This window comes from Pantherophis guttatus, chromosome 7 (assembly GCF_059756535.1).
Source record: "Pantherophis guttatus breed Tessera chromosome 7, ASM5975653v1, whole genome shotgun sequence".
Taxonomy (NCBI): Eukaryota; Metazoa; Chordata; class Lepidosauria; order Squamata; family Colubridae; genus Pantherophis; species Pantherophis guttatus.
The window spans coordinates 6,043,680-6,187,029 of record NC_142069.1 but is presented as its reverse complement, the minus strand read 5'-3'; the positions used below and the strand labels follow the sequence as shown (position 1 = coordinate 6,187,029).

The 143,350-nt window shown below is 43.8% G+C and overlaps 2 protein-coding genes across 9 annotated transcripts in view; both read left to right on the top strand.

Annotated features, from left to right (window-relative positions):
- The window catches only part of SFMBT2 (Scm like with four mbt domains 2), a 60,521-nt gene extending 499 nt beyond the window's left edge, over nt 1-60,022 (top strand). For 2 of the 8 annotated variants that reach the window (XM_087873585.1, XM_060686417.2), the window contains exons 2-21: nt 6,660-6,815; nt 12,843-12,937; nt 15,516-15,756; nt 19,473-19,561; nt 19,932-20,178; nt 27,951-28,048; nt 29,838-29,939; nt 32,526-32,673; nt 36,052-36,134; nt 36,942-37,068; nt 38,232-38,348; nt 42,589-42,631; nt 43,801-43,868; nt 45,369-45,508; nt 48,175-48,281; nt 49,804-49,979; nt 51,351-51,529; nt 54,502-54,729; nt 56,505-56,630; nt 58,192-60,022. In XM_087873585.1, coding sequence (XP_087729711.1) covers nt 6,707-6,815; nt 12,843-12,937; nt 15,516-15,756; nt 19,473-19,561; nt 19,932-20,178; nt 27,951-28,048; nt 29,838-29,939; nt 32,526-32,673; nt 36,052-36,134; nt 36,942-37,068; nt 38,232-38,348; nt 42,589-42,631; nt 43,801-43,868; nt 45,369-45,508; nt 48,175-48,281; nt 49,804-49,979; nt 51,351-51,529; nt 54,502-54,729; nt 56,505-56,630; nt 58,192-58,332 — 2,664 coding nt within the window. In that variant the 5' untranslated portion in view covers nt 6,660-6,706 and the 3' untranslated portion in view covers nt 58,333-60,022. Of the gene's footprint in view, nt 1-6,659; nt 6,816-12,839; nt 12,938-15,515; nt 15,757-19,472; nt 19,562-19,931; nt 20,179-27,950; nt 28,049-29,837; nt 29,940-32,525; nt 32,674-36,051; nt 36,135-36,941; nt 37,069-38,231; nt 38,349-42,588; nt 42,632-43,800; nt 43,869-45,368; nt 45,509-48,174; nt 48,282-49,803; nt 49,980-51,350; nt 51,530-54,501; nt 54,730-56,504; nt 56,631-58,191 lie in introns of all 8 variants that reach the window. The other 6 variants (XM_087873582.1, XM_087873583.1, XM_087873586.1 and 3 more) reach the window with 4 other exon arrangements.
- A 19,150-nt stretch (nt 60,023-79,172) lies between these two features.
- On the top strand, nt 79,173-135,384 carry PRKCQ (protein kinase C theta). Its single transcript, XM_034436643.3, has 18 exons — nt 79,173-79,408; nt 101,765-101,889; nt 107,757-107,956; nt 109,006-109,066; nt 110,492-110,654; nt 112,374-112,405; nt 114,677-114,762; nt 115,875-116,004; nt 117,753-117,862; nt 120,914-121,022; nt 122,701-122,861; nt 124,007-124,180; nt 125,609-125,700; nt 126,672-126,734; nt 128,317-128,455; nt 129,398-129,586; nt 131,989-132,117; nt 134,885-135,384. Exons 2-18 carry the CDS (start codon nt 101,772-101,774, stop codon nt 135,038-135,040), a joined length of 2,112 nt encoding a protein of 703 aa, XP_034292534.2. The 5' UTR covers nt 79,173-79,408; nt 101,765-101,771; the 3' UTR covers nt 135,041-135,384.
- The last annotated feature ends 7,966 nt before the right edge of the window (nt 135,385-143,350 follow it).

Here is a 143,350-nt window from a genome sequence, read left to right as displayed (position 1 = left end):
TCTCTCTCTTTTTCCACGATTCCCATTTTTTGGCACGGGTTTATTGATCGCCCAGTTGCGGGAAGGGAAGGTGGGTGGGTGGGGTGGGGAGGGGGTCTCCGGGGTCCGCCTGCCTTTTTCCCCCCCTCGTGGGGTTTCCCTAGAAGCCGCGCAAGCCGCCAGCCTGCCGTTTGCGCAGGAGGAGAAGCGCGGGCGCCCCTGGGCTCCTTGCCCCCAGGGTGGTCGCCCCGGCTGTGGGGAGCCCCCGTCAAACCTCCCCTTTTTAAGGAGACGAGTGAGCAGCCCTGGGGATTTAGAGCCGATCCGGAGATCCAAATCCACGCCCTTTTAAGATCCCGACTCTGGAGACCTGCGGGGCACATTGCGCGGATTTGGCTACGTTGAGTTCTCGGGAAGGAAGGAAAGAAGGTGGGTGGGTGGGGAATCTGCAGCCCCTTCCTTAACAGGAGACAGTATTGGATCGCTTTTGGTGCGCCGCGCATCTTCTGGGCTTTGGGGTGATCCTCTTCTTCTTTTTTTTTTTTCCCCCGACTGGGTATGTTTGAAGGTGCGCTTCGCTGATCTCTTCTGAGTTGACAGGTGAGAGCGAAAGCTGGGTTCCCCCCCCCCCAACAGACCCGCCTTCTTTTTCCAGGCACGTTGCATTACAGTCCCCATCATCCTTGGAAGGGACCTTGGAGGTCTTCTAGTCCATCCTCCTGCTTAAGCAGGAAACCATAAGAATAAAAATAGGATGAGAAGAGAAGAGAAGAGAAGAGGATAGGATGAGAAGAGAAGAGGGTAGGATAGGATGAGAAGAGAAGAGGAGAAGAGAAGAGAAGAGGATAGGATGAGAAGACAAGAGAAGAGGAGAGGATGAGAAGAGAAGAGGAGAGGATGAGAGAAGAGGATAGGATGAGAAGACAAGAGAAGAGAAGAGAAGAGAAGAGAAGAGGATAGGATGAGAAGACAAGAGAAGAGAAGAGGATAGGATGAGAAGAGAAGAGAAGAGGATAGGATGAGAAGAGAAGAGGATAGGATGAGAAGAGGATAGGATGAGAAGAGAAGAGGATAGGATGAGAAGAGAATAGAAGAGAAGAGGAGAGGATGAGAAGAGAAGAGGAGAGGAAGAGAAGAGAAGAAGAGAGGATGAGAAGAGGAGAAGAAAAGAGGATAGGATGAGAAGAGAAGAGGATAGGAAGAGAAGAGAAGAGGATAGGATAAGAAGATAGGATGAGAAGGGAAGAGGATAGGATGAGAAGAGAAGAGAAGAGAAGAGAAGAGAAGAGAAGAGAAGAGAAGAGAAGAGAAGAGAAGAGAATTCTTTATTGGCCAAGTGCAATTGGACACACAAGGAATTTGTCTTTGGGGCATATGCTCTCGGAGTACATAAATGATACGTTCATCAAGAATCATAAGGTACAACACTTAATGATAGCCATAGGGTACAAATAATGGTGTCAGGAGCCCAGCAACAGCAAAGGTGGGCTGGTTTTGGTTTCTTTGGGGAGGGGGAAAGTCAATTTAGGAGGGACGGCGTGGCTTGTTAAAACGGGGGGGGGGGGAGATGGTGGCTAGAATGACTCATTTCCCCACGAGGCTCTTAAACCGGGAAAATTTAAGAGAGACTCGGCTGCGTTCGCCCAACGCACTAATTAATCTTCATTAGTTCTTCATTCTGTTTAACATTTGGGAGGAAGGAGATTTAGGTTCACCTCTGCGGGTTTTGTGAGCTCCGGACTGTCTTGTGTGAACCCTAATAAAACCGGTCAGTTCTGCAAGCGGGAGGAAATGTGTTGTGTGAACGCGGCACGTACACGTGCACAAACGCATCTCTCTTCCCCCACTTCCAAACTTGCAGAAATCATTCCCAAGGGACTCATCCACTGTTTTTCATGAATTTTTATGCCCCGCATGGAAATAAGGCTTTATTTCAACATGGCGAGCTCAAAAAAAAAAAAAAAAGAAAGAAAGAAAAGAAAAAAGAAAAGAAAAGAAAAGAAGCAAGCCAGTTCAATTTCTGCCGAGTCCACAAGAGCGAGGATCGGGACCTTGTGGTGGGAAGTCGCAAGTTGCGATCCTAAAAGCGCTTGGAGCTTCGCCACCCTGTCCCTTTTCAGGGGCGGAATCCGCTGGTTTCCATCCTGGGACTCGCTCACACGTTCTGGGTTGTGCAAGCGGGGTAACCGCGCTTCGGCAAGTTACTCTGGCCGTTACGTATCCTTTCCCCCCCTCGTTGTTAAGGGAGTGGCGTTGTTTTCCGTAGAAGCAGCGAGGACGAGTTCACACGACCCTCTAGACTCGGAGCGAGTTGGGAGACAACTGAGTCTTCGGATTCGCGTGTGATGTCCGTAACGCCAATTTATCAAGGCGTTTCATAGGAACGCAGGAATGTGTCTTTTGGTTTAAAGGCGGGTTTAGACGTCTCGTGTGAACAAGCAATCGGGACAAGGATTGAAGCCTTCCATTGGGAGCCTGCCTGCTTTTCTGTTTCAAGCATGATCTCTAGCAGATTTGCAACACCCGTGTTTTAACATCCCAAATATTCCGAAGACTCGAAATGCATCACGCAGACAGCTGGTCATTTGCATCCTTTTAGAGCAAGGGGTGAAATCCAGCAGGTTCAGACAGGTTCTGGAGAACCGGTAGCAGAAATTTTGAGTAGGTCAGAGAACCGGCAAATACCACCTCTGGCTAGCCCCCGAGTGGGGTGGGAATGGAGATTTTGCAATATCTTTCCCCCAGGAGTAGGGAGGGAATGGGGGTTTAGCAGTATCCTTCCCCTGGATTGGGTGGGAATGGAGATTTTGCAGTTATCCTCCAGCCACGCCCATCAAGCCACGCCCACAGAACCGGTAGTAAAAAAAATTTTTGATTTCACCACTGTTTTAGAGGGTCCTTGAAGCCCACTTGGAGGTTTTATCTGTATCCTCACGGTCACCTGAATGCAACTGGTTCCTGTAAACTGCAATTTTTTCCCCCCTCTGGACATCCATTCCTACTCCCACCCCATTCCAAGGGTACCCATCCCAAATTGTATAGCTAAACCTCTGTAGAGATTCTCGACTCTTTAACAGATCCCGGGAGGGGGGAAAAAAACGCTTCGATCGCGAAATCCAACCAACTTTTGGATGGGATAATCCACTTGTCTTGCGAATGCTAGAACTGCCATTCGGATCGCTCAATCCCGACGTGCCAACCTGTTACGGGCTGCTCTTCTTTGCTGGAAAGCGTGTTTGGAAAGGAGGAGGAGGGGGATGTCCGGACCTCCTGCGTGCATCCGTAAAAAAAAAATTGCGATCATGCGGGTGGATCGCATTGAGCAAAGAGATCGCTGGCTCCCGACATAATGCGGGTGCGGATGGCTAGCTGCGTTCACACGACCCGTGTAACCCGCAAGATCAAATTGCGTTTGCTGAGCCTGCACAAGAAACCGCAACTGAGCAGGCTGGGGAGCTCGCAAGGCTGAGCCCAGCCGTGCAATAAAGCAAGCCAGTCCATGAGTGAAGGCTTAGCGTGTGCGCCGTTAGGTTGGCAACCAAGGATTGGTGGCTTGTAAAACGGGGGGCGGGGGGAGGCGGTTTATTCCAGACGACGCTTGTAAAACCGGGTGGGCGCGGCGTGGATTTGGGCTGGCGCAATCCCGCCTCTTGCATTCGAGGGAGGATCTTCGGGAATTATAACGTTGGTGGTTTCCAGGTCCCGCGCACGTGTGAATGCAGGATTCGATCCAGGCTTGTCTCGGAGAGAGAGGCTGGTTCGGTTTCTCCCGGGTTAAGACGGCTGTCCCAGGCCAGGGACGGGAAAGGGGGCCGGAGAAGCCAGCGGAGGTTTGAATTGCGCGCCTTGCGCAAACGACCCTCCCTCTTTTTTTTTTTTTTTTTTTTGCAAAAGAAGGGAGAAGCGGGAACTGGGGTCGTGTGTGGTTGCAAAATCAGAAGGATTTGTGTATGTGTAAAAGTGTGTGTGTGTGTGTTTGTGTGTGTGGTCGTTTGGCAACCAAATGTGGAGTGGGAATCTTTCTGGGATTACAGATCCCTTACTTAGAGCAGTGTTTCTCAACCTTGGTAGCTTGAAGATGGGTGGACTTCAACTCCCAGAATCCCCCAGCCAGTTTATGCTTTAAATCAGAGATGGGTACCGTATTTTTCAGAGTATAAGACGCACCTTTCCCCCCTAAAAGGGGGTGATTATTTAGGTGCATCTTATACTCTGAAAAATACGGTAATTATGGCAACTTTACCACAAGACTTGAGGACTTCAACTCCCAGATTTCCTGAGCCAGCCATAGTTGCCCACCCCTAGATCAGACTGGCTCAGGAATTCTGGGAGTTGAAGTCCACAGGCTGATCTAGCTGCTATCTAATTTGGGTTGCTAAAAAAAACATGTCCTCGACTTACAACCACAATTGAGCCCAACATTTCTGTTGTTAAGTGAGACATACGTTAAGTGAGTTTTGCCCCATTTTATGACCTTCCTTGCCGCAGATGTTAAGTGAATCACTGCGGCTGATAAGTCACTCACCCGGTTGTTAAGTGAATCTGGCTTCCCCGCAAAGGGGGATCACATGATATTTACAACAGCGACGGTCGTAAATATGAATTGGTTGCCGAGCATCTGAATTTTGAACACATGTTCATGGGGATGCCGCAAAGGTCGTAACTGAAAAACGGTCATAAGTCACATTTTTCAGTGCCGTTGTAACTGTGAACCAGTCACTAAATGAACTGTGATAAGTCAAGGACTACTTGTAGATTATTTGAATTGAAGTCTGTTAATAGAGAAACCCAACATTCTCTCTCCCACCTCCCCATCCATTTATGTGACACTATTATTCTGCGTGTGTGCGAACACACATACATGTTTGCATATTATAGCTATGTGCACGCTTTAAAAAATGATTGGAAAGAACCAATGCCAGCACAGCACTTTAGACTTGGCTGATTTCCTTCCAAACCTCTTTTAAAGAATCTACTCATTAAATTGAAAGTCGATTCTTAACGCAGGTTTTCCAAATCAAAGAAACCAGAAATTCTCAATTATCCAGGTCCTTCTGGTCCCGAAAGTGCTTTTCAAAAGGCAACTGGACTTTCTTGGTTTTTCAAGGGGAAAAAAATCCCCCCAAAATCCACATTTAAGATCTGCGGACTTCATGTTCCCAGAATTCCCCAGCTAATATGACTGGCTGAGGAATCCTGGGAGTTGAAGTCCACAAGTCTTAAAAGTTGCCAAGTTTGGAACCCTGGTGCAAAGCATGTGGAATGCTAATGAGGGATAACCCTAATTTGGGACCAGCATTTCTGTTGCTAACTAAGAAGATGGTTATATGAGTTGCATCTGATTGGACGATTTTTTTTTTTTGAACTGCTGCAGTTGTTATATGAATCACGTAGTCGTTAAGCAAATCCAGCTTTATGCGACCGGGGTGGGATGCAGTGACCGTCGTAAATGCAAGAACTGGTCAGGGGTGTGGTAACTTTGAACAGTCGCTTAACGGATGGTGGTAAATCAAGGACTTCAGTAGTGGCCAAAATTATGGAACCCTTTTGGGAAAAGTGTATTTTCTAAAACTAGCTAATAACACAATTTTTTTTTTTGGAATAGTACCATAAAATTATTTATCAATGGAAAGATAATTGAATCAAGAATGTAATGCAATAACATTTATGAAGGATTTGCTATTAGAATAGCAGTTACAGTATAAAGAAGAAAAGTGAAACACGTAGAAAAACAAGATATACAAAAATGATCACCATAGAAAAAATGAGATATACAAAAATTATCACTATGTCAGTTAATACTTCATTGGGTAACCTTTAGCATGAATTACAGCCTTACAAGGTCTTCCCATGGAGTGAACCAAGTCTTTTAGTTCTGCAGCTGTTTTAATGTGAAACCAAGATTGAATGATGGCTTCTATTAACTGGGTTTTATTGCTGGGTCGGACTAACAAAGTTTCTTTAGTCGGCTCCATAGATTTTCCATTGGGTGAAGGTCTGGGCTATTCCCAGGCCATTCCAGCAGTGGAATAGGATTATCTGGAAACTCCCAAAAAAAAAAAAAGTGGTGTTATCAGCCATCAAACCTCAAAAATACACTTTTCCCAAAAGGTTTCCACAATTTTGGCCGCTACTGTATCTTTATGGAGCATTTTGAAGGAGTGACTTAAAACTCTTCAAGTTGCCAAAGTTGAAAAACATTGGTTTCGGGCAGGGGTGTCAAACTCTATTTCATTGAGGGCCGCATCAAGATTGTGTTTGACCTCGGGGGGGGGGACGTGGGCGTGGCCAGCTTGACATCACTCATGTTGGGGTGCCTGTGGCGGCCCCAGCACTCTGCCAGCGAAAACGGTCTCCCGAGCTCTGTTTTCGGCTGCAACAACCTTCTGCAACCCTCTGCCAGCAAAACCGGAGCTCGGGAGGGACACGTGTGGCCCTCCTGAGCTTCATTTTCACTGGCAGAGGCACTGCGGGACAGTCTTTCACTGTTTCCAGTTCCGCGGGCCAGATCTAAGCACCCCGCGAGCCGGATCCGGCTCGCGGGTCTTGAGTTTAACACCCCTGGTTTAGGATATCCGGTCCAAACGTCCCCAGAAACATTTCCCAGAAGGAAAGAGCAAAGGGAAAAGATTTTACAGTGAGAAAAGTTTATTTTAAGGCTCTTGTTTTTATTTTTAAAGGAATGTCATGCTCTGGGATGAAGAACAAACCGACTTTGGCTTGAGTGATGGAGAACGGGAAGTCTCTAGTCCTTAAGATGGACGAATCGCTTCACCTCCCTCTGGAAAAGCATCCCAGCCCAGCAGCTAACGGTAACAAGGAAAGCTTTCATTCAGGTGCTTTTTAAAAATATTTCCCTATCAGCATTGCATCCCGTTGACATCTTTGACTACTGCAATGAAATCTGCCCTGGGGCTCCCCTGGAAATCTATCCGGAAGCTTCGATCGATTTAAAATGCGGCAACCCACATGGTTTGATGCAAGTCTTAAATTTTCCCACGTGTGCAAATTTGTGTGCAAATGTCTTGCAGCAGCTGCGTTGGCTGCAAATTTGTCTCCGATTCGAGGTGCTGTTGTCAGCGTTTAAGCCCTATGTGGCTTCAAACAAGGTTCTTGGAAGGGTTGCCTTTTCCCAGTTATACAGAATAAAACAGAACAACAGAGTTGGAAGGGACCTTGGAGGTCTTCTAGTCCAACCCCCTGCCCAGGCAGGAAACCCTACACCACTTCAGACAAATATCTCCCACTCACTGTGAGTTGGGGAGGCATGTAAATTTTCTTAACGTTCTGACCTAGGCTTCCCCAGCCGCACGAAGCCGAGTCCTCGTCCCGATAAACCCCTTTAATTGACAGTGAATTCCTCTCCAGCAAAGTCTGTCTTCTCCCACAGTCTTTCAAGATAGTTCACAATTGCCGACCTTTATCAGGCTTGGAGAGTGGCCAGGCTGATATCATTCAGACGCCCGCAGTACTTGGCAAGAATGCAGGAATGAACTAATTGTCTCCTGCAAACTCCACTCCCCTTTTGCTCCTCTTTTATTCCCTATGAGAGGGGCCATTCATCGTCCACCTATGGCTTTACTCCTGAGTCGCCCTTTGTTCTTTAGCTGTTCCCTTCGTCTGGCAACTCTGTGCATGTGCACACTGGGAACAGGTTCCAGCTGTTCGTCTGCCTCACTGATGTCTGACTCCAAAGGCAGCTGATAACTGGCATACGGCCCTGGCCCCATCTCTGCCTCCGACGCAGAGCCCTCGTCAGAGCCTTCCCCAGATTCCAGGACTGGCTCATGTTCCTCCCCAACCTCCTCACTGTCCGAATCTGCTGACAGCTCCGATGGCCGCTAGCGGGCCACAACACTGAATAAATAAACAGCAAATATTTAACCTTAGACTTGCCCAGACAAATACAGTCCTCAACTTACAATCATTCATTTCGTGACTGTTCGAAGTTACAGTGGCACTGAAAAAAGTGACTTAGGATCGGTTTTCACACTTACGACCGTTGCAACATCCCCGTGATCATGTGATTCGGACACGCGACAACTACCTTGTATTTATGACGATTGCAATGTCATGTGATCCTCTTTTGCGACCTCTTGACAAGCAAAATCAATAGGGAAGCCTGATTCACTTAACAGCCGGGTGACTTAGTGAACAACTTCAGTGATTCACATAACAACTGTGGCAAGGAAAGTCATACAATGGAGCAAAACTCACTTAACAAATTTCTCACTTAACAAGGTAAATTTTGGGCTCTGTTGTGGTCGTAAATTAAGGATTACCTGTAATTCGGGGTGATCGTGAATTGTCCTGACAATTTAAACCAGTGATAGCTAAACTTTTCCGGACCGAGTGCCCAAAGCGCACACCCAAACCCCCAAAATGCACTGTACGTACGTGCCCCTGCATGCGCTCCAGCCCCTGCACATGACCCCCGCCCCCCAACACATGCGTGCAGCACCCTGCATGCCCCCCGCCCCCCATGCATGCACAGTAGAGACCTGAAGACTAGCTGGCCAGTGGGAGGTGTGCACGCATGCGTGGCCGAGCTGAGTTTGTGTGCCCACAGAGAGGGCGCTGCGTGCCGGCCTAGCCTAAATAGTTCTTAATTGGGATTTTAAATTTTATAGACTTGGGGGTTTTAAATTGGGAAGCCAATGATTTAATTCTTTTTAATTATCTTAACTTTTGTATTGTATATATTTTTAATTTTGGCTGTTTACCGCCCTGAGTCCCTTCTGGGAGAAGGGCGGTATACAAATTAAATAAATAAATAAATAAATTAATTAATTAATTAATTAATTAATTAGGTTCACCATCACGGATCTAAACCATTCATTGATAAAAGTAGAGTAGAAGTAGTCCTTGACTTTCAACAATTCATTTAGTGACTGTTTGAAGTTACAACAGCACTGAAAAAAGGGATTTATGACCATTTTTCAGACTTACGACTGTTGCACCGTGCCCATGTCACATGATCAAAATTCTGGTGTTTGGCAACTGACTCATATTCATGACAGCTGCAGTGTCCCAAGGTCATGCAAACACCTTTTGCGACTGTTGTGACCTAGGCTTACTGAGTCATTACAAGACACAATTAGTCCCCAAAAACCTATTTTATTGTAACAGCTGAGAATTATTTTCATTCCCAGCTGAGTCCCAATTAGTTGCAACAAAAGCCCTTTGGAAGAAGTCCTTCAGGATAATCACCAACCATTATCTTCTTTGACACCCTGCCAAAGGCCTTACTTGGTCAAAGCCCCACAGAGTTCAGAAACAAACAAGAAATGCCGACTGGAAACAGAGTTAGCAATGTTGCTTTCTTGCAAAAGGTCCAAGTGCCTTTGTTTCTCTTTTAAGCCTTATGGGAGGGGCCAATCATTTGGCCTTACTCCCGAGTCGTCCCTTTTGCTTTAACTGCTCTTGCCTTCTGACAGCTCTGCGCATGCGTGCACTAGGAACAGGCTCCTCCTGTTCCTCTGCCTCTCTGCTGTCCAACTCTGGGGACTCCGGAGTCCGCGCATCACTCCCCGATGGCCCTGGCCCCGGCCCCATCTCTGCCTCTGATGCAAAGCCCTCATCCGAGCCTTCCCCAGACTCCAGGACTGGCCCATGTTCTTCCTCAGCCTCCTCACTGTCCGACTCCGCTGCCAGCTCCGCAGGCTGCTGGCGGACCACAACAGCAACTTTCTGACAAGCAAAGTCAATGGGGAAGCTAGATTCACTTAACCACCATGTTGCTAACTTAACAGCTGCTGTGATTCACTTAACAACTGTGGCAAGAAACTGCGGCACCATTGTAAAATGGTGGAACATTCACTTAACAAATATCTCACTTAGCAACAGTCATTTGGGGCTCAATTTTGGTCGTAAGTTGAGGACTACCTGTAATTTGGCGGTTCAGGGACAGGCAGTAGAACCAAGAACAAGGAAGTGAGAAATGATACCCCCCCCATCCAGGAACTCACACTGTCTTTGAAAAAGGGACAGCATGAAACTCCATCTCGAGCTATTTATATATCCTTATCCGGCCGGAAATTTGACAAGGTTGTCCAACAGTGCACTTAAAAGATGCCTTTTTTAGCGCTTACATGTTTGCAAACGGTGCTTTTCTATTCCTATAAAATAATAAGAGTCGCCACAGGGGCTGTTGTTGATGTACCTTTTTTAAAAAACTGTCTGGGGAAAGTTGTTGCTTCAGGCACTTTTGTCTCGACAACCTTTTTAAATCCTCGGGGAGCCTTGTCGATCGATGTTTTCCTGCCGTGCACGGGAAGCATGGATTAATAAAGGCACAGCAAAGACATATTGCTCAAAGCTGAGTTGATTAGGCTGCTTCTGTGTTTCCAAAGATGAGGAGACGAGGGAGAAAGCATGGAGTTCGTCTTTCTGTTTTCAGATCTTTTGGTTTATCCAATCTTTTCTTGGACGAGTTGCATTCCAAGAAAAGTTGCGTTCAGAAGAAGAAGGAAAGAAAGGACAAGATTATCCGTGATATTGAATGTATATCTGTCAGGGTGGATTTGATTTAAATCGAGTTGATTTAAATCACAATTTAAATCACGATTTAAACCACTAGTAAAAAGGCTTGATTTAAATCAACTCGATTTAAATCATAATTTTTAAAGAGCAACCGTCATCTCTGCTACTCCTTTGACCCACTGTTGACTCACCGATAGTCCCAGTGTTGCAGAATATACAGCCTCATGCTACATAACTAAGCTCCATTTCATGCTGAATAAACTAAATTATTTATGTATCTTAAATAGAAAACTATCTTAAGATAGATTTTTACCCCAAAAGTTTTTTATTAAAATAAATTCAATTTAAATAAAAAAAAATCTGATTTTTTTGATTTTTTTAAAAAAATCATTGATTTTTATCCACCCTGATATCTGTATCTAATTCAGCGCTTCTCAACCTCAGGAACCTGAAGATGTGTGGACTTCAACTCCCAGAATTCCCCAGCTTAGCTGGGGAATTCTGGGAGTTGAAGTTCACACACCTTCAAATGTGTTGTAAATCAGAGGTCCAGGCTTTTGCTCTGTTCCAAGATGCCTCTCAGATGTCTCTCTCGCTTTTCCAGAGAGCTTTATTTTTATACATTTTTACACAGGCAGGTAAAAGGCAGGACAGCAACAGCATCCTAATTGGTAGAAATTATTCACCCCCCTCTCAAGATGCCATCCTCTGAAGGTGAGATGAGATCATCTAGATCAGAGCCAAAATGAGATCATAGAAGCAGAAAAGACCCACAGCGCATGAGCTATAGCAGTGTGCTTCTAAAAAGCTTGGCACCGTGACCTTTGACCTACCTCTACACAAATGCCCAAGATTGAGAAAAACTGGTGTAAATATTGTCTGGGTCTGCAAAAGTTTCAGATCTGCTCATCCAGGCCTAATAATTTATTACTACCATCTCTTTGCACGGCGATTATAAACACTTACAGTATATAGTATCTAAGAGAATAACAGAGTTGGAAGGGACCTTGGAGGTCTTGTAGTCCACCCTCTGCTCAGGCAGGAAAGCCTATACCATTTTCAGACAAATGGCTGTCCAGTCTCTTCTTAAAACCTTTCAGTGTTGAAGCTACCACAACTTCTGGAGGCAAGTCGTTCCATTGATTAATTGTTCTGTCGGGAAATTCCTCCTTAGTTCTTGATTGCTTCTCTCCTTGATGAGTTTCCACCCATTGCTTCTTGCCCTGCCCTCAGGTGCTTTGGAGAATAGTTTGACCTCCTCTTTGTGGCAACCCCTGAGATATTGGAACACTGCTATCGTATTTCCCCTGGTCCTTCTTTTCATTAAATTAGACATACCCAATTCCAGAAACATCTAAGGATTTAATGTTCATAAACATTTGTTATTAATACCAACTTATTTTTCTGTGTTATCTTTAAAGGTTTGAGTTATTCAAATGTAGTGATAACAATTTTGGTATTATTTAGTGTATGCATCATGGAATCAATGATATGCAACATGAATAAAATAAATAAAATAAATAAATAAATAAATAATTTTATTTCTATACCGCCCTTCTCCCGAAGGACTCAGGGCGGTGTACAGCCTATTAAAAAACACAAAGACAAACATCAGTTAAAAATAATTAAAATTATTTCATAATTCGGCTGAAATTTAAAACCCCCAAAATTTAAAACCATATTTAAAAATCATTAAATTGATAACCCGGCTTGGCGGAAGAGCAGGGTCTTGAGGGCACAGCGAAATACACGGAGGTCGGAGATCTTGCGCATTTCCGGGGGCAGTTCATTCCACAGGGCAGGGGCTCCCATAGAGAAGGCCCTCCCCCTGGGTGTCGCCAGCCGACATAACTTGGCAGATGGCACCCGGAGGAGACCCTCTCTGTGGGAGCGAACTGGCCGGTGGGAGGCTGTTTGTGGCAGAAGTCGGTCTCGAAGGTACCCGGGTCCTATGCCATGGAGCGCTTTAAAGGTAGGTACACATTGTACCTACAAACACAAATGTAAGCTTATATAAAGCATCAGCATAGACACGTTTTCTGTAAAATTGCTCATTTGTTTGTTTCTTATATTATTATTTTGATCGGTCGCAGAGTAAGCCAGATGTTTAGTCTGGATTTGGCATTTTTTCGCAACTATCATGTCCTTTGTAAGCTGTTCTGAGTAAAGCTGCCTTTTGCAATTGACTGATGAGGATATTGTCAATGCCAGTGACATTTATTTTATTTTTTATTTTTATGATTTTATTTTTATGATTGTATTTAATTTGCCACCCATCTTGTTTCAAAACGACTCAGGACAGCTTACGCAGCATTCAAATCATTCAAATCATAAAATAAATATTTTTTAAAATTATAATCCTCATTATCGTTTAAAAGCAGATGAAAGCTCCAACCCTGAGGAGGCTGGCTTCAGTTGGGATGAATACCTGGAAGAGACAGAATCTACAGCAGCTCCACACTCCTTATTTAAGCACGTAAGCGCATTGCCAGAATGGTAGGGTTTCTAGTCCTCATTGAGATTTTAGAAACGGGGGTCCAGTATCTGACAAACAGCACAATTCTGTTTAGGGTAAAGGTAAAGGTTCCCCTCGCACATACGTGCTAGTCATTCCCAACTCTAGAGGGCGGTGCTCATCTCCATTTCAAAGCCAAAGAGCCAGCGCTGTCCGAAGACGTCTCCGTGGTCATGTGGCCGGCATGACTAAACACCAAAGGCGCACGGAATGCTGTTACCTTCCCACCAAAGGTGGTCCCTATTTTCCTACTTGCATTTTTTACATGCTTTCGAACTGCTAGGTTGGCAGAAGCTGGGACAAGTAATGGGAGCTCACTTCGTTACACGTCACTAGGGATTCGAACCGCTGAACTGCCGACCTTTCGATCGACAAGCTCAGCGTCTTAGCCACTGAGCCACCACGTCCCTTCACAATTCTGTTTACCAGTACTGAAAAGAAATTTCTGTGGAATTCAGGAATCCATGTGCTAGCCGATGCGGATTACAATTCCCATTCTCTCTGATCATTGGCTGCTGGGTACTGATATTTGAAATTGTACAGAGTTTCTAGTCTTGGTTTAAATGGGCAGGAAATGGGAAAAGAAGCAGAGGAGCTCAGTTAAGGACCTAGAAAAAAAATAAGCTTAAATTGGCTGGATAGAAGCCATTTTTTTTCCTGCAACTGCTCAGCTGTGAAATTAAGACAGAGAAAGATAAAGAGGCACACATATTCAACTTAAGTCTGCAAATTAGTGAAAAAATGCTTAGCGAAGTTTAGCCTGGGAATCTTTAGTTTGGCCAAACAGAGAGTTGAAAGGCATGTAGCTGGCGTCACGGGGAATTGATCGTGGCGGTTTCTAAAACTCAAACTTCTATTAATAAAAATAGAAGAACATATTTGAACGATAACGAGACCTTATTAGTAGAAAGAAAACGAAGACTCGCGTGGTATTTTTGAACAAATTGGTTACAGCTTTGGTTGTTCGCGATCCTGACAAGTCTTCATCTGTTTTTATTTTTTTTAAAAAAAGCTTTGTAAATGTATTTTCTATTACTGATTACAGTAAAACTTTAAAATAGATGAAAACGGTGCAGCCGTGGTAATTCAGTAAAGGGTTACACAATGGTGACTAGAATAAATTAATTATTCTGTCTTTATAACCACTGGAAAAGAAGAGTGAAAGAAAAAAAAATAGAAAGGAACAACAGTAGATATACACATAATAGCTTCCCCTGCATGTATGTCTCTGTGTGGTTTCAATAAAGGATAACTATTTCATTGTAATGATCTTTATGTAATCTACATCTGTACAGCAGTCCTGGATTTACGATCACAGTTGGACCCCAAATTTCCGTTGCTAGATTGTTAAGTGAATTTTTCCCCATTTTGCGACTTTTTTTTTTTTGCCGCAGTTGCTAAGTGAACCACTGCAGTTGTTAAATTAATCACAAGGTCCTTAAATGAATCTGACTTTACCAGCTGCTTCAAATCTGGCTTTGAAATTAATAATGGCACAATGACAAAAATTATGACTGTTTATCACACGAGCTGGCATCTATTTATGACAGTTGCAGGTCACGCGATAATCTTTTGCGACCTTTTGACAAGCAAAGTCAACGGGGAAGCCAGATTCGCTTAACAACCGTACTACTCACTCAACAACTGCAGTGACTCACTTAACAACCGTGGCGAGAAAGGTCGTAACATGAGGCAAAACTCACTTATGAACCGTCTTGCTTAGCAACAGAGATGTTGAGCTCAGTGGCAACTACATACAAGGAAAACCTGTATAAAATCTTCCACAGGTGGCATGTGCCACCGGCAAAGCTAGCAAAGAAGTTTAAAAACATGTCCACCAAATGCTGGAAATGCAACCAGATACCAGGAACTTATTATCATATGTGGTGGTGGTGGTGCAAAAAAAATTTGGACGGAAATACATATATGGTTAGAAAAAATGATAAAACAACAAACTGTATAGATTTAAAGCCAGAAATATTTTTGTTCTGGTATTTTGCCAGAAAAATACAACAAAGGGAACATGTATTTAATTTTACATATTTTGACAGCAGCGAGAATTTGTATTTGCGCAACATTGGAAAAATAAGGCAACTCCTTCAGATGAAAATATAATAAAAAAAAAATATTAGAGTGTGCGGAAATGGATAGGTTAACATTAAAGATAAAGGACAAAGAAGACAGAGAATATTTTTTTGTTGGGATTTGCTTTATCAAGGGTTAGATAATAAGAATAGAAATTAGAAGTGGAAAGAATGTTATTATATACAAGTAAAGAATATTATTATTATTATATTCATGTAAAATGACCCAGACAGTAGACTGTTTATTGAATATTGTATATTAAAGAAAATGTATAAATAAAAATTAAAAGAAAAAGAAATGTTGAGCTCAGTTGGGGTTGTAAATCAAGGACCACCTGTATGGCTTTGGAATGTAGTTACTCAGATTAGCTTAATCCATACTACAGATTGCTGACCCTTCTCCTTCCTTTGCTGCCTTCCAAAATGACATTTAACCCTGTGTTTCCATTCTCCAGGTGGAAATCAGCCTTCAGAGCAGTTTGCAGCCTGGTATGAAACTCGAAGTGGCCAACAAGCACAATGCGGACGCTTACTGGGTGGCTACTACCATCACCACATGTGGCCAGCTGCTGTTGCTGCGTTACTGTGGTTACGAAGATGACCGCCGCGCTGACTTCTGGTGTGATGTGATGACCGCTGACCTCCACCCTGTGGGCTGGTGCACGCAGAATGGGAAAGTGTTGATGCCCCCGGACGGTGAGTCCGAAGCTGTGTTGCGGGTCTCAGTTTGTGTGAGGCACCTCCCGTATGGACGTGGTGCCCTCCCTTTGATGCAGTTGCAGAAATGTTTGGCGGAGCTGGGTGTGTTTACAAGGCTTGGCTTGACAAGGGGGTGTAGGTCTCTGAAGATCTGTGGAGCAGGGGTGAAATGCTCCCGGTTCGGATCGGATCGCCCGATCCAGTAGCGATGGTGGCGGGTGGTTCGGAGAACCAGTAGCAAAAATCCCTGCCCCCCCCCATGCCCAGCTGAGCCGCGCGATCATCAGAGGCTTTTTTTTTTATTTTTAAAAACATTTTTTCGGCTGAAGAGGTTGTAGAAAAAATGCTTTTAAAAGCCTCTGATGATCAGGCAACTCAGCTGGAATCGTCAGAGGCTTTTAAAAACATTTTTTCTACAACCTCGAGGTTGTGGAAAAAATGCTTTTAAAAGGCTCTGACAATCCCAGCTGAGCCACACGCTCATCAGAGGCTTTTTTTTTTTACTTTTAAAAGCATTTTTTTCTCCCTTCCCTTCCTTTCCCTTCCCTTCCCTTCCTTGTCTTGTCAAATATTCTTCTTTTGATCCCAGAAAAAAAATTCCTTTTTCAGAGTATTTCTGCAGGCCTGCTGGCCCCCAATTATTCTTGTAGTTTTTTAACATCTGTCTGAACATGTGTCTATTGGCACTGCTCAAGGCGGACTGTATTTTTCCCTTCCTGGAAACATATCTAACCCAGACCAATAAATAAATAAATAAATGAATATTGTCCCTTTGCCAGGAACGTGGCTACCTACATTAGGAGGAATGCCACAAAGGAGGAAGCCGATCGTACAGAACCTTCCGTTTGTCCGTGGGATTCATTTATTAAGTTTCTAGTCCTGATGATGGAGAGCTTTGGAATTCTGGGTGCTGTAGCCAGACATATCTAGAATCCACTGACGAGGGAAGACTTTTTAAGTTTAAAAATAGTCAAGATTTCTCACTGTTCTATCCAGGCAATATAAAAGTACATCTTTTTTACCTCAGTCCATTCATTTCCGTCTTTTATTTTGTTTCCACCCCGTTGTGTTTTATTAGACTTGCATCTCCCATTTGAAACGTGTGGTTTTTACCTCATGATAGCAAGTTGTAGACCTGCCTGAGTTTTGAAATGTTCGGCAGATCTAAAGCTCCATTTTTATTTTATTTTCTTTGGAGAAAATCTCCCGGTATCCTAGCAACTTCCAAATAACCTGTGGATGAAGCAAACACTGGCAAGAAAATGTACAATTGGCTTCAGGCGGCAAGAAGCAAGCTAATGGCCCATAACTACTTCTAAATAATATTTTGAGTGCGCTGAAATGCCAGAGGTGAAATTTATGGAAGATTTAATGAGTACCAATTTTGTGCTAATACAGGGGTTTTTCAGTTGACACGCAAGTTAGTTAAAAAAAAGAAAGAGCTAAGAGGTTTTGTTAATGGGTTTAAATGCAGCTAATTTTATCAATTTCTCCAAGCAACTTTGAGACTTGGTGTGATGGCCTTTGGGCTCTGTGTGTGTGTGTTGCATTTTGAGCTGAGTCCCTTTTTCTGTTTTCTATGGCCCCTGTTACAGTTAAACTATTGAGTTGTGTTTGGCTTGTGTAATTGGATGAAAACTGCCTCTTTCTCCACCCTCCCCTTGGCGAATGGAGAGATTTATTCTGCAATCCACTGGGTTAAGGAAATCGATTGGATCTGTTGGGATGAAGCTGGAGAAATGGCAGTTTTGAGAGAGCAACTAAGAAGGGTATTTAGAAGATACCCCAAAGATTGGGGCTGTGAGCTTCCTCGTAGAAAACGTTGCAATGCCCACCTGCCAAAACAGAGGTCATAAAGGGAGGGAGGGAGGGAAGAAGGAAGGAAGGAAAGGGTGGGAGGGAGGGACGGAGGAAAGAAGGAAAAAAGGCAGGGAAGGAAGGAAGGAAAGGAAGGAAGGAAGGAAAAAAGACAGAGAAGGAAGAGGGAAGGAAGGAAGGAAAAAAGGCAGGGAAGGAAGATGGAGGGAGGGAGAGAAGGAAGAGGGAAGGAAGGAAGAAAAAAGGCAGAGAAGGAAGGAAGAGGGAAGGAAGGAAAAAAGGCAGGGAAGGAAGATGGAGGGAGGGAGAGAAGGAAGGAAGGAAGGAAAAAAGGCAAGAGGAAGAGAAGGAAGGAAGGAAAAAAGGCAGAGAAGGAAGGAAGAAGGAAGGAAGGAAAAAAGGCAGGGAAGGAAGATGGAGGGATGGAGAGAAGGAAGGAAGGAAAAAAGGCAGAGAAGAGGAAGGGAAGGAAGGAAAAAAGGCAGGAAAAGAAGGAAGGAAAAAAGGCAGGGAAGGAAGATGGAGAGAGGGAGAGAAGGAAGAAAGGAAAAAAGGCAGAAGGAAGTGGGAAGGAAGGAAAAAGACAGGGAAGATGGAGGGAGGGAGAGAAGGAAGGAAGGAAAAAGCACAGAAGGAAGAAGGAAGGAAGGAAGAAAAAGAGAAGGAAGGAAGAGGGAGGGTGGGAAGGAAGGAAAAAAGGCAGAGAAGGAAGAAGGAAGGAAGGGAGAAAAAACAGAAGGAAGGAAGAGGGAGGGAGGGTAGGAAAGAAGGAAAAAAGGCAGAGAAGGAAGGAAGAGGGAGGGTGGGAAGGAAGGAAGGCCTTAGCATAATACAGTATATGAGAAACTTGACTTAGCAGTAGTATACTTGAAAAAGAAGACTCTGGATGTCCCAGTACATCATAAATTGAAAATTAACCAACACTTCACAAGTCATCGTGGTAGCATTGTTCAAAATGCAAACACTATTTGTGGATATAATAACAGATTCCCAGAATACAGATTGTGAGAAGTCATTGCCTCAAATCTGTTTCGGAAGGGACAGGCCCCAAAATCAAGAATGACACGTTGTGATTCTTCCCGAGCTCAGCCCTTTACTGTTATCACACCTGCAAACAAAATCTTGCCAAATTGAAAGACTCTACGATCTGCATCTCCAATGTACTCTGGGAACTGTTAGGGAGAGACGGTCCTCACCCGCTTTCTCTCACACATAATATCTAGGCTGAGTTGCCTCTTCCTCCTCTGGGATGCAGCCCCTCCCTCCTGGGGATCTCCTTACATTCAATTACCGTATTTTTCAGAGTATAAGTATAAGACGCACCTTAAATTTTTGGGGAGGAAAATAGCAAAAAAAATATTTCTGCCTGGTATTCATCTGGCTACTGTCCTTAGCCTGGTCAGTTTCAGCACATTAGTTCGCTGATTGTGAGCGTGCACAAAAAGCATATTGCTGCCAATCACCACCCGAAAACGCGATGCGCAGAGGCCAAAAATGGGGCGGGCGGAGGCCTAAAATGCGATGCGCAGAGGCCAAAAACACGATGCGTGGAAGCGGCGATTGGCGGCAATGTGCTTTGGCGATCCCCGCAGCCTTGAACGGCTCTCAAACGGAGCATTTGGAGGCTGAAAATGCGAGGCGCTGAGCCCAAAAACGCAAGCCACTGTCAGTGGCAATCTCTGCAGCCAAGATGAGGATGCGCGGAGGCCGAAGGGTGGGGGCTGGTGGGTGGGCGGAGCTACATTCGAAGTATAAGGCGCACCCAAATTTTTCAGCCTCTTTTTTTTGGGGGGGGGGAGAAAGTGCGTCTTATACTCTGAAAAATACGGCACATAAAGAAAGAGATTGGTGATCATGTCCTTCAAGTAATCCCATCTTCCTCTTCTATTTTTAAGCTATCAAAGAGAAATACTCGGACTGGACGGAGTTCCTCATACGTGATTTGACGGGCTCACGAACGGTGCCTGCAAATTTACTAGAAGGCGTAGGTATTGACTTAATTTCTGTTCCCAAGGGCTGCTGTGTTTTATGGTGCTCTTTACTGTAGCTCTGCCACCCAGCAGAAAATAAGGGACGGGATAGGGGTAGTCCTCGACTTACAACAGTTCATTTAATGACCGTTCGGAGTTACAATGGCGCTGAAAAAAAGTGACTTATGACCCCTTTTCAGACTTAACAACCATGGCAACATCCTTACCGTCACGGGATCAAAATTCTGACAACTCGGCAACTGGTTCATAATTACGACGGTCGCAATGTCCCGGGGTCACGTGATTCCCTTTTGCGACCTTCTGACAAGCACAAGTCATGTTCCGTGAAGTTTAAAATAAGGCGTTTTGCTTCTGTTCAAACAGCCCCTGCGAGGGAAAAACGCTGTAGACCTCATTACCCTGGACTCCTTAATAGAGCTGCAGGATGGCCAGAGTCCCTTTCAGTTCTGGATAGTGAGCGTGGTTGAGAATGTCGGCGGAAGATTGCGCCTTCGCTATGCAGGATTGGAGGAAACTGACTCTTATGACCTGTGGCTGTTTTACTTGGATTGTAGACTTCGACCGGTGGGCTGGTGTCAAGAGAATAAATACCAGCTGGAACCACCTGCAGGTACCAGAAATTATTATCTATTCACTTATCATTTGTCCATGTATCCATCCATCCATCTATCCAACTAACCAATTATTCCACCATCCATCCATGAATAAATCCATGCATCCATCCATCCTTCCATCCATTCATCCATCCATTCATAAATCCATCCATTCATCCACGAACCCCTTCATCTCATCCATCTAGCCAACCATCCATCAACCCATCTAACCAACATGCATCCATACTTCCATCCATTGATCCATCCATCTAACCAACCGTTCAACCATCCATCCATGCATAAATCCATTCATCCATCCATCCATGAACCCCTCCATCTATCCATCCACCCATCCACCCATCCACCTAACCAACATGCATCCATCCACCCATGCATAAATCCATGCATCCTTCCGTCCATCCATCCATCCATCCGTGCATAAATCCATGCATCCATCCACCCTTCCGTCCATCCATGCATAAATCCATTCATCCTTCCATCCATCCATCCATGAACTCCTCCATCCATCCATGCATAAATCCATCCATCCATCCATCCATGAACTCCTCCATCCATCCATGCATAAATCCATCCATCCATCCATCCATCCATGAACCCCTCCATCCATCCATCCATCCACCCATCCATCTAACCAACATGCATCCATCCTTTCACCCATGCATAAATCCATGCGTAAATGCACCAACATGCATCCATACTTCCAACGAACCAAACATCCTTCTATCCATTCATCCATTCATAAATCCGTGCATCCATCCATCCATCCATCCATCCATCCATCCATCCATCCATCCAAGGTGTTAATGTCATTTGGTTCATCTTGAGAAAAGCTAAACAAAGTCAGAAGTGGGTAGTCTTTGGACAGGAGGCCAGGGAAATCTCAGGCTAAAGTGGGAATGCAAACACACACACACACACATACAGATACACACAGATCACCCCACCCCACCCCACCCTAGAAAAAGGCTACTGTTGCAAATAAAACCAACTTGATGTGTCTCAAAGTCAACAGGAACCACCTTAGCTCAAAGCAGTCTTCATTTAAGGCAAAAAAACATCTAGACATCTTTGGCTGATCTTGAAAAGCTAAGCAGGATTAAATTTAGCAGGCTATATGTAGGAGTAAGCACCCCCCTAGGGCTATAATTTTCCTGGGAGAAACAGATGAATATCTCTGCGCGATCATCAATCTTCTTTTGAAACTTTTAATAAAGTCTTACTTAAAATAATAATCATAAAGAGATGAACTTGATTCAAGGGAGCCTTTACTTCCCCTAATCCTATTTTAAGCAGCTGTCTTATGTCTTAACAATATGGATTTTAAAGTGTGGCGACTTTGCTTTGTCAAGTTTCCTTTTTGCCTGTTTTTGACATCAGGCGAGGCTGGCTGGCTGGCTGGATAATTCCGGGAGTTGAAGTCCACAGTTTTTAAAATTACCAGAGGTTGAAAAAACACTGCTTTGAAACCAACCAGATTATTTGTTGTTGTTAGTTGTGAAGTCTTGTCCGACCCATTGCAACCCCATGGACAACGTTCCTCCAGGCCTTCCTGTCCTCCACCATCCTCTGGAGTCCATTGAAGCTCCCGCCGACTGCTTCAGTGACTCCATCCAGCCACCTCCTTCTCTGCCGTCCCCTTCTTCTTTTGCCCTCCATCGTTCCCAGCATTAGGCTCTTCTCCAGGGAGTCCTTCCTTCTCATTCGGTGGCCAAAGGATTTGAGTTTCCTCTTCAGGATCTGGCCTTCTAAAGAGCAGTCAGGGTTGATCTCCTCTAGGACTGACCGGTTGGATCGCCTTGCAGTCCAAGGGACTCGCAGGAGTCTTCTCCAGCACCAGAGTTCAAAATGAGCTGCATTGGAGCTGCTGCGAAAAGATCATCATGATACAATAAAAGCTCGTTTAAGGCAAAGTGCCAGAGCATCTGAGCTTTTTGTCTTCATTAACAATTAAATTAACTTTCTCTTCCTCTATAGAGATGAGCTAGGCTTCCTCAATTCAAATAACCCTTTTCACCTTCCCATCGTGGTTCTTTCTGGACGTGGCATGGAAGACGGACGTCCTAAACAGAGCTAACGAGAACAGCTAGGAGGAAAAATATATCTAAATTTACTTTTCTCTGTGAAAAGAGTTCGTTTTGCTTAAAATACTACAAGGAATCCCCAACTTAAACTCCACAGACTTGGTTCAGTTCAAAGGACACTTTATAGCCAGACTGTTGCAATATTTTCAGGATCAGACTCAATAAAGATAATAGGAGTTAGAGCTTTAAATATATTTCTTTTTAATTATGATAGGCATTCTATATTCACTGAATATTCAAGGTAGAAGCAACGAGAATGGTGAGGGTGTCTCCTTATATATACAAGGGGTGGAGCTAGGAATGGGAGTGGTAAGTTATGAATACATTAAAGTCCAAAGAATAAGTTAACCTCTGATGTTCCATATATACATTATTTACACATTGGAGAATAAGGCATTTACATCTGACAAATCCCCCTCTAAATGCCGGTTCGTTACACAACACCAATTACATTCTGATTCAGGACAATATAATACATATAATTTAGAAGTTAAATATTTGTGTTGTTTAGAAGGTAAGGGTTTTGTTAATATGTCAGCTAATTGTTCAGAAGTATCGCAATGTATTGCTTTAATGAATCCGTCTTGAGACAGTTGTCTCACATGCTTAAACTTTATATCAATATGCCTGGACCTTTGTCCAATTGCATCGGATCTGGATATTTCAATGGCCGCCTTATTGTCTTCATGCATAATAAATGGTAAGGTGGGTTTCTTCCAAACATCAGTGATCAGATCATTGAACCATACAAGGTTATTTGCAGCCTTGGACAAACAAACATATTCCGCTTCTGTAGTAGAAGTGGCTACTAGTTCTTGTTTACCAGTATACCAGTAAACTGGACAATCATTCAATAGAAAAACATAACCAGAAGTACTCTTTCTGCATGATGTATCACCAGCCCAATCTGCATCAGCATAACAAGTAATTTTTGGTTCTCTGTCATTATTGGGTTCCAACATTAAACAAAAATCTAATGTACCCTTCAGATATCTTAGAATTCTTTTGACAGCTTCCCAATGATACAAGGTTGGTTTACTAACATATCTTGACAATAGATTGAGAGGTAATGCAATATCTGGCCTAGTCCAATTAGATATATAAAGGAGTGAACCTATAACTGATCTGTAAAATGTGTTGTCTTTAAACTCAGGGGAAGATTCATCAGTGTTTCTAAGAAAATCAGTTTGCATAGGGGTGTCACAGGTTTTGGCATTATTTAAGTTACATTTGTTTAGGAGTTCGATGATTTTATCTTTCTGTGTAAGTTTGAATCCCCTTTTAGTTTTGTTAATTTGCACACCAAGGTATTTATTCACTTTACCCAGAGATTTCAGTGAGAAGTGTTCATTTAACTTATTTACAAAGATTTCCCTGCTCTCTTTATGCTTTCCAATGTATAAAATATCGTCCACGTAAATTAATACAAATTCAATATGATCATTACTCTTTTTTACAAAGAAACAATTATCAGCAGTGGTGGCGTTGAAATCCATGGTCTTAAGTACTTTTACCAAGCAATCGTACCATCTTTTGCCGGATTGCTTTAATCCGTACAGACTCTTATTTAATAACCAAATTTCGTTCTTATTAGTGTATTGACTGTGTGGTGCTCTTACATATATTTCCTTATCTAATTTTGCATGTAAGTATGCGGTCTGTATGTCATATTGGAATACGTCCAGATTGAGTGCAGATGCTACTACAAGGGCTGTTTTGACACTCTCTGTTCTCACTGTGGGTGAATATGTATCAGTATAGTCTTCTGGATATTTTTGTGCATAGCCTTGTGCAACTAGTCTAGCCTTGTATAAGGTATTGCCTCCTTCTAAGTTCTTAATTTTATAAATCCACCTGGTACCTATAATTGTTTTATCCTTAGGTGCGATCGCAGGTGTGAATACATTTAATCCTTGTAAACTTTCCATCTCTTTTTCCATAGCTAGTTCCCATTTTTCTCTTTCTTCATGTGGAAGTTTCAATACTTCTTCATATGTATTAGGTGTTATTTGTTCTCCATTCATATGCATTATGTAATCTTTGTATTTATTTGGTATTTGGTTTCTATTGTTTCTAATAGTTCTTTCAGGCTTGCTATGGTTATCATGCAAATATCTAGCTTCCTTTTTTGTTAATGTGTCTGTCTTTATTTTATGCTGACTATTAGTCCAAGTTTTGGTTTTGTTCTTACTTTTGTTAATATTTTGATTTTCTGTTGTTCCTTCCTCGCAAGATATCGTATCTTTACATTTATTAGGAAATATTTCATTAAGGTGCAATTTTGACCAATTGGCCTGTTCATGGAACACAGCTGTTCTGGATACTATAAATTTGTTATTACTATCAATAAATCTGTACCCTTTGGTTCCAGTTTCGTATCCCATGAATCTTAATCTCCTGGATACGTTTTCTCCCTTTCTCCTCAATTGTTTAGGTATGTGTACGTCTGCAGTGACTCCAAATATGTGCATGTGTGATAATTTGGGTTTTCTATTGTACATCACCTCATATGGTGTCTTATTCACAATACTGGACCAGGTTCTATTTTGAGTGTAATTCGAATAATGTAATGCCTCTGACCAAAATTGTTTGCCTAAACCAGCATCCTCTAATGTGCACCTAATCATGGTTTGTAGTTGGTGGTGTGATTTGTTGCACCAGAATCAATAAGCCAATTGTTATTCTCATCCTGCTGTGTTCTGGTGCTGTCTTGTTTATTTAGCCCATTCAGTGACCCAGATTTCCTCTCTTTTGAATTTTCTCTACCCCCTCTACCTTCTTTGTAATTTGGTGGACTTCTATATTTGTGTCTATCTGTGGAAGATTGTCTGTAATTATATTTGCTCCTATATTCTGGCCTATGTCTCTCTCTTGAGACTTTGGGACAGTCTCTTCTACTATGTTCCCTGGATCCACAATTGTAGCATCTAAAGGCCTCATTATGTTTATCTTGAAAGACTACTTTCCTAAAAGGTTTGTGGTCTGTTTGGTTACTGGATCGATTTTTTCTTGAATTGTCTTCTGCTATCAATTTGTTAGATAGACTTTCTATGGATAAATATCCCAAATTAATGGTATCTAAGTGTGACATAAAGCTATCCCATGATGGATCAAGTGAATTGATAATAACACTTTTCATTGTTTGATCTGAAATCACTTCCCCCCTCAATTGTAGCTCAGCTCTTATTTTGTTTAGATTTATCAAATGCTCACTTATAGAAACCCCTGGTTTTACTCTAGAGGAAAAGAAATCCTTAGACATTCTTGTGGTTGTAGCTACGCTATCGCTGTGAAATAGATTAAACATGCATTGAATTATTTCTGATACAGTTAGGTTTGGTTTGATGCTATGATACATTGCAGGAGACACGCTAGATATTATTATGAAAAATGCTCTATGATGTAAACAATCTATTTTTAAAGTCCAAGGTCTTCTTGGAGGGCTAGTTATAAAGAATAGTAAATTTTCTTTCATGAAAATAACCTGAAGCTGTTGATACCACTCTTGTAAATTAATGCCATCAATTCTAAGTTTTGGGAAGTCACTGGGTAAGTTACCTACATTATTCTGTCCATTACTTACAACCTGGGGCAGTCCGTGATCTCTCAAGTGCAGGAAATTACAGAACGGCATTGGGATGCTTGCAATGAGTCTGCGCGGTTCTCTGGCCAGTTCAAGTCCTTCTGGGTCGTCTACGTAGTTTCGCACATGCGCGTTGCTCATTTCTTCTTTGGTGGCGTCGTGGAAGGTTCTCTCCCTTTCAGCTCTCTCGATCCGCTCCTCCTCAGATGAGTCGGTCTCTGGCTCGGTTTTTGGGGTTCTGGTGGTGGCGACGGTTCTTTTCTTCTTTTTGTGTGCGTTGGTATTCGATCTTGTCTGTGGTGTAGGGCGAAATCGGCATGGCTCTCTGGGCTCGGGCGTCGTCGCTTTCGAAGTCAGGATGGGAGCGTGCAGGTCTTGAGTCGCCGGTTTGATTTCTTGCTTCTTCGTAGATGTCTTGGTAATTTTCAGTCTTGGCCCAAAAGCAGCAAAAAGTGTTTTCATTGCTGATTTTACTTGAGATTTTGTTAAATCGTCTTCACTTTCTGATTTTGGATCATCTGAAGAGTTTGAGACTTCTTTCTCACTTTCTTCGTCTGATAGTGTTTTTCGCGCCAGAAATTTTGAACTGAGCGTTTTGATTGGCTCTGCTCCATTCTCTTTTGAAGTTCGTTGAAACCAAGATGGCTGCCATTCAAAATTTCGCGCGGGATCACATCTTTTCTTTTTAACAACTATTTTCTCAGTAGTCATCTCACTTACGGTTTTTTGATCTTTGGGTTTTTCTTTAATGACGTTTTTTTCTCTCGCTGCTCCGCTGTTCTTCAGCATCTCCTGGAGGTCCGCGATGAGACTTTCATCATTCTTTTGGCTTTTTAGTATCTTTAATATCTCTGACCTGAGTTCGTTATTTTCTATTTCGATTTCTTTCTGGTCATTATTTTCACTCATTAGTTCTTCTTCTTCAGTGGTGTATTCTTCGGATTCTCTCGAAATCGCATTGGTGGATTCGTTGATCATCTCTTGATCAGTTTCTATTTCTTTGCTGTAGGCCCTGGTGTTGGGCCTATCTTTCTTGGACATTTTTAATTACTTATTGAGTCAATTAACCATCCTCTGCTACCAGATTGTTGCAATATTTTCAGGATCAGACTCAATAAAGATAATAGGAGTTAGAGCTTTAAATATATTTCTTTTTAATTATGATAGGCATTCTATATTCACTGAATATTCAAGGTAGAAGCAACGAGAATGGTGAGGGTGTCTCCTTATATATACAAGGGGTGGAGCTAGGAATGGGAGTGGTAAGTTATGAATACATTAAAGTCCAAAGAATAAGTTAACCTCTGATGTTCCATATATACATTATTTACACATTGGAGAATAAGGCATTTACATCTGACACAGACGTTTATGAAAAGTTGCAAATATAAAGGTTTAATACTCAACTTACAACAATTCATTTAGTGACCATTCGATTAGTGGTGCGGTGACCTAGAGGCGGAGCTCTCGCCTCACAATCAGGAGGCTGTGAGTTTGATCCTAGGTAGAGGCAGATATTTCTCTCTCTGGGCACAATGAGAATATATCTGCTGAACAAAACTCCGCATTGGAGACAGGAAAGGCATCCGGCCAGTAAACACTCAGCTCCATTCTCAGTTGCCCAGACTCCACCCTGCAAGGGATTATGGGATCGTTAAAAGAAGATGTTTTAGTGACCATTCGAAGATATGCCAGCACTGAGAAAAGTGACTTATGACCTTTTTTCATGTTTATGACCATTGCAGCATTCTCCCGTGGTCACGTGATCAAAATTCAGATGCTCAGCAACTCACTCATACTTATGATGATTGTAATGTCCCGGGGATCATGGGATCACCTTTTGCAACCTTCTGACAAGCAAGGTTTGAGGAGGCCAGATTCAATTAACAACCAAATTAGCAACTGCAGTGATGTGCTTCACACAACGGTGGCAAGGAAGGTCATAAAATGGGGCAAAACTCATTTAACAGGTGTCTCACTTAGCGACAGATATTGGGCTCAGTTGTGGTCATTAAGTCGAGGATTACTCGTATGCAGGATCATTAAATGTATCCAGCTGGTTTAATCAGCCAGCGGGAATTCCCGGTGTGTTTTTTTACTGCAGAAATCTCTTCCCTGAAGACTGTGTCTGAATGGCGGACAGTCCTAAACACGACTCTGACCAAGGCAGAAAAATGTTCCCTTCCCATGGAAGTGTTTAAGGTAAACCTTAGTAAACCCTGATTTCTTCTGAATAAACCATTATTTCTTCTTTGAACCATTTGACTCGCTGCCCTACCATCCTTCTTTTTTTAGATTTGAATCAAGCAAGGGGGAATTTAGCATCGGGAATGGTAGATATTCCTTTTTAAAGCTTTCTTTTAATCTCTCTCTTTCTTCCTCTCTCTTCCTCCCTCTTTTTCTCTTTCTCTCTCTCTCTTACACCCACAAACACGTACAGAGGGTCCAACCTTGGCACCTTTAAGACCTGTGGACTTCAACTCCCAGAATTCCCAGCCAGCATGGGAGTTGAAGTCCAGTTGAATCCTGGGAATTGAAGTCCACAGGTCTTAAAAGTGCCAAGGTTGGACAGTTCTGCTCTAATTAATATTGAGTATTTAATCAGTTCAGTAAATGAACAGTAGTCTATATATCAGTGGTGGGATTCAAATAATTCAACAAACGGTTCTCTGCCCTAATAACCGGCTGGATGGACGTGGCCAAGGGGTGTGACTCTGCCTCCTACACCCCCCTGGGGGCAAAAATGGGCCGTGGGGGGGCACGCCCCCCTCACACCCCGTTTTGGGCCTAGTAGGCCTCCCTGCAGCCTCCCAGGAGCAAAAACGGCGCCGGGGGGGGGGCACCACAGCTCATGGCTCATGAATTAATTAGGGCATCTTTTGGAAACTTCACACCCTCCTGCACCCGTTTTGGACCTAGTAGGCCTCCCTGCAGCCTCCCGGGAGCAAAAACGGCGGCCAGTAGGGGGGGGGCACCACATCCCTCCCGCACCCATTTTGTGCCTAGGAGGCCTCCCTGCACTTACCTGGGAGCCAAAATGGGGTGCATGGAGACTCCTGGGAGAGGCGGAGCCAGCCAGCAATTTAACTACCAGTTCGCTTGAACCGGCCCGAACCGGCTGAATCCCACCACTGTCTATATTGTTTGCACGTGCAGGATAGGGACGAATGTCCTATGCCTTTTCCTACCTGACAGTTCCCTAAGGTTGCATCTCTTCCCCATCATCTCACCTGGGCTTCCTCACGTAGCAATACATGCAGGAACCCTAGGAAAAATGGAGCAAAATGCTAATAAATGAAGCTTAGCGTTGATAGTCCTCGAGTTACAACCGTTTGTTCAGTGACCCTCCGAAGTTGCAACTTACGACCCGTTTTCACATGACCATTGCAGCATCTCCCATGGTTACGTGAGCAAAGCTCGGATGCTTGGAAGCTGACATGTATTTAGGATGGTTGCAGCTTCCCAGGGCCACATGATCGCCACTTCTCAGTCTTGCTTCCGAACAAGGGGAAACCAGATTCACTTAGTGACCGAAAAAGATTGATTTAACCACTGTGACGATTCCCCTAACTCAGGGGTCAGCAACCCGTGGCTCTGGAGCCGCATGTGGCTCTTTCATCCCTCTGCTGCGGCTCCCTGTGGTCGGTTGGCTCCACAATTGATAGGGCTTTTGGTTAGGACAGGCAGAGGAAAAAGGATGCCACGCTAGGAAGAGACTCTATGGTGGGGGAACCGGACTTCCGGTCGGCTCCAGAATTGAATGGGGGACTTCCGGTGGTTCTTTGAGTATTTAAGGTTGCTGGCCCCTGCCCTAATGTGGCAAGTAAAGTCGTAAAATAGGACAAAACTCTCTTCACCCCTGTCTTGCTTAGCAGTGGAAATTTTGTGCTCCATGGCGGTCGTAAGTCGAGGACCACCTGAGTAGGCTGTCCCTAGCAGGATGGACCAAAGTCTCAGCCGGGATGCCAAGTTCACCGCTTGTTTTTCCCAGGATCACGCCGATTTGAGGAACCACTCGTTCACGGCGGGGATGAAGTTGGAAGCAGTGGATCCGCAAGAACCAGCCACGATTTGCCCGGCTACTATAACTAAGGTGAGGAATCCAAAATGGGATTGAGAATTAAAGCCAGATCGTCCACAGCCAAGGGAAAGCATGAGGGTTTGAGGTCTACTAGGGGTGCTCCAGAGCAGGGGTCCCCAACCTTTCGGACCTCAAGGACCACTAAATTCATAATTTTAAATCCTGCGGACCACTAAGATGATCTGCCTAATGACTGGCTGGGTGGGCGTGGCTAGGTGGTCATGTGACTGGGTGGGTATAGCCAACTTGATGTCACTCATGTCAAGGGGCGCCTCGCTGGCCTCTACTCGCCCCTCCCCTCCCAGCCACTCCTTGCCTGCCTGCCCAGGCTCCTTAGGGTCCCAACAGGAAGCAGTTGTTAGAGCTAAGCAGCCACCATGAGAAAGAGTTGGCAAAACAGCTCAGTTCAAATTGGATCTGATTGAGAAGGAGACTCAGCAGAAGCACCTCACTGAGGACTAGGAGCATAGGCTTTCCAAGCAGAGGGAAGACCTGCGGGAATACAAGGCCAGGTACCGGCGCCTGTAAACTCAGCGAGCTGAGATGGTCAGCCAGTTCCAGGCCATGATGCAGTCCCACTGGAACGAGGCCCTCCGGCTCTTCGCCACCAGCAGCACTTCCCTCCAGTCTTTGCCCAACGCCCCACACCAGGAGGCTGAAGCAGACCCCAAGTCAGAATTTCTGTCCCCCTCCGACCCACACAAAAAGACCCCGAAGGGGGAGACTCTCTGCAGCAACACAAACGTTCATTGTACATATCCGGCCCAGGGGGCATAGTTTGAGACCCCTGATTTTGTGCAATATTTTTAAAAAATGCAAATAATTTTTCTGCAGAGCACCAAAATTTTCTCACGGACCACCAGTTGGTGATCGCTGTTCCAGAGGCAACATAGATTTGTTCCATCCATCCATCCATGATTTGACTTTTTGTTGTGACCCCTGCTCTGAGTTTACCTCTAGACACCTTAAAAGTGTCTCTTGAGTAGCATGGTGGAGTTTGGAGGAAATTCTGGAAATTTTCCTTTCTCATGCAACCTCAATGCAGGCAGTCCTCGACTTACAACGATTCATATAACGACCGTCTGACGTTACAACAGCACTGAAAAAAGGCACTCGTGGCCATTTTTCACACTTACGACCGTTGCAGCTTACCTGATCAAAATTTGTCACGGGCCAAAAATATTCATAGGAATACATTAATTCATTTAACAACCTCTGTATTCACTGCAGCGTTTGCTTAACGACTACCACAAAAAAAGGGTCGTAAAATAGGGTCTGGAAATGGGAGGGCCTCGACTTACGACAGTCATGACTTAAGATGGAAATTCCAGGCTCCATTATGTCTTATGAATTAAATCTGGCTGGGTGACTTTGGGCCAATTACTATCTCTCAGCCCAACCCACCTCACAGGTTTGCTGAGGGAAAAATAGGAGAAGGAAGGGTTGTGTGGTGTTCACTGCCTGGAGATTTATAAAATAATAATAATACAGATGGGATATAAATAAATAGAGATGAGAGTCAGTTTGGTCTAGTGGTTAAGGCACCAGTTTAGAAAGCAGGAGTCCGTGAGTTCATGTCCCGCCCTCACCATAAACCAGCTGGGTGACTAAGCCAATCACCAGGAGGCTGTGAGTTCTAGTCCTGCCTTAGGCACAAAAGGCAGCTGGGTGACTTTGGGCCAATCACCAGGAGGCTGTGAGTTCTAGTCCCGCCTTAGGTACGAAAGGCAGCTGGGTGACTTTGGGCCAATCACCAGGAGACTGTGAGTTCTAGTCCTGCCTTAGGCACGAAAGGCAGCTGGGTGACTTTGGGCCAATCACCAGGAGGTTGTGAGTTCTAGTCCTGCCTTAGGCAGGAAAGTCAGCTGGGTGACTTTGGGCCAATCACCAGGAGACTGTGAGTTCTAGTCCCGCCTTAGGCACGAAAGCCGGCTAGATGACTTTGGGCCAACCTCTAGGAGGCTGTGAGTTCTAGTCCTGCCTTAGGCACGAAAGGCAGCTGGGTGACTTTGGGCCAATCACCAGGAGACTGTGAGTTCTAGTCCCGCCTTAGGCACAAAAGCCGGCTAGATGACTTTGGGCCAACCTCCAGGAGGCTGTGAGTTCTAGTCCTGCCTTAGGCATGAAAGGCAGCTGGGTGAGACTTTGGGCCAATCACCAGGAGACTGTGAGTTCTAGTCCTGCCTTAGGCACAAAAGCCGGCTAGATGACTTTGGGCCAACCTCTAGGAGGCTATGAGTTCTAGTCCTGCCTTAGGCACGAAAGGCAGCTGGGTGACTTTGGGCCAATCACCAGGAGACTGTGAGTTCTAGTCCCGCCTTAGATACGAAAGCCGGCTAGATGACTTTGGGCCAATCTCCAGGAAGCTGTGAGTTCTAGTCCTGCCTTAGGGAAAAAAAGCAGCTGGGTGACTTTGGGCCAATCCTTCTCCCTCAGCCCAACCCACCTCACAAGGAGGTTGTTGTGAGGAAAATAGGAGAAGGAAAATACGTTGGATATAGTTTCAGCCTTGAATTATTTCCAAAAATAATAAAAGAGGGCTACAAATAAACAAATAAATAAGCAAACAAACAATCTTCTCCACTTGCTTCCCTATAGGTTTTCAACCACCATTTCGTGCAAGTCACTCTGGACGATCTCCGTCCCGAACCATGCAACACGTCGATGCTTTGCCACGCCGATTCCTTGGGCCTCCTGCCAGTGCAGTGGTGCCTTAAAAATGGAGTCCATCTCACCCCTCCCAAAGGTTTGTCTCGGCATTGCAGAATGGTGCCTGGATTTGGGTGGTTTGCATAATCAGTGGAACGACTTGCCACCAGAAATTGTGGAGGCTTTTAAGAAGAGATTGAATGACCATTTATCCAGAATGGTATGTAGGGCAGGAGTGTCAAACTCGATGTCATTGAGGACCGCATCAGGGTTGTGTTTGACCTTGGGGGAGTGGACGGGGTGGGCATGGCCAGCTCGACATCACTCGTTTTGGGGGCACCTCTGGTGGTGGCCAAGTGCTAAGGCAGGACTTCCCTCAGATCCTCCCTCCTTCTCATTATAATCTTCCTTCCTTCCTTCCTTCCTTCCCTCCCTCCTTCCTGTTCTGACCTAAGCTTCCTGAGTCAGTAAAACACACAAGTAGTCCCAAAAACCTGTTTTATTTTAACAGCTGTGAATTCTGTTCATTCACAGATGAGTCCCAAATAGTTGTAAAGAGTCCTTCGGGATAAGGCTGACAATCACCCACCTTTATCTCTCTTGACACGCTGCCAAAGACCTAATTGGCAAAGCCACACGGAGTCCAGAATCAAACAGAGCTTCCGACTTTAAACTGAACAGAATTAACAACGTTGCTTCCTGCAAAGGCCCACGTGCCTTTCCTCCTCTATTAAGTCTTATGGGAGGGGCCAATCATCTCCAAGCCTTACTCCTGAGTCGTCCCTTTAGTTTTAGCTATTCTTGCCTTCTGGCAGCTCTGCACATGTGCGCACTGGGAACAGGCTCCCACTGTTCCTCTGCCTCGCTGGAGCCAGCCACGATCCTCCCTGAGTAACTTTGTCCAAGTTTCTTACTTTCTTGAGCTTTATGTATCTCAGAGGGCTGTTATAAAGCTAAAATGGCAGAGGAGTGACAGAGAGACTAGACTAGAGTAGACTAGAATAGACTAGAATAGACTAGAATAGAATAGCAGAGTTGGAAGGGACCTTGGAGGTCTTCTAGTCCAACCCCCTGCTCAGGCAGGAAACCTGTACCATTTCACAGTCCTTGGCTTCTTGTCTGCAAAGCTTAATCTTTAGACGAATATAAAAACCATCGATGTTGCCACATTGGATCAGCAAACTCCTGATAAGGCTTCTAGCTTCTAAGGGAATTTCTTCTTCTTGTTCCAAGACACGGCTAAAATAGATTAATAATTGGGGAGTGACGTACACATTGTTTTTAATGTACACATTAATGTATGGTTAGAAGAGCTGTTTAGATTCCCTAAGGAGAAAAAAAAAGATGTGTTTTATTTGATGCCAGCCAGCAAATTAATATCCATTAATTTCCCACCATATGAAAGCACTCCGTTGACACTATTTATATTGTCGTCAGCTAGAGTTATAGGCTTCTTTTTCTTTAAGCGTTCACAGCTGTGGGGCGGATTTCTCTCTCTTTGCTTGGAGACTGGCAAATTTCTGCATTGGTGTTGTGTATTTGTGTGGGGCACCTTGCTTTTTGCTGCGGGCTTCATTCCAACGAGTGCAATTTCCGAAGCGATTAAATATTTAATATGTGAAAGCAGGGGATGCATAGGCCCAAATTGGAGGCAGGCCATGCAGAAATTCAAGAGGGAGATTTCAATTCAGCGGGCGAGGAAACAGACTGTGAAGGAGACATGTCCCTTTCCCCACCCAAAATGGACAAATTTGTCTGCTTTGCAGTACACAGAATATATAAACCCTCAGCAAACAATGAAGAACGTGTGATGCTTTTACAGTTTTTTTGTCTGGTCAAGGCTGAGCCTGTTCTGACCTAAGCTTCCTTAGAAAGGATAAAGCACAATCTTAGTCCCGTAAAACCTCTTTTATTTATACGACTGTAAATTACTTTCATTTACAGTCCGCAAGGCTTGATAAACAGTCTTTCAGAGGAAGGTTATCAACACCCACCTATCTCACGTGGAACGCTGCCAGAGAGCTAATTTCCAGACGCAGGGCAAGGCCAAACTTGGCACAGAGTCACAAACAGAAGTTTCCAATCTTGAATCAGTCAGATGAACTAATTGCTTCCTGCAAAAGCGCATGTCCCATTCGCTCTTCTTTTATGTCTTATGGGAGGGGCCAATCATCTCCAAGCCTTACTCCCAAGTCGACCTTGTTTCTTAATTGTTCTTGTTGTCTGGCAGCTCTGCGCATGCACACATTGGGAACAGGCTCTCGCTGTTCTTCTGCCTCGCTGCTGTCAGATTCTGGAGGCTGCACAAAACTATCAGATGGCCTCGGCCCCCTCTCTGCCTCCGATGCAGAGCCCTCCTCTGAGCTTTCCCCAGCCCCCAGGACTGGCCCAAGTTCCTCCCCAACCTCCTCACTGCCTGACCTCTGCTGGCCACCGGTGGGCCACAACAGAGCCATCTTTTTGTGGATAGAGAGTGCCCAGCATTTTCCTAAGAGGTTCCTAAGAGGTGCAGAATTAAAGCATAATTAGGCAGAAGTATAACTCAGAGTGGGTTTGGTCTAGTGGTGAAGGCATCAGGCTAGAACAGGGGTCATCAACCTGCGGCTCTGGAGCTGCATGTGGCTCTTTCACCCCTCTGCTGTGGCTCCCTGTCACTCAAAATATGCGTCACAACTGCCAATGTGCGACACCCGCCGACACGGGTGAGCTTTTCAACCTCTGGTAGGCCAACCATGGATAAGTCCAAGAAAAGAAAAGTTTCAGAAGAAAACAGAACGTTTAATTCAACTACAGATGCTAGTTTTGTGGCTGCTCAAGAAATAGTCAGGCACGGAAAGGGTTTTTGTGGCTCCCGGTGTTTTCTTTTCTGTGGGAAACTGGTCCAAATGGCTCTTTGAGTGTTTAAGGTTGCAGACCCCTGGGCTAGAAGCTAGGAGAAGTAAGTTCTAGCTCTGCCTTAGCCATGAAAGCTGGCTGGGTGACTTTGGACCAATCATTATGAGGCAACTGATTGACAGTTAAATAGATCCTCAAAACACAAATTGAAAGAAAGAGAAAACGCACAGTAATAGTTCAACCGATGCAGCTCCCAAAAACTCCAACTAGAATTGAGGGAGATTTCGCCTTGATTTACATTTATGTTGATGCCGCTTAACATCGCATTCAGCTTTTTTGCCGCCACAGTACAATGCTGGCTGCCATCCACCGAGCCATTGCAAACAACAATAACAACAATCATATAGGTTGGGTGATGTTTAAAAGCTTCTGAATTGTGTATATTGGCACAGCTCATCCGATTCCTGTAAACTCTAGTTAGCGAAGGACTCTAACCAAAATTTGAGCGGGCTGAGGTAAATTTTCTCAGATAGTTGTGTTATTCTTGAGGGTGGGGTACCATCGGGCTGTCCACTTCTGTCTTCACCCGAACAAAATGAGAGAAAATAATTTTTTGTTTGTTTCCTGGGATTTCCTGCAGGTTATTCTAATCTGGATTTTGACTGGGCGGATTACCAGAAGCAGTGTGGAGTGGAGGCAGCTCCTGAGGGCTGCTTCAGAAATGTAAGATCTGGTTTTCTTTTCACTGCATCGTGATCTTTCTCATCCCGTGCCCATTGCCATTAATGATCCTACACCAGTGGTGGGATTCAGCCGGTTCTGTCCGGTTCGTGCAAACAGGTAGCGGTGACTGCGGGAGGCTCCGCCCACCCACCCGGACATAATGCCGACTGCTGCTCATGCGCAGAGTCGGTGCGTGTGAGCGTAGCCAGCACATGTGCACGTGTGCTCACATTTGTGTACTGGTAGGGAAGGTAAGTGAATCCTACCTCTGTCCTACACCTTCGTTGTATGTATTTTTACCCAAAGAAAAATCACTTTTGTAGAAAGTTAAGGTCAAAGAGGTTGGGGTCACAGCACTCCTTCCTTCCTTCCTCCTCCCTCCCCTATTTCTTTCTTTCTTTCTTTCCTTCCTCCCTCCCTCTGTTTCTCCTTTTCCTTCCTCCTCCCTCCTCTATTTCTTTCTTTCCTTCCTTCCTTCCTCCTCTATTTCTCCTCTTCCTTCCTCCTTCCTTCTCTCTCTTTCCTTCCTTCCTCCTTTCCTCTATTTCTTCTCTTCCTTCCTCCTCCCTCCCCTATTTCTTTCTTTCCTTCCTTCCTTCCTCCTCTATTTCTCCTCTTTCTTCCTCCTTCCTCCTCTCTTTCTTTCCTTCCTTCCTCCTTTCCTCTATTTCTTGTCTTCCTTCCTCCTCCCTCCCCTATTTCCTCCCACCCTCCCTGCCTCCCTCTCTCCCTCTTTCTTTCCTTCCCAGGTCCCTTCTAACCCTGTTGTTTTATGTTCTATTTTTGTTTTCTGTTTATCCCATTCAGGCTTCCTGTAACCGAGCTTTTATGAAAAACATGATGCTTGAAGCAGTGAACCCCCAGAATCCGGCCGCAATCTGCGTGGCATCTGTCACTTCCATAAAAGGCCGGCTAATGTGGCTGTCTTTTGAAGGTACGTTACAAAACTGCCTACAAGGCAAATCCTACCCTACTTGACTCCTGCTGACCTCCTGAAACTAACTAACTTACTTTCTTTCTTTCTTTCTTTCTTTCTTTCTTTCTTTCTTTCTTTCTTTCTTTCTTTCTTCTCTCTCTCTCTTTCTTTCCTTCCTTCCTTCCTTCCTTCCTTCCTTCCTTCCTTCCTTCCTTCCTTCATACAGGCATGCATAGCTTCTTTCTGTAAATTTTATTTATTCATTCTCCAATGAGCTCCAATAAGCCACTAGATATATTTATACATTTAATTTTTTATTAAATTTATATACTACCTAACTCCTTGATAAGGCGACTTTTAAACATATATATTCCCTTTTAAACAAAACACTAAGCATGTATTCCCTTTGGAGCAAATTCAAGTTGCTTTTTTAAAAATTCAGCGTTCTGGTTTCTGTTTATTGTGTTAGATGGGTGCTTGTGAAGCCTGACAACTTGGAAGCAGTGTGTACTTCAATTCCTGGAATTACCCAACCAACATGCTGATAGGAGGAATTCTGGGAGTTGACGTCCTCACCTCTTCCGAGTTGCTGGGTTTGAAAAACTGTGATGGCGAACAGAGTTTCCGGCCTCTGGAGAGCCTCCGGGGTGGGGAGGTGAGGAAGGCTCGTTTTTCGCTCTCCCCAGGCTCCAGAGCCTTTCTAGGAGCCTGGAGAGGGCGAAAATGGCCTTCCCCAACTCTCTGGAGGCTCTCCAGAGGCCGGAAATGGCCCATTTCCCAACTTCCAGTCCCACCGGAAGTCCTGTGGCCTACCGTGCCATCACATGCCAAAAGTGGGGGGAGTGCAGGGGGGGCACGCGCATGTGCGTGGGGCGGGGCACATGGAATTATGGGTGTGGGCATGTGCGTGCGCAACCCTCCCCCCCACGCTCTCCCCACTTTTGGCACTTGATGGCAAAAGGGTTAGCCCTCACTGCTGTAGTAGATCATGCATTCATTCATTCATTCCATTTCTATGGCCACCCAACTCAACCATGTGACTCAGAAATTAACGAAGCACATTTAAAACTGGAGAGGACGGATTCTTCTCCCTGCGTGTATGCATCTGTGCTTGTTCTTTTCTTTTTGCCACCACACTGCTGCTTTTCTGGCGTTTCTAATGCATTCTAATGCATCAATAGGTCTACCTCACGCACCTGCTTCCGAATATATAGTCGATGTGGAATCGATGGACATCTTCCCTGTGGGCTGGTGCGAAGCAAATGGTTATAAGCTCTTGGCACCGCATAAATACCCCGGTAGGTACCCGGTAGAGTAAATTTCGATTGCTAAGTTTTGCAATAATCATTCAGTTATTTGGCCTTTTCCAGGACTACGGGTAGTCCTCGGCTTACGACCGTAATGGAGCTCCAAATTTCCATTGCTAAGCGAGACAGTTGTTAAGTGAATTTTGCCCCATTTTACAACCTTCCTTGCCACAGTCGTTAAGTGAATCCCTAAGGTTGTTAAGTTAGCAATGCGGTTGTTAAGTGAAACTGGCTTCCCCATTGACTTTGCTTGTCAGAAGGTCGCAAAAGGGGACTCCAGGACATTGCGACAGTCATAAATATGAGTCAGTTGCCAAGCGTCTGAATTTTGATCACGTGATCATGGGGATGCTGTAACAGGCGTGTGAAAAACAATCAAAAGTCAAGGGTTGACAACTGTCCCACTTAGCAACAGAAATTTGGAGCTCTGTTGTGTCGTAAGTCGAGGACGGGCTGTATTAACCACGCTGGCTGCGTCTTCTAGGAACTGCAGTTCAGCAACTTCTGGAGCAGTGGTGAAATGCAAATTTTTTTACTACCGGTTCTGTGGGCGTGGCTTGGTAGGCGTGGCAGGGGAAGAATACTGCAAAATCCCCATTCCCATCCCATTGCAGGGGAAGAATACTGCAAAATCCCCATTCCCATCCCATTGCAGGAGAAGGATACTGCAAAATCTCCATTCCCACCCCACTACAGGGGAAGGATACTGCAAAATCTCCATTCCCACCCCACTGAAGGGAAGGATATTGCAAAATCCCCATTCCCACTCCATGGGAAGGATACTGCAAAATCTCCATTCTGACCCCATTCCAGGGGAAGGATACTGCAAAATCCCCATTCCCTCCCCACTCCTGGGGGAAGGATATTGCAAAACCTCCATTCCCACCCCACTCTGGGGCCAGCCAGAGGTGGTATTTGCCGGTTCTCCGAACTACTCAAAATTTCCGCTACCGGTTCTCCAGAACCTGTCGGAACCTTCTGGATTTAACCCCTGATCTGGAGGGCCCCATAGAGTTTTGCCCATAAGGGAGGGACTAGAATGGGGGAAATGTCTGTAGAGCAGAATTTTAACATGATTTTTAAAAAAATAAGACTAGAGAAATAGAGTGTTCAGGCAAGCACATCACAATTTGATATTGATGTATGAATGAGCTTATCGGGCAAATTATGGTGAATGGTTTCAAAAAAAACGAAGCCAAGATGCGGTTGAATTCACAAAGCCAAACCAAGGAATAGTTTAATGCCATGAACTAACCCTTAAGAAGGGAAATGTGGGGTTTTCCCCCCCTGGAAAATGAAAAGGTGGCAAGATTTTGCACCAGCCACATAACCTATAATTCGGCCTTAAGAGATCGGACAGCCATTTGTCTAAAATGGTATAAAGTCTCCTATTTGAGCAGGGGGTTGGACTAGATGGCCTCTGAAGTCCCTTCCAACTCTTGTTATTCTATAATTCTGCATTAACATTCACAGGTTCGATTGAGAAACTGCCCGGTTCCGTTTTGCCGTCGTTTTGTTTCGAGAGCAAATTTGATTTTTAAATCAACAAGGAACCTAATTTGGAGAGCACGACGAAATTAAAAATTACCCCGGGTCTTGATTCCTTCTAATGCAGTCCATGGAATAAGAAACGCTGAAATCAATCAGGCTTGCAAAATTTAATCCCAGATTACGTTCTTCTGAAACGGAAGAATACGGCTATTGTTTTTAGTTATTTATATTAAGTACAAGATCCCGTAAACTCGCAGTGAGCAAAGAGCTGAAGGCTGCTGTGGGGTCCTTTAGCATAAAGCTTTAATGAAGTAGTAACAATTGTTGAAAGTTTATATCTCGGCACAGATGACTGGAATGTAATATCAATTTCTTGTAATGAATATCCCGATGGCTGTAATGGTTAAGTGGCTAACCTTATTATTAGTGGGTGATTTTGTGCACTTCTGTTCAAAAATGAATGCATTGTCTTCGGAAGGGTTTTCTCTCTTCTAAGGCTATGCTGGCAGTCCTCGACTTACAACCTGCCTGTTTAGTGCCTGTTTGAAGTGACAAGCGGCACTGATTAAAGTGATTGATGGCCGTTTTTCCACACTTAACGACTGTTGCAGACTCCCCACAGTCACACGATGAAAATTCAGGTGCTTGGCTGCCGGTTCTCTATTTATGACCGTTTGCTGCGTCCCAATCTCTGCCGTCGATAAATCAGTAACCCGGTTGTTAAGTGAATCTGGCTTTTACGACCTTCTAGGACAGTGGTGGCTAACCTTTTTGTTGTCGCGTGCTGAAAGCAATGCGCACGGGCCCCCCACCCCCTCACCCGCGTGACCCCTGCGACCCGTTTTGGGCCTAGCAGGCCTCCCTGCAGCCTCCTGGGAGCAAAAACGGGCCACGGGGGGCACGCCTATTAGGTCTCCCTGCATTTATAACCAGTGGTGAAATCTAAAATTTGTTACTACCGGTTCTGTGGGCGTGGTTTGGTGGTGGGGGTAATGTGACTGGGTGGGCGTGGCCAATTTTTTTTTTTTTACTTTTAAAACCATTTTTTTTACAACCTCTTCGGTGAAGAAGTTATTAAAAAATGCTTTCAAAAGGCCCTGACGATCCCAGCTGAGGTGCCTGATCGGCAGACGCTTTTTTTCTTTTAAAAGCCTCTGACGATCAGGCAACTCAGCTTGGATCGTCAGAGGCATTTAAAAGAAAAAAAGGGTTTTTTTCTTTTAAAAGCCTCTGACGATCCCAGCTGAGCCGCGCGATCATCAGAGGCTTTATTTTTTACTTTTAAAAGCATTTTTTCGGCTGAAGAAAAAATGCTTTTAAAAGTAAAAAAAAAAAAAAGCCTCTGATGATTGTGCGGCTCAGCTCGGCATGGGGGGGAGCAGGGATTTTTGCTACCGGTTCTCCGAACCACCCGCCTCCATCGCTACCGGATCGGGTGATCCGGTCTGAACCGGGAGCATTTCACCCCTGCTTATAACCCATAATGCAATACGTGCGTGACAACCCCCCACTGCGCGCCCCGCCCACCCGTGCATGCATATGTGACCCCCGCACTCTCCCCCGCCCCCCACGCATGCACGCGTGTCTCTAGCATGCATCCCGCCCCCACACATGTGCGGCAGAGACCCAAAAATTAGTTGGTCGGCGGAAGGTGTGCGCACATGCCAGTGGAGTTGAGCTGGGGCGATGGGTCGTGTGCCCGCAGAGAGGTCTCTGCGTTCCATCTGTGGCACGCATGTCATAGGTTCACCATCACGGTTCTAGGACAAGCAAAATCAGTAGGGAAGCCAGATTCGCTTAACAACCAGGTTACTGATTTATCAACTGCAGAGATGCATTTAACGACTCTGGCCACCCTAAGCCTAACCCCAAAGCAAAACAATATTGAAGTAAAATCAGACTAAAATTAGAAGAGCTAACCAAACAGCATATAGAGATGAAGCCAGAAATATTTTTATTAGGAATACTCCCAGGGACTTATGAAAAAAAATTACGATATTTAATTATACATACCATAACAGCAGCAAGAATAATATACGCACAAAATTGGAAAAATAACAATATACCAACGGAAGATCATTTGATTAGAAAAGTTTTGGAATGTGCAGAAATGGACAAACTTACGAAGGAAATACAAGAAAAAGAGGAAACAGAATATTATACAGTGTGGGAGAAAAGGTATGAGTGGTTAGAGGAGAGGGATAAAAGTCAAGGAAAGAGCAAATGAGGAAGATATAGGAGTGGAAAGGTAATAACAAATAAGAGGAAACAGAAAAGATGCAGATTGCAGAAACGAAATTGTGTACACTGTTATTTATATGTATATATGTAAATAAATCAATATTAGAATTATATGTATAAAGGATAAATTGAAATAAGGGAGAAAAAATGGATAAGTAAGAAATGTCTACCGATGCGAAATTGTTGAAAAGAAAAAATTGTAAAAGATTATTTTTTGTTTTCAAAAAAATAACAAAAGTGTTTAATAAAAATTATTTTTTTAAAAAAACGACTCTGGTATAAAAGGTCGTTAAAAAGGGGCAAAAGCTCACTTCACAAATGTCTCATTTAACAACAGACATGTTGGGCTCGATTGCGGTCGTAAATCGAGGACTAACCTGTAAATTTAAAAAAGGATGAGATCATCTTTAATTTTTCCTGCTGGGAATCACACCCTGTACATTTGCAAACAGGCATTGCCAGATTAACCTTTGTCCTTGTCCTTGTCCTCGTTTTCCAGCGCAAAGGAAGAGAAAGATTGCAATCGTCCAACCGGAAAAGCAGTGAGTACACCCTTAAAATGTCAATTACAGCACAGTTTTATCACGTAAATAAAATTGATCTAAGATAGAAGGTGTTTGACTATATTGCAAGGGGTAAATTGATATATAGGTAGTCCTTAACTTACAACCATTCATTTACAGATCGATCGATGTTACAACCACACTGAAAAAAATGACTTATGACCAATTTTTCACATTTATGACCGTTGCAGCCCCACCCATGGTCACATGATCAAAATTCAGCCACTTGGCAACTGGTTTATATTTATGTCGGTTGCAGTGTCCCGGGGTCGTCTGATCCCCCTTTTACGACCTTCTGACAAGCAAAGTCAACGGGAAAGCCAGATTCACTTAATAACCATATTGGTAACTTATCAGTTGCAGTGATTCACTTAACAACGGTGGCACAAAAGGTCATAAAAATGGGGCATAACTCAACAAAGTTAAAGTCTCACTTAACAACAGAAATTTTGGCCACTCAATTGTGGTCATTAAGTCGAGGAGTACCTTTATATTTATGACGACTGCGGCATCCTGGATTCACGTGATCGCCATTTGCGACCTTCCCAGCTGGCGCCTGTCAAGCAAACTCAACTGGGATTTGCTTAACAACCATGTGTTTCATTTAACGACTGCAATAATTCCCTTAGCCACTGAGGCCCAAAAAAGGTCATAAAATCAGGTACCACAGAATCAATGAACGGCGGGCTAAGTTAGTATTGGAAATTCTGTTCATAACTGTGGCCATAAGTGGAGGACTACCTGTAGCTCAATAAATCAATATGTACTTATCCATCTACCCATCCAGTGTTTCTCAGCAATTTTAAGATACGTGGCCTTCAGCTTTGATTACATGGTTGTGGCTGCCAACTTTTTTAACCTCTCTGGACAACCCCCTCTCCTTCCCCCCCATCATTCAAGTATCACTAGTCCTCGTTTAGTGACCACAGTTGGAACCGGCCACCCGAACACTAAGTGACGGTGCTTACTCTCTTACTGCGGGTTCTCTTTGCTTTACAGACCTGCCAAGGCCATAAATGCAAGGATTGATCGTAGAGTTACCTTAACGATCAATACCTGTGAACAGTCACTAAACGGGTCAGTTGAAAAATGAGGACTGTAGTTTTGTAATCTGAATGGCTTGTTGTTGCTTTTTGGTCCTCTGTTAGGTTACCAGCGGGAGTGCCTATTGTGAAAATTCAGAATCCTCACTGCATTCCCCAGACGGACATGATGGGTGAGTTTGAGGGGAAAAGACAATCGTTTTTCTAATTTAGATCTGAAATACCACCACTTTAAAGGAGTAAGAAGATAAATCAAGACCTTTAACATAGGTGGACTTCAGCTCCCAGAAATACTCAGCCAGTCTGGCTAGCTGAGGAATTCTGGGAGTTGAAGTCCATCCATCTTAAAGTTGCTAACTTTGAAAAAACACTGCATTCCTGCCCTCATCATAAATAAAGATTTTTGAATTGGTACTCCCGGTGCAATGCAAGTAGTTTTGCACTTATGACAGTTCATTTAGTGACCATTCAAAGTTACAACCGCAGTCATGCCCCTGTCAGAGTCTGAATCTGAGACGGAAGACAAACAGTTGACAGATAGCGGGAGAGTGGCTCCGTTGGCTGTGGAGGAAACTGGGGAAGGGTAAAGTCAGGCTGGGCAGAGCAGGGAAGAGGTAGAACAAGGGAGAGGGTGGTTCAGATGAAGACCAAGGCCCACCCCCTCCTCATCCTAGGGTGCGCAGGGAAGAACACAGAAGAGAGCAACATGAGTTGCGTGGCTTACGAGGAAGGAGAGGGCCCCGATTCCCTTCACAAGGCACACCTGGGGATGGAGTTTAAAGGAGAGGCAGTTGGGAGGGGAACAAACACTGAATTCATCTAGTGTTGAGAGTTGTGGCCTGCATTCCTGGCATTCCTACTGACTAAATTAGTGTGCTTATCTTGTCTTGCTGGAATTATTGCCGGCTTCTGGGACTCATTATCTTGCCCTGCTGGAGTGATGGATTGTAATCATTCTGCTTACAGCATTTGGACTGGAGTATCTGCAGCCAGAAGCTGCTACAGGTTTGTGGGAGAGTTTTTCTCCAGGCCGGAGAGTAAACGGGACATTGGGGGCAAAGTTGGTGCCAATAAAGGGACTCATACCGGTTCTCTGGCAATGTTGCCTCCGTGCCACGCCCCGGGTCATCCCAACGGCATTGAAAAAAGTGGCTTGCGACTATTTTTCATACTTATGACCATTGCAGCCTCCCCATGTTCCTATGATTAAAAATTCAGATGCTTGGCAACTGACTCATATTTATGACGGTTGCAGTGTCCTGGGGTCATATGATTCCCTTTTGTGACCTGCTGACAAGCAAAAGCCAAATTCACTTCGCAACCGTGTGACTAACTTAACAACTGCAGTGATTCACATCAGCACGGTGGCGACAAAGGTCGTAACGTGGGGACAAAAACTCATTTTAACAACTATCTCACTCAGCAACAGAAATGTCGGACTGAATGGTGGCCATAAGTCAAGGACTACCTGCATCATCCAAATCAATGCGGGATTATAATTCCCATACACCCAGGTCCCCGTATTGGTTGAAAGTGGAAAGAATAGATGAACTCCATAAACACAGTTGTTGTTTATGTCCCAAGATGGTGGAAAGGAGGAGGATAGAGAGGAAATGCGGCCCAGATGGGATGCTGGAAGAAGATGGAATTGGTTTCTGGTTTCTTCTCTGCAGGGACCATCAACGGGAGATACAACTGCCCCGTGCTCTTCATCAACCACCGCTGTTTCTCAGGCCCACATCTCAACAAAGGCAGATTGGCAGAACTGCCACAGTCTGTTGGGCCAGGGAAATGCGTCCTGGTTCTTAAAGAGGTAAGGATTATGAGATGTATCCTGTGCCCTGCTAGGAATGGGAGGATCCTGGTGTTCTGATCCAGCCTTAGCAGAAACTAAGACACGAAAAACCCTTCTTTATTTACCTCTTGTGAATTAATTGCATTCACCCACCGAAAAGTCCCGGCAAGAGTCCTTCAAGGAGTTAACTGCACTAACAGACCTTATCAGTTCCTTGTGATAATTGCCAGGCCGTGAGCTCCCAGCCGAAAGGCTGCAAATTAAGTTCTGGCAAGCAGTCTTTGTGACACCAAACACAATGAGCAAAATCTTCAGAAATACGAACGGTTGTCTCCTACGACAACCATTCCCCTTTCCTTCGATTTATTCCCCAGCCAGGGAGGGGCCATTCAGCGTCCATGTGTGCTTTGCTTCCCGAGTCGACTCCTTGTCCTCCGTTGTTCAGGTCTCCTAGCTGCTCTGCGCATACGTGCATATGGAACAGGCCCCAGCTGTTCTTCCTCCTCACTCATATCAGCCTCCAAAGGCAGCTGCCTCTCCAGTGGCTGGGAAATGTCGGACAGCCCTGGCTTTATCTCTGTGTCCGACGCAGAGCATCCGTCAGAGCTTTCCCTGGACTCCAGAACTGGCCCAAGTTCCTCCCCAACATCCTCATCGTCTGAGTCTGCCGCCAGCTCTGCTGGCAGCTGGCGGGCCACAACACCTGGCAAAGTGGGAAGGGGTCTAGGAGGCCATCCAAACCAACCCCCTGCTATATAAAGAGTCCAAATTGAAGCCAGTATCAATGGAAGAAAATAGCTACAGCTCAGGGTTGAATGACTGGGTCCTTGGTGCTCTCTGAGCTGGGTTGTTTTCCTTGTAGACGTTTCACGACCCAACTAGGCAGCATCATCAGTGCTAGAAGGGAGTGTGGTTTGTGGAGAGGAAGAGGGGAAGGAGGAGGACTGTGGGGTCCTTGGTGCTCTCTGAGGTTGTTTGTTTGTTTGCAGACATTTCATTACCCAACTAGATAATATTATCAGTGCTAGAAAGGAGTGGAGGAGGATCTGAGATTAACAGTCTGTTAGACAAAAAGCACAGAATGATAGACAAGAGGGGGGAACACAGCAGAAATCCTGAACTCAATTACCACAGCTGCAGACGACTACCGAGATGAACTTTGAAGATCTATGCAACTGCCATTAGCAAAATTTAAAATAATAAACAGAGTTGGAAGGGACCTTGGAGATCTTGTAGTCCAACCCCTGCTTGAGCAGGAAACCCTTTACCAGTGATGGCTAACCTTTTCCAGACCGAGTGCCCGAACCCCCAAAATGCAATGTATGTCTGGTGCATGTGCCCTGCACATGCATCCTGCATGCGCCATGCACATGGTCCCCCACGCATGCACGGCAGAGACCCAACGACCAGCTGGCCGGCAGGAGGCGCACGCACATGTGTGACAGAGCTGAACTGGGGTGACAGCTGACGTGCCCACAGAGTCCTATACCATTTCAGACAAATGTTTGTCCAGTCTCTTCTTAAAAACTCCAGTGTTGGAGCATTTACAACTTCTGGAGGCAAGTCTGAGTTTGTCTGAGAGCAAATAATAAGCTGTCAGGTTTTCAAGATTCTATTAATATCAATAGTTTGTCAATATTGCTATCATGCAAATAGTGACATGATAGCAGTGTTCCAATACCTAAGGGGCTTCCACAAAGAAGAAGGGATCAACCTATTCTCCAAAGCACCTGTTGTGGCTTCGACCCCCAAGCCCGTCTTATTGGAGGAAGAAGGCTCTGAAAGGGAAGGAGAGGAGTTGGCCGGGCCTTCCTCTCCAGGACCCTCCTCTCTGGCAATGCCTCAGGTGTCTCCCGACGGAGAAGAGATTGGCCAGGAGCCAGGTATCCCTGCGCAGGCGCAGTCGGAGAGTGACGGGGATGAGTCTTGGCTGGATCCATGCCAGCGTCGGAGAGATAAGCGCACACAACAAAAGAGGCATGCCAGAGATTAGGCTGAGTCACTGGACCACACCCCACAGGGTATAAAAGGGAGCGTGGTGGCCAGTCAAGCCTTGTGATGAACAAAGCTGAAAGCTTCCACGCCATTCTGCATTGCCGGACTTTTGCTATAGGCTTTGCTGGATTATATTTGGACTTAAGTTACTCTGTAATTATTGAACATTTTACTTTGATGTACCAGAAGCGGAGAGAAGTTATCTCTTCCCTTCGTGAGTAATAAACTCTTGGCAGGTTGCTGCCAAGTTCCGTTATCATAAGGATTTTGTCGGCTGGTTTGGTTTTTAACTCTTGGACGTCTGTTGGTGTCTGTGTGTGGGACGGGGACAGAACAGCACCTGAAGGCAGGAGAAGAAGCAATGGGTGGAAACTAATCAAGGAGAGAAGCAACCTAGAACTAAGGAGGAATTTCCTGACAATTAGAACAATTAATCAGTGGAACAACTTGCCTCCAGAGGTTGTGGCTGCTCCAACACTGGAGGTTAGACTACACTAGAAGGTCTCCAAGTTCCCTTCCAACTCTGATTTCCGTTTTGTTATTCAGTTCCTAGTGGGGTTTTTTTGTGTGTGTGTGTGGTGGCTGTTTCCTAATCTGGCCTACCTCATAGGGCTGGTATTAACCTTGAGCTGTGGAGTTCTTGATGCTCTCTTTCACAACTTCACGCCCAGTGTTTTTGCTCTGCTCAGATTCTTCGCATGGTGATCAACTCTGCCTACAAACCCAGGAACATTTTGCGAGAGTTGCAACTTGTCGACCCCGGGTGGAATTTTCAGGAAGAAAACCTCAAAGCAAAGTAAGGACTGTTTCTAAAAGGAAGAAAAACCTAGAGGCTGTTTGTTATTTAAGAATATATCCATAATGGTGGACCAGGGAAGAAAGGAGGTTGGCAAAAAATTACTTTAGCTGAAAAAGATAGAAGGAACGACAGGCAGTCCCCGACTTATGAACACAATTGAGCCCTAAATTTACCGTATTTTTCGAACTATAAGACGCACCGGAGTATAAAACGCACCATGATTTTGAAGAGGAAAACAAGAAGAAAAATAGTTTTTGGCCTCCGCGCGTCTGATTTTTGCCCTCCCCTGCCCCCAGGAGCACTCCCAAGCCTCCCAAACCCACTGCATGTCCCGTTTTGGCGAAAAATGGACCCGTTTTTGGCCTCCCAAACCCCCCACGTGTTCCATTTTTGCCTCCCCGGCCTCCAGGAACACTCTGCAGGCCTCCCAAACTCTCTGCGTGTCCCGTTTTTGCCATAAATGGGACTGTTTTTGGCAAAAACGGGTCGTACGGGGCGGGGTTTCGGGAGGCCAAAAATGCCATATTCTGTCTATATTCTGCACTGACATTTCCACCCTCTTTTGGGGGTGGGGGAGTGCATCTTATACTCCGAAAAGTACGGTAAGTGAAACATTTATTTTGTCTCCATTTACGACCTTTCTTGCCACAGTTGTTAAATGAACCACTGCAGTTGTTAAGTTAGTACCATTTTTCACACTTGCGACCATTGCTTCTTCCCTACGATCATATGATTAAAATTTGAATGCTTGGCAACTGAGTTTTTACTCTTTTACGACCTTCTGACAAGCAAAGTTAACGAGGAAGCCAGATTCATCTAAGAGCTGGGTTACTTGACTTCGCAACTGCAGTGATTCACTTAACAACAGAAATTTACAACAACCCTTGTTGTTGTAAGTCAAGGGCTACCTGTTACAGCTTCTATGCTCAGAACAAGAGTTTTGATGCATTCTTTCCAAGGTTTTTTTGTAAAGCGGTCCTTTGGAGATTTTTCATCTCCAAGTTTTCTACAACTTCAGTTATGTCACATTTAATTAGGAAAGAAAAATTAATTTTACTCGGGGAATTTCCGCTGTTCCAGACAGATACAACGCTTGGTAAACTATCATATCTTAAATTCTTCAAGCTAATATGTTTGGATAGGGTTTTTTTTTAAAAAAACCTACCTCAATGTGGCTTCGTTAAAATTGCTCCCCTCCAACGAAGCAATTTCACGGGTTGTAGAGATCACTCCCCTCCAGCCACTGTGGGTAACCACGGAGATGGCCTTGACAGAGATATGGCTGGAATGTGCTTTTGTTTTGACTGACATGCTGCCTCACTGCAGTATTCATTTTCCATCCCTCTTGCCTATGGCAACTTGAAAGCAGGTCAGGGATGCTTTGCAAGTTGACACTCAGTTGTATCCCTGTGAGCTGTCTTTGCGAGGATATAACATCCAACTGAGCTAAAAAGTCTTGGTCCCAAAATCTTGATTTATAATGTAATGTTTGTCGTGTTGTTGCAACTTTCCATGACAGATACCGAGGTAAAACGTACAGGGCAATGGTCAAGATAGTTCGTACTTCTGACCAAGTCTCCAATTTCTGCCGGAAGGTATGCGCGAAACTGGAATGCTGCCCCAATTTATTTGGCCCTGTTCCGGTTGCCGAAAATTGCCCCGAAAACTGTTCCAGTCACACCAAAACAAAATACGGTAAGTGCGCATGGCAGCTGTGGGACAAAACTTGGTTTGGTTTTAGTTTCTGTGGATTTTGTTTCTCCTGCATTGCCTGGAGTATTATGATTGGGATAATCTAGAATGCTGCAAATAAATCAAATTTGGTGTTGGCATTTGCTGATGGAAGCCCATCACTAACAATCTAGGATTGACTCTGGAGAACAACGTTGGGGAAGCCATCAGAATTCTTTGGATTCTGGCTGAGGAAAGAAAGACAGGTAGTCCTGGACTTATGACCACAGTTGAGTCCAACATTTCTGTTGCTAAGTGAGACAGTTCTTAAGTGAGATTTCCCCCATATTAGAATCTTTCTTGCCACAATTAAGATGAACCACCGCAGTTAATTATAACACATTTGTTAGAGTGAATCGGGCTTCCCCATTGACCTAAGAAAAGATTGGGCAGCCATTTGTCTGAAATGGTATAGGGCCGTGATGGCGAACCTATGGCACGCGTGCCACAGGTAGCATGCGGAGACATATCGGTGGGCATGTGAGCTCAGCTCCAGCATGCATGCGCGCACCGGCCAGCTGATTTTTGGGCCTTTTGGGCCCACCAGAAGTCAGGAAAAAGGCTGTTTCCGGTCTCCGGAGGGCTTCCGGGGGAGTGGGAAGGCAATTTTATCCCTCCCGAGCCTCCTAGAAAAGCTGTGGAGCCTGGGGAGAGCAAAAAATGGACCTACCTTGCCATCACATGCCAAAAGTGGGGGGAGCGCGGGAGGGGGGGTCACACATGCATGCGTGGGGGAGTGGGGCGCATAGAATTATGGGTGCGGGCACGCGTGCGAGCGACCCCCCCTGCACTCCCCCCACTTTTGGCACGTGATGACAAAAAGGTTAGCCATCACTGATATAGGGTTTCCTCTCTAAGCAGGGGGTTGGACTAGAAAACCTCCAAAATCCCTTCCAATTCTGTTCTGTTCTGTTCTGTTCTGTTCTGTTCTGTCTGTTCTGTTCTACTCCACTCCACTCCACTCCACTCTACTGCTATTCCTATTCCATTCCATTCCATTCCATTCCCTACTCCACTCCACTCTCTATCCTATCCTATCCTATCCTATCCTATCCTATCCTATCCGCTTGTCAGATGGTCGCAAAAGGGGATCACAAAACACTGAGACACTGCAACCGTCATAAATATGAACCAGTTGCCAAGCATTCAAATTTTGATCATGTGACCACGGGGGTGCTACAACAGCGTAAGTGTGAAAAGTCCTGGTTATAAGTCCTTTCTTTCAGGGCTGTTGCAACTTCAAACGGTCGCTAAACGAATGGTCGTAAGTGGAGGACTACCTATAGAATTCGATGGTTTGATTATTATTTTTTAACCAGACTTTTTCCTCTCCAGCATACTATTATGGAAAAAGGAGGAAAGTCATTAAGCCTTCTCCCAGTGAAGAAAACCCTTACAGCCTGGAGAGCAGGCACAAGATCTGGTCGGATTTCAGTAAAATGCGGAAACCAGGTTTTACACCAAAGAAAAGGTGTCTCTCCACAGCGGATCTGAATGGAGCAGGATCGACAGAGGTGAGATTTGGCTTCCCTTGTGAACGTTATCTGCACATGAGCTGGAATAAGTCAGAAAGATAACCGAATAGAATAACAGGAAGGGACCTTGGAGGTCTTCTTGTTGTGGCTCCGTTGCCTGAGCCTGGGCTATCGACAGATGCAGACTCTGAGAGTGAGGGGGAGGAGTTGGCAAGGCCTCCCTCTCCAGGACCCTCCTCTCTGGCAATGCCTCCGGAGGACACTGAAGGCCAAACGATAGGCTCAGAGCCAAGCACATCCCCGCAGCCACAGGTGGACAGCGATGAAGGAGATAAGTGCTGGCTGGACCCTCGGCAGTGGCGCAGGGAGAAGCGTGCACAGCAGAGGGGAAGGCGTGCCAGAGATTAGCTGAGTCACTGGACCACACCCCACAGGGTATAAATGTGGGTGTGGTGGCCGGTTCAGTTTGTGACGAGCAAAAACTAGAAATAATCCACAATCTCTGCGTTACTGGACTTCTGCCTGCTTTATTGGACTGCATTTGGATTAATCTTTGTTTTGTGTGAGTAAAGTCTGAATTGGCAGCTAGCCACTGGATTGCTGCCAGCTTTATCATCAAAGAGTTTTGTCGTGTGGCTTATTAACTCCGGGCCATCTGTGGGTGTGTGTGCGTGGTACGGGGACAGAACATTCTAGTCCAACTCCCTGCTCAGGTAGGAAACCCTGTACCTTTTCAAACATTTGTCCATTGTCTTCTAAAAAACCTCCAGTGTTGGAGCATTCACAACTTCTGGAGGCAAGTTGTTCCATTGGTTCATTGTTGATACTCTCAGGAAATTTCTCCTTAGTTCTAGGTTCTCCTTGGTTAGTTTCCATCCATTGCTTCTTGTTCTGCCTTCAGGTGCTTTGGAGAATAGGTGGACCTAATCTTCTTTGTGGAAACCCCATAGATAGTGGAAGACTGCTATTATGTCAGCCTTAGCCCTTCCTCCTTTTCATTAAACTAGACATACCCAGTTCCAGCAACCGTTCCTCATATGTTTTAGCCTCCAGTCCCCGAATCATCTTCGTTGCTCTTCTCTGCGCTCTTTCTACAGTCTCTTTTTTATATTAGATTAGCTCAAGTGTCAGCAACCTGCAGCTCCAGAGCCGCATGTGGCTCTTTGGGCCCTCTGCTGTGGCTCCCTGTCGGGTGATCCCACCACTGGCTGGCCCTGCCTCTTGCCCTCCCCTCCCAGTCACTCCTCGCCTGGCCTGAGAAGGTAAGGGCGACGGCAGGTGATGGAGAAGTGGCCGGGGCAGAGACAGAGAGATACAGAGAGAGGGGGAGAGAGAGAGAGAGACATAGAGAGATACAGAGAGAGAGGGCGGGAGAGGGGGGAGGGAGGGAGAGATGTCAAAAGGGTTTTGTGTTTTTTAACAACTGGTTCTCTGCCTAAATGACTGGCTGGGTAGGTGTGGCTAGGGGGTCATGTGACTGGTGGAAGTGAGTGATGTTGAGTTGGCCACGCCCACCCAGGCTTTGTGGCTCCCAGTGTTTTATTTTCTCTGGGAAACAGGTCCAAATGGCTCTTTGAGTGTTTAAGGTTGCAGACCCCTGAACTAGCTGATAACCTGGCATTGCCCGAGTATTTATTTATCCCAATCCTGTATTAGACAGTAAGAGCAACTGAGCCCTGATTTTGGCGAGAATTAAATTAGTTAAAAATGTTTGACAAAATGTAATTTCTAATGTTGGATTTTCCCCCTTACCAGAGGGAGCCCCCTTGTGGAGTACTGTGAAGCCGTTACCATGGCAACTCCACTGTGCTGCACAGTAGAAGCCATTTTAAGGCAGTACAGTAGAAGCCATTTTAAAGCACAACAGGCTGTATCTTAACAGAACACACACCCTGAGAGGTGTTAGGGGTGTCTTACCCCCACAGTATTTGTTTCCAGAGTGTAAGGCATCTGTGTACCAAGTTCGGTTGAAATTGCTCGAGGCGTTCCAGAGTTATGCTGGAACAAACACACATACACACACAGAGCCATTTATATGCATACACACACACACACACACACACACACACACACACACACACACTACAGCTGTCCAGAGCCATGTTTTGCAAACTAGACGCATGGGCTTCAACTCCCAGAATTCTGGGAATTGGAAGTCCACGTGTCTTAAAATGGCCAAGTTTGAAAAGCAGTGATTATAAGGAAAGGCAGTTTCTCTACCTTGGCTCCTATTTAATGGAATAACATCTCTTCAGCGTCTAGCTATCTATTTGATTTAATGGAAATTAGTACAAAACGGTGTTCTCCCAAGAAACACTTGGTGTTGCCCTCTGGGTTTTTATCGGGTAATTAGTTTCATCCAATTACCTTTCATTCTCCTTATTAACAGCTATTTATTATTAATTATCACATCGTCGGTAGAAGAGAAGGTGATAGTGTGCTGATTTCTCTTAATGTGGTTTTCTGCTGGGAGTCCTTTGTTTAATTTGGGAGTATCAAACGCGGAAATCAGGAAAGCCAGGCAGTTCAAATGAACATAAGAATTTATTGCAAACTTAAGCTCTTTACAAGAATCTGAACTACCTGCTAATCTTCTTTGTCGTTTAATGACCCTGTAATCCCTTGTGGGGTGGAGTTGGGGTAACTGAATGGAACTTTACTGGCCGGATGCCCTTCCTGTCGCCAATGTGGAGTTTGCAGCAGATATGTTCTCATTATGCCCAGAGAGAGAAATATCTGCCTCTACCTAGTATCAAACTCACGGCCTCCTGATTGTGAGGCAAGAGCACAACCTCTAGGCCACCGCACCGCTCAAGAATCTGAATGGTCAAAGCAAATTGATAGTAGATAAGAGTCATGGGAATTCAAGGGGGGCTGGACTTAGATCTCTTGTGGGCACGAAGAGACTCAAGACTGATAACGCATTTGACCCCTCCCTCGGGCTCAGCCGGGTCATCTCCTCCAGGGGATATTCAAATATAATCCTTCAATTCAATTCAATTCCATGGCAGGAGAGTGACGAGGAAGAAGCAGACACCGCGTGGAGCGAGGAAACCAGCCCAGAATTGCAGGATGATCTAACGGACGTCTCCTCGGAGGACATACCTTTGGCCATACCAATGACCAAAATGAAGTTACGCAGCAGCAGAGGCTCCATCCATGTGGCTCGGCCCGAGAGGGACAGGCAAGCCCAGAAGGCACTTTCCTTCCTGCATGCCAAAAGTGAGAGAACCAGGCAGGTAAGTGGCTGGATAGCCATACCTTGCTTTTTGATGGGTCATCCAACATTTGAACCACTCCAAAACAGCCCCTTGGAAATCATTGGTTTTCTGTCTTGTAGGCCTTGTTCATTTGCTTTGTGGGGATTTTTTCAGGGGGAAACCAACTTGGTTGGGCTTGGTCCAGAAACCTCCCCCCCACCCTTCTTTTTTTTTTGGCTAATGTGAATTCCTGGCATTCACATCCAGCAAAGTCCCAGCAAACAGTCTTTCAAGGGTGAATTGCAAACACAGACCTTATCAATCCTTGGATAGTTGCCAGGCCGATAGCTTCCAGAGGCAACCCTGTACAAGGAAATAGAGTCAAAGAGTCTTTCAGATAAGCAAATCTTCACACTAACGTACTAATTGTCTCCTTCAAACACCACTCCCTTTTTGCTCTTCTTCCTCAGGCTTTCAAGATAGTTCACAATTACCGACCTTTATCAGGCTTGGAGAGTGGCCAGGCCGATATCTTTTAGACACTGCAATACTTGGCAAGAATTCAGGAATGAACTAATTGTCTCCTGCAAACTCCACTCCCCTGTCGCTCCTCTTTTATTCCCTATGGGAGGGGCCATTCACTGTCCACCTGTGCCCTTACTCCTGAGTCGGCCCTTGTTCCTTAACTGTTCCCTTCTCCTGGCAGCTCTGCGCATGCGCACATTGGGAACAGGCTCCAGCTGTTCTTCAGCCCCACTTATCTCCGACTCCGAAGGTAGTTGATAACTGTCGGACGGCCCTGGCTCCCTCTCTGCCTCCGACGCAGAGCCTTCCCCAGACTCCAGGACTGGCCCATGTTCCTCCCCAACCTCCTCATGTCCGAGTCTGCCACCAGCTCCGTTGGCCGCTGGCAGGCCACAACAGGGCTTGAGGGCACATCCATCTTTACGTGGTCTATCCAAGCCAGTTTCCACAAGGGAGCACACTTATGCTTATTTAGGAAAGAACCTAAGCAAGGCTGGCTAAGGAATTCTGGGACTCCAGGCATTTTCAAGTATTGAACTTTTAAAAAAATACAAGCCAAAACAGGTACAAAACATATAAAAGAAAGAAAGGAACAGAGTTCAAATAAATGCAAACAGGGAAAGATTCTTAATCCATCCTAAAGAAATACGGTTTCCAATAGTACAGGTGGTCCTTGACTCCAGTTGAGTCGAAAATTTCTGTTGCTAAGCGAGATAGTTGTTAGAGTAAATTTTTCCCCATTTAATGACCATATTTGCCATAGTTGTTAAGGGAATTGCTGCCTTACAACCACAATTGAGCCCAACAATTCTGTTGCTAAGTGAAACATTTGTTAAGTGAGTTTTGCCCCCCCCCCCCATTTTACCACCTTTCTTGCCACAGTTGTTAAGGGAATCACTGCAGTTGTTGAGTTAGTAAAATGGTTGTTAAGTGAATCTGGCTTCCCCATTGACTTTGCTCGTGAGAAGGTCATAAAAGGTTATCACATGTCCCCAGGACATTGCAACTGTCATAAATCTGAGACGGTTGCCAAGCTTCTGAATTTTGATCACATGACCATGGGGATGGGGTAACAGTCGTTAATAGTGAAAAACGGCCATAAATCAATTTTTTCAGTGCCGTTGTAACTTCAAATGGTTTCTAAACAAACAGTTAATCGAGGATTAACTGTATATTAATTACTTCAGATGTATTATAAAACATATCAGAGGACATCCTGACTAGGAAAGGAGCCAGAATCGATCACTGAGAACAGTCCTAATTGTGATCCCAATTTTGCTTCGTTGCAGATCAAGCAGGCTGTGGAAGAGAAACTCATCCTAGAGAGCAACCCCTTGGAATGGACGGTGACCGATGTGGTGCAATTCCTCCGGCTGACCGACTGCGCTCCCCTTGCCAAAATCTTTCAGGAACAGGTTCTTTCTTTTTCTTTCTTTCTTCTTTCTTTCTTTCTCTTTCTTTCTTTCCCTCTTTTTCTTTCTTTCTTTTTCTTTCTTCCTTCCTTTCTCTTTCTTTTTCTTTCTTTCTTTCCCCATTTCTTTCTGTCTTTTTCTTTCTTTCTCTCTGTCTTTTTCTTTCTTTTTCTTCCTTTCCTCCTTCCTTCCTTTTTCTTTCTCTTTCTTTCTTTCTTTTTCTCTTTTTTCTTTCTTTCCCCTCTTTCTTTTTCTTTCTCTTTCTTTCTTTTTCTCTTTCTCTTTCTTTCTTTCTTCCTTCCTCTTTCTTTTTCTTTCTTCATTTCTTTCTTTCTTTTTCTTCCTTTCTTCCTTTCTTCCTCTTTCTTTTTCTTCCTTTCCTCCTTCCTTCCTTTTTCTTTCCTTCTTTCTTTCTTTCTTTTTCTCTCTCTCTTTCTTTCTTTTTTCTTCCTTCATTCCTTCTTTCCTTCCTTCCTTCCTTCCTTTCATCCATCAATCAGATTAGAGCTGGAAGGGACCTTCATGGTCTTCTAGTCAAACCCCTTGCTCAAGCAGGAGATCCTCCACCATTTCAGACAAGTGACTGTCCAGTCTCTTCTTAAAAACCTCCTATGATGAAGCACCCACAACTTTACTTTTCTTCCTTCCTTTCTCTTTCTTTCTTTTTTCTTTCTTTTCCTTTCTTTCTTTTCCTTTATCTTTATTTCTTCCTTCCTTTCTTTTTCTCTTCCTTCCTTCCTTCTTTTTCCTTCCTTCCTTCCTTCCTTCCTTCCTTCCTTCCTTCCTTCCTTCCTTCCTTTCTTTCTTTCTTTCTTTCTTTCTTTCTTTCTTTCTACTGTAGCACTTCCTGATACAGGATCATAATTGCATTAGCATAAGTCATAGACAGATAGGGTGGGAGGGAACCTCAGAGGTCTTCTATTTATTTTATTTTTTATTTTATTTCGAATTTATATACCACACCTTCTCCCGAGGGACTCAGGGCGGTGTATAGCCAGATAAAAACATACAATACAAACATTAAAAGCAATTTAAAAGATATATATTAATTTGGCCCCAATTTAAAATAACAAACCAATTAAAAATTTTAAAAAAAATATATTAAGCCAGCCCGGCTTGCTGAAAAAAGAAAGTTTTAAGGGCACGGCGGAAGGCATCTATTGATCTATAGATCAATAGTAGATCAATAGGTACCACTTCAGTGGAAAGGTAACAGCGCTCCATGATGTCATGCTGGCCACATGACCGTGGAAATATCTTTGGACAGCATTGGCTCAATGGCCTTGAAACGGAGATGCACACCTCCACTATAGTTGGCACCGACTATGCAAAATAAAATCCGCAGGATTCCTTTACCTTTTTTTTAACCTTCAATTTCCCATTAATTTCCTTTCTTTTTTTTTTGAGCCAAATCCTATGTTCAATTAACAGACACCCAGGGATGTTTCATCCCTGGATCAATCTGTATAAAAGCCCCATAATCCAGTGTTTTGAAGCTTCAACTGAGGAAGCCTCCTTAACTAAAAATATACTTTATCTCTCTTTATTCCTCCTTTTTTTGCAGGATATTGATGGACAAGCCCTTCTCCTTCTGACACTCCCGACGGTCCAGGAGTGCATGGAACTGAAGCTTGGCCCAGCCATCAAACTGTGCCACCAGATCGAACGGGTGAAGCTGGCTTTTTATGCCCAGTATGCCAACTGACAACTACCCTCTGCAGATTTTCTGTCTCTGCTTTCTTACTGGTTTTTTAAGGCCTTGGCTGCAATTCCTTTTTTTTTTCTCAACGCTTGGTATTTGGAAACATGGAGCCTCTGTGTATGCATAGAAGTGCTCACAAAATGAACCAAATGAAGATCTTGAGCTGAAGCCATAAATATTTTAAGGTGCTGGGCACCCCTGTATGATCAAGAAGTGAATCAGGCACGCAACCAGCTCTAAATAAAAGCAAAGTTTGGAATTCACCAAAGCTTGCAAGGTTAACTCGTGCCTGAGGTCATTAGTCATCCTAGCCCAAAAAACCAACGTTGACATTTTCACTCAATGTATCCAGAAATAATTTACTGCTTCAACCAAGTTTTCATCAGACGTCCCTGACATCCTGCAATGTTTGTCCATTTTGAAGTTTCTGCCTTTAAAAAATTGAAGTGGGCCCATGAGGAGGTAATAGAGTTGGAAGGGACTTTGGAGGTCTTCTAGTCCAACCCCCTGCTCGAGTAGAAGGCCCTGGCCCATTTCAGAATTTTTTTTTTCAGTCTCTTTTTGAAAGACTCCAGTAATGGAGCACCAGCAACATTTGAAAGCAATCAGGCTGGAGTTTTAAGGATACTCTAAAAATCAATTTGAGGGGGAAATTAAGGGTCTAAATACAGTTTGTGTTTTTAGGGTTTTGATAGGAGTGTTAACTTTATATAGAGAGGGAAGCAAGTTGTAAGAAAAGAGAGCTTTGTCCTATTTGAACATCCTTCAGGGATGTGAGGGATGCGGTGGCTCAGTGGCTAAGATGCTGAGCTTGTCGATCAAAAGGTCGGCAGTTCAGCAGTTCGAATCCCTAGTGCCGCGTAACAGGGTGAGCTCCCGTTACTTCTCCCAGCTTCTGCCAACCTAGCAGTTCGAAAGCAGGGAAAAAATGCAAGTAGAAAAATAGGGACCACCTTTGGTGGGAAGGTCACAGCGTTCCATGCGCCTTTGGTGTTCAGTCATGCCGGCCACATGACCATGGAGACGTCTTCGGACAGCGCTGGCTCTTTGGCTTTCAAACGTAGATGAGCACCGCCCCCTAGAGTCGGGAACGACTAGCACATATGTGCGAGGGGAACCTTTACCTTTACAGGGATGTGAACTTCAATTCCCAGAATTCTTAGCAGTGGCTACCATGATTTAATGGGATTTAAAACTTCACATGGTATAGTTGGAGTGAGGCAGTGACTTATTAAAATTTAATGCAAAGATGCATTATTTTTTTTCTCTCTGTCTCTTGTCTAGAATTGAACTTTTACTCTGGTTGTAGATCTTTGTTTAAAATACCTTTGAAAACCCCTTTGAAAAGCATGATTGCTGACATGTTGAAGAATTGGTTGGGTTTAAATTTTCTGGCTTTTTTAAAAAAAATAATAAGCATGAAGGGATGGTCTGGTTTAAAAAAAAAGCAAAAGAAAAGCAAGTTGTTCATTTTACCACGTAACAAAAATGTGCAGTTAAAACTGGATTTTTTAAAAAACTCTTTGTACAGGATTCTATATCTGTAAATAGAGAGACACAAATCTATCCGATATGATTTCATGTAAATAAAGGGGAAGGTCTATATATGCAGAGTTATATTTTAATTTTTATTCAGACCAAATTTTTACTTGGAAGAGGCATAAACTGTTGTTAATAAAGTCTATCAAAAGCATCTGTGTTCCTTGTTCTCTTTCCTCTTTCTCCATCATCACCTTCCCTTCATTGCAAAATATATATACTTTTAGTTGATGCCAAAAAATATATATTCTTGTGCATCAACTAAAGATTTCAAAGATGGCTGGACTGCAACATTCTCTGGCCGAAAATCCATTCCGAAATTAATATTCCTCTTACAGATAGCCCTCAACTTATGACCAGTTGCTTAGCAACCATTCAAAGTCCCAATTGCAGTCATTGGTAGCATTCTGCAGTCACGAGACTCAGTTTTATGGCGGTTTTGCCAAAACACGGCTCTTGCTTTTGATTTTGGGCAAAAACGCACCCTAGTGAGCAATGAGTTCGCTTAACGACCGCCACATTTGCTTAAAGATTACCACACAAAAAAGGCTTATAACCATTAAAGCTATGATCACAGAGAATTGTATTATGGAAATAGGGATACTCTGTTGTTTTCTTTAAAATCTTAACTGAGAGATTATGCTTTTTTTTGTTCTTTCTTTATTCATACTGGAAAACTAAGGGGGTTCACAGGCTGGATTTAAAAGAAACACATAGCACCTATTTCTGTGCAAAGCCCTGTGCCTAAGGAAGTTAGTGGGGAAGCCAGATTCCCTTAACAACTGTGTTACTAACTTAACAACTGCGGTGATTCACTTAACCACAAGACATGCCATCAAATGGGACAAAATTCACTTCACAAGATTCTCGCTTAGCAGCAGAAATGTTGAGGGTCAATTGTGGTCGTAAGTCGAGGACTACCTGTGTACATGGGTTCTGCTAAGCCAGCTGTAAAGGCAATAAAAGAACTCGCAAATGTATAGTAACGCCGCCTCCTATGTGCAACCGCAAATAATTTGCAAGGTGCTGGAATTAATATGCCTGAGTGCAGGCTAATCGGAGGGAGGCGACAAGACAAAGTGTATTTTAGCGAAATGGCTTTTTGGAACCATTAAAGGAAATTCCACCATAATAAACTGTCGTGCAGCAAGGTAATAGTCAATAAACCGTGGTTTACAAGCAATTGGGGAGTTGGGATGGCAAAACGATGCCATTTCAACAGAACAGGGATTGTGACGAATTGCACGTCAGGCTAACAATGGGCAGGAAAAATAAGTGGTCGCTAAAAAGGCTTTTATTTTCTTTTGAGGGGGAGGGTGGAGGAAAAATAGGATTTAAATATCTGGCTTCGTTTGAGACCACCTGGGAGTGCCTCGCTCAAATAAAACGGACGTGTTTTGCAGTTTTCACATGCTTCCCTCTTTTAATTGTTCCAACAGGCAGGGCTAAGCATACAAACATGCGAATGATTTTTTAAATGTTATCTAATTCTGGGTTTTATTTAATTGATCAAACTAAGTAACAATTTTAATTAGCAATTTTATGATGTTTGTGTGTCTATATTTTTCTTGACTGTACATCGCCTTGAGTCCTACGGCAGAAAGGCGGTATAGAAATATAATAAATAAATAAATAAATAAATAAATAAATAAATAAATAAATAAATAAATAAATAAATAAATAAATAATTAGAGTGATTTTTCCCAGCCCAAAAGAATAGGTGAAATTATTTTCTGAAAAAGATAGCAACAATTTTCGGTTGCAGATAGTCCTCGACTTATGATGGGTAAGGATATTAAATTTAGTAGTTGGGACAGTAAAAGGTACAATGGGTTACAACACACAGGTGTCGTCGATGAGTTAGAAAGTGCTGACTCATTCATGAGGCAATCTATGCTGTGATTGGTTACTGTGAGTATAAAGGGGGCGTTTCCCTTTTTTCCCGCCTTTTTTCTTCACTGTTCTGTACACTGTTCAATTTACCTCATGATGTTTCTCTGTTCCTGATATATCTTCTCTGTATCATATAGATACAGATGTTAAATATAATTATTTATATAAAAGTAAAAGTTCGGGTCGGGGGTTTCTGACTTCATTAGGATATTTGCTGTGCAATTCCCTGAAAATGACAGATTGCATAGCACAATTCCCTGAAAATGACAGATTGCATAGTGACCGTTTGAAGTTATAATGGAGCCTAATTTTATGAATGTGGTTCAAAGTTCTGATGCCTCCTCGCCCCCCATTGTGGTCACATGACCATATCTTGGGCACTCGGCAACGAGCCGTCAATGGTGGTTTGCAGCTTCCCGCAATAAGTCATGTGACTGATTTATGTACATTTTTGCTGGAAACTGACATAAACTACCTTTTTCCAGCAAAAAAAATACCTCCTAGCAAACAGTGGGTTCACTTAACAACCATGACCTTCATTTAATGACCACCACACAAAAAAAGGTCATAAAACTTGGGCACGATCACAAGGTGACTCACTTAATGACCATGATGATTTTCGACCATAATGGTAGCTCAATTATGGTGGTAAATCAAGGACTGCCTGTACGAAAAGCTGGTTGATCACTCAGAATCTGATATTGTTTAAACCTCCCTCCCCCCCCAGGTCAATTTACAGAGACATAGATAATCCATTTAGCATTGCCAGTGTATTATATCAGTAGCTGCTTCAGATCAAAACGTACCAATCCACATTTTAAAAGGATGTTTGAAAAAGGCATACAACTGTTGTTTTTATTTCTGCTTCGTGGATGTATTGGATGCTAAAATCCAGAATTAATGTGCCTTATAAGCCTTATAAGAAACCTAAACAACCTACTACAGCTGATTTTCAGTCCAAGGATAGAGATAGGTGTCATTCTTAATCCAATATGCCATTTCTTTTTATATTCTCCTCTCCTCTTCTTCTTTTTTGTCTCCTTCCCTCCCTCCCTTCCCTCTACTTCTCCTTTCTCCTCCCTTCTTCCTCCCTCCCTCCCTCCTTTTATTCATTCTTTTTCTTTCCATTTTCTTTCTTCCTTCCCTCTTTCTTTCTTTCCTTCCTTCCTTCCCTCTTTCTTTCTTTCTGTCTGTCTTTCTTTCTTTCCTTCCTTCCCTTTCTTTTTTCTCTTTCTTTCTTTCTCCTTCCCTCCCTCCCTCTTTTCTCCTCCCTTTCTTCCTCCCTTCCTCTCTGCTCTTTCTTTCTTGCTTGCTTGCCTGCTTGCTTCCTTTCTTGCTTTTTCCTTCCTTCCTCTTCTCTCTCCCTCCCCACTCTCTATTTCTCTTCCTCCATCCCTCTCATTTCTTCTTCCTCCCTCCCTCCCTCCCTCTGTTCTCTATTTCCTTCCTTCCGCCTCCCTCCCTTCTCCATTTCCTCCCTCCCTCTTAAATAGACTATCAAATAATGCCTCTCAGATAATTACAGGAAAAGCAACTGTCTTGTGAAAAACCCTCCAAGCCAGATAATTTGCTTTCTCGCTGCCTGCTCTTTTGCATTTAAAAGCCACCTCGCTGTAGCTTAGCCATGTGAAATTAGAAATTGATTAAGTGATTGACTGATAGGGCAGGATTTATGGACTATTACCCCAATCTGAAGGGCACTCTGGATGGCCCAGCCCCACAATCCAAGCCCCGAGCATCTCCACAGATTCAAACAGCCCACCCTCAACACGGTTAGGAGACAAAAAAAACCAACATTCAGAGTGAAAAACAAAACAAAGCTGGTGTTTTGTTATTTTGGTAACCTGGTGGTTAAGAACAGACTTGGTGGCAACTTGCACAGCAAAGCATTTTTAACCCCTTGCTGATGCAACTTCAACACATCCACCGCCTGTTGAGCTATTTTGGGTTTGGGAGGAGGATGGTTTGAACCTACTCTCCCCCTCCCACTTTTCTTCTGTTGTTGTTAGTTGCGAAGTCCTGTCCGACCCATCGTGACCCCATGGACAACGTTCCTCCAGGCCTTCTACCATCCTCTGGAGTCCATTCAAGCTCACAACGACTGCTTCAGTGACTCCATCCAGCCACCTCCTTCTCTGCCGTGCCCGTCTTCTTTTGCCCTCCATCTTTCCCAGCATTAGGCTCTTCTCCAATGAGGTAGCCTTCTCATTAGGTAGCCAAAGGATTTGAGTTTCATCTTCAGGATCTGGCCTTCTAAAGAGCAGTCAGGGTTGATCTCCTCTAGGACTGACCGGTTGGATCGCCTTGCAGTCGAAGGGACTTGCAGGAGTCTTCTCCAGCACCAGAGTTCAAAGGCCTCCATTCTTTGGCGCTCAGCCTTCCTTATGGTCCAACTTTCACAGCCATCCATTGCAACTGGGAAAACCAGAGCTTTGACTATACGCACTTTTGTTGGCAGGGTGATGTCTCTGCTTTTTAGTAAGCTATCTAGATTTGCCATGGCTTTCCTCCCCAGGAGCAAGCGTCTTTTAATTTCTTGGCTGCAATCCCCATCTGTGGTGATCTTGGAGCCCATTTTTTTCCTTTTCCTTTTCCTGGAAGTCACTTTTCACTTTTTCTCTAAGTCACTCGTATTCTTTGCTTCGAAACTGCTGGTGTGCATTGAAATTAAAGAGGCTTCAAATGGAGTTGTGAACAGCTTAGAATCACAATATCCTTCCTTTGCTCACAAAACTACAGGTAGTCCTCAACTTACGAGCCCAAAATTTATCTTGCTAAGCAAGGATTAATTTCTTAAGTGATTTTTGCCCCCTTTAACGGAACTTTCTTGCCACTTTTGTTAAGCGAATCACTGAAGTAGTTAAATTAGTAACACAGTTGTTAAGTGAATCTGAATTCCCCCATTGGCTTTGCTTGTCAGAAGGTCGCAAAATGAATCATGTGACCCCCCCCCGGGACACTGTGACCATCATAAATATGAGCCAATAGCCAAGGGTCTGAATTTTGATCACATGACCGTAGGGATGCTATAAGGGTCATAAGGATGTAAAATGGCCATAAGTCCCTTTTTTCAGTGTCGTTAAGTCTACCTGTATATTATACACCAGCTAGGTAAGCAAGCAATGGCATCTTTTGGATTTAACGAGACACAAAAAATGATGTGCTCATCACATATTACAGGTCGTCCTTGACTTACAACTATTCATTTAGTAACCGTTTGAAGTTACAACGGTACTCAAGCAAGCAACTTATGACCATTTTTCACCCTTAATGACCATTGCAGCCTCCCCGTGGTCACATGATCAAAATTTGGACGCTTGGCAACTGACTCATATTTATGATCGTCGCAGTGTCCTGGGGTCATATGATCCCCTTTTGCAACCTTCTGACAAGCAAAGTCAATGGGGAAGCTGGATTCACTTAACAACCGCGTTTCTAACTTAACAACTGCAGTGATTCACTTAACAACTGTGCTAAGGAAGGTCGTAAAATGCCAGTGGGGAAGCCAGATTCACTTAGCAACCGTGTTTCTAACTTAACAACTGCAGTGATTCACTTAACCACAAGACATGTTGTAAAATGGGGGCAAAACTGTCTCGCTTAGCAACATCAATTTTGGGCTCAGTTCTCATCGTGATTTGAGCCCTACCTGTAATTGCTTATTTTCTTTTAAAGCAGTGTTCCTTTGCCTTCAGAGCTGCTGTACTACAACTCCCATCCTAGGGAACTCAGAACACGTTCCTGGCCTTATCACAAAGATGGATGGGACAGAGAGTGAGTTAGTAATTAAGCTATAAATCACAAGGTTTATTTTGATGGGTTTTTTTTTTGGAGGTTTTGGCATCAGCCCACCTTTTGAATGGACTGAATTTAAAAGTGTTGGCTGGGAGAAGAGATTTTTTTAAAAGGGGAATGTCAGAGCAATGATCTGGGCTTGATTAGCCATCTTTTCTCAGCTGCTAAAGTATGTGTCACAATTAATTAGGATAATAATTATCATTATTTCATTTTCGCGGACTCTCTCAATGGCTGCCTGGGGAGATCGCGACAAAGAGACAAGATGAGGTTGTCAAACTATATTAGGGGAAACACAGCAAAGGGATATCGGAAAAAAAAAGATTTTTCTCAGGGCACAGTTGGAACAAGAAACCTAATAATCTTCACAAAGCCATTTTAAAAATGCCGATGTGATCCATTATTCGCTTGGTTTCTCCCATACTTACATACAGATAGTTCTCAACTTACAACTACAATTGAGCCCAAAACTTCAGTTGCTAAGTGAGACATTTGTTAAGTGGGTTTTGCCTCACTTTACCGCCTTTCTTGCCACCATTATTAAGGGAATCATCGCAGTTTGGGTCTCTCCACACGTCATCCTTAATGAAGCGTGCAAACTGCATTTTTTGCATTGGATGAGGAGAGCATACCTTTCTCCTTCTGTCCTGGCCACATTTTACAGAGGCACAGTTGAGAGCGTTTTAACAAACTGCATCTCTGTTTGGTGTAGTGGTTCGCTTCAGATAGAAAGTCCATACAGAGAGTGGTAAGGACAGCGGAGAAGATTATAGGAAGCTCGCTTCCCGTTATTCAGGATGCGGCTATGTGCTTAGAGTTCAAAGCCTTAGAGACTTTAGAAGCTTAGAGACACCCCCCCACCCCCCCAACCCCCACACACTTTACGGTCTGTTTCTATTGCTCCCCTCTGGGAGGAGGTTTCTAAATATTTCTAGTGGGACTATCAGATTCTGTAACAGCTTTGTTCCCTACACCATCAATCTGGTAAACTCACAAGATTCGTTTCTCTCGCCATGTACATGTATACATCCAAACTAGACTGTGTTGTTTCTCTGTGTCATATAAGGTATGTCTGCAGATGCATATTTATTTATTTATTTATTTATTTATTTATTTATTTATTTATTTATTTTTATTTATTTTGTCATGTTTATGTAGTGTATATTGGAGCTGGTGACCCTTTGAGAGCTGTATGCAACGAAATTTCATTTTAATCTATGCCAATTAGTGTACATTCAAAGTAACAATAAAGTTATTCTAAGTTGTTAAGTTAATAACCACTGAATCTGGCCTCCCCATTGACTTTGCTTGTCAGAAGGTCGTAAAAAGGGATCACGTGACTGCAGGACACTGCCACCGTCATAAATATGAGTCAGTTGCCCAGCATGTGAATTTTTTTAAAAAAATAATTTTTATTCAGCATTTACATCTTTAACATCCTTGTTACATTTTTACAGCTTTCCGATACCGGCATCTTTGATAATGTCTATTTTATCTTTTAACCAACTATATACACGTACATTTTATATATTACTTACTAATTTCTATATTCACTACAATTTATACCTATCTGTTACACAATAATTATTTTGCTCCTCTCTAATATCCTCTCTTACGTTTATACATTTATAAACATGTGAATTTTGATCACACGACCATGGGAATGCTGAAATGGTTGTAAAGTGAAAAATGGTCATAAGTCACGTTTTCCAGTGCCATTGTAACTTTGAGTGGTCACTGGTCACTAAATGAACTGTTGTAAGTTGAGGACTACCTCTATTTGTTTAAGAAGAAACCAGGGTCCATGATGGGCCATGAAATAGACCAAATCAGAGGCAGCTGCTGCTGCAAAAAAAATATCCCACTCCCATCTCATTTAAGGTTGCTGCTGTTTGGAAGTCAAAGCAATTCCGTGTTTAGTGGAAGAAATATCCTGAAAGAAAAACATTGGAGAATTTTTCTGTTTATATATGCATTTGGAATCTGCTCTTCAGACTAAACATGTTTGCCAGCCAACATTTTAAACCGCCTGAAACTGGTTTAAATTGGTTCATAGCGTTATACACAAACAGAAGGGCTGGGCTTGCCCAAGATGTTAAACTTCACTGAAATGAGGTTGCTCATTTGGGGTTGTGGGAACTAACTCAGCCATCATCTTAGTATGTTGTGAGAACCAGATCATCGGCCTTACATCCATCCTTACTAGGGTGCCTAGGTTAGGACACATGAAGCCAAGAATTGTGGGGCTTTTTTAGTTTAGTAAACTGTTTTAATTAGGGTGAGTGGGAGGGAAGGAAGGAAGGAAGGAAGGAAGGAAGGAAGGAAGGAAGGAAGGAAGGAAGGAAAGAAAAAAGAACAAAAAAGAATGAATGAGAGAAAGAAAGAATATCCAACAACCAAAAAATCATTTTCTTGTAACAGCAAAAGAGGAGAAATAGAGGGAAGGAGGAGGGAGGGAGGGAGGGAGGGAGGGAGGAAGGAAGGAAGGAAGGAAGGAAGGAAGGAAAGAAGGGAGGAAGGAAGGAAGGAAGGAAGAAAGAAAGAAAGAAAGAAATCCAACAACAACAACGAAATCATTTTCTTGTAACAGCAGAAGAAGAGAAATGGAGGGAAGGAGGAGGGAGGAAGGAAGGAAGGAAGGAAGAATATCCAACAACCAAAAAATCATTTTCTTGTAACAACAAAAGAGGAGAAATAGAGGGAAGGAGGAGGGAGGGAGGGAGGGAGGGAGGGAGGGAGGAAGGAAGGAAGGAAGGAAGGAAGGAAGAATGAAAGAAAGAAAGAAAGAAAGAAAGAAAGAAAGAAAGAAAGAAAGAAAGAAAGAAAGAAATCCAACAACAACAACGAAATCATTTTCTTGTAACAGCAGAAGAAGAGAAATGGAGGGAAGGAGGAGGGAGGAAGGAAGGAAGGAAGGAAGAATATCCAACAACCAAAAAATCATTTTCTTGTAACAACAAAAGAGGAGAAATAGAGGGAAGGAGGAGGGAGGGAGGAAGGAAGGAAGGAAGGAAGGAAGGAAGGAAGGAAGAAAGAATGAAAGAAAGAAAGAAAGAAAGAAAGAAAGAAAGAAATCCAACAACAACAACGAAATCATTTTCTTGTAACAGCAGAAGAAGAGAAATGGAGGGAAGGAGGAGGGAGGGAGGGAGGAAGGAAGGAAGGAAGGAAGGAAGGAAGGAAAGAAAGAAAGAAAGAAAGAAAGAAAGAAAGAAAGAAAGAAAAAGAGAAAGAAAGAAAGAAGAGAGGGGCAAGGAAAGGAGGATGAAAAGGAGGAAAGAGGGGAGAGAGAGGGAAGGAGAAAGAAAAAAAGAGGAAGAAAGAAAGAAAAGGAAAAAAAGAAAGAAAGAAAGAAAGAAAGAAAGAAAGAAATCCAACAACAAAATCATTTTCTTGTAACAGCAGAAAAAGAGAAATGGAGGGAAGGAGGGAGGAAGAGAGGGAGAAAGGAAGGAAGGAAGGAAGGAAGGAAGGAAGGAAAGAAAGAAAAAGAGAAAGAAAGAAAGAGGAGAAGGGAAGGAAAGGAGGATGAAAAGGAGGAAAGAGGGGAGAGAGAGGGAGGGAGAAAGAAAAAGAAAGAGAAAGAAAGAAAGAAAAAGAAAAAAAGAAAGAAAGAAAGAAAAAAATCCAACAACAAAATCATTTTCTTGTAACAGCAGAAGAAGAGAAATGGAGGGAGGGAGGGAGAAAGGAAGGAAGGAAAGAAGGAAGGAAGGAAGAGGAGAGGGGCAAGGTAAGGAGGACGAAAAGGAGAAAAGAGGGGAGAGAGAGGGAAGGAGAAAGAAAGAAAGAAAGAAAGAAAGAAAGAAAGAAAGAAAGAAAGAAAGAAAGAAAGAAAGAATCCAACAACTAAAAAATCCATTTCTTGTAACAGCAGAAGTGGGGGTGGGGGTTTATTCAAAGCGATTCAGAGCGCAATCTCTTTGAAACAGTTATTGTGTTTTCATGGCTTGCTTGGAAGGGGATGTAAAAAAATAAGCCTTCTTTTGTTTCTTAATTTCTTAGCAGTCACTTGCTTCTCAGCGGGGCGAGGACCTCCCACAGTAAATTGTTGCCTTGAGAATAGTGATTTAATCTCTCCACATCCTGAATGTCAAGTGACTCCGGCATTGCTCAGATCCAGCTGTTCAACATCTGTCGCTGTATGGGGGAGCCGAGGAAAGAAAGCAGGCAACATAAACCTTCCCACCCCTTTTGAACGGGCCTCATGACATTCCACAGAAGTCCCCACCTTTCTGCAAAAATGGGGCTCAGGAAATGGTGGGATTCAAATAATTTAACAAACGGTTCTCTGCCCTAATGACTGGCTGGGTGGGCGTGGCCATGGTGGGCGTGGCCAAGGGGTATGACAGGCAGCACTCGGCCTCCTCCCTGGGAGCAAAAATGAGACGCGGGGGGGAGGCGTGCTGCCTCCCCGCACCCGTTTTGGGCCTAGAGGCCTTTCTGCAGCCTCCTGGGAGTGAAAACGAGACGCGGGGGGGGCACACACACTGGACCCCATTTTGGGCCTAGTAGACCTCCCTGCACTTACCTGGGAGCCAAAATGGGGTGTGTGGGGACTCCTGCAAGGGGCAAGGAGGGAAGGGGAGGGGCCAGCTAGCACTATAACTACCGGTTCGCCCAGTGGTGGATTGCCTCCGGTTCGGACCAGTTCGCAAGGACCGGTAGTAAAACCGGCGGGAGGCTCTGCCAAGTATTATTATCAAATTTACTTGCCACTCGTCTCATGATTGAAAGGCGACTTTGAACAACATCTGAGAAAGTTTGTTCTGTCTCTAAATGTAATTCCAGGAGAGACCTTTTCTCTTTCCGGCACAAAGGCAAACATCTACCAGATTCCTATCCTGGCTTGTCTAACAGAAGGTCATTCTCACTCGAACCATAAGTTTGAAGTTTATTAGATTTCTATACTGCTCTTCTCCCGAAGGACTCAGGGCGGTGTACAGCCATATTAAAACACATAGATTTATAAAATTTAAAACCAATTAAAATCGAATATATAAAATTTGGCCCGCGAATTAAAACACACATACACCCATTATAAAATATAAAACAACTCATGTCCCCCAACAACTTTCCTCATTTCCTCCTGAAATGGAACTCCTGCCCCAGGTTTAATTTCACCAACTCTTAGATTTCAGAAACGTTGCAATTCTGGTTGCCTGTTCACTTCCTCAAGTCCAACCAGCAGAATTATATTTATGGCAGACTTGACAAGGGCGTCCCGAGGAACCCAAACTGCTTTGAAGGAGAGGAAATTCGAAACACACGCAATCCTGAGCCCCATTAATCTGAATGGAAAATACACACTGGTACGTACTGTAAATGTTTCCCCAAGGGGAACTGTTGCAATATTTTTAGGATCAGACTCAATAATAATAATGAGAGTTAGAGGTTTAAATATATTTCTCTTTAATTATAATAGGCATTCTATATTCACTGAATATTCACAGATAGAAGCAAAGAAAATGGTGAAGGTGGCTCCTTATATATACAAAGGGTGGAGCCAAGAGTGGGAGTGGTGAATTATGAATACATTAAGAGTCAAAGAATAAGTTAACCCCTGATATCCCATATATACATTATTTACACATTAGGGAATAAGGCATTTACATCTGACAGGAACATTATAGAGCAGAGTGTTTTGCCTCAGCTACGGATCCCAAAGAACGCAGCACACACAAAGTCTGTACAAACCTTAGTTTACTAAAATAAAATCAGTATTTTTTTTCAAACAAAGGCTGTTAATTAAACTTTCTTAACAGCCTGCAAGAATCCAAAGAATAAATAATCTTAATCTTACTATGGTTGGCAGAAAACCCAGAAGCAATTTGCAAAGAACGAAGATCAAGATACGAAGGAGAGTGAACAAGTTGTTCCCTGCAAATTGCTTCAGTCGGTGTTCCTCCTTAAATAGGCTAAGGGAGTGGCCAATTAGCCCCAAGCTTTATTCTCGAGGAGACCTCCTCCTGAGGAGCCACTCCTGCCTTTTAACAGCTCTGCGCGCCTGTGCATCAAGAAGAGGCTCCTCCTCTTTGTCCTCTTCACTTATGAGAGCTTCTGGAGGTTCTGAAGGCCCTGGCTGAATCCCCGCATCTGGCACCACATCTTCTCCAGCCTCATTGTCTGACTCAAATGCCAGCTGCACAGGCTCCTGGCGCAGCACCACACCAGCCTCCTCGCTGTCCGAATCAGCCACCAGCCGCACAGGCTGTGTACGGGCCACAACACAGAGGAATGTAGGAGGAAAAGCTTAGCTTAAGAGCAAGGGAGATATTAGGTGTGAAGCTCAAGGCTGAAAGCATTCGTTTTGCTCTTTAAAACCCATCCTAACAAAAAGCTCCTCATCAACAGTCTCAGAAATATCTGAAAAATATGGCTTGAAGTTTAACACCTCAAAAACCAAGATCATGGTCGTCAGCAAACAACCCATTAATTCACCACTGATAAATTCGGAAGGAATACCATTAGAAAAAGTTGAAAAGATCACGTACCTCAGTTTTAATTGACATGAAAGCTGGGACATGATCGGTGAAGTAAAGACAAGGATAGAGAAAGCTCGAACAGCATTCTTCAAAATGAAAAAGGTTTTCTGCAGTCACAACATAAGCCTAAGACTGAAAATCAGGCTTGTCAGATGTTACATCTTTTCTATCCTGCTCTACGGAGTAGAGAGTTGGTTTCTGACAGAAAACCACTTGAAGAAACGAGAAACATTTGAAATGTGGATTGACAGGCGGCTGTTACGTATAAGCTGGGTTAACAAAATCACAAATGAGGAGGTGATAAGCCACCTGGTGTTGTGGCCCGTCAGCGGCCTGTGCAGATTGTACCTGATTCCGACAACGAGGAGGCTGGTATGGTGCTGCGCCAGCAGCCTACTGTAGGGCTTGATGAATGATGAAAACTCAGACTCAACCTTAGTTTAAACTGGAAAATTGTCAGCATCCTAGCCTAATGAATGAACCAGCCATCCATTGGCAAATTGGGATAAACAGCATTTACACACAATTTAAAGGAGAGGAAAGAAAGAAAGAAAGAAAGAAAGAAAGAAAGAAAGAAAGAAAGAAAGAGATGGAAAGAAAGAAAGAAAGAAAGAAAGAGATGGAAAGAAACAGAGATGGAAAGAAAGAAAGAAAGAGACAGAGATGGAAAGAAAGAAAGAAAGAAAGAAAGAAAAAAAGAAAGAAAGAAAGAAAGAAAGAAAGAGAAAAAAGAAAAGTTGTGGGTGCTTCATCATTGGATTTTTAAGAAGAGACTGGACAGTCACTTGTCTGAAATAGTAGAAGGACTTCTGCTTGAGCAGAGGGTTGGACTAGAAAATCTTGAAGGTCCCTTCCAGCTCTATTCTGATGGGAGGGAGGGAGGGAGGGACGGAGAAGGAAGGAAGGAAGGGAGGAAGGGAGGAAGGAAGGAAGGAAAGAAAGAAAGAAAGAAACCAACCAGAACACATCCCCACAGCAGCCAACATCCAGATAAGCAGGAATTAACACCAGACAAACAATCAAGCAGAAAACAATACTCTAATGAAGGAACTATCAAGGAGAAAATCACACTCCACTAACATCGGCAGAATAAGCTACCATATAAAAACATGGACCCCACATGCACTTGCACTGAAGATGTTACCTAATCAAGTAACGAAAGGTTCTGCAACTAAACAACCAAGTTTAGAGAGCACCAAGGACTTTTGTTATCTTTTATACTACAATTTCTTTCTGAAAGGGATGCTCCAAAGCTTGTGCTACCAACAGACTACCTTGTGCTGCCCTCTTGTGGCAAACGTCAGAATAACACCTGCACGATGCACACGTGCTTGAATATAACTCCAGAGTCAATAAATCGACGGCAAAAAAGAGCGAAGAGGGCCCCATAAGATTTATCATTTCTTTTTTCCTTGGCACAATAAAAGCCTTCCCCCACTTCCTTTTAATTCCAGAGAATCAATGTGGGCTACTGTTATTGTAAATCTTCCTCTACCATCCTGGGAAGTGTTTGCCGAATTGATCCTCTTTGGCTGAATAGGACAACAAGGAGATCTAGAAGACCCACTATTCAAATATGAAAGATCGAGGGACAAGATTTGGCCAATTCTCACGCCTCTGATGCATAATTCTTTTTAATAAGCAGCCTGATCCACAGGGAGGAGATCCTGTTAGGCAGCAGCAAAACAGATCATGCCCAAAGAGAAGAAAATAGGGGTAAAATCAGAGGTGAAATCCTCCCGGTTCGGACCAGATTGCCCGATCCAGTAGCAATGGCAGTGGGTGGTTCAGAGAACTGGTAGCAAAAATCCCTGCGGCCCCCCCCCCATGCCCAGCTGAGCCGCGCGATCATCAGAGGCTTTTTTTTTTTTACTTTTAAAAGCATTTTTTCTACAACCTCTTCAGCGAAAAAAAATGCTTTTAAAAGTAAAAAAAAAAAGCCTCTGATGATCACGCGGCTCAGCTGGGATTGTCAGAGGCTTTTAAAAGCATTTTTTTCTGCAACCTCTTCAGCCAAAGAGGTTGTAGAAAAAAAAATGCCTTTAAAAGCCTCTGGCGATCCCAGCTGAGTTGCCTGATCATCAGAGGCTTCTAAAAGCATTTTTTTTCTGCAACCTCTTAAGGTTGTAGAAAAAATGCTTTTAAAAGCAAAAAAAAAAAAAAAAGAGTTGGCCACACCCACCCAGTCACATTACACCCCCACCACCAAGCCACGCCCACAGAACCGGTAGCAACAAATTTTACATTTCACCACTGGGTAAAATGCAGTGGTGGGTTTCACATATTCTTGCCACCAGTTCGCCGCATGCATGCATGTCTTCCGTGCATGGGCCCAGCCTTCCAGAATGCCCTTTGCTCGCTCATGCGCCTTCAACGCATGCACCTAGCCTCAAAAACATTGCTAAATAGGACGGCATTATGCAGTGGCTGCTACCGATTCATCCGAACCGGTCTGAACCAGTTTTATACCACCTCTGGTAAAATGGGATAAAACATTAAGAGCAATGTGCAGTGGAATGATGAAAACTGCAGAAATCGGCATTACAGGAAATCCTTGAATTAAAACCGTTTCGTTTAGTGACCAAGTTACAATGGTACTGGGAAAAAAAGTGACTTACGACCGGTCCTTGCACTTATGACTGTCATACATATCATCCCTGTGGTCACGTGATCACAATTTGGGCATGTGACAGCCAGAATACATGTACAATGGTTGCCGCATCCAAATGTCATTGCCATTTGTGACCTTCCCAGGCAAACTACGTCAATAGGGGGAAACCAGATTCGCTTAATGAGTGCACGATTCTTTTAATAATGGCAGGGATTTGCTTGACAACACGGCAAAGGCGGTCGTAAAATTGGATGCAACTCATTTAACAACAGCCTTGCAATCCCTAGGCTGGCTGGGGAATTCTGGGAGTTGAAGTCCACCGGTCTTAAAGTTGCCAGGTTTGGAGACTCTTCGAGTCTAGATTAGAATAAGGGAGAAAACTTTTTTTTTTTTTACAGAATAATAACAGAGTTGGAAGGGACCTTGTAGACATCTAGTCCAACCCCCAGCCCAAGCAGAAGACCCTACACCATTTCTGACAGATGGCAGTCCAGTCTCTTCTTGAAAACCTCCAGTGATGAAGCTCCCACAACTTCCGAAGGCAACTTCTGTTCCATGGCTTGATTGTTCTCACTGTCAGAAAATTTCTCCTTATTTTCTAGGTTGAATCTCTCCTTGTTCAGTTTCCATCCATTCTTCCTTGTCTGGTCTTTGGGTGCCTTGGAAAATAGCTTGACCCCTTCCTCTCTGTGGCAGCCCCTCAAATATTGGAAGACTGCTATCCTATCTCCCCTGGTCCTTCCCCTGGTCCTTCTCTTCTCTAGACTAGCTATGCCCAGTTCCTGCAACCGTTCATCGTATGTTTTAGCCTCCAGTCCCCTCATCATCCTGGTTGCTCTTCTCTGCACTCTTTCTAGAGTCTCAACTCATGACTTTAGCCCAGGTCAAGCTAGAATAGCTCTGGGCTGTATTATCACCATGGCTGGAGAGCAAAATGAAGGCAACTTTCTCCACATGTGATGGCAAAGATTGTGTAAGTGGATGTCTGGGCCCCTGTTAAACCCTTCTTTATCTGCTCAGTGGATCTGTGAAGGTCTCTGAGTGCAGAAGGCACCGAGTAGGCGTGGGCACCATAAGCTTCCTTTCCTCCAGAAACCTCACGTGAGTGGGAGCTTCGTAGGAAGCGAAGCAAAATCTGTTCAGGTATTTTTTTCTAACCACAGACACCCACACAAGTCTCATCTTCCTAACTAGGGGAGGGGGCGAGGCGTCCTCCTGCTTCCTTGGCTGAGCTGATCTCCAGGCAGGGGACCCCATGCATAGGCATTTTAGTCTAGCTACCCAGGCTGACTTGGACCGCCTCTTAGGACATAGTATCATAGGGCTGGAAGGGAACTCAGAGGTCATCTACACCAACCCCTCTACTCAAGGCAGGAAACCTTATGTAGATAATCCTCGATTTACTAGCACAATGGAGCCCAAACTTTCTGTTGCTGTGTTTTGCCCTTTGCGTCCATTTTGAAAGCAGCAATAGGCCAATTCCTGAGTATTTGAGGGCTGCCACAAAGAGGAAGAGGTCAACCTCTTCTCTAAAGCACCTGAAGGCAGGACAAGAAGCAACAGATAGAAACTACTCAAGGAGAGAAGCAAGCTGGTACTAAGGAGGAATTTCCTAACAGTGAGAACAATTAATCAGTGGAATGACTTCATTCCAGAAGTTGTGGTTCATCACTGGAAAATTGTCAGCATCCTAGCCTAACGGATAAACCATCCATCCATAGGCACATAGAGATAAACCACATTTACACACAATTTAAAGGAGAGAAAAGGAAGGAAGGAAGGAAGGAAGGAAGGAAGGAAGGAAGGAAGGAAGGAAAGAGGGAGGGAGGGAGGGAGAGGGAAAGAAAGAAAGAGGGAGGGAGAGAGAAAGAAAGAGAGAAAGAAAGAAAGAAAGAAAGAAAGAAAGAAAGAAAGAAAGAAAGAGGGAGGGAGGGAGGAAGAAGGAAAGAAAGAAAGAGGGAGGGAGGGAAAGGAAGGAAGGAAGAAAGAAAGAAAGAAAGGAAAGAAAGAGGGAGGGAGAGGGAAAGAAAGAAAGAAAGAAAGAAAGAAAGAAAGAAAGAAAGAAAGAAAGAAAGAAAAAAAGAAAAAAGAGGGAGGGATGGAGAGGGAAAGAAAGAAAGAAAGAAAGAAAGAAAAGAAAGAAAGAAAGAAAGAAAGAAAGAAAGAAAGAAAGAAAGAAAGAAAGAAAGAAAAAGTTGTGGGTGCTTCATCACTGGAGGCTTTAAGAAGAGACTGGACAGCCACTATCTGGAATGGTACATGGTCTCCTGCTTGAGATGGGGTTAGACTAGAGGACCTCCAAGGTCCCTTCCAGCTCGATTCTGATCCTTGATTCATTGATTGAATAGTTGGAACACAGATAGTAGCTGTGGTGGTGTATAAAAAAAATCTGTCCAGCTGCACCCTTCGCAGGGAAGGTTTGCAAATATTGGCCAGCATTTGGGTGCTCTGGGATGAATAGATCCGCTTCTCCTTTTCATGAAACCCTTTGATATTTGAATGCGGTCCTTTTTCCTATTCCCATAAAGCAGGGATGGGAAACCTTGGCCCTTGTATGACTTGGGGACTTCAACTCCCAGAATTCTCAGCAGGATGGCTGGCTCAGGAATTCTGGGAGTTGAAGTCCCCAAGTCATAAAAGGGCCAAGGTCCCTTCCCCACCCTTGCCATAAAGGAACGGAGGTCTTTTGATCGCTACAAAACTGCATTGGAAAAGGACTGCGTTCTGCAAGGAATCTGGGCATGTGCACAGGAGTTGTTTGCAACATGAACCGTGGTGGCGCAGTGGTCAGAGTGCAGTACTGCAGGCTATTTCTGCTGACTGCCGGCTGCCTGCAATTTGGCAGTTCAAATCTCACCAGGCTCAAGGTTGACTCAGCCTTCCAAGGTGGGTAAAATGAGGACCCAGATTGTGAGGGGGGATAGGCTGACTCTGTAAACCGCTTAGAGAGGGCTGGAAAGCACTGTGAAGCGGTATATAAGTCTAAGGGCTATTTGGGGTAATGGTTAAGAGGCTGGCCTAGAAACTAGGAGAGGTGAATTCTAGTCCTGCTTTAGGCATGCAACCTGGGTGGGTGACTTTGGGCCAATCACCAGGAGATGGAGAGTTCTAGTTCAATCTTAGGCATGACAGCTGACCGGGTTAAAAATAAAATTATATAGGTGGGATAAAAATAGGAAGGAAGGAAGGAAGGAAGGAAGGAAGGAAGGAAGGAAGGAAGGAAGGAAGGAAGGGAATACCAAGCAAGTAGGTAAGAAAGAAAAAAGGCATTTTACCTGAAGCCTGAAATGCCGCACCAATGTTGTATATTTTTTTTACAACTTAAGCTACCATTAAAAATAATTAGGAGGTGAGCAAGGCTGGTTATTTTTATTTCAGTCTGTGATGCCAGCTGGGACTGGGCAATGGCAACCATCTGAACAAACAGACACACCAAAAACGTAGGATTTAGGATTTTTTTTTCCAATGAGAATTTCAGATTTTGCTTAATTTTAATTTTAGCTTCCCAACGATTCTATGGGGTAGGCTAGATTGAGACAGTAACTAGCTAGAAATATATCTTCCTGGATAATCTTCCTTCCTTCCTTTCTTCATCCCACCGTCCCTTCCTTCCCTTTCTCCTCCTTGTGCTTCTCCTTCCTTCTCTCCTTCTCCTTCCTTCTTTCTCCTTCACCAAGCATCCTTCCTTCCTTCCTTCCTTCCTTCTTTCTCCTTCTCCAAACCCCCTTCCTTCCTTCCTCTTCCCTTCCTTCCTCTCTCTTCCTTCCTCTTCCTCTTCCCTTCCTTCCTCTCTTTTCTTCCTTTCTTCCTCTTTCCTTCCTTCCTTTTTCTCTTCCTCTTTCTTTCCTTCCTCCCTTCCTCCCTTCCTTCCCTTTCTCCTCTTTGTCCTTCTCCTTCCTTCTCTCCTTCTCCTTCCTTCTTTCTCCTTCACCGAGCCCCCTTCCTTCCTTCCTTCCATCCTTCCTTCCTTCCTTCCTTCCTTCTCCTTCCTTCTTTCTCCTTCTCCAAACCCCCTTCCTTCCTCTTCCCTTCCTTCCTCTCTCTTCCTTCCTCTTCCTCTTCCCTTCCTTCCTCTCTTTTCTTCCTTTCTTCCTCTTTCCTTCCTTCCTCTTCCTTTCCTTCCTCCCTTCCTTCCCTTTCTCCTCTTTGTCCTTCTCCTTCCTTCTCTCCTTCTCCTTCCTTCTTTCTTCTTCACCGAGCCCCCTTCCTTCCTTCCTTCCTTCCTTCCTTCCTTCCTTCCTTCCATCCTTCCTTCCTTCCTTCTCCTTCCTTCTTTCTCCTTCTCCAAACCCCCTTCCTTCCTTCCTTCCTCTTCCTCTTCCCTTCCTTCCTCCTTTCCTTCCATCCTTCCTTCCATCCTTCCCTTCCTCCTCTTTGTCCTTCTCCTTCCTTCTTTCTCCTTCACCAAGCCCCCTTCCTTCCTTTCTTCTCCTTCTCCGAACCCCCTTCCTTCCTCTTCCTCTTCCTCTTCCTCTTCCTCTTTCCTTCCTTCCCCCCTTCCTTCTTTCCTTCCTCCCTTCGGGGGCCAGCCGGGATCACCCTCCGCTCCTCTGCAGCGCCGTCCCTGCCAGCGGAGGCGGCGACAGGAGCGAGGGGTTGCGGCGGGCGCGGGGGCGAGCGGCTGGGTTGGGTGACGGAGAGCAGCAGCTGCCGCCGCCGCCGCCGCAAGAGGAGCCGCTGGCCGGGGCCGCTGGGACTCGCTTGACCGAGGAGGAGCGGGCGAGGAGCAGAGCAGCTCGGCCGGGCAAAGGAGGAGGTAAGCGGGCAGAGCAGGACGGGGAAGTCCAGGGAACCCACCGAGCCAGGATGCTGCAAGCGCCCCGCGTGGAAACTCTCGCTTAGCGCTTTTCCACTCCGCGAGTCGGAGCCGCCGCTTGCTAAGGCTGCGCTGGTGGGCAGTTGCCCTTCTGTCCTCCCTCCAAGAAAAGAAAAGCCAGAGGAGCAAAGCTTGGAGGAGCTGGAGATCGGGAAGAACCGTCTCTCCCCCCCCCCTGCAAACCAGGTTAGAATCCGTTGGAATTAAGGTTTACTTCTTTAGCCTGGATCTGATCCAGTCCTGGATGGCTTGAAGCCCAGAGAAAAAGTTGCCAGCTTTTAAATCAGGGGTCCTTGGTGCCCTCTGAACTTGGTGGTTTTTCTAGCAGACCTTTGGTGACCCAGTTAGGTGATATCATCAGTGCTGGTAGGGAAGTGGAGTTTCTTCTCAGTTTATATTCTTCTTTTTTTTTTTAATTTTTAAAAACAACCTTTATTTTTTTTTAATATTTGATTATTAAATAAATTAAATTAAATTAATAAATTGAATTTGATTATGAAATACAAAAAGATAAACTAACACATCAGCCACATACATCGTAAAATATGAAACAAAGAAAGATACCAGAACAGCAAGAAAGAGAAACAAGAAAAAAGGGAGTGATGAAGCACCCACGATTTCTGGTGGTAGGCTGTTCCACTGGTTAATTGTCCTCGCTGTTGGGAAGGTTCTCCTTAATTTCAGGTTGCTTCTCTCCTTGATTCGTTTCCATCCGTTGTTTCATATCTTGCCTTCTGATGCTTTGCAAAATAAGTTGACCCCCCCCCTCCTCTTTGTAGCAGCCCCTCAAATACTGGGATATTGCTATCATGTCCCCCACTTAGTCCTTCTTTTATCTAAAGTGGCCCTACCCAAATCTTGCAACCGTTCTTCATATGTTTTAGCCTCCAGGCCTTTAATTATCTTAGTCGCTCTTTTCTTTTTAGTGGCTTTCCTCACTTGGGGATATGGCTTACTTCTTCATTGTTGGTCTGATGTTAATCTTGGAGTTAAATCTACTTTTACCTTGGTGGTAATTGCTGGTGGGGAAATGTTTTGGCCTTTTCGGATCCTTTTTGGCTTGTTGATTGCCTCTTTTGCATAATATATAGATATCGTTTATGTCTAACGTGTCTATTGATAGCTAATTCGTCAGAGTGCCAAGGCTTCTAGAAATCCCCAAGTGTTTTTAGACTTGGCTTGGTCTAGGATGGTCACAGTTTCCCAGCTGAAAACTATGGTGAAGTCTTCTGCATGTGTTGTGAAATTAAACGAGTTTTCATCCTGTTTTCTGATCGCTAGTTGGTGTTCGTGGATGCGTTCTTCTTCTTCTTTTTTTTAAATTTGATTTATATGCCGCCCTTCTCCGGAGACTCAGGGCGGCTTACAGTGCATTAAGCAATAGCCTTCATCCTTTTGTATATTTATACAAAGTCAGTTTATTGCCCCCACAAATTGGGTCCTCAATTTACCTACCTTAGAAAGGATGGAAGGCTAAGTCAACCTTGAGCCTGGCAAGATTCGAACTTACTTTAATTGCAGACAGCTGGTGTTAAATTACAGTGTCTTGTCTGCAGAGCTATCCAGGCTCAGTTCTACCAGCTTTTAAATCAGTCTGGGCTATGGTGCTTTTCGTCAGAGATGATTTCTTGAATTCTATCCATTTATTAGCTACCTCAAGCACGGAAGCTACTGTTTTTTTGGTGTTCCAGGAAGTTGGCAACCTTCCTTGGATGACGTTCCAGGCTGGGAAATTTTGTCAGGATCCTCACTGTAAGAGAGAAAGGAGTTTTTGGGGCGAGATGAAGGAAATGAGGCGCATTTTTGATCATCTTCGGTTATAAATGTCGATTCACAAGAAATGAATGGACGGGAGCCCCTTGTTATTGTAATGGCTGGTGGAGAGTTTAAAAATCTTTACTGATCTCTTTTATGGTCCCTTACTGATCTCCTTAATGGTGTTGGAAGAGTTATCCTCCTGGGTTTAGCTCCAAGTGGGGAAAAAGACACTGGAAACATGGAGACTGCTTGGAAAGATGGTTTAATGGTGGACAGGATCACATGGTTTGAGTTCCTGAACAGAAAAGTGGGGGAGATGCTGAGAGTCCCTGGGTTTTATGCCCTCTCTGAGCTTTGAACTTCCTGGGGCCCAGAAAGAGTATTCTGATTGGTTGTCAGACTCCCAGGGGGTGGGGGTCTTAGCTAGCCTTGCTGGCTGATGTAATCTTCCCAGGTGCCATGTGGTGAGTTTCTGTTGCTAGATGGGTCCTATTGTGTTGCAGATGATGGTCCATTGACAAAGGTGGGGGGAATGAGTGAGCTTGGCTGAAAAAAGGGGGGGGCAGGAAGCTGCTTTGTCTTTAAAACATGTTTCTCCATTTCTCATCCAGGGAAATAAATTCTGCCTTTTTAATATTTCCTAAAATATTTCATTCTTCTAGGAGAGGGGTGGGTGCTAACTTCCTACAATGGTCTCCTGCTTTAGCACAGGGTTGGACTAGAAGACCTCCAAGGTCCCTTTACAGCTCTGTTACGATCAGGGGTGAAATGCTCCCGGTTCGGACCAGATCGCCCGATCCGATAGCGATGGAGACGGGTGGTTTGGAGAACCAGTAGCAAAAATCCCTGCCCCCCCCCCGCCCCCCATGCCCAGCTGAGCTGCACAATCATCAGAGGCTTTTTTCTTTAATTTTTAAAAGCATTTTTTCTACAACCTCCTTTTTTTCTTTTAAATGCCTCTGACGATCCCAGCTGAGTTGCCTAATCAGTAGAGTCTTTTTTTTTCTTTTAAATGCCTCTGATGATCCAAGATGAGTTGCCTAATCTTTTTTTTTTCTTTTAAATGCCTCTGACGATCCAAGCTGAGTTGCCTAATCAGTAGAGTCTTTTTTCTTTTAAATGCCTCTGACGATCCAAGCTGAGTTGCCTAATCAGTAGAGTCTTTTTTCTTTTAAATGCCTCTGACGATCCCAGCTGAGTTGCCTGATCGGCAGAGGCATTTAAAAGAAAAAAAGCCTCTGCCGATCAGGCAACTCAGCTGGGATCGTCAGAGCCTTTTGAAAGTATTTTTTACAACCTCTTTGCCGAAGAGGTTGTAGAAAAAATGGTTTTAAAAGTAAAAAAAAAAAAATTGGCCGCGCCCACCCAGTCACATTACGCCCCCCCCAAGCCACACCCACAGAACCGGTAATAACAAATTTTAGATTTCACCACCGGTTACGATTGATTGAGAATGAAGAGATTAGCCATGGGGACAAATGCCAAGACCCCTGATCTAGGCTGAGTTCACCCATTAAAACTAGACTAGCCACGATTGAATTGCTCAGCTGGGGTATCGGCGCGATGTAAGTGAACATGCTGTGGTTTTCTTTTGCAATTTGTGTTGACCACACCATCACACTCACCCCTTACAGAGTGTGTGTCTTTGGGCCTCATGTGAACAACTCCGGTGTCCTGTTAACCTGGATCTCAGATGAAGCTTGTGGTGACAAAGCTGTGAAATACCATTCGGTATTTATGGATGAATTTGGGTACCAAGTTCTGGTGGCCAATGTTTGTAGGATGTCAGGACTGGATTTTTGCAGGACTGCTGACACCCTAGTCTTTTTCCTACCCAATTAAATGAAGAAAAGCAGATTTTCTTCCTTCTTTTAAGAGCTCTTGGGTGGTGGGGAGAGAGACACCTCAACAGTTGCCCCCAGCAAAAAAATTCAGCTTGCTTCAACTTGCAATAAATCTGATTACTTCAACAGCTTTTGGGGGAAAAATAGAGGGATTTTTTTTACTGTGTAGGAGAATATGATTATAGGCCGTCCTTCACTTAAGATCACAACTGAGCTCAACATTTCTGTTACTAAGCAAGACAGTGAAGTGAATTTTGCTCCTTTCTTCCACAGTTGTGTTAAGTGAATCGCCGCAGTTATTTCATTAGTAACGCGGTTGTTAAGAGAATCTGGATTCCCCGTTGACTTCGCTTGTCAAAAGGACGCAACAGGGGATCACATGATCCCAGGAGACTGCAACCGTCATAATTATGAGTCAGTTGCCATGTGTCTGAATATTGATCACGTGAGCATGGGGATGCTGCAACGGTCATAAGTGTGGAAAAAAAATCATAAGTCACTTGTTTCCAGTACTGTGGTAACTTCTAAACCAATGATTGTAAATTGAGGGCTACCTGTAGATGATTTTTTAATGGTTCCTTATAGTTTTGTTTTTTTTAGTGCTTGGTTATTTATTTTTATTTTATTTATTTATTATTTAAATTTCTATACCGCCCTTCTCCTTTCGGACTCAGGATGGTGAACAGCCAAAAATAAAACATTTGTACACAAAAGTTAAAATAGTTTTAAAATAATTAAATAAAGTTTGGCCCATAATTTATTTCTCCAAAGTTGCTCTTAGTCCTGTTTACACAGGGACAGAGTGTAAGCTGCACAAAGCAGGTTACGATTGAAGTGGCCTCAAAAATTTAAGTACGTGACTAATAAATAATCCATCTGGTCGAACAAAGTTTTTCATTTGTGGCAGTTAAAGAAATCAGTTAAATTAGACTTGCAAATGTGTTTGGGGCATGTCATTATGCCCTGATACAAATGAAAACAGATGGAAAAAAGAGATGCATACAGCTTTACGACCAAAATTGAGCCCAAAATTTCTGCGGTTAAGTGAGACATTTTTAAAGTGACTCCCCCCCCATTTGACAGCCTTTTCTTGCCACCGTTGCTAAGTGAATCACTGCAGTTAATAAGTTAATAACCTGAAGATGGGGGAAGAGTTTTGAGGAGAACAGACAGAATCGTCCCTTTGAAATAATTCAGCGGCTGAATGATTTGTCAAAGTAGAAAAAGGCATTTTTCCGCTGTCGCAGAGCTCAGTTACAAACCGTAACGGGTTAAAGTTACAAGAGAGTTGGTTTTAGCTGAGGTTTTAGCTGAGGTAAAAAAAATCTCGATAAAGCTGGCTTAATGCCGGAATTTGGGAAATTTAGGGCCCTTCATCGCTGGGGGAGGGGAAAATTTTTCTTTAGAGTACGTATTTCCCCGTTGCAACAGGGAATCCATCTTTAGGAGCTGTGCAGGTGTGCAATTTTGCTAAAATATCACATAGGGTGGTACAAACCTGTTAGGCCTCCCTGTTAGATGTGTAGCCGTCAGACATTGCAGCCGTATCAAATTTGGCCAATGGAAATCAAAATTAGAGAAACTGCCTATTGTTGGTGGTAGGGAAAAGATTTGATGGGTGTGGGAAGTGTGTTTTTGTTGAATCTGAGAGTGTGATGAGGCAGACAGATGGCAAATGGAATACCATTAAAAATGGTATTCGTCAAATATGAGCAAGCCAATTTGGTCTATGCAGGGGTCAGCAATCTGTGGCTCTGGAGCCGCATGTGGCTCTTTCACCCCTCTGCTGCGGCTCCCTGTCACTCAAAATATGCGTCACAACCGCCAATGTGCGACACCCGCCGGCATGCGATTTATTGAGCTTTTCAACCCCCTCCCCATGGATAAATCCAAGAAAATAAAAGTTTCAGAAGAAAACAGAACGATTAATTCAACTACATATGCTAGTTTTGTGGCTGCTCAAGAAGTAGGCACCGGAAGGGTTTTGTGGCTCCCGGTGTTTTCTTTTCTGTGGGAAATGGGTCCCAATGGTTCTTTGAGTGTTTAAGGTTGCATCTGAGTGTTTAAGGCACCAGACTAGAAAGCAGGAGACTGTGAGTTCTAATCCTGCCTTAGGCACGAAAGCCAACTGGGTGACTTTGGGCCAATCACCAGGAGATCTAGTGAATTCTGGGAGTTGAAGTTCAACCCATCTTAAAGCTGATAAGATTGAGAAAAACTGCAGTAAGGTAAATATTTAGTGTAATTTCATTCAGCAGGACTGATTGGCTAGGATGTCACTCAATCATTGAAGATACATGATTGACTACTACACAGGGTAATGTAAATGAAGCGGGCTCTGATAGATGACCACTGGATAACTTTCTATTCACTCTACTCTAAAAAGCAATGCATCCGGTTGGAAAAAGTACGAACTCAGCCAAAATCCTTTTGGTTCCTCTAGGAGGCCTCTAAGTTGTCAGAAGAAAGGAACATTCTAATGACATACAGCTTAAGGGTTGGTTAGGTCAAGGGGATCCACATGAGTTAAAAGTTGTCTATCGTCAGAAGATGATTTGAGTCTATGCTTCAGTAATCTACAAAAAGAATTATAACTGTTTTGCAAAGAAACTCAGTAATTAGGAAATGTCAATTAAAAATGATAAATGTATATGACCATATGAATTGCTGAGTTAACAGAATCCTTTGTCTAGAAGGGTATAAAACCATTGTACCTAATTTCTGTCTTTGTTCAACGCTTCATGTACAGAGCCTTGAACCTATTGCGCAATATATAAAATTTGTCTCTGATTAATCTAAAAGTTGTGTTTGTCTTATTAAATCCACAACAAGGGCTCTGCTTTGGGACCATTTAAGTTTGTTGTAGACAGGAGTCAACCCAATGCCTGGGTTCCCACAATATATGGGAGAATAAATTACCCTATGCCATTTTAACCTGGTTAACCTGTTGTGTGAACCAAATCTCTAAGAAGGTTCATTGTCAAAAAAATGGTTGATTTCCTAACTTTTGGGGACCATATTGCAGAATTTGATAGGTCTTCTAAGACATAGTATTTTTATTTTATGCTGTCTGCAGGTTTAGTAGTAATAGCAATAGTAAAATTTCATTCAAGGAGCATTTGATGTATATGAACCATCTTGTAAATCCCAAGTCCCAAATAGATTGAAGGGAGTTGGGGGTTTTTTCCCTTTCGTTGTCTAGATTTTTGGCTTGCCTTCCAAAACTGCTTCCGTATTGCTCTGTGTCTGGTTGAAAATTCAATTTCGGTATAAGGTATTGACTCATAAAGATTTTCAGTCAGTGAGACATTTTTTTAAAAATGGAAGAGGACATTGTAATATTGCAAGATTAGACCTTCTGATTCATCTGGATGGGGGTCTTGTCTGTTTTTGTGTCTTTGTGTAGTGTGTGTGTGTGTCTGTCCCCTTTGAAATGTTGATCAGGCTGGCATCTTTCTCTTCTGCTCATTAAGTCTTGTACAGTCTTGTGAATTGTGTGAGGCCCCGGTGCTGAAAAAAGAGATCGGCTGAGTCTGTGGAAGTGGTTTCGCCAGGAAACGCCTTGTCAAAGTTCCAGGAAATTGAACTGTTTGAATAAAACAAGAGAGACAATTCTGGCAAGCAATGTGTTCTCTGGTTTTTGAAAAGTATAGGTGTAACTGATGGGGTTGTAAGAAACTGCTCAAAATACCAGCCAGTTCAGTAATTCTTTGTACCATTATTATTATCTTTTATTCATTAAACATGAAACACAGTCAACTGAACATTTAAAAATGTGTTACAAATACAATTGACTGGTGCTAATGGTTGATACAGGTTGCTGCCAGCCTCCTAGGTATCAACCAAGTACCTTCTTAAGATGTACGATGTTCCGAGTAGCGCAGTTTTTTGCAGTTCCGCTGGTGTTATTGCAGGAAGCTGCAATTTGTTGAAGTATCTTATAAAATTCTTGGACATGGTACCAAGTGCCCCGATGACAATGGGTATCACTGTTACATGTTTCATCCATAACCATGTAGTTTTGATGGCCAGGTCGCGATATTTCGTAATTTTTTTCCAGTTCTTTTTCTTCGACTCTGGCATCTCCTGATACAGCAATATCAATAAATTCTGCACTTTGGCCCTCGGTAACCGTGATATCTTTATTATTATTAGTAGTAGTAGTAGTAGTATGTAAAATATCAAAATACAATTGACAAATATGTCAATATATTCCCTGCTAGGCAGGGTGGATTTGATTTAAATCGAGTTGATTTAAATCACAATTTAAATCACTAGTAAAAAGGCTTGATTTAAATCAACTCGATTTAAATCATATTTTTTAAAGAGCAACTGTCATCTCTGCTACTCCTTTGACCCACTGTTGACTCACCGATAGTCCCAGTGTTGCAGAATATACAGCCTCATGCTACATAACTAAGCTCCATTTCATGCTGAATAAACTAAATTATTTATGTATCTTAAATAGAAAACTATCTTACGATAGATTTTTACCCCAAAAGTTTTTTATTAAAACAAATTCGATAAAAATAAAAAAAAATCCGATTTAAATCAAAAAAATCCAATTTAAATCAAAAAAATCTGATTTTTTTGATTTTTTTTTTTAAAAAAATCATTGATTTTTATCCACCCTGCTGCTAGGTATGGAATCCAAACTGAAGCCTCTATCAATAGAAGAGAATATTTGTAATAAAAAATCCCTTCCTTGTACCGCTACAAAGCCACTCCCCCAAATCCCAAAAGTATTTTTTTTAAAAGTAGATTTTCAAATGAATATCGTTTCAAAATAGATCCTTTAGAGAAATATTTCTTAACCTTGAGAACTTTTAAGATGTCCGGATTTCTAGAATTGCCCAGCCAGCATGTTGAGAATTTCAGATATCAGGAAAATTCATTCTTGTGGGTCCATTCCAAAGAATAAAAAAAGTGAGATCAAATTTCACCTTCAAATGCAAATTAAATACGTTTCTCACACAGATTTCCCCTGGAAGATATTGGAGGTGTAAAAGTAGATTAAAAATGGATTGTGAAAGAAACTGGGTAGAATTACCTGCTTTATTTACTAAATGCATGCCTTTTTTTTTAAAAAAAAATAGTATTTTCTGTGATTAACCGGTCACATAATTTTGTGGGCTTTATTCTTTGAGACTACAGCTTGCCCCAAAGTCAGGGATCTGCTGAAGAATTGGAGGGAAGGAGTGATAAGGTGAATAAAATTTAAACAGATAAAAATAGGCTGAAGAAAAATTGGAGGGGGAACTCTGCCTCACTACAACTATAGACCTGTTGTTCCCCTCATGAATAATTACTTAATATTACTTACTTCATTACTCATTATTATATGAACTTTAAGATGTGTGGACTTCAACTCCCAGGATTCCCCAGCCAGGAATTCTGGGAGTTGGAGTCCATACATCTTAAAGTTGCTAAGGTTGAAAAACCCTGAGCTGGGAGCTACAAAAGACAGCTGTTTTTGTGCAAATTTGTTTAGATTATTCTCTTTTAATTAAATTTATTTCCAAACTTGTAAACTGATTAAAAAAAAAACGTTACCCATTTAATGATTGAGGACTTTCAGTAACCAAAGCATGTATGGGTAGTCCTCACCTTGCAATCGAAATTGAGGCCAAATTTACTGTTGCTAAGTGAAACACTTCTTAAGTGACCTCAAAGGTGCTTTTTCCAGGAGGCAGCTGGACTTTCTGGTTTTTCTTTGACGATGTTTCGCTTCTCATCCAAGGAGCTTCTTCAGCTCTGAAACTTTGTTAATTTGTTAACTGACTTTTGCCCCATTTTACGACCTTTCTTACCACAGTTGTTAAGTGAATCACTGCAGTTGTTAAGTGAGTCACACAGGTTGTTAAGAGAATCTGGTTTACCGCATTGGCTTTGCTCATCAGAAGGTCACAAAAAGAATCATGTGATCCTGGGACACTGCAACAATCCTAAATATGAGTCAGACATTTGCCAAACATCTGAATTTTGATCATGTGACCATGGGGATACTCCAAGGGTCATAAGTGTGAAAAACAGTCATAAGTCACTTTTTTCAGAGCTGTTGTAACTTCGAAAGGTCACTAAACGAACAGTTGTATGTCAAAGACTTGAAGCAAGTTGCAGACTGTTGTGGCCCGTCAGTGGCCTGTGCGGATTGTAGCTGACTCTAACAGCAAGGAGGCTGGTGTGGTGTTGCGCCAGCAGCCTGTGCAGCTGGCACTCGAGTCGGACAGTGAGGAGGCTGGAGAAGATGTGGTGCCAAAGGCAGGGATTCAGCCAGGGCCTTCATAACCTCCAGAAGTTCCCATAAGTGAAGAGGACGAAGAGGAGGAGCCTCTTCTCGATGCACGGGTGCGCAGAGCTGCCAAAAGGCAGGAGTGGCTCCTCAGGAGGAGTCTCCTCAAGAGTAAGGCTTGGGGCTAATTGGCCACTCCATTTAAGGAGGAATGCCGACTGAAAATTTGTAGGGAACAACTTTAGTTCACTCTACTTTGCGTCTGGATTCTCTGCAAATTGTTACTGGGCTTTCTGCCAACCTTAGTAAGATTGTGATTACTTTATCTTTGTTTTCTTGTAGGCTGTTAAGAAAGTTTATTAACAGCCTTTGTTTTGAAAAAGACTGAGTTATTTTAGTAAATTAAGTTTTGTACAAACTTTGTGTGTGCTCTATTCTTTGGGGTCCGTAGCTGGGGCAGAACAGAGAGGGATTCTTGCTCACTCACAAGCTGCCAGCAATTACTCCATCAGTTAATACTTAAGGAGTCCATGGGTACCTGCTTGAGCCGGGGGTTGGACTAGAAGACCTCCAAGGTCCCTTCCAACTCTTGTTATTCTGTTATTCTGCTTCCTCTTTGTTCTTAGTAATACTGAGATTTAGAGGATTTGTTTTTCTGCCTCCTAAACAGCTTGCATCAGCTACTTGCAAATCTGCATTAGTGACAAACTTCAAAGAGAGACCATTGAAAACGAAAGGGAGCGTATCTTGTTTTTTTAAAATTTGGAGGCTGCCCGACTCCCTTTTTAAAATATATTTTTTTCCTTTTCTTCTTTAACTTGGGTAGCTGGATAGCCATTTCCCCCTAATTCTAGAACAGGGATCTTCCCTATTTTAAAGCTGGGAGTGTGTTGGTGAGGTGTTTTTTTTTTTTAAAGGTAGGAGATTATTAATGCAAAGTCACAAAAATGTTTCAGAAGAACCCATGACTTTAAGGCCATAATGCTTGAGTTAGCTTTTCCTTTTGCACCAGCCCAAATTCCCATGGAAGGAAAGCAGGATGGCTTGTTTACAATCCTGTGCTAAAACATACCAACATTATCCAGCCTTGTGGCTTCCAAATGTGTTGAATGCCATTCCATAATCCCCAGCCAAACACCAGCTGTGGATGATACCAAATTAGCAGACCCAATCATCCAGTTTCATGGTTATATGTATGATTGTAATGTAGGTGGGTACTATTTCAGATTGATGCTGACCTGTTCAGAGGGAGGGAGGGAGGGAGGGAGGGAAGGAGGGAGGGAGGGAGGGAGGGAAGGAAGGAAGGAAGGAAGGAAGGAAGGAAGGAAGGAAGGAAGGAAGGAAGGAAGGAAGGAAGGATAGAAAGATAGGGAATGGAGAGGGAGGGAAGAAAGGAAGAAGACAGAGAAATAGTGGGAGGGAGGGAAGAAAGGAAAGTGAGAAGGAAGGAAGGAGGGAAGGAAGGAGAGGAAAGGGAGGGAAGGAAGGACAGAAAGGAAAAGGGAGGGAAAGAAGGAAAGAAAGATAGGGAATAGAGAGGGAGAGAAGAAAGGAAGAAGACAGAGAAAGGGGCTGAGAGGAGGGAGGGAGGAAACAAAGAGGGAGGGAGGGAAGATGGGAAGGAAGGAAGGAAGGAGAAAGAGGGAACAGAGGAAGGGATGGAAAGAAGGATGGAAGAAAGTAAGGAAGGAGAGAGGAAACAGAAAGAAGGAAAGAGAGAGAAAGAGGGAGAAAAAATGGAAGGAGAGGCCGAGGAAGGAAGGAGAGAGAGGGAGGAAGGCAGGGAAGGAAAAAGCTATCAAAACCCAAAAATAGAAAGTGAGAAATAGAGAGGGAAGGAAGGAAAGATGAAGAATGGAGGAAGGAAGAGAGAGAGACACAGAGAAAGGAAAAAAGAAAAGAGAAAAACAAAAATGAAAAAGAAAGAGAGAGAGAAAGAAAGAAAGAAAGAAAGAACTGCAGGAGTATTTACTTTCTTGAATGAAGAGGTAGATTATAGAGTTTCAGTTTTGAAACTTGGCACAAGGCCAGAGCATCCCAGCAAGGCTGATCAGGCTTATAAAAAGACAAAGTCATACAAAGAGGGGGGGCGCCTGGAGGGAACCAGGATGCTCAGTCTGGAGAAGGGAACCTGGGAAGACGGAGCGTGGGTGCCTGAAAAGTTTCCGCATGAAGAACGAGAAGGCATTTCCTGGACTTTGGTGGCTTTTCCAAAGGGGCTGCCATAAAGGAAGAAAAGTCTGGCTCCTGCCCCCATTACAATCCAGTTTCCCACGCCCACAAGAGAACTAGAATTCCCAAACAGAAGGCTAGGATTCCTCTTGACACCCACGCATTTAGTTATCCCAGCTTTTGAGATGCAGATCTTTCCACCCGAAAAGAATTGCAGCCGACACCAGCATTTCTCAAGCAATTTTAAGCCGGGTGGACGTCAACTCCCAGAATTCCCCAGCCGGTGTAGCTACTTCTATGTTTCGCAGTCAGTATGTCTATGGCAATTCTCAGTCCTCCAGGTCGTGGTTGTCGCAAAGATGCATTTTTTCAAGAGGCAACTGGACTTTCTGGTTTTTCTTTGAAGACGTTTCGCTTCTCAGCCAAGAAGCTTCTTCAGCTCTAACTGGATGATGGGGAATGGAAGGATTTATACCCCTTGCAGACAAGCCACTCCTTTGAAGATGACAAAGTCCATATTTTGGACAGAGAGGATCGCTGGTTTGACGGAGGGGGTTAAAGAGGCCATCTACCCTGTTTCCCCGAAAATAAGACCCACCCGGAAAATAAGTCCTAGCATCAGGGATGGGTTCTAATTTTTTTTACTACAGTTCTGTGGGTGTGGCTTATTTTGTGGGTGTGGCTTGATGGTCATGTGACAATTCTTTAGGATTTAGCAGAGGTACTGGTCTACCAGGCTTTTAACTGCTTGCAGAGCTGTACCGATCTACCCATTTATTTTTTGCAGGCACTGGTCTACGCATTTATTTTTGCAGGCACTGATCTACTCATGTATTTTTGCAGGCACTGATCTACTCATGTATTTTTGCAGCCACTGGTCTACCCATGTATTTTTGCAGGCACCGGTCTACTCATTTGTTTGCTTTTAACACTGATCAGCTGTAGGGCGGCCCTTTGAAGCCCGGCGGCAAGAGTTTAAACAGTTTTTTTCCCTCTAGCCATCAGCTGGGACTCAGGAGGCAGCAATAGATTGGGGGTGGGGCCAAATAAAAGGTAAGAATAACGCGGGGGGGTGGGGGGGTGCGGAGGCCGGGGGGACAGAACCGGTTTGGTGATGTCATATCGGCTCGGGAGAACCGGGCCAAACCGGGAGGAACCCACCACTGGCTAGCATGATTTTTCAGGATGCTCGTAATATAAGCCCTACCCCAAAAATAAGCCCCAGTTAAGATTGTCAGCAGATGGAGGCGTTTAGTACTGTATTTCCCCCAAAATAAGACCTAACCGGAAAATAAGCCCTAATGCGTGTTTTGGTGCAAAACTTAATATAAGACCCGGTTTTATTTTCGGGGAAACACAGTATGACAAAATTTACCAACCCTCTCCCAACAGATGGGGAGGGATATGTCATCATCTATCTCCATCATCTATTTCCAATCTACAACACAGTCCTTCTAACAGTTCCAAGCAGGCTCCACACTCATTTGCACCACTCGGGTGATCCTGATGACACAGATAAATCTCCAGGTGACTTTTAACAACCCACTATCTGAATGCAAATGTCCACCTGTCTGCAAGGAGTATAAATCCTTCCATTCCCCACCATCCAGTCAGAGCTGAAGAAGCTTCTTGGATGAGAAGCGAAAAGCCTTCAATGAAAAAAACCAGAAAGTCCAGTTGCCTTCTGAAAAAATGCCCCTTTCGGACAGAGTCCGAAGAGCCTTGGTAGTACAATGGTTTAAAGCACCCTGTTATTAACACAGCTGCCAGCAATTACAGCAGGTTCGAATCTTACCAGGCTCAAGGTTGACTCAGCCTTCCATCCTTTCTAAGGTAGGTGAAATGAGGACCCAGTTTGTGGGGGCAATAAGTTGATTTTGTATAGATATACAAAAGTATGAAGGCTATTGCTTAATGCATTGTAAGCCGCCCTGAGTCTCCGGAGAAGGGCGGCATATAAATCGAACCAAATAAATAAATAAATAAATAAATAAATAAATAAATAAATAAATAAAATCCTGATTCTAGGGAGCCAACAGATGCTCCCCCAGGGCTGCAGGACTCTGCAAAACAATGCCATTCTGCAAAACCTAGCTTGTTGGCCAAAGAAAGGTGGTTTAAACAAACCCAGTTTTAAAAGACAGCGCTCCGAAAAGCCCGACAGACGCCGAGAGTTTTCCAGCCCTTTCAATTGTCCGAGCCGCACCTATTCCCAAGGTGTGAACATGAGATCCAGTGTACGAAACCAGAGACGTTGGCCTTAGCTAAAGTTGCTTTTAATTGTAGGAAGTACAGCTTATTTTCCACGAAGAACACCAGCACCAAGACTTCTAAGCTCTCTTGTTAAAAAAAAAAAGAAAAAGATAGAGGGTTGTAAGATCTGAAAATGCTGGGGAAAGTTTTCTTGTTCTATAAGCCTTAAACCCCAAGAAGACATGGGGGTGAAGATTATCCTTGTCATTATATACAGTGGTGGCCAAAATTGTGGAAACCTTTTGGGAAAAGTGTATTTTTGAGGTTTGATGGCTAACAACACCACTTTTTTTTTGGAGTTTCAAGATAATCCTATTCCACTGCTGGAATGGCCTGGGAATAGACCAGACCTTAACCCAATGGAAAATCTATGGAGCCAAATAAAGAAACTTGTTAGTCAGAAGCAACCCAGCAATAAAACTCAGTTAATAGAAGCCATCATTCAATCTTGGTTTCACATTAGAACAGCTGCAGAACTAAAAGACTTAGCTCACTCCATGGGAAGACATCGTAAGGCCGTAATTCATACTAAAGGTTACCCAACTAAGTATTAACTAACATGGGGATAATTTTTGTATATCTCGTTTTTTCTATGGTGATCATTTTTGTATATCTCGCTTTTTCCATGTGTTTCACTTTTCTTCTTTATACGGTAAGTATTCTAATAGCAAATCCTTCATAAAAGTTATTGCATGACATTCTTGATTCAATTACCTTTCCATTGATATATAATTTTATGGTACTACTACTCCCCAAAAAAGTGGTGTTATTAGCTCGTTTTAGAAAATACACTTTTCCCAAAAGGTTTCCACAATTTTGGCCACTACTGTAGGTAGTCCTCGATTTAGGGACTGGTCGAAGTTACAACAACACTGAAAAAAAAAGTGATTGATGACTGTTTTTCAACCTTATGACCATTGCAAGCGTCCGTGTGGCAACGTGATCAAAATTCGGGCACTTGGCAATTGGTTCCTACCGTACTTATGACGGTTGCAGTGTTGTGGGGTCATGCGATCCCCTTTTTCGGATGATGACAGATGGGATACAGATGATCAGTGGATTTTTCCTCTAGAAAAACAGCTTCGGGTCAGTAAATATACCTGAGGCCCACTTATTTAACGACAGCAGAAAAATCCCAGAATTAAGGAGAAATTTCGTGAAAATGAGAACAGTGGTATGAGTTGCCTTCCGAAATGGTGGGTTCTTAAGGAGAGACTGGACAGCCATTTGTCTAAAATGATATAGACTGATAGCATGATAGCAGTCTTCCAATATTGGAGGGGCTGCCACAGAGAGGAGGAAGGGGGTCAAGCTCTTTTCCAAACCACCTGAAAACCAGACAAGGAATAATGGATGGAAACTGACCAAGGAGAGATTCAACCTGGAAATAAGGAGAAACTTCCTCTTTTTTTTTTTAAAAAAAAAAGTTTTTTATTTTTATTTCTCATAAACACATTTACATGTACAGTCATTTAAATCATTTTTCATTCCTCTTTTCTTTTAACTTTCATTTTTCATTTTTACTTTTTCGGGGCTGCTCTTTTACCCTTTACCTTTACTCCAACCTTTCTTCTTCTCCTCCCCTTCTCTTCCTTCCTGTTTCTCCTCCTACTTCCTTCGTTCTTCCTCTCCTTCTCTTTCCTACTTCTCCTTCTCTTCCCCCACTCCTTTCTTCTTCCCCCCTTCTAACCTTCTCCTCTGCTCCTCTTTCCCCTCCCTTTTCTTCCTCTCCTTTTCCCTTTTTTCTTAAGGAGAAACTTCCCGACAGTGAGGATAATTAGCCAGTGGAACAGAAGTTGCCTTTGGAAGTTGTGGGAGCTTCATCACTGGAGGCTTTCAAGAAGAGACTGGACTGCCATCTGTCTGAAATGGTGTAGGGTCTCCTGCTTGGGGTGGGGGTTGGACTGGACTGGACTGAACTGGACTAGAGTAGAGTAGAGTAGAGTAGGATAGGATAGGATAGGATAGGATAGGATAGGATAGGATAGGATAGGATAGGATAGAATAGAAAATAGAATGGGATGGGATGGGATGGGATGGGATGGAATGGAATGGAATGGAATAGAAAATAGAGTGGGATAGGATAGGATAGGATAGGATAGGATAGGATAGGATAGGATAGGATAGGATAGGATAGGATAGGATAGAAAATAGAATGGGATAGGATAAGATAGGATAGAATAGAATAGAATAGAATAGAATAGAATAGAATAGAATAGAATAGAATAGAATAGAATAGAATAGAATAGAAGAACAGAGTTGGAAGGGACCTTGGAGGTCTTCTAGTCCAACCCCCTGCTTAGGCAGGAAACCCTACACCACTTCAGACAAATGGTTATCCAACATCTTCTTAAAAACTTCCAGTGTTGGAGCCTTCGCAACTTCTGGAGGCAAGTTGTTCCACTGGTTAATTGTCCTGACTGGAAGGAAGTTTCTCCTTAGTTCTGAGTTGCTTCTCTCCTTTATTGGTTTCCACCCATTGCTTCTTCTCCTGCGTTCAGGTGCTTTGGAGAATAGCTTGACTCCCTCTTCTTTGTGGCAGCCCTGAGATATTGGAACACTGGTATCGTCTCTCCCCTAGTCTTTCTTTTCACTAGACTAGATATACCCAGTTCCTGCAATCGTTCTTCATATGTTTTAGCCTCCAGTCCCCTAATCGTCTTTGTTGCTCTTCTCTGCACTCTTTCTAGAATCTCAACATCTTTTTTACATCATGGTGACCAAAACTGGATGCAGTATTCCAAGTGTAGCCTTACCAAGGCATTATAAATTGGTATTAACACTTCACGTGAATCTCTTATTGCATATTCTCTCCCCTTCTCCCCCTACCCCCAAGGGCCACTAATTTAAGGTTCCACTAATTAGTTAATGTTACTCGGTCCAATATATAGTGTATAAACATCTATTAAACCATTGACAATGTCATATTTAAGCAGAGAGGAATGACTTGTGGGATGTCCATTAAGCCCAGTGTAATATAACTCTTTTCTCCCTGTGCTTAAACGTTAACCTCTGCAAGGTTTCCTAAGGACACATTTTTGTCCCTAGTTCCCCAGCCAACAGTTCATTTCATGACAATTAAAAGACAAAGGCCACTCTTTTGAAGGCAGGGAAGTCCATATTTTGGACAGTCGGGGCTGCTGGTTTGAAAGAGAGGCCAAAGAGGCCAACCACGTCAAAACTGAACAGCCCTCTCTCAACAGAAGGGAAGGGATATGACATTCTCTATCTCCAGTCTATAATGCAGTCCTTTCATCTGGTTTTTCTTTGAAGACGTTTTGCTTCTCATCCAAGAAGCTTCTTCAGCTCTGACTGGAAGGTGGGCGATGAAAGGATTTATACTCCTTGCAGACAACTGGTCATTTGCATTCTTTTAGAGAGTCGCTGTTATGACCTAGGCTTCTTGAGTCTTTAAAACACACGAGTAGTCCCAAAAACCTCTTTTATTGCAATAGCTGTGAATTACGTTCATTCACAGCCGAGTCCCAATTCTGCAACCATACGGACTGTATCCAAAAGGTGCATTTTTTTCAAGAGGCAACTGGGTTTTCCTTTGAAGACTTTTTGTTTCTCTTTCAAGAAGCTTCTTCAGCTCTGACTGGATGGTGGGGAATGGAAGGATTTATACTCCTTGCAGACAGCTGGTCATTTGCATCCTTTTAGAGAGTCCTTGAGGCCACTTGGAGGTTTATCTGGGTCCTAGGGGGTCACCTGAGTGGTGCAAATGGGTATGGAGCCTTCTTGGAACTGTCCATCTATGTCAAACGAGGCCATCTATGTCAAAATTGAATCGCCCTCTGTCAACAGAGGGGGACGGATACAACACCATCTATCTCCAGTCCTGTTGTGGCCCGTCGGCGGCCTGTGTGAATTGTAGCTGATTCTGACAGTGAGGAGGCTGGTGTGGTGCTGCGCCAGCAGCCTGTGCAGCTGGCACTCGAGTCAGACAATGAGGAGGCTGGAGAAGATGTGGTGCCAGCGGTGGGGATTCAGCCAGGGCCTTCAGAACCTCCAGAAGCTCCTTTAAGTGAAGAGGATGAAGAGGAGGAGTCTCTTCTCAATGCACGGGTGCGCAGAGCTGCCAAAAGGCAGGAGTGGCTCCTCAGGAGGAGGTCTCCTCGAGAGTAAATCTTGGGTCTAATTGGCCACTCCATTTAAGGAGGAACGCCGACTGAAGCAATTTGTAGGGAACAACTTTAGTTTACTCTACTTTGCGTCTGGATTCCCTGCAAATTGCTTCTGGGCTTTCTGCCAACGTTAGTAAGATTGTGATTACTTTATCTTTGGTTTCTTGTAGGCTGTTAAGAAAGTTTATTAACAGCCTTTGTTTTGAAAAAGACTTGAGTTATTTTAGTAAATTAAGTTTTGTACAAACTTTGTGTGTGCTGTATTCTTTGGGGTCCGTAGCTGGGGCCGAACAAGTCCTTTCAACTGGCTGTCTGCAAGGAGTGTAAATCCTTCCATTCCCCACCATCCAGTCAGAGCTGAAGAAGCTTCTTGGATGAGAAGGGAAACGTCTTCAAAGAAAAACAAGAAAGTCCAGTTGCCTCTTGAAAAAAAGCCCCATTGGGACAACCATGACCTGGATGACTGAGAACCTCCATAGATATTTCACAACCTTTAAGGCAAGGTTGTACCCACTGTCAGATGTTTCTCCTGGCTCTGGATGGTGCATTTCAGTTGATGCCCCTCAAGCCAGAAACTCAGACCGTTGGGATATTTTAGGAGCAGCTGGCTTGCCAACTTTTGCTAAGTCAGCTTGTTGGGAAGCCAAAAAGGGGAAATGCTGTGAGCGTGGATAAGCGGCAACTGTGTTGTGTGTTTGTGCTGCTGGTGGCCGATAAAACAAGCAGTTTTGAGACCGATGTCTCTGTGTAGATTCTTTTTTTTTATTTATACATTTTTCTTTAACGTACATTGGTGCTTAGTAAACAGTGCATTATCTGGGTCAATTTACTTATACATAGTAGTAGTGCCGATATTTGTTTATACATATTAATAATCTTTCAACTTCTAACTTCTGCTTCTATTATCTAAGTATTGATAGAACAAATCCCTGTTAAGAAATATTCTGTTATCTTCTTTGTCTTTTATCTTTAGTGTTAACCTATCCTAGGGGTCAGCAACCTGCGGCTCTGGAGCCGCATGTGGCTCTTTCACCCCTCTGCTGCGGCTCCCTGTCCCTCAAAATATGCGTCACAACTGCCAATGTGCGACATCCGCCGGCACGCGATTTATTGAGCTTTTCAACCTCTGGTAGGCCAACCATGGATAAGTCCAAGAAAAGAAAAGTTTCAGAAGAAAACAGAACGTTTAATTCAACTACAGATGCTAGTTTTGTGGCCGCTCAAGAAATAGTCAGGCACAGAAAGGGTTTTTGTGATTCCCGGTGGTTTTTTTTCTGTGGGAAACGGGTCCAAATGGCTCTTTGAGTGTTTAAGGTTGCAGACCCCTGACCTATCCATTTCTGCACATTGTAATATTTTTTTAAATTATACACTGCTCAAAAAAATAAAGGGAACACAAGCAGAAGACATCCGAGATCTGAATGAATGAAATAGCCTTATTAAATACTTTGTTCGTTACATACAGTAGTTTTGTGTTCCCTTTAGTTGTTTGAGCAGTGTATAAACTACTGTATGTAAAGAACAAAGTATTTAATAAGGCTATTCCATTCATTCAGATCTCGGATGTCTTCTGCTTGTGTTCCCTTTATTTTTTTGAGCAGTATATTTTCATCTGTAGGGATTTCCTCATTTTTCCAGTGCTGTGCAAATACAATTCTCGCTGCTGTCAAGACATGCAATATTAAATATATATTCCCTTTGTCATATATTTCTGGTAAGAAAAGGTAAAGGTTCCCCTCGCACATATGTGCTAGCCGTTCCCGACTCTAGGGGGCAGTGCTCATCTCCGTTTCAAAGCCAAAGAGCCTGCGCTGTCCGAAGACGTCTCTGTGGTCATGTGGCCGGCATGACTAAACGCCAAATGCGCACAGAACACTGTTACCTTCCCACCAAAGGTGGTCCCTAATTTTCTACTTGCATTTTTTACGTGCTTTCGAACTGCTAGGTTGGCAGAAGCTGGGACAAGTAACTTTTTTTTTTTAAGTTTTTTTTTTTTAAAGTAACTTTTTTAAAAATTAATTTTTCTGGTAGTATACCTAACAAAAATATTTCTGACTTTAAATCTATATGTTGCTTTATCATTTTCTCTAGCCATGTATGCATTTTCGTCCTTTTTTTTTTTTTTTGCCTTTGGACATCTCCACCACATATGATAGTAAGAACCGGGAATCTGGTTACATTTCCAACATTTAAAACAGACATGTTTTTAAACATCTTTGCTAGCCTTGCCGCTGTGTGTTTGTGCTGCTTTTTGAGCAGTTTTGAGACCAGTGTCTCAGTGGAGATTCTCAATCATCCAGGTCCTGGTTGTCCCAAAAATGCTTTTTCAAAAGGCAACTGCAGTCTTCAGTTCTGAAGAAGCTTCTTGGATGAGAAGCGAAATGTCTTCAAGGGGGAAAAAAAGGGAAGATTTATCTTAACGCAAAGGTGCTTTTTTAAAAGGCAACTGGATTTTCTTGGGGGTTTTTTTCCCTTGAAAATATTTTGCTTCTCATCCAAGAAAAAAAAAGAGCCTGATAGTACAGTGGACTAAAGCACTGTTATTAACATCTGCTGCTTGCAATTACTGTAAGTTCGAATCTCACCAGGCTCAAGGTTGACTTAGCCTTCCATCCTTTCAAAGGTAGGTGAAATGAGGACCCAGATTGTGGGGGCAATAAGCTGACTTTGTATAAATATACAAAAGTATGAAGGCTATTGCTTAACGCATTGTAAGGTGCCCTGAGTCTCCGGAGAAGGGCGGATATAAATTAAAGCAAAAAAAAAAAAAAAGAAGAAGCTTCTTCAGTTCTAACTGACGGGTGAGGAATGGAAGGATTTATATTCCTTGCATTCATTTGGTTGGCTGTTAGCTCTTAGAGCAGGGGTCTCCAACCTTGGCAACTTTAAGCCTGGAGGACTTCAGTTCCCAGAATTCCCCAGCCAGCTTTGGGGAATTAGAGAGTGGTGGAGCTCATTTCAAGGTTTATCCGTAATCTCAGGGTCACCTGAAACAGAGAGCAAATGGGTCTCGAAAATACTTGGGACTGCTGAAAGGACTGTGTTGTAGACAGGAGATTGGTGGTGTCCAGTTTTGGGTTTCAATTTTTTTTACTACTGGTTCTGTGGGCGTGGCTTGGTGGGCGTGGCATGGCTTGGTGGGTGTGGCTTGGTGGGTGTGGCAGGGGAAGGATTCTGTAAAATCTCCATTCCCTCTCCAATCCAGGAGAAGGATCCTGAAAAATCCCCATTTCTTCCCGATCAGCTGGGACTCGGGAGGCAGAGAATAGATGGGGGCGGGGCCAGTCAGAATTTTTACTACCGGTTCTCTGAACTACTCAAAATTTCTGCTACCGATTCTCCAGAACTGGTCAGAACCTGCTGAAACCCACCTCTAGTGGTGTATCCCTGCCCGCATGCCATGTTCGCCATCTCAGGTATAGGATTTCCTGCCTGAGCAGGCAGTTGGACTAGAGCCGTGATTGCGAACCTATGGCATGCGTGCCACAGGTGGCACGCGGAGCCATATCGGCGGGCACATGAGTTCAACTCCGGCGCACATGCGCCTGCTGGCCAGCTGATTTTCGGGCCTTCTGGGCCCATTGGAAATCAGCAAACAGGCCTCTGGGGGGTCGGGGGTGGGGAAGCTGTTTTTGCCCTCCCCAGGCTCCTAGAAAGGCTCTGGAGCCCGAGGAGGCCAAAAAATGGGCCTACCAGGCCCACCTGGTCATCCCGTGCCAAAAGCAGGGGAAGCGTGGTGGTGGGGGGGTCACACACACATGCATGGGGGTGGGGCACATAGAATTATGGGTGGGGGCACATGGGCACGTGACCCCCCTCCTGTGTTGTGCCCTGCAATTTGTGAAATGGTTGTTTCGGGGTTTTTTTTTTAAGACCGATCCACTAACCAGGCCTTTCTAATCCCCTGCAGAATTGTCATGTCACCTTTCCTGAGGATTGGGCTGTCCAATTTTGACAGCGGCCCCTACCTCCCTTCGCAAGGAGACGTGGTCGATCCGTATTGCGCCGTGATGGTGAAGGAGGCGGTGGAGGCTGGTAAGGAAACAAACACCTCGTTCGGTCGAGACATCATTTGCAGTTGGGTGTGAGCTGAAGGTCTTCTGGGCCCTTGGATTTCAGTGAGAAATTGGAGAGTGTGAGTTTCAATGATAAATTAAGGTATTATTTTCTCTTGGTTTTTGACCTTAACCCCCAAGGGAGGCTCTGAATCTCAATGAGGAAAGAAGAGCCAGAGAAGCGCTATTTAATCTTTTTCACGCCGGTCGCTTTCCAGCTCAAAGTTATCCACTTCTCAAACTGTCTTTTTTTAAAAAAACAAAAACAAAACCCAGATCTCCATTTATCATTAAAGGAGAATATTTGTAGTTCAGGCTGGAAATGAGGATTCTTTGGGGGTTTCTGAGCTTGGGTGTTTTCTTGCAGACGTTTCATGACCCAGCCAGGTAACATCATCAGTGCTAGAATGGGAATTCTATTCTATTCTATTCTATTCTATTCTATTCTATTCTATTCTATTCTATTCTATTCTATTCTATTCTATTCTATTCTATTCTATTCTATTCTATTCCTACCCTACCCTACCCTACCCTACCCTACCCTACCCTACCCTACCCTACCCTACCCTATTCTATTCTATTCTATTCTATTCTATTCTATTCTATTCTATTCTATTCTATTCTATTCTATTTCTATTCTATTCCTATCCTACCCTACCCTACCCTACCCTACCCTACCCTACTCTATTCTATTCTATTCTATTCTATTCTATTCTATTCTATTCTATTCTATTTCTATTCTATTCCTATCCTACCCTACCCTACCCTACCCTACCCTACCCTACCCTACCCTACCCTACCCTACTCTATTCTATTCTATTCTATTCTATTCTATTCTATTCTGTTCTATTCTATTCTATTTCTATTCTATTCCTATCCTACCCTACCCTACCCTACCCTACCCTACCCTACCCTACCCTACCCTACCCTACCCTACCCTATTCTATTCTATTCTATTCTATTCTATTCTATTCTATTCTATTCTATTCTATTCTATTCCTATTCTATTCCTATCCTAGCCTATCCTATCCTACCCTACCCTACCCTATTCTATAGGTAATCTCCGGGTTACGAGCATTGCCTTAGTGAACGCTTAAAGTTACGCAATCAGCGCCCCCTAGGATTTTCCAACAAGGTCCTAAACTACGAATCTTGCAGCACCACGGCAGTTATTCGCCTTTATGAAAAACCGCAGAGGTTCTGCAACATTTGTCCAGCATATTGCTGGCCAAAATAGGGCTTCCGTGGGCTGGATCCGAGCTTCCAAGGCTCCGTTCGGCCCTCTGTGGGCCTCCCCTGATCTGTTACAGGCCGAAATGGAGCTTCCCGGGGCTGGATCTGAGCCTCCAAGGTGTCGTTCGGCCCTCCACCACCTCCCCCGGCCTGTTACAAGCCGAGATGGAGCTTCCAGGGGGCGGATCCGAGCCTCTGAGCCTCCATTCGGCCCTCTGCGGGCCTCTCCCGACCTGTTGCAAGCTGAAATGGAGCTTCCCTGGGCTGGATCTGCCCCCCGGAAGCTCGATTTCATCCTGCCACGGGTTGGGGGAGGCCTTTGGATGCTCGAATGGGGCAATGTGTAAATGTTACAGAGCCTTTGCGGTTGTTCGTAAGCGCGAACATTTGACGTAGTGCTGCAAGATTTGTAGTTTCGCGTCTTCTTTGGAAACATTAGGGGGCGCTGATCTCGTAACTTCGAACGTTTGCTAAGGGAACTCTTGTACACTTTTAAGGTTTAAAGTCAGGGGCGTCCACAGCAGTGGTGAAATCCAATTTTTTTTTACTACCGGTTCTGTGGGCGTAGCTTGGTGGGCATGGCTGGGTGGGCATGGCAGGGGAAGGATACTGCAAAATCTCCATTTCCACCCCACTCTGGGGCCAGCCAGAGGTGGTGTTTGCTGGTTCTCTGAACTACTCAAAATTTCCGCTACCGGTTCTCCAAACTGCTCAAAATTTCCACTACCGGTTCTCCAGAACATGTCAGAACCTGCTGGATTTCACCCCTGGTCTACAGATATGAACAGAAAAGTCAATATGGTGTCTACAATGATGAATTGAAGCTCCACCCACTTTTTAAATGCTTGTTGCATGTAAAACACAGATTTGTTGTGGCCACCAATTTGGGACTAAACCTGCTGGCATCCATGTTAGAAATGTTCTACAGGGAGTCCTTGACTTACAACCATGATGTCAGCACCTCAAGCTGCATTTACTCTAGTGCTGACATAAGAAGAAGGGAGGCGTCTGGAAAGGGACGTTTGACTTTTCACCTACTTATTTTCCCTGGAGATAATATCCCCTAGGAGATGGGATGGGAGGGGGAAATTCCTTTGAGCTGGAGCAGTAGATTAGGGGTAGAATGACTTGGAAGATGGCCAATGAGTGCAGGGGAGTGGGGAACGGAAAGGGAGGGTTTTGGGTCTGGAAGTCAGTGTTGGCTTCTATGGAGTCGGATTTAGAATGTCGTGCTTAATAAATAGGAGTTATTCTTCAAAGACTTTGTTTGAAATGCAATTTATTTGAGACGACCTCGAAACCTGACACATCCATTTAGTGACCGTTCAAAGTTACAACGGCACTGAAAAAAGGGACTTCTGACTGTTTTTCACGCTTACGGCCATTTCAGCATGGTCATGTGATCAAAATTCGGACGCTTGGAAACTGGCATGTACTTATGACGGTTGCAGTGTCCTGGGGTCATGTGTGATTCCCATTTGCGACTTTCTGACAAGCAAAATCAAAAGGGGAAGTTAGATTCACTTAACAACCGTGTTGCTATCTTAACGACGGCATTGATTCACTTAAGCCCTGTGGCAAGAAAACCCATAAAACGGGGCAAAATTCGCTCAACAACCGTCTCGTTTGGTCAGTCGCGGAAATTTTGGCGTCAGTCGCGGCCGTAACTCAAGGACAACCTGTAAATCGCGCCGATAAAGTCACTGCGTTTTGCTGCATTCTGCTGTTAATAAATGCTTTTAATATATGGGCTTGCAAAGCTCAGTCAGTTAAATTGTAATTTAAGAAGGCTGAGAGGCTAAAAATAAACTCTAGTTAATGCAGAAAAACACTTGATCGCACACAGAAAGGTCAGCGGAATTAATGTAATTTGCACACTCGGGTGCACACACACACATATTCTCCATAACATCCTGCAGCCCAGGAAGGAACGGACTAAGAAAATTTAAAAATCCTGTGGCATTTTATGCTCGGTTGAAATACAAAAGGCGTAACCACAAAGCTAGGCTCAGGTGAATAATTCACTTTTGTTTTTTGTCAGGTTCCTGTTTTTTTGGGTGAATCTGCCAGATTTGAGACGATTTGGATATTTTGGTGACATTTTTCCCAAAACATAAAGTATTTTTGTTGGGCGTGTTTTGGTTCAGAAATGTCTATGAATTTGCATTAAATTACAGGTCGTTCTCAATTTACAACAATTTGCTTTAGGGACTGTTCAAAGTTACAATGGCATTGAAAAAGGTAACTTGTAACCAGGGGTGAAATGCTCCCGGTTCGGACCGGATCGTCTGATCCGGTAGCGATGGAAGCGGGTGGTTCGGAGAACCGGTAGCAAAAATCCCTACCCACCCCCCATGCCCAACTGAGCTACACAGTCATCAGAGGCTTTTTTTTTACTTTTAAAAGCATTTTTTCTACAACCTCTTTGGCCGAAAAAATGCTTTTAAAGTAAAAAAAAAAAGCTTCTGATGATCACGCGGCTCAGCTTGGATCGTCAGAGGCATTTAAAAGAAAAAAAAGCCTCTGCCGATCAGGCAACTCAGCTTGGATCGTCAGAGGTATTTAAAAGAAAAAAAAGCCTCTGCCGATCAGGCAACTCAGCTTGGATCGTCAGAGGCATTTAAAAGAAAAAAAGCCTCTGCCGATCAGGCAACTCAGCTTGGATCGTCAGAGGCATTTAAAAGAAAAAAAGCCTCTGCCGATCAGGCAACTCAGCTTGGATCGTCAGAGGTATTTAAAAGAAAAAAAGCCTCTGCCGATCAGGCAACTCAGCTTGGATCGTCAGAGGTATTTAAAAGAAAAAAAGCCTCTGCCGATCAGGCAACTCCGCTTGGATCGTCAGAGGCATTTAAAAGAAAAAAAGCCTCTGCCGATCAGGCAACTCAGCTTGGATCGTCAGAGGTATTTAAAAGAAAAAAAGCCTCTGCCGATCAGGCAACTCCGCTTGGATCATCAGAGGCATTTAAAAGAAAAAAAGCCTCTGCCAATCAGGCAACTCCGCTTGGATCATCAGAGGCATTTAAAAGAAAAAAAGTCTCGGCCCATCAGGCAACTCAGCTTGGATCGTCAGAGGCATTTAAAAGAAAAAAAGTCTCGGCCCATCAGGCAACTCAGCTTGGATCGTCAGAGGCATTTAAAAGAAAAAAAGCCTCTGATGATCAAGCAACTGAGCTTGGATCGTCAGAGGCATTTAAAAGAAAAAATGGTTTTAAAAGTAAAAAAAAAATTGCCCATGCCCACCCAGTCACATTAACCCCCCCTACCAAGCCACGCCCACAGAACCAGTAGTAACAAATTTTAGATTTCACCACTGCTTGTGACCATTATTCACAGGATGGTTGCAGAATCCCTGTGTCACGTCATCAAAATTCTGACACTTGGTGACTGACTCACATTTATGACGGTTGCAATATCCCGGGGGCACGTGATCCCCTTTTGCGACCTTCGGACAAGCCAAGCCAATGGGGGAAGCCAGATTCACTTAACCACCATGGTAATAACTAAACAACTGTGGCGATTCACTTAACAACAGTGACCGGAAAGGTCGTAAAAGGGGGAAGAACTCGCTTAACAACTGTCTTGCTTAGCAGTGGAAGTTTTGGGTTCCATTGTGGTCGTAAGTCGAGGATTCCCTTGTATTGGAAGTTTTCTCCAGTTGATGTGCACCTGAAAAAGTTTGGAAAAACTGAGAAAAATGGAGAGTGGAGAAACTGAGGCAGAGAAAGAGAGAGGGGTGTTAGGCATGTTAAGAAGGGTGATGAAGATGAATTGGGAAAAAGAACTTAATATTAAAATATCAGATTTAGATTGGAACGTGAATTGGAAGAGTAGAATTATGAAGACTTTATCTGTAAGGATTAAAGAGCATAATTATAAGGTTGTTTGGAAATGGTATTTGACTCCATTAAGATTGTCATTGATGGATAAAAAAATTAGTAAACAATGTTGGAGATGTGACATGGAATTAGGGACTTATGAACATATGTGGTACAAATGTGATAAAGTTAAAAAGTTTTGGCAACAATTGGAGGAAATGATATTTGAAATGATGGGGAAAGCAATAATATTGAGACCAGAAACTATATTACTGTTGATAATTAAGGAAATAGAACCAACAAAATATGAGAAAGAATTGATTAGAATTATGATTATAATGGGTAGAATTATAATAGCCAGATATTGGAAATTAGATGTGAATTTTAGAATAGAAGAATGGTATTGTGAAATGTGGAAATTAGCTTTAAACGATAAAATGACATGCGATATTAAAATTAGAAATGGTGACTATAAAGAAGATATTTTCTGGAAAATTTGGAAACCATTCGTGGACTATGCGCTGGGAAAATTGGATGCTTCGGTACCTGTACCCCGAGAACGTGGATTTTGGCGATCATGAGGATATATCCGAAGAACCAAATCTTCCTTTCTTATGTATAGCACAGGGTGAAATATTGTATATGTTGTTTGTAATGTTAGTAATTTAAAATATAAAATGAATAAAAAAATTAAAAAAAAAAAAAAGAAGAAGAAGGCACATTTGTTTGGTCTTTTGCGATGTTCCCTATGTTTTGATGGCATTGTGGGTGTAAAAAAAGGAATTATTGTTGATCCTAGAGAAAGGCCCAGTGTTTGTGCAGAAGAAGCCAACAATGTACCCTCCCTGGAACAGCACTTTCGATGCGCACATCCACCGGGGCCGCGTCATGTACATTGTGGTGAAGGACAAGAGCGCGGAGATGGTCTCAGAGACCACCGTGGAACTCAACCTGGTTGCTGAAAAGTGCAAGAAGAATAATGGGAAAATTGAAATTTGGGTAAGCTTCAATACCTTGGACCAGCGCTAACGTTTAAAATCTTTCGTGAATTGGGCTTCAGTTGTCCTCCCTTCCTCTGTTTGCTTGCTTGCTTCCCTCCTTCCTTCTTTCCCTCCCTCCCTGTTTGTTTTTTTTCTTTCATTTAATTTTTTCCCTTCTATCCCCCCCTCGCTGGTTTTCTTTCTTTCTTTCTTTCTTTCTTTCTTTTTTTCTTTCTTTCTTTCTTTCTTTCTTTCTTTCCTTCTTTCTTTCCTTCTTTCTTCCTTCCTCCTCCTCCTCCTCCTCTTCTTCTTTCATTTGATTTCTTTCCTTCTATTGTCCCCCCCTGACTCTTTCTTTCTTTCTTTCTTTCTTTCTTTCTTTCTTTCTTTCTTTCTTTCTTTCTTTCCTTCTTTCTTTCCTTCTTTATTCCTTCCTTCTCCTCGTCATCTTCTTCTTCTTTCATTTGATTTCTTTCCTTCTATTGTCCCCCCCAGCTCTTTCTTTCTTTCTTTCTTTCTTTCTTTCTTTCTTTCTTTCTTTCTTTCTTCCTTTCTTTCTTTTCTTGTTCCTTCCTCCTCCTCCTCCTCCTCCTCCTCCTCCTCCTCTTCTTCTTCTTCTTCGTCTTCTTCTTTTTCTTCTTTCATTTAATTTCTTTCCTTCTATTGTCTCGCCCGGCTCTTTCTTTCTTTCTTTCTTTCTTTCTTTCTTTCTTTCTTTCTTTCTTTCTTTCTTTCTTTCTTCCTTCCTTCCTTCCTTCCTTCCTTCCTTCCTTCCTCTCCCCCATCTTTTCCTTACTCCTTCCCTTGCTCTCTCTTCTTTCTCTTTCTTCCTCCTTTCCTCCCTCCCTCCCTCCACCCCTCCCTTCCTCCTTTCCTCCCTTCCTCTTTTTTTCTCTCTGTCTTCTTTCCGTTCCTCCCTCCCTTCCTTTGTCCATTTGTAAAACCCCACTTCCATAGCAAGGCTTGACTGGGTGCTTTATTAAAAAGAAATCTCTGATTTAAAAAAAACAAACTCTGATCGCGTTCCCATTTCCTTTCTAAATTCTATTTCATTGTCTTCTTTTTCAGCTGGAACTAAAACCCCAAGGAAGGATGTTAATGAATGCAAGATACTTTTTGGAAAGTACCGGCAAGTATCAATTCTGCTTGTGTTCTTTCCAGAGCTTTTTATCATTTCACCCCATCCCTGCCCAAAAGTTTAATTCTGACCCCAACACTTTGAAATACACAACTTTAAAGCAAGAATATTTTGAATTTTTTTTAAAAAATGACCAGAGCTGCAGAAAAAAAGGACTATGATGGTTTAAAGTGCTCCAAGATATCTTTGCTAGAATTAAGATGTGGGCTATTTTCTCTGTTTTTTCCCCACGAAAACTTCTTGTATCCAAAGGGCTGATTCAGAACCATGTGCTTATTTTTCAGCACCCCATTATTCCTACATACAGGTAATCCTCGACTTACAACCACTATGGAACCCAAAATTCCAATTGCTAAGCAAGATCATTGTTCAGTGAGATTTGCCCCATTTACAACTTTCTTGCCACCGTCGTTGGTATTTACCGGTTCTCTGAACTACTCAGAATTTCCACTACCGGTTCTCCAGAATTGGTCAGAACCGGATGAAACCCATCTCTGCTATAGAGTTTAGGATTAAGCACGTTATCTAGAAAACAGCATCTTCCTAGCTCATCATTCTGTGCCAAACACCCTAAACAGAAAGAAACAATCATTTAGTGTTTCCCAAATCTTGTCTGCTTTAAGATGGCGGGACTTCAAATCCCAGAATTCCCCAGCCAAGATTTGGGAAACACTGCCCTAGTTAATAACTCAGTTTGGGGACTGCTGACTTTAGCAATAGAAATAGAATAGAAATAGAATAACAGAGTTGGAAGGGACCTTTGAGGTCTTCTAGTCCAACCCCGTTTAGGCAGGAAACTCTACACCACTTCATAACAAATGGTTACCCAACATCTTCTTAAAAACTTCCAGTGTTGGAGCATTCGCAACTTCTGGAGGCAAGATGTTCCACTGATTCATTGTTCTAACTGTCAGGAAATTTCTCCTTAATTCTAAGTTGCAATGCCCATCAGCCTCAGCAAAATCAATTCGAGATGATGGGAATTGTTATCTGGCTACATCCAGAAGACGGTTGCATTTTTTTTGCTTCATGAAGTCAGCATTTTAGATTGTGGAGATTGTATTTAATGCACCCCACGTGAAAATATTCGGCTCATGAAGCCCCATTCTAAACAAAATCCCTTCTTCTCAATGTGCTAGTTTTTTCACAAGCGGGAATATTTTTTTTATCGGGGGTGGGGACCAAGAAAAGTACAATCTCTTCCCCATCAAACACATTTCAGGTGAAGTCCAGAAATAACATAAGTACCGCTAATATTCTTCTGACGGTAACAGGGGCTCTAAAGATTTTAGGAAGTGTGCCTGGTTATTTTTATCAATTGGGGTGTTTCTTCACACTTTTTTGAACTGTTTTAAATATGACTTATTTACATTCATGGCCTGACCACCAGATTTCTTGGTTTTCTGTCTTACTCAGATGATCCAGAGTTTATCGACTGTGAAAAGGAGGGTTTTTTCTCGCTGCATCAACGGAGAGGAGCCATCAAGCAAGCGAAGATTCATAATGTCAAGTGCCACGAGTTTACAGCCACTTTCTTTCCCCAGCCCACTTTCTGTTCTGTTTGCCACGAATTTGTCTGGTATGAGTCCGAGGGGCTCCTTTTGGGGTTGGTCTGTGAAGGATAGGATGCAACTTTCTTTCTTGATGGGAAGATGCTTCCTCTGGAGAGCTGCTATGATCCACTGGTCAACAGAGCTGCTATGATCCATTGGTCCAACAGCTGTTGTGATCCATTGGTTGAAAGAGCTGCTATGATTTATTGATCAAAAGAGCTGTTGTGATCCATTGGTCCAAAGAGATGCTATGATCCAGTGGTGGGTTTCAAATTTTTTTACTACCGTTTCTTGGTGGGCATGACAGGGGAAGGATACTGTAAAATCTCCATTCTGTCCCCAATGCAGGGGAAGGTTACTGCAAAATCCCCATTTCCTCCTGATCAGCTGGGTCTTGAGAGGCAGAGAATAGATGGGTCGGGGCCAGTCAAATTTTTTACTACCAGTTCTCTGAACTTCTCAAAATTTCCGCTACCAGTTCTCCAGAACTGGTCAGAACCTGCTGAAACCCACCTCTGCTATGATCCATTGGTCCAAAGAGATGCTATGATCCATTGGTCCAAAGAGATGCTATGATCCATTGGTCCAAAGAGATGCTATGATCCATTGGTCCAAAGAGATGCTGTGATCATCTCCATTTAATGACCCCATAATCCCTTGTAGGGTGGAGTCTGGGCAACTGAATGGAGCTGAGTATTTACTGGCCGGATGCCCTTCCTGTTGCCAGTCCAGAGTAATATTTAGCAGATATATTCTCATCATGCCCAGAGAGAGAAATATCTGCCTCTACCTAAGATCGAACTCACAGCCTCCTGATTGTGAGGCGAGAGCTCCAACTCTAGGCCACCACACCAAAAGAGCTGTTATGATCCATTGGTCAAAAGAGATGATATGATTCATTGGTCCAAAGAGCTGTTATGATCATTTGGTCAAAAGAGCTGCTTTGATTCATTAACCCTAACCATACATCCATAGATATTTAATCTTATTCGGGTTGAGTTGAAGCATCTTCATCCCCACCCAGACCCAAAGATGAGACCTCAAATCATCCCTTGGTTCACCAGGGGTTGAGATATGCAGTTTCTTTTTCAGAGCTGTTAAAGATCCATTGGTCAAACGTTTCTACTGCTGTAGGAGGAAGAAATAGGAGAAGCAGATGGAGAATCTCCAGCATTGGAAGAACCATGCATCCATAGAGACTTAGTTTTACTTGGGTTGAGTTGAAGCATTGTCATCCCCACCCAAACCCAAAGAGCTTTACATAGATGAGACCTCAATAGCATCACTTTTCAGGGATCAAGGATTGAGTTCTGCAGCTTCCGATTGAGAGCTGTTAACGTTCCAGTGGCCAAGGTTTTGAGTTCAAAAAATCAGATTAATTCCCTTCGACAGTCAAAAACACGTCAGTTGGGAGTCTTTCTTTGTTCCAGATTTGATCCAACCCAGTTTGGGTTCCTAATCTGAACCAATCTGATGGGCCAACTCGATTTACAAAGTTGAACTGCATCATCAAAATCGGGTTTGATTCAGTTTTATTTTTCTGATTGGGATAAATCTGCCTTTTTCAGATGCTGCCTTTGATTCTTTGAATCATATTTATTCTTTTTAATCTGATAAATTCAATTCAATAAGACTGAACAGGAATCGCTGCACATTGATTTTTTTAAAAGTCATTCTTCTCAAATGCAGGCATGATTTCAAATCTGTTTTATATTAATACTGTGTTTTTTTCCATTCTATTCCAGGGGCCTTAACAAGCAAGGTTATCAGTGCAGGCGTAAGATCTTTCAGTATATTATATTTATATGTTGATGGTTGTCATAACTGTGCAATAGTACTTAATACTCTGCTGAAAAGCCTAAGAATGAAAGAGTAATTAAATAATCATAACAATATCTGTATGGAAACAAAACATGCAGTTTTAAAAAAATATTTAAGCGGGGTTTTTAAAAAAGTCTTATAATCCTGCTCATATTTTTACCCTTCTCACAACCCAGTATGTTTCCAAATCATTGTCTATCTCTGAGAAAGAAAACAGACATTTTAGGTTTTCTGTTTTTCTCAGGGTCTTCAGGAAGAAAAATTAGTCTCAAGAGTAAAAAGCCAGAATCAAGGAAGGAAAAAAATTATGATTGAATTGGAACTTCCAGTTTTCCCTGTGGGTCAAAATACAGAGTTATGAGGTGCCATTTTCTGCCCTTAGAAACCTGAACCATCTCAGGGGAAAGAGGAATAGAGAGTAGAGAGATGGAAGAGAAGGGGAGAAGAGAGAGGGATGGAAGAGAAGGGAGGAAGGAAGAGAGGGGAAATCAGAGTAGGAGAGAGGGCTAGACAGAGAGGAAGAAAGGAGGAGAAGGAGAAAGGAAGAGGAAGTAGAGAGGAGCAGGAGAGGAGAGAAAAAGAAAGTAAGAAGGAAAGAAGAGAGGGAGGTGGCAGGATTGAGAAGAAAGATTGCTGTACAACAAAAAAGATGAAATGGAAGAAGGGCAACCCCGAACATATATAAATATACTAAGATAAAGAATGAATGGTTAAAAAAATAAAAGAGAATAAATATGAATAAGCAGGAAAATTAGAATTTGAGGGCGAATGAAGATGTTGTTTATATAAGTAAGCAAAGAAATATTGAAATATGATTAAAAAAAGGGAAAAAAGAAAATTGTGGCAAAATTTGTAATAGAATAAAATGTATTTGAATTTGATAAATTGTATAAGATAAGTTATCTGTTCAAAAAATATGTGGGTGAATGTGGGGGGGGGAAACCCAATAAAACTTGATTAAAAGAAAGAAAAGAAACCTGAACCATCTCAAACCATCTTTAGAATAACTCAACCTTTTTTTGCAGATTGACAATCATTATTTGAGTACATGCTGGGATTCCCAAAAAGAATGAAAATAAAATTAGATTTAACCGACACTATTAATTAATTCAATATCAGGATTACCTTTAGCTGTAAAGATGGAATCGTGTAATCCTTCCGTCATATCAAAATGAAAATTGTGGGTGGAATTTAACAGAGCCCCAGTGGTTGCTCCTAAGACTGGAGAGGCTGGGAATCTTATACACACACACACAAACAAACACACAATGAAACAAACACACAAACACCAAATTCCCACCAAATTTTTACCTACCCACGTCTGGTGTCTGAATTTCAGACGTTCTAGAGGCAAATTTTTATGCAAGGCCGAACTTGGGAGGGGAAAAAAACCACAGAATAACACAAAGATGGATGGGACCTTGGAGGTCTTCTAGTCCAACCCCCTACTCAAGCAGGAAACCCTCTGCTATTTCCAACAAACAGTTATCAAGGAGGATTTGAATGAATATCTCAGAGAAGAAACTGGGGGAAAGAAACTGTTTTGATGGTTCCTCCTCTTGATTCTGCTGGGTATGATCAGAAAAGTCAAGTTAGAGACCAGGATGGCACTATTAAGAGCTCTGCCTGATTTTTAGATTGGGGGTCTCCCACCTTGGCAACTTTAAGACTTGTGGACTTCAACTCCCAGAGTTCCTCAGCCATCTTTGCTGGCTGAGGAACTCTGGGAGTTGAAGTCCTCAAGTCTTAAAGTTGCCAAGGTGGGAGACCCCTGTTTTAGATGGCATCTCAGTGGTGAAATCCAATTTTTTTTTTACTACCGGTTCTGTGAGCGTGGCTTGGTGGGCGTGGCAGGAGAAGGATACTGCAAAATCTCCATTCCCACCCCACTCCAGGGGAAGGATACTGCAAAATACCCATTCCCTCCCCACTCTGGAGCCAGCCAGAGGTGGCATTTGCTAGTTCTCCGAACTGCTCAAAATTTCCACTACCGGTTCTTCAGAACCTGTCAGAACCTGCTGGATTTCACTCCTCTGGCATCTTGGCTTTTGTTGTCCAAAACCAGTTGTCCACTCCTGATTGGGACCAAAACTGAATTCTTTCCTTTGCCCCATCGTGTTGTATTTCTGTCCAATCGTGTGTAAAAGTATAATTTGTGTTGTGGTCTTTTTGTGTCCCCTGTAAAACTTTATTTTAGTGAAAACGATCTCTTTTTTTTTTTTCCCAGAATGCAATGCTGCGATTCACAAGAAGTGTATTGACAAAGTCATCGCAAAGTGTACCGGATCAGCTATTAACAGTAAAGAAACTATGGTAGGTTTGGGGTTGTGTTACTTTTGTGACTTGGTCGCTAGAGTCCAAGGGATGCAGTGGCTCAGTGGCTAAGACGCTGAGCTTGTCAATCAAAAGGTCGACAGTTCAGTGGTTCGAATCCCTAGTGCCGCATAATGGGGTGAGCTCCCGGTACTTGTCCCAGCTTCTGCCAACCTAGCAGTTCGAAAGCGCGTAAAAAATGCAAGTAGAAAAATAGGGACCACCTTTGATGGGAAGGGAACAGCATTCCGTGCGCCTTTGGCGTTGAGTCATGCTGGCCACATGACCACGGAGACGTCTTCGGACAGCGCTGGCTCTTCGGCTTTGAAACGGAGGTGAGCACTGCCCCCTAGAGTTGGGAACGATGACCACATATGTGCAAGGGGAACTTTTACCTTTAGCTTGAGTTACCCAACACAGAGGCACTAAACTTGGTTATGATATCCTTGATTTGATTTTGTCTGTCTTGGCACGCCATATGAAGCAATAATAATAATAATAATAATAATAATAATAATAATAATAATAATTTAATCAAGAATGTAATGCAATAACTTTTATGAAGGATTTGCTATTACAATAGCAGTTACAATAAAAGAAAAGCGAAACACGTAGAAAAAAATGAGAAATACAGAAATTATCACCATAGAAAAAATGAGATATGCAAAAGTGATCACCATGTCAGTTAATACTTAGTTAGGTAATCTTTAGCATGAATTACGGCCTTACAAGGTCTTCCCATGGAGTGAACCAAGTCTTTTAATTCTGCAGCTGTTCTAATGTGAAACCAAGATTGATTGAATGGTGGCTTCTATTAACTGGGTTTTATTGCTGGATCGCTTCTGACTCACAAGGTTCTTTAGTCGGCTCCATAGATTTTCAATTGGGTTAAGGTGTGGGCTATTCCCAGGCTATTCCAGCAGTGGAATAGGATGATCTTGAAACTCCAGAAAAAAAGTGGTGTTATTAGCCATCAAACCTCAAAAATACACTTTCCCCAAAAGGTTTCCACAATTTTGGCCACGACTGTTATACAACAATGTGAAATCACAGCTACCAGTTCAAAGCTACGGGGACGTGTTAACCTTCATTTCCCCTTCTTTTTCTTCCAGATCCACAAGGAAAGATTTAAGATCGACATGCCCCATCGCTTCAAGGTATACAATTATAAAAGCCCCACCTTCTGTGACCATTGTGGAACACTGCTCTGGGGCCTCGCACGGCAGGGCTTAAAATGCGACGGTGAGTTGGGATCGCTTTGGAGATAAGCAGGGGATCTGCGGCATGACATTGGAGCCACACTGCAGACAGAACACAAATTTCTACAACATAAATTCTGGAAATTGTGGTTGTAAGTCGAAGACAGACAGTCCTCGACTTAGGACCACCATTTCCAAAATTTCTATTGCTGAGTGAGAGGTCGGTTAAGTCAGTTTCACCCCCATTTTACGACCTTTCTTCAATGGTAGGTTGTTCCTGGTTCGCACCGGTTCATAAGAACCGGTAGTAAAAATTTGTAGTAGTTTGGAGAACCAGTAATAACATTATCTGGCCACGCCCCCGAACCGGTTCCCGGCCCGGTCGCCACTCACTTACCCCACCGACCTCATTAGAGGCTTTTTTTTTTTTTTTTTTACTTTTAAAAGTATTTTTTTCTGCAAACTCTTCAGCCGAAGAGTTTTTAGGAAAAAAAAATGCCTTTAAAAGCCTCTGGCGATCCCAGCTGAGTTGCCTGATCATCAGAGGCTTTTCAAAGCATTTTTTTCTGCAACCTCTTAAGGTTGTAGAAAAAATGCTTTCAAAAGTAAAAAAAAAAAAAAGTTAGCCACACCCACCCAGTCACATGACCCCCCCCCCACCAAGCCACGCCCACAAAATAAGCCACGCCCACAGAACCGGTAGTAAAAAAATTTAGAACCCACCCCTGCCTTTCTTGCCACAGTTAAAATTAAAATTACTTTTAAATCTGGCTTCCCCATCGATTTTGCAGGTTAGAAGGTCACCAAAGGGGGATCACATGATCCCCTGGGGAAACTGCAACCGTCATAAGTGCGTGCCAGTGGCTAAGCGTCCGAATTTTGAACACGTGACCAGGGATGCTGCAACGGTCGTTAAGTGTGAAAAATGCTCTTAAGTCCCTTTTTTCAGTGTCGTCGTAACTTTGGTCACGAAACAAACTGTTGTAAGTTGAGGGCTGACTGCAGGAGCCCCTTTCCCTCCCCATCTCCTTTCCCCCTCCCCATCTCTCAATCAGTGGTGGGTTTCAAAATTTTTTACTACCAGTTCTGTGGGCGTGGCTTGGTGGGCGTGGCAGGGGAAGGATACTGTAAAATCTCCATTCCCACCCCTCTTCAAGGGATAGGTTACTGAAAAATCCCCATTTCCTCCTGATCAGCTGGGACTTGGGAGGCAGAAAATAGGTGGGGATGGGGCCAGTCGGAATTTTTACTACCGGTTCACCGAACTACTCAAAATTTCCGCTACCGGTTCTCCAGAACTGGTCAGAACCTGCTGAAACCCACCTCTGCTCTCAATCCAATGTTTGCCGTTTATGTCCTATCAAGGCGGTGAACGATTTAGCAATAAAATGTTAGAAAAATTTAAAGCAATAATTTCAGTTTGGGGCAAAAGAACACCACACACGTCTCACAAGCAGTTTCGAAGCTGCTGGAGCAGGGGTGAAATCCAGCAGGTTCTGACAGGTTCTGGAGAACTGGTAGCGGAAATTTTGAGCAGTTCAGAGAACCGGCAAATACCACCTCTGCCTGGCCCCAGAGTGGGGTGGGAATAGGGATTTTGCAGTATCCTTCCCCCAGGAGTGGGGAGGGAATGGAGATTTTGCAATATCCTTCCCCCAGGAGTGAGGTGGGAATGGAGATTTTGCAGTATCCTTCCCCTGCCATGCCACGCCCACAGAAACGGTAGTAAAAAAAATTGGATTTCACCACTGTGCTGGAGGTCCGACCGGTGACTTGGTCTCTGCCTTGCAGCCTGCACGATGAACGTCCATCACAAGTGCCAGACCAAAGTGGCGAATCTTTGCGGCGTGAACCAGAAACTCATGGCGGAAGCCTTGGCGCTGATCGAGAGCAGGCAACAAGTGAGTAAGGGGGGACGTCCTTAGGGTCGTTTTTGTAAAGAAAGATGGACGGGAGGGAAACGAATGGAGAATATATCTATGTTTACGGTCGCTGTGAGTTCTCCGTGGTTGAACCTGGTCCTGCCTACAACAGATTCCCCTAGCAGAGCCCCCCTCCCAAAAGCATTTGGCTAGGGAATTCTGGGAGTTGAAGTCCAATAGCAATAGCTGTAGCACTTAGACTTATATACCGCTTCATTCTGCTTTACAGCCCTCTCTAAGCGGTTTACAGAGTCAGCCTATCACCGCTCACAATCTGGGTTTTCTTTTTACCGACCTTGGAAAGGCTGAGTCAACCTTGAGGCTGTCAGGATCGAACTGGCAGTGGGCAGAGTTTGCCTGCAATACTGCATTCTAACTACGATGCCGCCCGGGCCCTTCCTTCCTTCCTTCCCTCCCCTTCCATCCTTCCCTCCCTTTTCCTCTCCTTCCTTCCTCCCCTTCCTTCCTGCTCCTCTCCTTCCTTCCCTCCCCTTTCCTCTCCTTCCTTCCTTCTCATCTTCCTTCTTTCCCTCCCTCCCTCCCACTATTTCTCTTCTTCCATCCCTCTCATTTCCTTCCTTCCCTCCCTTTTCCTCTCCTTCCTTCCTTCCCTTTTCCTCTCCTTCCTTCCTTCTCACCTTCCTTCTTTCCCTCCCTCCCTCCCACTATTTCTCTTCTTCCGTCCCTCTCATTTCCTTCCTTCCCTCCCTTTTCCTCTCCTTCCTTCCTTCCCTCCCTTTTCCTCTCCTTCCTTCCCTTTTCCTCTCCTTCCTTCCCTTTTCCTCTCCTTCCTTCCCTTCCTTCCTGCTCCTCTCCTTCCTTCCTTCCTTCCTTCCTTCCTTCCTTCCTTCCCTCCTTCCCTCCCCTTTCCTCTCCTTCCTTTCCTCCTTCCCTCCTTCCTTCCTTCTCACCTTCCTTCCTTCCCTCCCACTATTTCTCTTCTTCCATCCCTTTCATTTCCCTCCCTCCTTCCTTCCTTCCTTTCTTCCTTCCTTCCTTCCCTTCCTTCCCTTCCTTCCTCTTTCCCCTTCCTTTCTTAGCACTTAGCAATAGCACTTAAACTTATATACCACTTCACAGTGCTTTACAGCCCTCTATAAATGGTTTACACAGCCTATTGCCCCCAACAATCTGGGTCCTCATTTTACTGACCTCAGAAAGATGGAAGGCTGAGTCAACCTTGATCCGGTGAGACTCACCGAATCATCGAACTGCTGGCAGTCGGCAGAATTAGCCGGCAATACTGCATTCTCACCACTGCGCCGCCAAAGAAATTTCCCTTTTTTTTTCATCTAACGGCACTGTCATAGCTACCTCCCGTAACTCCAGCGATAGGAAATGGATGGTCCTATACACAAATGGTGTAGTGAGGAACAACTGGAACAGTCAATCCTTGAGCCCAAAATTTCTGTCGTTATGTGAAACAGTTAAAGTGAGTTTGGCCCCTTTCTTGCCACAGCTGTTAAGTGAATCACTGCAGTTGTTAAAGTTAGCAACACGGTTGTTAAGTGAATCCGGCTTCCCTCTTGGCTTTGTTTCTCAGAAGGTCGCAAAAGGGGGTCACATGACATTGTCATAAATACGAGCCTGTGGCCAAGCATCTGAATTTTGATCACGCGGCGGTGGGAATAGTGTCACAGCGGTCATAAATGTGCAAAATAAGTCACTTTTTTTTCCAGTGCTGTTGTAACTTCAAATGGTCACTAAACAAACGGTTGCAATTCAAAGACTGCCTGTAACCAAAAATCTTGGGGAATGTTCCACTCCAGGGCAGTGGCAAATCTGTGCATAGAATAGAAATAGAATAGAATAGAATAGAATAGAATAGAATAGAATAGAATAGAATAGAATAGAATAGAATAGAAATAGGAATAGGAATAGGAATAGGAATAGGAATAGGAATAGGAATAGGAATAGAATAGAATAGTATAGAAATAGAATAGAATAGAAATAGAAATAGAAATAGAAATAGAATAGAATAGAATAGAATAGAATAGAATAAATAGAATAGAATAGAAATAGAATAGAATAGAATAGAATAAATAGAATAGAATAGAATAGAAATAGAATAGAATAGAATAGAATAGAATAGAATAGAATAAATAGAATAGAATAGAAATAGAATAGAATAGAATAGAAATAGAATAGAAAAGAATAGAATAGAATAGAATAGAATAAATAGAATAGAATAGAATAGAATAGAATAAATAGAATAGAATAGAATAGAATAGAATAGAAATAGAATAGAATGAATAGAATAGAATAGAATAGAAATAGAATAGAATAAGAATAGAATAGAATAGAATAGAATAGGCTAGAATAGAATAGAATAGAAATAGAATAGAATAGAATAGAATAGAATAGAATAGAATAGAATAGAAATAATAGAATAGAATAGAATAGAAATAGAATAGAAATAGAATAGAATAGAAATAGAATAGAATAGAAATAGAATAGAATAGAATAGAAATAGAATAGAATAGAATAGAAATAGAAATAGAATAAGAATAGAATAGAATAGAATAGAATAGAATAGAATAGAAATAGAATAGAATAGAATAGAATAGAATAAATAGAATAGAAATAGAATAGAATAGAATAGAATAGAAATAGAATAGAATAGAATAGAATAGAATAGAATAGAATAGAATAGAATAGAAATAATAGAATAGAAATAGAATAGAAATAGAAATAGAAATAGAAATAGAATAAGAATAGAATAGAATAGAATAGAAATAGAAATAGAATAGAATAGAATAGAATAGAATAGAATAGAATAGAATAGAATAGAATAGAATAGAATAGAATAGAATAGAATAGAAATAGAAATAGAATAGAATAACACATCTTTTTTTATATCGAGTTGCATGAAAAGAGTTGCATGAAAAGGTAGAAATGTTCTCTCTTATCCTTTGCTTGCTGATTGGTAGGTTCTTCAGATCCGTTCCTGCCCTGTCTCTGTGTGAGGTCACCCAACATATTGCATGGATGTGTTCTTTTTTTGTTTTGTTTTGTTTTGTGTCGATTCAGGCCCGAAGTCTGCATGATTCAGAGCGGATTTTACGAGAAGGACCGGTTGAAATCTCCTGTATGAAAGAGGAGCCGCTTAGCCCTTCTGTGCCCCCAACAGGCAGAAAAGGTATTTCATGTTATTAATACGTTTTCCTAGTTCAGGGGTCAGCAACCTGCGGCTCTGGAGCCACATGTGGCTCTTTCATCCCTCTGCTGCATCTCCCTGTTGCTGGTCGGCACCACAATTTTGAGAGGAGCTTCCGGTTAGGACCTTGGTGGCTCGTTGAGGGTTTAAGGTTGCCGACCCCCGTCCTAGTTAATAGAATTTTTCCTTACCACTGGGCTATACCTGTAGTCCTCAACTTACGACCACAATTGAGCCAAATGTTTCTGTTGCTAAGTGAGAAATGTGCTCCGTTAGGTTTGCCCCATTTTACGACCTTTTTTTTTTAAAATTTGATTTATATGCCGCCCTTCTCCGGAGACTCAGGGCGGCTAAGCAATAGCCTTCATCCTTTTGTATATTTATACAAAGTCAGCTTATTGCCCCCACAATCCGGGTCCTCAATTTACCTACCTTAGAAAGGATGGAAGGCTGAGTCAACCTTGAGCCTGGCGAGATTCGAACCTGCAGTAATTGCAGGCAGCTGGTCTTAATAACAGGGTACTACCAAGGCTCTTTGTTAAGCGGATCACTGCCATTCCTAAATTAGTACGGTAACACAGTTGTTAAGTGAATCTGGCTTCCCCATTGACTCTGCTTGTCGGAAGGGGATCACATGAGTCACCCTGGGACACTGTGACCGTCATAAATAGGAGTCTGTTGCCAAGCATCTGAAGTTTGATCGCATGGCTACGGGGATGCTGCAACGGTCGTAAGTGTGAAAAACTGGTCATAAGTCACTTTTTTCAGTTTTGTAACTTCGAATGGCCACTAAATGAACTGTTGTAAGTCGAGGACTACCAGTATGTTGACTTTAATTAAATCACAGACACACACACACATGCCCAGCAAACCAGCATGACAGACTGAGGAATTCATGGAGTTTGTCAGAGTATATTCATGAACTGGAATAGGGCATAGCAACAGGTCAGCCAATGAGGGCTGTTTGGTAACTGAAACATAGTATTTGTTGTATAGGGCCATAAAAGACAGTTTGGAGCCTGTGCGTGGCTTAATTGTTCTGTATATAAGCTTGAGGGCAGTAGCTTTTCCATTTTGCCTCCTCCATTTTGTGCTGTGTTTATCCCAGAGATGGGTTTCAGCAGGTTCTGACCAGTTCTGGAGAACCGGTAGCGGAAATTTTGAGTAGTTCGGAGAACCGTTAGTAAATATTCTAACTGGCCCCGCCCCCATCTATTCTCTGCCTCCCAAGTCCCAGCTGATCAGGAGGAAATGGGGATTTTGCAGTACCCTTCCCCTGGATTGGGGGCGGAATGGAGATTTTACAGTATCCTTCCCCTGCCACGCCTACCAAGCCACACCCACAGAACCGGTAGTAAAAAAATTTGAAATCTACCACTGGTTTGTACTTGCTATTTCTCTTCTCTACAACGTGAAGAAACCTACAATGGTATTGTATATAAAGACATTTTCTTATGTAGTTGAATCCTGCAGAATTATTTAATTGTGTCTGATTGCGTGTGCTGCAACAAACTCTGACAGAGTTGACGTCCACCACAACTCTTAAAGTCTGGAGACTCCTTGTGTAGTGTCATGTTGTATGATTCTGCCTTAAAGGATGGAATGAATTTTTTTTTTTAATGAATATATTTCAACACGAATCCCCTGGAATTTTTTATAGAACCACAAGGAATTTCTTGGGAATCCCCAGCAGATGACATCCCGGTTTCTGATTCTCCGGTGGAACTGGAACTGAGGAAAGACATTCAAGTAGAATTGCCAAAATTAACCATCGATGATTTTTACTTGCACCGAATACTGGGGAAAGGAAGTTTTGGCAAGGTAAGGTGATGGCGAGGAGAAAAAAAACTTGATTTTTAAATTACGCAGCAGGAAGTGTGTAGTCATTTTCATAGTTCTGTCCTTTCCACTCCAAAATCCTCATTTCCTTCACTCTTGCTACTAGTATGAAGGGGTAGCTGCAGAGCTGCTAAGCCACCATTCCTCTGTTATATTGAAAAGACCCTCTGAAACAAGAGCCAGGAAGAAAGGCGAAGCCAAATTTCCTGCCAATGGGAAGCCAGCTCCCTCATAAGCTCAGAGTTGAGGTGAAGTATACAAAAAGTCCACTTTTGCCATGATTTCAAACCATTCCTGGCCCAGAAATAATTTGACTCTGCTGCCAAATATAGATAGTCCTCGACTTACAAACACAATGGAGCCCAACATTTCTATTGAGAGAGTTATTAACTGAGTTTTGCCCCATTTTACAACTTTTCTGGCCACAGTTATTAAGTGAATCACTGCTGTTCGTAAGATAGTGTGATGGTTAAAAGTCTGAAGAGATTCTCAGTCATCATCCAGGTCATGGTTGTCCCAAAGGTGCTTTTTTTCAGGCGGCAACTGGACTTTCCTGTCTTTTCTTTGAAGATGTTTCGCTTCTCATCCAAGAAGCTTCTTTAGCTCTGACTGGATGGTGGGGAATGGAAGGATTGATGCTCCTTGCAGACAGCTGGTCATTTGCATCCTTTTAGCAGGTCGTTGAGGCCACTTGGAGGTTTATCTGTGTCCTCAGGGACACGACCATCATAGTGTGATGGTTGTTAAGCGAATCTGGCTTCCCCGTTGAGTTTGCTTGACTGAAAGTCGCAAAAGGAGACACTGCAGCCATCATAAATATGAATCTGTTGTCAGTTGCATCCTAATTTTAATCACGTGACCACGGAGAAACATTGCAACGGTCACGTGAAAAATGTTCAAAAGTCACTTTTTCCCAGTGCCGTTATAATTTCCAACGGTCACTAAAATGAACGGTTGTAAGTCGAGGACTACCTGTAGACCTAACCTAAGGGTCCGTTCAGATCCACAGCGCATTGCAAACTGATATACAAAGCCCTCAGGCCCGTGTGTGCGTGAATGATCTTCCTACGTTTGTGACTTTGCCCGTCTAAGCGGCTCCTTGGTGATTATTTTTTTTTTCGCTCCAGGTTTTCCTTGTCGAACTCAAAACCACGAACCAGTTTTTCGCCATGAAAGCCCTGAAGAAGGAGGTGGTTCTGATGGACGACGACGTGGAATGCACCATGGTGGAGAAGCGTGTCCTCTCGCTGGCTTGGGAGCACCCATTTCTCACCCACGTCTTCTGTACTTTCCAAACTAAGGTTAAAAAGAGACATTAATCAATCAACCACTTTGTCCAAATCACGCAGTTACCACCACTAAAGCAGGGGTCACCAACCTTTCCGACCTCAGGGAGCACTAAATTCATAATTTTAAATCCTGTGGGCCGCTAATATGATCTGCCTAATGATCGGCTGGGTGGGCGTGGCTAGGTGGTCATGTGACTGGGTGGGTGTGGCCAACTCGATGTCACTCACATTCACATGTCTATTTGCCCCTCCCCTCCCAGCAACTCCTCGCCTCCCCGCCCGGGCTCCTTAGCGCCCCAACAGGAAGCAGTTGTTGGAGCTAAGCAGCCACCACGAGAAAGAGTTGACAAAACAGCTCAGTTCAAATTGGATCTGACCAAGAAGGAGGCTCAGTAGAAGCACCTCATTGAGGACTAGGAGCATAGGCTTTCCAAGCAGAGGGAAGACCTGCAGGAGTGCAAGGCCAGGTACTGGTGCCTGGAGGCTCAGCGGGCTGAGATTGTCAGCCAGTTCCAGGCCATGATGCAGTCCCACTGGAACAAGGCCCTCCAGCTCTTCGCCATCAGAGGCATGTTCTGTCCCCGTCTCACACACGCACACCCACAGACAGTCAATAGTGAAATAAACCAGCCGACAAAGGTTTCTCTAAGAGCAGAATTGGCAGCAACCCAGTGGCTGACTGCCAAGAGTCTTTTACTTACGAAGGGAGTGTTTTTCAAAGCCAACACACAAGAGATAAGAGAATATTCAAAAAGTCCAGCAATGCAGAGAGGTTTGTTCAATATCAGTTTTTGCTCGTCACAGCCACCACACCCCCTTTTATACCTTGTGTTGTGTGGCCAGTGACTCAGCTTAATCCCTGGCACGCCTCTTCCTCTGCTGCGCGCGCTTATCTCTGTGACGCTGTCGAGGGTCCAGCCAAGACTCATCATCATCATCATTACTGTCCACCTGCGGCTGCGTGGAAGTGCTTGGCCCCGGGCCTATCTCTTGGCCTTCGACGGACACCGGAGGCATTGCCAGAGAGGAGGGTCCTGGAGAGGGAGGCCTTGCCAACTCCTCTCCTTCACTCTCGGACTCCTCTCCTGCTGATAACACAGGCTCGGTGATCGGAGCCATAACAAGGCACCTCCCTCCAGCCTTTGCCCAAAACCCCACACCAGGAGGCCGAAGCAGACCCCAAGTTGGAATTTCTACCCCCCTCTGACCCACACAAAAAGACCCCGAAGGGGGAGACTCTCTGCAGCAACACAAACGTTCATTGCACGTATCTGTCCCAGATATGGGCCGTAGTTTGAGGACCCCTGATTTCGTGGAATATAAAAAATGCAAATAATTTTTCTGCGGACCACCAAAATTTTCTCGCGGACCATCAGTTGGTGACCACTGCATTGGAGCTTTTGCCCAAATACTAATGGTCATTCTTTTGTCCCTTGCTAGGAGAACCTGTTCTTTGTAATGGAGTACCTCAACGGAGGAGACCTCATGTTCCATATTCAGAACTGCCACAAATTTGAAATGGAACGAGCAAGGTGAGGTGGGCCTGGCTTGACTTGATGGAACAGAAGCAATCAACTAGCATAAATTTATTTACACAATAAATCCTGAATAGACTGACAGCACACTAAGCTGTGTGCCTGTAACTATAACCTCCTGTTCTTACCTAGGCTTCCTGAGACAGTAAAAAGCACACAATTAGTCCCAAAAACCCTCTTATTATTTCAACGGCTGTGAATTCTGTTCATCCACAGCCCGTGATGAGTCACAAATAGTTTGTAAAGAGTCCGACAGGCGTCTGCCACAGTCCTTCGGGATAAGGCTGATAAGCACCCACCTTTATCTCCCTTGACACGCTGCCAAAGATCTAATTGCCAGTTAGCTTTGCGAGGTCCACATGGAGCACAGAGTCAAAACGGAGCTTCGGAATTTAAACCGACTAGAACGAACAAGGTTGCTTCCTGCAAAGGCTCACGTGCCTTTGCTCCTCCTTTATGTCTTATGAGAGGGTCCAATTATCTCCAAGCCTTACTCCCGAGTCGCCCCTTTTGTCTTAACTGTTCTTGCCTTCTGGCAGCTCTGCGCATGCGCGCACTGGGAACAGGCTCCCCCTGTTCCTCTGCCTCGCTGACGTCACACTCTGGAGGCTCAGGAATCAGCACATAACTCCCAGGTGGCCCTGTCCCTGTTTCTGCCTCTGACGCATAGTCCTCGTCCGAGCCTTTCCCAGACTCCAGGACTGGCCCATGTTCCTCCTCAGCCTCCTCACCGTCCGACTCTGCTGCCAGCTCCGCAGGCTGCCGCTGGACCACAACATCTCCATCTTGACCTTTTGATGTACCTATTTCTATTCTGTGCTTTCATTATTCGATTGAGTAGACAAATAGAAACAAACCTTATTATTAATAATTATAATGAAATATCATTGTTCGTTTCACCTGAGCCAGCCAGAAAGATTCTTCTTTGGTTCTTGTTCTGATAAAAGGAATGTCTCCACATTTTGTAGGTTCTATGCTGCTGAAATTATTTGTGGGCTGCAGTTCCTCCATTCCAAAGGCATCATATACAGGTAGGGATTATTATTATTTTCTTTAAATCCTGAAATTTTGCCAGTTCCAAATAAAAGATCAGCGTACAGAGAACTTTGAGGGTTCTGTGCCAGTTCTCCTCATTGTTGCCCAAATTTGAATCACGTGACCATGGAGGGGGGATGCTGCAGCAGTCGTAAGTGTGAAAAACGGCCATAAGTCACTTTTTTCAGTGACGTTGCTACTTTGGTCATTAAATGAATAGTTTTAAGTTAAGGGTTACCTGTATTCTGTATGTTCTCCGCCTTGAGTTACAGTGATACCTTGGTACTTAACTGCTTTGAAGTCATCAAATTTGGTACCCAATGAATTTTGATGCAAAAATTTTGTCCAGGTACTCATTGTTTGATTCGTACTCAACGCACAAGCTACATGTCAGGGTTCCGATGGATGCCCTAATTATTTATTTATTTGTTTGTTTTAATTTGTATACCGCCCTTCTCCGACAGGACTCAGGGCGGTGAACAGCCAAAATAAAACAGAACGTACAAAATTTAAAAACAGTTTAAAAAATAATTAAATATTTTTGGCCACAATTTAAAACAACCCAATTAAAATCAATTCAATTTAACCGAAAACAGTGGGATCAAGCCAGCCCAGCTAGGTGAAATAAATAAGTTTTCAGGGCCCAACGAAAAGTCTGGAGGTCTGGTATTGTGCGTATCTCTGGGGGGAGGTTGTTCCAGAGGGCGGGCGCCGCCACAAAGAAGGCTCTCCCCCCTGGGGGTCGCCAGCCGACATTGTCTGGCGGACGGCACCCTGAGGAGGCCCTCTCTGTGCGAGCATACTGGCCGGTGGGAGGCTATTGGCAGAAGGCGGTCTCATAGATACCCTGGCCCTAAGCCATGGAGCGCTTTAAAGGTGGTCACCAACACCTTGAAGCGCACCCGGAAGACCACTGGGAGCCAGTGCAGCTCGCACAGGATCATGAATCATGAGCCTCGAGCCAAGCTTCAAAAGAAATCCAGTTATTTATTAGGCGCTTCACGTCAGCACATTCCAAGTGAAGCCAACTCTGGCCCCAAGTAATTTACTACCCAGGCATGACCCTGGTTCCCCCCTCCGCCCAGGATGTGTCATCAGTCACCTTCACCAAAGAAGCAATTTCTCAGGTTGTAGAGATCACTCCCCTCCAGCTACTGTGGGTAACCCTTGGAGACAGCCTTGGGAAAGATATGTCTGGAATGTGCTTTTGTTTTTTGGCTGCTGTGCTGCTTCGCTGTTTCCCATCCCCCTTGCCTATGGCAACTCGAGAACAGGCCAGGGATGCTTTGTGAGTTGACACTACAACTTGTCGGTATTGGCTGCCTTGTGACTCACTACATTATTCCTTATGGGAATAATTTGTTTGGTACACATCGTTTTTGGTGCCTCCCGGAAGCATTAACAATGAGTACAGAGATATCGCTCTACTTGCAAAAAAACAAATAAAGGTAGGATATAAATTAAATAAATAAATCGATTTTAGGAGCAGGGAATGGCAGCCACAATCGATTGGGGGATTGGAGAAGACTAAAAAAGGGACCTTTGAAGGAACAGAGCTAACCCTTCATCCTCTTTCAGAGACCTCAAGCTGGATAATGTTCTCCTCGACAAAGAAGGCCACATCAAGATTGCTGACTTTGGCATGTGCAAAGAGAACATGTTAGGCAACGCTAAAACGAGCACCTTCTGTGGGACACCGGATTATATTGCCCCTGAGGTAGGTGGGCGTGGACCTTTGTTTCTCCAAAATAAAAGAACATACAGTATAAAGAATGGTTGCTGGAATTGGGCACGTCTAGTCTAGTGAACAGAAGGACCAGCGGTGACATCAGTGGTGGGATCCTGCCGGTTCGGTGATCGCACGCACAGTTTTAACAAAACTAACCTTCCACGTTACTTCTGGGGAGTAGCATAGCTGAGGCGCGGCAATCCATTCTGCCGCGCGAATCAGCTGAGAGGGTAAAGGTAAGTAAAGAGCAGAGGTGGGCGGGTGCACCCACCTGATCGTCGGAGCTACCGGTTCACCTGAACCAGTCCGAACCGGCTGAATCCCACTCCCGGGTGACATGATAGCAGAGTTCCAGTATTTGAGGGGCTGCCACAAAGAAGAGGGAGCCAAGCTATTCTCCAAAGCACCAGAAGGCAGGACAAGAATCAATGGATGGAGACTAATCAAGGAGAGAAGCAACCTAGAACTAAGGAGAAATTTCCTACACAGTTAGAATCGGTGGAACCACTTGCCTCCAGAAGTTATAAATGCTCCAACATTGGAGGTTTTTAAGAGGAGATTGGACAACAATTTGTCTAGAATGGTATAGGGCCAGTGGTGAAATGTAAAATTTGTTACTACCGGTTCTGTGGGCGTGGCTTGGGGAGGGGTAATATGACTGAGTGGGCGTGGCCAACTTTTTTTTAAAAAAAAAACTTTTAAAACCATTTTTTCTACAACCTCTTCGGCTGAGCCACTGAGCCACCTAACCAGGCTCACTTAACAACGATGGCAAGAAAGGTCATGAAAGGGGACAAAATTCACTTAGTAACTGTCTTGCTTAGCGCAGCAATATGAAGCCCAGTTGTGGCCATATGTCGAGGACTACCGTCCTTCTTTAAGCTTCCTTTTGTTTGTTTTTCAACTCTCCCTTCTCTTTCCCATTGGCAGATTCTTCTTGGGCAGAAATACAACATGGCGGTTGATTGGTGGTCCTTCGGGGTCCTTCTGTACGAGATGCTGATTGGCCAGTCCCCCTTCCATGGCCAGGATGAAGAACAGCTCTTCCAGTCCATCCGCATGGACAGCCCATTCTACCCCCGCTGGCTTGACAAGATTGCAAGGGACCTCTTAGTAAAGGTGAGGTTGGGAGATTCCATTATACCAGAACGGGGGTGTTTCCAGTTTGAATATCCCATCCATCCAGTTTTGGTTGCCGTGTGATCTGTCCCCGTCCCCACACACACACACACAGCCAGCCGAGGGTTAAGGAAACACTTTGGAACGCACCCAGTTCTTATCTCCGACTTGGCAGCGATAGACACACCGTCTGCCAAGGGACTTTATTTGCACAAACAGACAGATAAAATACGAACGTTCAAGAAAGTCCAAACAGAAATAATATTCCTCCCAGCAGTTCCGGACGAGGCTTTAGTGACTCCAAGGTTTTGCTTTGTTCGTCACAAAAGATCCTTGACCACCACTCTCTATTATATAGTCTCTGGGGTGTGGTCTCTGGGGTGTGGTCCAGTGACTCAGTGCTAATCCCTAGCACGCCTCCTAAACTGCTGCAAACGTTTATCACGCCTTCGGAGGCGTGCGTCCAGGAATGATGTCTCATTATCACTTTGACTGGAATCAGCTGTCTCCTCTCCCTCGACCGGCACTTGAGACAATGCCAGAGGGGAGGGGCCTGGAGAGGGAGGCCTGGCTGACTCCTCTTTCTCATGCTCGGAGCTTTCTTCCTCCGATGGGACAGGCTCAGAGGGCGGGGCCACAACACCGTGATGTAAAAAAAATGTGGAGACTCTAGAAAGAGTGCAGAGAAGAGCAACAAAAGTGATTACGGGACTGGAGGCTAAAACATATGAAGAACGGTTGCAGGAACTTGTTGTGGCTCCGTTACCTGAGCCTGTGTCATCGGCAGGAGAGGACTCCGAGAGTGAAGGAGAGGAGTTGGCAAGGTGTCCCTCTCCAGGACCCTCCTCTTTGGCAATGCCTTCGGTGTCCGCCGAAGGGCAAGAGATAGGGCCGGGGCCAAGCATGTCCACACAGCCACAGGTGGACAGTGATGAGAGTAATGAGTCTTGGCTGGATCCACGCCAGCGTCGCAGAGATAAGCGCGTGCAACAGAAGAAAAGGCGTGCCCGAGATTAGTCTGAGTCACTGGACCACACCCCACAGGGTATAAAAGGGAGCATGGTGGCCAGTCAAACCTTGTGACGAACAAAGCTGAAAACTTCCACGCCATTCTGCATTGCCGGACTTTTGCTATAGACTTTGCTGGATTATCTCTGGACTTGATTGACTCTGTAATTATTGAGCTGTTTCTTTTGATGTACCAGAAGCAGGGAGAAGTTATTTCTCCTCTTCGTAAGTAATAAACTCTTGGCAGGCAGCCACTAGGTTGTTGCCAAGTTCCGTTATCATAAGGAAAAGGATTTTGCCGGCTGGTTTAGTCTTTAACTCTTGGACGTCTGTTGGTGTGTGTGCGTGTGGGACGGGGACAGAACAGAACTGGGTGTGTCCAGTTTAATGAAAAGAAGGACTAGGGGAGACATGACAGCAGAGTTTCAAATTTTGAGGGACTGCCACAAAGAAGAGGGAGTCAAGCTATTCTCCAGATACAGATTAACAGAATTGGAAGGGACCTTGTAGGTTCGCACCGGTTCGCAAGAACCGGTAGTAAAAATTTGTAGTAGTTCGGAGAACTACTCCGGTAATAACATTGGCTGGCCACGCCCCCGAACTGGTCCCCGGCCCGGTTGCTGCTTGCTTACCCTGCCCACCTCATCAGACTTAACAAATGTCTCGTTTCAGAATAGAAATTTTGGGCTCAATTGTAGTCGTAAGTCATAAGTCAAGAACTACCTGTACTTCCAGTTTTCAGGAAAACAGTGCCCTGTTTTAACAACTGTGGGTGTCAGCGTTCAACGCTGGCATAGAGAGAGCAGAGGAGAGCGAAAGATACAACTCTGAAACTTTTGCCTGCTAAATCCCTTTGAAGCCCGGTTGTCGTGGAAATGAGGGGAGGGGGCAGATTCCTGGGAAATGACGAGGAAAAGAAGTCTGAAGAATGACTTGGAAGACAGCCAATGAGAAGCAGAGATTTGGGGATCGGAAAGGGAGGGATTGGGAGGCAAAAGGTCAGTCTTGTCCGCGCGGAGTCATGATCCGGTGGCTGAGCTCAATTAAAGAAAGATTTCCTTAAAGATTGGCAGTTTGGAAATTCATTTAATTTTGAGATAGCACCGCAGTCTGACAGTGGGATTGGCTTAACAACCACCATTTTTTAAAAAAGGTTTTAATATGAGATTGATCATGTGACTGGCCCATTTTTATTTATTTTTTTACAACTATCACCCCTTACGACCATGGTGGAAGGTTCCATTATGGTCATAATTCGAGGACTACCTAAATTCTTTACCTTAAGTTCTAAAGAGAAGGTTTTCTCGTTCTTTAAAGCCATTTGCTAGTGAGGGAGCAAATGTTTCACATACCCTTTATCCATTTTCTTAACGCTTCGATCTTTTGATTTGTAGCTTTTCGTTAGAGAACCGGAGAGGCGGTTGGGAACCCAAGGGAATATTCGACAGCATGCCTTCTTTCAAGATATCACTTGGGAAGCTTTGGAAAGAAAAGAGATTGACCCGCCTTTCAAGCCTATCGTGGTGAGAATCGTTCCTTTGACTCTCTTAATTTCTCTGAATAACTTCCTGAAGCCACAGTTAATTTAATTTTAATTTTTTTTGTGCGTTTATTCCAGGGGTGAAATGTAAAATTTGTTACTACCGGTTCTGTGGGTGTGGCTTGGTGGGGGGGGGTTTAATGTGACTGGGTGGGCGTGGCCAACTTTTTTTTAAAAAAAAACTTTTCAAAGCATTTTTTCTAATGCTTTGAAAAGTCTCTGCCAATCAGGCAACTCAGCTGGGATCGTCAGAGACTTTTCAAAGCAATTTTTTTACCACCTCTTTGGCCAAGAGGTTGCAGAAAAAAAATGCTTTGAAAAGCCTCTGATGATCCCAGCTGAGCCGCGGGATCATCAGAGGCTTTTTTTTTTAACTTTTAAAAGCATTTTTTCGGCCGAAGAGGTTGTAGAAAAAATGCTTTTAAAAGTAAAAAAAAAAAAAGCCTCTGATGATTGTGCGGCTCAGCTGGGCATGGAGGGGGGGGCAGGGATTTTTGCTACCGGTTCTCTAAACCACCCGCCTCCATCGCTACTGGATCGGGCGATCCAGTCCGAACCGGGAGCATTTCACCCCTGCTTTATTCCATTCAGATAGCATTCCCCCCATTTACACGTAGTCCTCGATTTACATCCGTGCATTTAATTACAACAGCACTGAAAAAAAAATACAGGCAGTTCTCGACGTACGACCACATTGGAGCCCAACGTTTCTGTGGTTAAGCGAGACATTTGTTCAGCGAGTATTGCCCTGCTTTCCGAACTTTCTTGCCACAGTTGTTAAGGATAAGGATAATTTTATTTCTATACCTCCCCTCTCCCGAAGGACTCGGGGCGGTGTACAGCCAGGTAAAAACACAATGCAAATATCACAATTTAAATTTAAAAAATTATTAAAAGTATTACATTTAAGGCCAATTAACTAAAAAACCCAACAATTTAAGAATTCCAAATTTAAAACTCAATTATGAAGCTAGCCCTGCCTGTCGGAAGAGCAGGGTCTTAAGAGCACAGCAGAAAACTCGGAGGTCAGAGATCTTGCGTTAAGTGAATCACCACAGGTTGTTAAGTGAATTCGGCATTCCCCCGTTGATTTTGTTGGTCAGAAGGTTGCAAAAAGCGAAACTACACATTGGGACACTGCGACCGTCATAAATATGAAGCGGTTGTCAAGCATCCGAATTCTGATCACATGACCACGGGGCTTCTGCAATGGTCGTAAGTGTGAAAAATGGTCACAAGTCACTTTTTTCAGTGCCGTTGTAACTTTGAACCGTCACTAAATGAACTGTTGTAAGTCGAGGACTACCTGTAACTTATGTGCATTTTTCACACTTACGGCCGTTGCAGCATCCCCGTGGTCACATGATCAACATTCAGATGCTTGGCAACTGGCATGTACTTATGCCTGTTGCATTGTCCCAAGGTCATATGATCCGCTTTTGACAAGCAAAGTCCATGGAGACGCCCGATTCACTCAACAACCGTGTTATTAACTTAACCACTGCAGTGATTCACTTAAGAACGGTGGCATAAAAGAACATAAAACGGGGCAAAACTCACTGAACAATTCTCTCGCTTAGCAACAGAAAATGTGGGCTCAATTGTCATAAGTCGAGAACTACCTGTAGTTCAGTTTTGCTATGGGGAAACCAAGTTATTGGGTTATCATAATTGGGTAAATCAGGCCATCACATTTCAACTGTAACTCAGTTTATCTGTGGTCTCGGCAAATTACATAGCCTAATTTTTTGTGCAACAGACAAAATGAAGAGTTTTTAAATTATGTATTTATATTGATACGGCATCCATCTCATCAATGCAACTCTGCACAGCTAAGAAAAATTAAAATACAATATAAATACATCCAATGCTTTAAAAAGTACTATTCGCACTCAGATGTCTATGGAGAGTCTCAATCATCCAGTCATGATTGTCCCTAAGGTGCTTTTTCAAAAGGCAACTGGACTTTCTTTGTTTTTACTTGAAGACATTTCACTTCTCCTCCAAGAAGCTTCTCCAGTTCTGAACCGAACTGAAGAAGCTTCTTGGACGAGGAGTGCAACATTTTCAAGCAAAAACAAAGTCCAGTTGCCTTTAGAAATAGCACTTTTGGGACATTCCTAGCCAGGTGTTTACTACCCAGGGGGAAAAAAAAAGTTACGTTCTGGGTGCGAATTCATACAATTGGCTTAACCACATCAAATCAGGTCCTAGCAGATGCCTTCACACAATACGCTAAGTTTAGTTAACCTTAACCTTGGTAAATTTTCCTCTAACTGCAAATCCAACTCACCTATGGTTTTTTTTTAATGCAAACCCACAACACAAGAATTTAATAACCAGGGTAAGTATCTGCAAAGATCAGGCAGTGTGTGAGAGTGGCTTATATGTGCATGCCACTTGATCGTGCAAATGCTACTCTACTCTACTCTACTCTACTCTACTCTACTCTACTCTACTCTACTCTACTCTACTCTACTCTACTCTACTCTACTCTACTCTACTCTATTCTTTGCATTCCTAGAGTGGCTGCATCTTCTTTCTAAAGATTGTGGAAGACTTTCTACATTTCTCCTCAGAAATTATGTGACAAGGGCACAGGTTACTGCTATTTTTCCAATCCTGTCTTTTTTTAAAAAAAGCTCAGAGGCTTCATCTTCAGATAAATCTCCCTCTTTATTTGCTCCTCGAGAGGAGTTTTCTCCTTTGTCTGGGTCTAACGCCACTTTCTCTCTCTTTCTCCTTGAAAGAAATCGCCAGGAGACTGCAGCAACTTCGACAAGGAATTTCTCAACGAAAATCCCCGCCTCTCCGTCGGAGACCGGACCCTCATCAACAGTATGGACCAAAACATGTTTAGGACTTTTTCGTTTACCAACCCCATCATGGAGAAATTGCTATCCTGAGGAATGACCTACAATAGAGGCATCCTTTAAGCCAACCCAGAGACAGTGGGACGTGACTGCCAGGGCTGGTTTGCACCTCTGTCTACATCTTCCCTACTCTGAACTTGCAACTTTTGAGAGTGCAAAAATTGGTGGGATCCTTGCACTCTGTGTCTTCTCGTTCACCGGGCAACCAGGAGGATAGGAGGACCTGCTTTGAGAAGAAGACTTGAAGTGTTTCTGACCCAGCTCCCCAAACACGACAAATCCTCTGCAGTGAACTTAAAAGATTCCTTTCTTAGGAAAATGCCGGCAGCCCCGGTAAAAAGTTTCTCTCTCAGGCTAACAAGTCTGTCCATCCGGAAGATGAATAGTTATTATTATTATTATTATTATTATTATTATTATTTATGGAATTTGTATACCGCCCTACTCCCGAAGGACTCAGGGTGGTGAACAGCCAGATAAAATACATATAATACAAATGTTAAAAAACCATTAAAATACAATTAAATAATTGGCCCGGAAAACGAAATTTAAAACACCCCAAATTCATAAAACAAATTTAAAATTGAAGAATTTTAAAAGTTTAAAAAGTTTAAAAGAGAGGTTTGGCCAGGCCGGCCTGCTGGAAAAGAAATGTTTTGATGGCACGGCGAAAAGCGCGCAGGTCCGGGATCCTCCGTATCTCCGGGGGGAGCTCATTCCAGATGGTGGGTGCCCCCACAGAGAAGGCTCTCCCCCTGGGGGCCGCCAGTCGACATTGTTTGGCCGACGGCACCCTGAGGAGCCCCTCTCTATGGGAGTGTACTGGTCGGTGAGAGGCTACTGGTGGCAGAAGGCGGTCTCGTAAATACCCCGGTCCTAAGCCATGGAGCGCTCTAAAGGTGGTAACCAAAACCTTGAAGCGCGCCCGGAAGACCACCGGGAGCCAGTGCAGCTCGCGCAGGAGGGGGGTCACATGGGAGCGCCCCGTCGCTCCCATAACCACCCGCGCGGCCGCATTTTGGACCAGCTGGAGCCTCCGGGTGCTCCTCAAGGGGAGCCCCATGTAGAGAGCATTGCAGTAGTCCAGGCGGGAAGTGACGAGGGCATGAGTGACTGTATTTAACGAGTCCCGATCCAGAAAGGGAAGCAACTGGCGAATCAGGCGAACCTGATAAAACAGTTGTCTGCCACATCTATCCATCTCCACCCCCTGCCTGTTATCCCCAGAGCTAGGGTGGGGCTTCGCTAGCAGCGGTGGCTCTTCCTTCCCCAGGACCGGCCCATAGATTTCCACTGCTCTCCTCTCCTCTGCCTTCTGTGCATCAGGCACTGGACCCAGCTGTTCCTCCTCTTCCTCATCAGCCACCTCCAGACCTGGAGGCTGTGACTCTCCATCTGAGGGCTGACAGACGGCCCAGGCTCCGCCTCTCTCTCTCTCTCTCTGACAGATCCATTCCCTCTCCCCCCCCCTCCCCCGGAGCTCTCAGGTTGCCTGGATGCTGACCCTGACTCCCACGGCTCCTTCTCCTCATCCGATTCGGCTGTTGGAGGGGCCGCCGGCCAGCAGGCCACAACACTCCCAAGACTGGAATTATAATTGCACAGATTTTGCAAATCTGCAGACCTGTTCTCTGTTTTCCCCACTGGGAAAAAAACAACAACAACAGGTCGTCTTTGAATCTGTATGTGGGATTCCTTTGAACGACTGTTATTTCACATTATATGAGCCGAGGTGGCGCAGTGGTTAGAATGCAGTACTGCAGGTGACTTCTGCTGACTGCCGGCTGCCTGTAATTTGGCAGTTCAAATCTCAGCGGCTCAAGGTTGACTCTGCCTTCCATCCTTCCGAGGTGGGTAAAATGAGGACCCAGATTGTTGGGGGCAAGAGACTGACTCTGTAAACCGCTTAGAGAGGGCTGTAAAAGCACTGCAAAGTGGTATATAAGTCTAAGTGCTATTGCTATTGCTATCTCCTGTATCCACTGTTTTTCCTTCAGTGGCTAGAAAAACTGGATTGCGGTGTTTTTGAGTTGTGAATATGGATTGGGGTTTTTTTTCCCACATTAAAAATGTTTATTTGTGATGTTTGTACAGTGTAATAAAGAACAGTCATCCATTAAAAAGCATCTGTCAAGTCTTTGATCATTCATAACCACTATGGAGAATTATTTTATGTACAATTTTGACACCTATTCCTTTCAGCTCTCCTGACCCAGAGTTTGCCTTCCAGTTCATTCTATTTGTTATGCTTCCGTTCTCCAATGGAAGATTTTGGGATCGTTGTAAATCAGCTTGATTAAACACGAGCATCATATCCAGTGATGGGATTCAACTTCTTTAACAACCGGTTTTCTGTCCTAATGATTTCTTCCAACAACCAGTTTGCCAAACTGCTCAGAAAGTTAACAACCGGTTCTCTCGAAGTGGTGCGAACCGGCTGAATCCCACAACTGATCCATATCCAGTGGTGGGTTTCAAATTTTTTTTACTACCGGTTCTGTGGGTGTGGCTTGATGGGTGTGGCATGGCTTGGTGGGCGTGGCAGGGGAAGGATACTGTAAAATCTCCATTCCCTCCCCAATCCAGAGGAAGGTTACTGTAAAATCTCCATTCCCTCCCCAATCTAGAGGAAGGTTACTGCAAAATCCCCATTTCCTCCCGATCAGCTGGGACTTGGGAGGCAGAGAATAGATGGGGGCGAGGCCAGTCAGAATTTTTACTACCAGTTCTCCAAACTACTGCTCTATATTATCAACTACTCGGCTACTTCTGATAAGGTGGCTGTTGAGTAGCAGACATGAGGCAGCATCCATCCTGTGGTTTCCTGCTGACTCGCTGCATAGCAAAAACCACAAATGCCGTTGCAACGCACCGTACTTCTGTTCAATGCAGCGGCTTGACCTACATTTAGCATCGGTGGTTGCAGAGGTGTGATTGAAATGAATCTCACATCGCTTTCCTTTAACTCTGCTGCCACGGATATGGTCAGGTCTGCAAAGCAACAGGTGCTTTGTTACCTCCATAAATGGCTTTATTGTGCAAGGGGGAGAATAGAGAGCCAGGTTGGTCTAGTAGTGGTTAAGGCACCAAGCTAGAAAGAGGGAAACTCTTGAGTTTATTTATTTATTTATTTATTTATTTATTTATTTATTTATTTATTTATTTATTTATTTAATGGGACTTGTATGCCGCCCTATCTCCACAGGACTCAGGGCGGCTGTTCTGTCCCCGTACCTCACACGCACCCCCACAGATGGCCCGAAGTTAATAAGCCACACGATAAAACTCTTTGATGATAAAGCTGGCAGCAACCGAGTGGCTAGCTGCCAATTCAGACTTTACTCACACAAAACAAAGATTAGACTGTCAGCATTCCGATAAAACAAGCAGAGTGTCAACAATACAAGGATTAATCCAAATGCAGTCCGATAAAGCAGGCAAAGTCCAGTAACACAGAGATCATGGAGTATTTCCAGTTTTTGCTCGTCACAAACTGAACCGGCCATCACACCCACATTTATACCCTGTGGGGTGTGGTCCAGTGACTCAGCTAATCTCTGGCATGCCTTCCCTTCTGCTGTGCACGCTTCTCCCTGCACCTCTGTCATGGGTCCAGCCAACACTTATCTTCTTCATCGCTGTCCACCTGTGGCTGCGGGGACGTGCTTAGCTCTGAGCCTATCGTTTGGCCTTCGGTGTCCTCTGGAGGCATTGCCAGAGAGGAGGGTCCTGGAGAGGGAGGCCTTGCCAACTCCTCCCCCTCACTCTCAGAGTCTGCATCTGTCGATAGCCCAGCTCAGGCAACAGAGCCACAACAGCGGCTCACAACAATTAAAACAGAACAAACAAACCATTAAAACAGAAGTCCAAATTAAAATTTAAAAAATTCAATAACACCCAGATTAAAACCCCAATCAGTCCAAGGCGGCCAGGTGAAATAGCCAAGTTTTCAGCCCACGGCGGAAAGAGCGAAGGTCGGGGGCCACCCGGAGCTCCAGAGGGAGTTGATTCCAAAGAGCGGGTGTGCCCACAGAGAAAGCTCTCTCCCTGGGGGTCGCCAGCCGACACTGTCTGGCAAACGGCACCCTGAGGAGGCCCTCTCTGTGGGAACGCACCAGGCGATGGGAAGCTGTTGCTGGCTGCGGATGGTCTGCCAAATATCCCAGGCCTAAGCCATGTAGGGCTCTATAGGTCATCACCAGCACCTTGAATCTCACCCGGAGGGCAACTGGCAGCCAATGCAAGTCGCGCAGGAGAGGTGTAACATGGGAGTGTCGGGACACTCCCATCACTACCCGCACAACCGCATTCTGCACCAGCTGAAGCCTCCGAGTGGTCTTCAGGGGCAGCCCCATGTAGAGAGCATTGCAGTAGTCAATACGAGAGGTGACAAGTGCATGAGTGACCATGTGTAGGGCATCTCGGTCCAAGTAGGGGTGCAACTGGTGCACCAGGCGAACCTGGGCAAATGCCACCCCCCCCCCGGTCACGGTCGTTACATGATCTTCCAAATTTAACCATGAATCCAGGAGGACGCCCAGGTTGCGCATCCTATCTACAGGGGAGTTAAGAGTCCTACCTTAAGCATGAAAGCCAGCTGGGTGACTTTGGAGTTTGGACCAATCAGGAAGGGGAGGAGGCGGGGGAGGAGGAGGAGGAAGAGGAGGATTGTGGGGTCCTTAGTGCTCTCCGAGCATGGTTGTTTTCTTGCAGATGTTTTATGACCCAACTAGGTAACATCATCAGTGCTTGAAGAGAGTGGGGTATTCAGGGAGGAGGAGGAGGAGGAGGAGGAGGAGGAGGAGGAGGAGGAGGAGGAGGAGGAGGAGGAGGAGGAGGAGGAGGAGGAGGAGGAGGACTGTGGGGTCCTTAGTGGTCTCTGAGTGTGGTTGTTTTCTTGAAAACATTTCCAGACCCAGCTAGGTAACATCATCAGTGCTTGAAGAGAGTGGGGTATTCAAGGAGGAGGTAGATTGTGGGGTCTTTGATGCTTAGTTGTTTTCTTACACACATTTCATGACCCAACTAGGTGCCATCATCAGTGCATATATAGGGTGTGAGGTTTGTTTATATACATGTAGTTTGACCTTGTCAGTATTTTTTTTTAAAGTAGTTTTTATTGAATATAAATATTAAAAAAGACATACGTAACATATACACAACAAACATTTATACAACATATACACAAAAAGAGTATAATTTCTTCTTAAGCATTTTTTCAGAGTGACATTCTACAATTCTACTTATGATATATTCCTTCACCTCTCCTTAATCTAATAACATTTTTTATTATATATATATATTATAATATTTCCCCCTATATTTTTTGTATATAACTGTCTGACAGGTCCAACAGAGAGAAAAACAGTCTGCTAGTGCCTCCTAGTGGACAACAAGTGAATAAAAAACATAGTAGTACAAAGTTATAACTACCACCCCCACCAGAGGTGGTATTCAGCCGGTTCGTACCGGTAGCGGAGATCGTGGGTAGGCCCGACCACCCGCCGTGGCTCTATGCCGTCCCATTTAGGGACATTTTCGACATGACGGGCGCATGTATTATTCATAGTTTCTACACATCTAACTGTTCTAGTATACTATGTTACGCTCAGGGGTGGTATTATTTTCCCGACCAGTTCGCAAATGTGAGCATGTGTGCCGTCCATGCATGTGCCTGGCCTTCCACACATGCCCTTTGCTGGCACGCGCACCTTTTGTGCATGCGCCTGGCCTCAGAAATGTGCCTAAATAGGATGGCATAGAGCCATGGCAGATAGGCAGATCCACCAGCAATTTCCGCTACTGATTCGAGCAAACCGATCCGAACCGGCTGAATACCACCTCTGTTTACACTAACTATGTTACCTGTTCAACTTATTATACAGATAGTCCTTGACTTATAACCATTTGTTTAGTGACCATTCTAAATTACAATGGCACCGAAAAGAGTGACCTATGACCGTTTTTCACACTTACGACCGCCGCAGCATCCCCGTAATCACATGATCAAAATTTAGACGCCTGGCAACTGACTCATATTTATGAAGGTTGCAGGAACCCGGAGTCACACAATCCCCTTTTGCAACCAGCAAAGTCAAGGGAGAAGCCGGATTCGCTTAACAACTGGGTTGCTAATTTAGCGACTGCAGTGGTTCACTTAACAACGGTGGCAAGAAAGGTCGTAAAATGGAGCAAAGCTCACTTCACCACTGTCTCACTTGGCAATGGAAATTTTGGTCTCAGTTGCGGTCATAATCGAGGAGCAGCTGTAGAGATAGTCCTCTACTTATGACCTGTCACTCAGCGATCATCCAAAGTTACAACAGACCACTCAAAAGATACTTATGACCCAGTTCCAAAATTTAATGGCTGCCTCCCCTCCCCTCCACACACCATCAAGTGATAGTAATTTAGGTGTTAAGCAATTGGCCCACATTTATATTTATATAACCAGCAATTTCAATGCTTTTGCTTTCAACAGTCATTGACTTCCACCTTTCAGCAAAAAAAATGGGTTTGTTTAATGACCGTGGCAGTTTAATGATTCGCTTAACAACCATGGTGATTTGCTTAATGACCACCACAAAAAAAGTGTCATAAAATCGGCTTGGTCATGTTGGGTGATTCACTTTATGACGGTCGTGACTTACGACCGGCATTTTTTGCATAAGGAAGGGAAGCGCCGTTCCAAATTAATGTGCGTTAAGAGGCACAGACGTCCTTTGCTCATCGTTTTTCCAAACCCCACTTTGAACTCCATTCAAGATAAGCGGCTTAGGTAAAGAGTAAAGGTAAAGGTTCCCCTCGCGCACATGTGCTAGTCCTTCCTGACTCTAAGGGACGGTGCTCATCTCTGTTTCAAAGCCGAAGAGCCAGCGCTGTCCAAAGACATCTTCGTGGTCATGTGGCCAGCATGACTCAACGCCAAAGGCACACGGAGTCCTGTTACCTTCCCACCAAAGGTGGTCCCTATTTTTCTACTTGCATTTTTTACCTGCTTTCGAACTGCTAGGTTGGCAGAAGCTGGGACAAGTCACGGGAGCTCACCCTGTTACGCGGCACTAGGGATTCGAACTGCTGAACTGCTGACCTTTCGATCGACAATCTCAGCGCCTTAGCCACTGAGCCACCACATCCCTCAAGTGGCTTATAAACAGTTTATCAATTCAAAATAAATCAAAGAAACAAGACTGCCCCAAATTTCCCGGGAAAAAAAACACACCATACTAAAAAAAGTGCTGTGGAAGGAGCGGTGGGGGAAATGGAGATTTTCCTTTGACAAAGAGGCTTCTTCTCGTCATCTGAGACTCACACTCACAAAAATCACTGTTGCACCCACACTGCTCTTGCTGTAATCTCCTGATTCACAAACTGTAATTCTATGATCAAACCACTAGGTGGCAGAGTTGTCTATTGGACGTAGAATAACTTTGTCACTTTAAGATGTACACTAATCCACATATACAGTCGTGGCCAAAATTGTGGAAACCTTTTGGGGAAAGTGTATTTTTGAGGTTTGATGGCTAATAACACCACTTTTTTTCTGGAGTTTCAAGATCATCCTATTCCACTGCTGGAATGGCCTGGGAATAGCCCAGACCATTATCCAATGGAAAATCTATGGAGCTGGCTAAAGAAACTTGATACCATATTTCCCCGAAAATAAGACCCTGTCTTATACTTTTTTGAACCCTGAAAAAAGCGCTTGGCCTTATTGCCAATTATTAGGGGATGTCTTATTTTGGGGAAAACAGAGTAATCAGAAGCGACCCAGCAATAAAACCCAGTTAATAGAAGCCATCATTCATTCTTGGTTTCACATTATAACAGCTGCAGAACTAAAAGACTTGGTTCACTCCATGGGAAGACGTTGTAAGGCCGTCATTCATGCTAAAGCTTACACAACTATTAACTGACATGGTGATAATTTTTGTATATCTCATTTTTTCTATGGTGATCATTTTTGAATATCTCGTTTTTTCTACGTGTTTCAGTTTTTGTTTTGTTTTTTTTAATTTGATTTATATGCCGCCCTTCTCCGGAGACTCAGGGCGGCTTACAGTGCGTTAAGCGATAACCTTCATACTTTTGTATATTTTATACAAAGTCAGCTTATTGCCCCCACAAACTGGGTCCTCAATTTACCTACCTTAGAAAGGATGGAAGGCTAAGTCAACTTTGAGCCTGGCAAGATTCGAACTTACTTTAATTGCAGACAGCTGGTGTTAAATTACAGTGCCTTGTCTGCAGAGCTATCCAGGCTTCATATAAAGTTTTCTTCTTTACACTGTAACTGCTATTCTAATAGCAAATCCTTCCTAAATGTGACTGCATTACATTCTT

What these genes read in the sequence shown, in the direction of transcription:
- PRKCQ (XM_034436643.3), top strand. Translation starts at nt 101,772, where the DNA reads ATGTCACCTTTCCTGAGGATTGGGCTGTCCAATTTTGACAGCGGCCCC. An exon ending in ATGGGAAAATTGAAATTTGG is followed by an intron (nt 107,957 to 109,005) that starts GTAAGCTTCAAT and finishes CTTCTTTTTCAG; the next exon opens with CTGGAACTAAAACCCCAAGG. An exon ending in TGATCGAGAGCAGGCAACAA is followed by an intron (nt 117,863 to 120,913) that starts GTGAGTAAGGGG and finishes GTGTCGATTCAG; the next exon opens with GCCCGAAGTCTGCATGATTC.